Source organism: Lepidochelys kempii, chromosome 10 (assembly GCF_965140285.1).
Source record: "Lepidochelys kempii isolate rLepKem1 chromosome 10, rLepKem1.hap1, whole genome shotgun sequence".
In the NCBI taxonomy this organism is placed as follows: Eukaryota; Metazoa; Chordata; order Testudines; family Cheloniidae; genus Lepidochelys; species Lepidochelys kempii.
The window spans coordinates 9067955-9191168 of record NC_136389.1 but is presented as its reverse complement, the minus strand read 5'-3'; the positions used below and the strand labels follow the sequence as shown (position 1 = coordinate 9191168).

Sequence of the window (123214 nt, the reverse complement as noted above, 5' to 3'; positions counted from 1 at the left end):
CACCCTAGCACCAGTCCCTGCCCCTTTAAACCAGTGTGCAGTGGCTCAAGCTTCTCCCCTGTAGCATCCTTTGGGGAAAGAGGCTGTCTCTCGCCTAGCCAGATCCCAAGCATTTACAGCTCCTCCAACTGCTCCCTGAAACTGAAGGAAGCCAGTGCAGACTACAAAGCATCAGTGAAATATACTGTCTGAGAAAGACGCTGCTTGGTTACTGGGCAGCTGAGATTCTGAGTACTAAGAGTCTTATGGACCTGGCCTATTCTGAGCATCTTTCAAAGATCGCCCATCGTTGGAGCTCTATTGACGGTAGAGCTAGCTTAGATCAGTCCCACGTCATCTAGCAGCGCTGCCAAGTTAAACAATTCGGTGGTTCAAATGCTAGAGGACAGTTTCCACTGGTGTACTCACCACTGCTAGACTATTGGGAAGAGATTATGAAAAAGCTCAGCACAGACACAACCAGGTACAGTGCTTTAAAGTAATCCAATCTCAAGGCGACAGTCACAGGGTGGCCGAGGAAGGCCCACCTCTATACTTTCCACAGTATGCATCCGATGAAGTGAGCTGTAGCTCACGAAAGCTCATGCTCAAATAAATTGGTTAGTCTCTAAGGTACCACAAGTACTCCTTTTCTTTTTGCGAATACAGACTAACACGGCTGTTACTCTGAGACACCTCTATGCTATGTATCAATTTACACCAAAGAGACATCTGCCTCAGATTCTTTTTACCTGGTAAAATACAATACTTTCCAGCTACAATATCAGTCTCAGCAGCAATGCTATGCCAGAAGGAGCAGGCAGCTGAGCTGAGGAGCCCTTTTGACGTTAACCCATTGGCCCAGACAAAAGATTTAATAGTTTAAATTACATGTTCAGGCAACCTTTTGTCCCAGTTTTGAATATACAGTATCATGTCCAAGAAATAAAAAAACAATAAAGGATCACTTTGTAATTCAGCAGCTCTGGTATTTTAAAGTTAAACAGAGAAGAATACCCACGTCTCCCACATGATTAAAACTGCATGCATCTCACCAGGGCAGATGGATCGTGCGTGCGACTCTTGGCCATATTAACACTTCAGTTACAACTGGGTAAATAAGAGGAGGAAATAGGTTCAGTTCTGCTTCCAGGCTGAATTAACTTTAATGGAAGGAGGTTCTCTATTCTCCAGTACCAGATTTTCCTAATACACTGCAACACTGGGTGCAAACCCCTAAACAAGTCTAGGGCTTTTTTTTTTTTTTTTGGTCAAAAGGAAACCTGAATGGGGCATGAAATCTTAAATTGTGGTAAATTTTCGGGAGAGGAGAAGAGATCAGGCGGAATTGACATTCCATGAAAACGTTATGTATTTCTCCTTATATAGCCACTCTGCACCAATCACCAATAGGGTAGCCATTACTCCTACAGACATTAGAAGATCAAGATAATACCTACCCTTTATGCGGTAGCTTTTATTCTGTAGTTATGGCTATACCTGTTTCCCATCTCATGATCATCACAGCCATCTGAACTGTCCCACGTGCCATTCAAGTGTTTGTCACTGCGGCTTGTGATTGGCCAGCACAGAGCGAATAATCCAAGGCCTAATTTCTTTTTTTCGTAGGGTGTCAAAAGGTAACTAGACATATCACACATGCCCATCTGTTTTGCAGTCTCACTTGCATGTGTAGATCTACCTCAAGCAAATTCATCACCGATGTTCATCTGCCTTCCAGCATATTCCAGTCCTGCTAGGGAAGTTTCTGGTTTTGGGGTTTTCTGCAATACTTAAATGTCCCTTGAGTTAGACAGGGGCCATGCAAGCTCCCCTGGCAACTGGTCACAGTTCTATGATGGAAGCAATGGCTCCAACTGAGATTGCACCATGTCCAACTGCCACATCACCCTTGCCCTCATTGTTGTAGTAGCTGGATAAGGCTGGGGCAAACCCTCTGCACCAGGACTGAGGCAGCCTCATATTGCACATGGGCTAAATGGCTTTCAACTAGCAAGGATTTCATTTATAACTGCCTGGGGCTATAGTCAAATGAGTTAGCTAGAGGTTAGCATTGCTCAAGCCTAGTTGCTGTGCCACCCAAACCAAGATTGCTTTCTACAGAAGACTGGATACTGCATGTGGGAATGAATAGGCAGGTTCTTGATCTGCTCTGTGAGAGGGTCTTTAGGCAAGAGTTGTTAATTAGGAGAAAAAGCATAGGAGGAAGAAGCTGTGATGCATTTTTCATTTGGACACTACAGGCAGCCTTTCGTAGAGTCAAGTAATTACAGGCACAGGAAGTGTCTGCAAACACCAAGGTTCGGATGCCCTCTGCCCAGCCCCTCCCTTTTCTATCACCACCACCTCCTCATGGCCTGCAGCAGAATCTGCTTTATAGAAGATAAACATCAGGGAGCTGAAGTGTCAGAGCATCAGGCATCTATTAATGGAAGACCAAGTCCATAGCTAGGACACTTTATGGTTTCTGCTATTAACTCCTGAATTGGGGTGTTGGAAGCAGTTCTTATGAAGAGGTTTGAAGGATAAAGTTAATTAGAGTGCTATGAACAGTGCAGTCTTCTAGGAGACTCATTCCTTCCCTGGTTTACCTTCTATGAAGCACTGAGAGATCATTCACCCTCAAACAGTTGAGGGCATCTTCTGTACTACTAACTGCAGCTCCTGGTGCTGTATGAAAGCATTGAGGGGTTGGGAATTCTGAAGTTCATCCTTGAACATGAGGACCTGTTTGAAATAGACTTCAGAGAGGTAGGCCAGATCTTAGATAGTCTTATGGACTGCTTTATCCATCTATTTGCCAGCAGGAAGTAGTCTACACAATGTTGCAGCAGCTACACTCACTGCCTAGATTAGTATTTGAGAGCATTTAATGTAGTTTTATTCCCCTCAGCATTAAAAGCTATCCTGTTACTAGTCAGCAGGAGACTCATAGACCACTCTTTGGGTACCACTGGTATAGAGATTGATCAGACCTCTGCAGTGTGACATTACTATGAGAACAAGGGCTTCAGAAGTTGGATGCTATAACAAGCTATGTTTAAATCAAGGCAATAATTAGGGTAGAGATCTTAACTGTTCTAGTCCCCATCAGAGCTGGGAGTCCTGGTCATGCAGCTCCTGCTCTGAAGAGTATTAGTTTGAGAACTAGACAATAAGGCTTCCTCCAAAGCCAGTGTCACTATACAGTCAAGGGGCCTATTCTTGCAGACAGCTGTTCCTTGGACTAGCAAAACAGAAATTGCTAAATTCATGGTTATCTAAAAAGATAGTCTCAGTGAAATAGGTAATGCCTTCAGGCTACATATAATGAAATGCATAATTGCTATGCAAAGAGCCTGGTGAAAAGCAGCCTCAGTACATGCTTGTGCTTTAATCAAGCTAATTATCTTTATAGTACAGGTACACATTAGACTGACTCATGGAACCAGTTTTAAAAGCTGTACAGTGGAGTATTCTCTCTTCTCACCCTAGCCTGTACACCCCATGCTCAGCCTGCAATGAGAACATGGAAGAGCTAGTTCCTCCTGATCCCCCCAGGGAAATGTAACTTCCATTAACATGGCTCAAAATGCAGCTGCCATTGGCAAATTAGCAGGAAACTCCAACAGTAAACATGGGCTCAAACTTATTTTTTTGGCCCCTGAGGCAAGCTGTGGCTTGCCTGCAACAGCTAGTTTTGCCACTACTATGAGATAAAGTCAGCAGCTTCTACTTGTTCAGGCCTCATTTTAGGCCATCAGCAACTGAGGCCAGTTTTAGAAAGTACAAATCTTCTTTAGCAGATGCTTAGGTCAACCACGAAAGAGTGCCCTTAGTTTCCTTCTGTTGGTCAGGTTTTTTTTTTTGCACCTACGAGATGGAAACTCTTTAAATCGCTTATTTTAGAGCTAAGGAGGTTTCAGTCACATCCAAGCTTACTTGAAAATTTTATCTCATGTGGCTAGATAAAAGTTTGCTTTATTCTAATGCTCTAAGCAGCAGGGTGTTCTCTTACGAAGTCTGAGTATAACTTAAGAATGCTTTTATTTTGCTTTGTGAATGAGGTGGACTGAATTTTCCATCCATGCCCCTTGCCTGAAAACCAGTCTGTTAGACTCCAGTAGTGAGAGAGATTAGGACAGACCCTGTTGAAGACATTCACAGCAGTGATTTGGAAAGAGGCTTCAGAAGCATGTAGTACAAATCCAGAAAGTGTGATTTATTGTCAGATTTCAGAAATACAAAAAAAAGACTAAACATCTTTGTTCCTCTTTAAGGGCTTGGCTGCCAGACAGGAGGACACCTCCACCCACCATCTCAGTGTTTTGTGGTGCTTTGTCTTTAGAAGGTGTAGAAATCCGGTTTCTCTGCTGAGAAGTTGAAGGTTGGTCTTTCTTGGTCAGATTCTGGCTGCAGGTTTGGATTCTCCTAGAGAAAGACAGATACTCCTCAGCTGAATGATAGTGGCAGTAGCAGCTTGTTGGGATTGCCGTGGCCCAAGTTTATGCCCTCTTGTTGCTCTTCTAAAATCTAGAAAGTACTCAGGGTAGGTCTAAGCTGCAGCTGGGAGCAAGCCTCCCAGCCCAAGTAGGCAGACACTCTGACTGGCTTCACTCAATCTAGTACACTAGAAATAGCGGAAGAGAGACTGCAGCTTGCCATCCTTGCTCCGATCCAAGAAGTTGGATGGGCTTGTGAGGTCAAGCTGCTGCCTGAGCTTGCTTCCAGCTGTAGTGTGAACATATCGGGGGCAGTTAGCTAAGAGTATTTCATGCAATGGAGACTGGCCATTTGACTTGACTAAATGACTCGTTTCTTATAGCAGTGGAACGCTCAGATCAGTCATCTCCCTGCCAGTGCCATGAAGATGAGGGACTAGTTCAGGTGCTGTTCCAAGCCATCTAGTACTGCACAAAGCAGTGATATTCTAGGCCTCCTGTATTGATTGTGTAGATGGGCTGACTGTCATGGCTACAGGTCAAGTGTCTCACAGAAGCATAGCAGTAGAATCAGGGTTCACTCAAGTTCTGATCACTGCTGTTACAGCCTGACAGTGTCTTCAAAAGGAAGATGGCAAAAACAGACTTCTTCCTGTGCCCCTAATCCTTCAAGATTCGGGTCAGCTACCCAGAACAGCTACCCTATAAACTGCAGGATTTTAGTCATGATGAGTGTTCCTTTTAACAATAGTTTCTAGACCTTAGGGTTTGGGATATGAACATTATGCTGATATCGCACCTAGAGATTTTAGTCAGAATCTGGGCCCCACAGTGCTTGGGCACTGTACAGACTGGTATGAGAAGCCCTGCTCAAAAAGCTTGTCATTTAAAGGTGCCCCAATTCATCTTGATAAGTGTTCACTCTTAAGCCTAATGTTATAAATACATTTCAGATACTTTAGCAGCACAGCTATGCTCTGTGTTTGTGCATGCACAAATGCTGTAACTGCAGTTAAATCATAGTGGCACATGAGCTGCTAGACAGGGCTAAGTACCCTGTATCATTTTCCCCTCCCCACATGCAACAGTAACCGTAACTTTAGAGTTCCTGCATAAGGCCAGTGTTCTAAGCTTAACCTTTGCTAGAGGGAGATTTGTTGTGAACTAACATGATTTGACCCTCTACCTATAGGAATAGCAGCTTGACAAGAGTTCTCAATTAGAGTAGGATGTTTAGTCTGGTCTTCCATTCATGACAATAAGTTAGCTAAGCTTTAAATAAGTAAAGCCTATGTACATTTGCAGTTCATATAAATCTTGAATCATTCCAACAGATGTCATTTGGAGATAGCCAAAAGGAACTCCAGAAGCAAGACAGGATCTGGTTGACTTTGTTGGGCATGAGCTTCTGGAGTCCAGATCAGTAACGGATCCTGGTGAACTGAATAATGGCACAGTCTGAGGCTAACAAACTGCAGAAGCTCAAGATTGTTTCAGGGTCCTGAAAGCCTGGATGGAGACACCTGGCACAAGATACTATTCAGAGATCACATGTGATTACTACTTTCAAGTGGTAGAATGGGGAGAACAGTTGACAGTGTCCACATACCTCACTAGCAAAATATTTCTCTATGAGACCTAAAGCAGCTCGATAAACCATGGTATTATCATGGGTTTGCAGTGCTTCAATTTTCTCCAGGCCACCAAGTTCCTCCACTAGAAAGCACAGCTTTTCTGTCTCTTCCAGCTTCTCAGCTGCCTGTGGATGTTGGGAGAAGGAGCAAGGAGATTAGGTATCAGCTGCCATGAGGTGCCTTCTTGACATGCTGAAAAAATTAATCTGGTGACAGTATAATTTAACTCTATCAGATGGCACCTTGTTCTGGGACTATCCATTGAGTACCAACTCCTGTATACTAAAGTATTGAAGACAGTCAACTCTCATTTGTGAGCTACAAGCTCTCCAGTTGGATCCTGCAGTGCTACAAGAATGAGGCCTCAAACTCAGGTATTTACAAAAATTAAACCACACAATAAGTACTTGGCTCCATGGGATTTAGTTATAATCCTCTGGGATCAGTTGATCTTTAGTTGTTAACCTCAGTGCTTTTATTTACATATTAAGATTTAGTTTTCAAGAACCCTTTACTTCTGTGCTGTTACACAGCAGGTCAATAGGAATGGATTTTATTTCTAGAGGTGGGCCAATATGGACACAGGATACTTAGTGCCATACTAGCTTGTTTCATCCTCTTATGAAGGAAGAAAAGCACAGATTCCTGCTTACAGCTCTGTTCCTCTTAGCACTGCTTTTAACTTTATCTAAGTCAGCTCAAGTTTTTGGTATTTAGTTGTCATTGGGGGGCAACACTTGCATTCTTGTACTGCTTACAGCCTATTCCAAGGGTAGGGCCAATACTGGTGATCCATGTGCACAAGCAAGGTGTGACCCTAGTGCATAAAAGTTTGAGGGCCCCCCCACAAGGGAAAAGCCACCACTTACAAAAAAAGCAAGGCCACCACTGGAAACGAAGATCTTACCAAGAAGAGATTTGAAATTGTGTCAAGGATGACCAGGATGGTTTTGCCATCTCTGGCAGAGAGCAGATTGAGCAGAGGTTTAAGGACCCCATACTGGACAAGGTCCACCACTTGTTGTACAGTGCCTCCTGTTGTGAAGTTGGCTACTGCCCACACGGCCTCTTTCTGAGCTTTAAATTCTCCCTGCAAGAGAGATGCATGTTAGAACTTGGAGATCCAGTCAGCTGTATCTATAAAATGTAATAAGTGGAAAAGGACTAGACAGTTTCCTTGATATGCAGTTTGCTTAAGCACTCTGTAGTCTCAGGAGTCTGCTTAGTTCTTGAATTAAGTTAAGCTTTGTAGAGGTGACATATGGGGGGGCATGCAGGGTCAAATCTGCCCCCCGCCTGATTTGCTGCTTGGCTTTGTACGGAGCATGCTCATATGGACTGAGCATGCTCAGTAACACTGCTGAAGCCAGCTGCCCTCACTCTGCCTCCCCACCCCACAACTATCAGCAGGCACAAGTCATTGACACTTGAGATGTATGAAAGAGGTTAGTCATAGGGAAAGAGTACCTGCATGCTTCTATGAGGGGCATGTGAGAAAAGTGTGCAGCTCCCTTGCAGTTTTAAGGCACATGAAACAGGCCAGAGTACCTCAAGAGGATGAGCAGCATGTGCTATTCCTCTTAGTCCAAACAAAGTCTGACTAGAAGTGGGAAGCATGGTGCTTTTATTAACTCAGCACTGCTTTTGTGGTAGTGGTCATCCCAGCACCACACGTCACCCACACTGCTTCTCCCATACCTTTCAGAGTAACAGCCATGTTAGTCTGTATTTGCAAAAAGAAGAGTATTTGTGGCACCTTAGAGACTGACCAATTTATTTGAGCATAAGCTTTTGTGAGCTACAGCTCACTTCATCGGATGCATGCTGTGGATCTTTCCACAGCATGCATCCGATGAAGTGAGCTGTAGCTCACAAAAGCTTATGCTCAAATAAATTGGTCAGTCTCTAAGGTGCCACAAATACTCCTTTTCTTTCTCCTGTACCTTATCTAGCAGCTCCACCAAGGGAGGTAGCAGTCCACAGGTAATGAGTTGCTGGATCTGATGGCAAGGTCCTGCTGCAATGTTACTGAGAGTCCATGCTGCTTCCTTCTGTATAGTTGGCTTTGGGTGTTGCAAGAGCTGTGGCAGGACGGCCAACACACCTGCATCAATGACCATCTGGGTCTGCTCATCTGTCCCAGTGACTACATTTCCAATAGCACGTAGAGCAGGGGTCTAGACAGAGAGAAATGATTCACTCCCTGAATGAGCTAGATGAGGAGATTGTCACCCAAGAGGCAGAACTAGTTTAAGTCTGGGGTACCTGCCAAAGACTAACAAGTGTTTCCCCTCAATGTTGGTCTTTCCCTTACTGACCAGTAGAAAAGGTTATTCATGCTGCCGGCCCATGCAGCCATAAACTAGTGCACAACTCTGGTGTCCTACCTTCAAGACAAGCTCCACTTTCAGAGGAAGTTGGCTTGTTAAACCTTTATGTCATGCAACCATAAAGGAGCAAGACCAGGGTGTTGGATCAGCAGCAGAGCTACCTCTGCAATCTAGGGAGCAGGACAATCCCGTTATGGTGGACAAGGATACATTTGTTTCCCTCCTGCCTTCAGCATGCTTCCGATTCCAGTCCTAGAAGGGAAGAGCCTTGCTTTTTAGGTTTCCCTTTGTAGCACTGAATTGTGCCTTTGTGGAGGAGTGAGGTTCATGAAAGAATGAGTATTCCTTGCCATAGGCCATGTGCTCTACATACCACAACACTTAATTCTGGACTGCCCATGAGTTCCACCAGCCTCGGGAGAATCCCTGTCTCCACCACCACATGGATGCGATCATTGGATCCATCAGTCAGGTAGGAAACAGCCCAGCACGTGTCAGAGAGAATGTCCTTATCTTCATGTTTCAGTAGGCGAATGAGCACTGGCAGGATCTGCCTCACTGCCTCAAGGGGAGGGTAGGGGTTCTTGTTCCTGCAGAGGTTTGACAGTGTCCACGTTATATTTCGCAGGAACCCAACCTGAAAAACAAGGGAGGATGTTCTCATACAAAGACTGAGTCTGCAAAGCTAAGGCCAGGGAAAGGAAGCACTCTAGAAATGGTGCATTTGCCCCATTTAATAGCATTTCCTCATGAGTTAGAGGGGAACAGCAAAGATAGTCAGTGTAGGGGAATCCTGCAAAGCCAGTGGCAGGTTTCTGTGACGTTTGAGGCAGGGGGTGGGGGAGAAAGGATAAGATGGGAGATTAGTTAATAGGGTGCCTCCCATCTGAGATTAGGAAAGAGTAAGAAAGCAGCCTCCTTCCACCATGTTAAATTGCCACCTGGTGAGAAGTCTCAAACAGATACTAAAACAGTATGAGATTTTTAACTAGAGCTGTTTGGCATTTAACTTGTAACATGCCAATTTCCAAGGCAAGCATTTGCCTGACTTTGGGACCAAGATTATGAAGTAATCCCCTATCCAGATCAGAACTGGAGTGGTTGGTTTTTCAGCATGGGCAAGACTGGCTGATCTAATGTACTGTGCACAGAGGCTATGAATAGCTAGTGCTGTGCAGACCATATTCATCACAGCAGGAGGAAAGCAATGACTTTCTGAAAGACAGCAACATCTGGGTTCACAAAGTTGCATTTACCATATTATGTTTTCTATGCACAATCTATCCACGCTGTTCCCTGGGAGGAGGCAAGAGTGTGCGAGAACATCCAGGAATGCAGCAGCAAGAGAAATACTGCAAGATCTAGGAGTATCTAAGGCAGGGCTTCTCAAACTGGGAGGTCACAAGGTTATTATGTGGGGAGTCATGAGCTGTCAGCTTCCACCTCAAACCCCATTTCATCGCCAGCATTTTAGTAGTGTTAAATTTTAAGAAGTGTCTGATTTATAAGGGGGGTTGCACACAGAGGCTTGCTATGTGAAAGGGGTCACCAATACAAAAATTGGAGAACCACTGATCTAAGGGAAGGAGTTTGCTTAACACTGCCCTAAATTGCCCCTCCTCTACCTTGGAGGAGTACAGCAGGCTCTCCTGCCTGTATTCTACCCATAGGAAAGGGCAATATAGGGCATCAGTGCCCTACAGACACCCTGCCCTAGGCATCCATGCAGGTCACTAGGCCCAGCCCTAACCCTGCCATTTCCCAGGGAGCATCTTATATAAAGCCTCAGCCCTTCCTGGGAGGAGGGGAGCCTTGGAGACACAGTTATCAGCTCAGAAACCCTCAGCAGGGTCAGACTAAGCAGTTGGTCCAGGGAAGTGTGTATTTGACAGTTATGTGGTAAGCAACTGTCTAGTGGATCCCTCACATGGGTTTGCAGATAAAGTGATTTATAATACACCTGCATTGCCAACCTCCAACCCCCCTTTATTATTTTGGGGTTTTTTTGGTTTTTGAGCCAAGGTGTTAAATTCTTTGGGGTAGGGACTAACTGTCTTCATGTATAGTAACTGGTTTTGAAGCATTTAACACCAGCTCAAATACTAGCCATTTCCTCCCGCCCCCTTCACATCCTTTGGTGGGGAGTGACAATTCAGCATCTCACCACTTTCTATCTAATTCTGACAGTTGTTTGCTACTGAGCACTGGACCAGTGGAAAGGTTTAAAAGAGGATGAGACCTAGAATGGAAAAAGTTCCTTAGATCTAGGTGCAGGGGGTCCAACTTGGTACCTCTTTGCCAATTTGCCACCATTAGACAGCCAAATCAACATCTGACAGGTGAAAGCAGTCAGATCCTTGTTAGTTTGTATCCAGTGGAAGTCTTCAGTTAGCCAATCACAAGCCACTAATTAATCCTTTTCTTCCAGCCCCTCCTCCAACAGTTTTATCTCAAGAGCAGAGCCCATTCCACCTTTACACAAATGGGTTAACATTTGACTGTGTTACAAGTGATTAGTAGTCACAGTTCAGCAATTAGTCAAGTGATTAACAGCTACTAATTCAAGGAGTTAGAATATTTACAGGAGTAGAAGGTGACACCAGAGCCAACAGAGGAGGAATCACATTGTTGTGGATAAGGGAGTCTCTGTACATGGGGCCATCACCTGTGTGGAGAAGAGCAGAATGGTTTGTTGACAGTTGTCTTATCTAGCAGCCAGACATCTTCCTGTTGTGTTAAAGAACATTACTACAAGTCCTATCTACACCTGCCACCAACAGTAGGTGATGAGGTGGTCTATTATTGGTAGGCAAACTAGAGCCATAAATGGAGACAGGTTTCAGAGTGGTAGCCGTGTTAGCCTGCATCAGCAAAAACAAGGAGTCCTTGTGGCACCTTAGAGGCTAACAAATTTGTTAGTCTAAGGTGCCACAAGGACTTCCTGTTAGAGCTATAAAGTATTGTTTGTTTTCAGTTGGTGAGGATTCAGTGGCCAGACAGTTTTTCCCCCCTTACACCAACTGAATTTTAAGAAAATCAAAACCATGCTCTCTTGGGCAAGGAAGGAGTGGTAGAAGAGGCAGATATGGGGGGAAAATAAAAACTGAGTACTTGCCTTCATTACAAGAGGAATTTAAGGTCTCAATAAGGGTTGTTAGCCAACATCTGTGTGCCGAAGGGGTTTGCCTATACCACAAGGTTGGATAGATGGATTTATTGGTTCTACCCTAGTCTTTATTCTACCTTAGGCTTTATCTTGAGAAGCCTAGATATCTAGTTCCATTAAGGCTAGAGGGCATGAGGTTATTGCCAAGGCAACACTGATCACAAGGCAAAATCTGGAGGCATTCCAAAGGAGAGCCCTTGCACAGGTCACCATTTTGTGAAAGCTAGAGAGCACCTCTTACCTGCTATGTTACCTAGTGCCCACACAGACTGTTCACTGATATGCATGTGTGGAGAAGACAAGAGGGCTACGAAGGCTGGGACAGCACCTGCCTCCACAACAGCTCTTGTCTGGTCAGATGTTCCAGAAGCAATGTTAGTCAGTGCCCACGCGGCTTCGAACTGCAAGGTAACGTTATCGTTACGGCTCAAGAATTCCACCAGTTTGGGAATAATCCCTGCTTCAATAATCTGATTGAGAGGTGGGTTCCTCTGCCGGGACAGCATCCTCCTGTGGGGGGACAGGAGACAGGAAATGGCATCTTAGGGTAAGTTCTCTCCATCAGTGGGAAATCTTGATGAACCACAATCCTATAGATCAGATAGTGAGATAGACCCTGGGAGTGTTTTACACAGTGAGTAGACAAGCTCTGTAGCTCTCACTACAGGAAAACTGAATTCAGCATCTAGTTTAGGCAAATCCTACAGTAGTTTTGTTTGTGTATCCAAGAGTTAGTCTTCTACAAAAGCACTGTAGAACACAGGTCTTCAAGAGGTCATGGTGGTAGCAATATCATGATTTGTTTATGGCTCAGAGCAGTAGCAACCAGAGAACATGTTAACAAGAGCAGTAATGCTCCCTCTTTCCTGTTTAAAGCTTACTGCTTTTTGTGGGGCATCCTTTAGAAGACTTGTTTTCTGATACAGTCTCCCAGTTTGACTACCGACAGCTTGTTGAGATTTTGCCTGCGACATTCAAGAGCTAATTGCGGATCAGCTCTGCCATGCACCTGGAAGACTGGCTGCCTTCCTCTTCCTTGAAGGGGTCAGTCACATCTAGTTTTCAAGTTGTTTTAATTATGTGCACAAGTTGGGACTAGTAGAGGTCAAGTTGGTCACTTGTGAAGCAAATGCATTTGAACCAGTCCCCAGAGGAGCAAAGTTACTGCACTGCCTATCAACCACCATGGGTCCTTTAGGAAGGCTCTTGGGGTACATCTACACTGCAATTAAAAAACACCCACAGCTGGCTCATGCCAGGGGCTTGGGCTAAGGGGCTGTTTAACTGCAGTGCAGACGTTTAGACTTGGACTGCAGCCTGACCTTTGGGACCCTCCCACCTCAGGCTCAAGCTCCTGTGAACATCTACACTACAATTAACAGCCCCTTAGCCTGAGCCCTGCAAGTCCAGGCCAGCCACAGGTTTAACTGCAGTATAGACGTGCCCTAGTCATTCTGGCAGACGTATCATACCCTTGTCGAGGGAGTAGAGTCAGCAGAAGAAGCCAGGAGGAGCCTTCAGTGAGTGGAGGCAGCAACAGCAATCCCTCTGCCTTCTGAAGGCCAAGGTGGGAGGCTGCTATGTGGCCTGAAGGAAGAGTAGCACCTCAAAACAGGCCTAACCCTTTGAGGAGAGGAGACACTTAACCCTCTGTGTTCCTTCACAGTGCTTGTCCCCTCAGACATTAAAGTCAGTTTTTAAACTGTTCTAACCTGAGCTTCAGACATTGATTGGTTTCTTCCACCCCCTCTCCCTCCACTTGGCCCCCCAACACTCACTTGCTTATGGAAGGCAAAGAATCATCCCTTTCCCCATCCATGAATTAGCAAGGAAGCAACTCTACCTCTACACAGGCTAATGTTTGAGTTGCCTTATGTTTTGGATTCTTGCTTTTGTATCCTTGCCCTCCTGCCCCCCATTACTGCAGTATTTGAATGCCTCAATCTGATTTCTTCCCTTCCTCACAATTGTGTTGTGAAGTACTATTATCCCCATTTTACAGATTGAAAATGGAGGCAGACACACTAAGCAACTTGCCCAAGGTCACACAGGAAGTCTGGTGAAGTAGGGACTTCACAGATGTCAAGTCCTATGCCAATACCCTAACCACTGGACAATCCATCCTCTCTAGTCCTTCAATGAGGTCTGCAGTAAAACTCTTGAGCAGGGAACAGGTCTCTAGCACAAATGGACACTACATCAATGTGTGTGTTCTATTCCACAGAAAACTGTTACAACATACCTGGCTGTCTGAGTGGCCTTCAGATGAAGCTCAGGATTGTTCCCATTCACAGCTTGAACTATTTCCTCCAAGGAGAGCTGAGCAGTCTGTCATGGAGAAATGAGATTCAGAGTCAGACAAGGTAAGCCAAGACTCAGACTTAAGCTGTGTAGTCAAATAGAAGCCTAGGCCCAATCGGTCACTAGTGCATGTCTAAATAGCCATCCTTCATGCAGTGCAGTTTCAGGATGAGAGAAGAAGAAAGTCCATGAAAACCTCAGATGTAACTGATCCCTTGTGCCAGGCAGGATTAAGGTCGTAAGTTCTGAAAGTTTGTTGAGAAGGTTCCAGTGTAGCCAGACTATCAGCTATCACATTGCATTCACTGCTCAAGTAGCCAGCTTGGGTTCTTGCCAGTTCTATCTTCCAATGGTGTATGTTAGACTTTCTGTTAGAAGACGTTTTCAGACATCCCCTTTCTTGTTTTTTTTTTTTTTTTTTTTTAATATTCTTCCTGTAGAACTGAGTCACTTAAACTAGGACTTTGTGAGCTGCTCAGATGTTGCAGTGAACACTAGAGTGGCTAGCAACTAAGTCACTATGCAAGTTAGGTTGGCCATTGAGTCTAGCAGCTAGAATGGTTTTTGCACAGTAGTGCACTGTACTCACTGCATTCTTTTTCTCTTGTTCTGGAGAAAGACTCTCCCCCATGGAAGAGAAAGAAATATTCCTTCGTTTTAGGATCTGTTCATCTTTCTTGGCCTTCCGAAGTTCTACATTAACCTCCATCCTCTGGCGTCTCATTGCCTATGAAGGAAGAGTGCCATATGTTACAAGCTGTTTTGTGAGTGTGAGCTCTGAAAAATCGATGTTTCATAGCAGTGCACACATTATTTCTCTAGGAAGTGATCTGACTTCTATCCCAAGTTTAGTCTTCAAGTGCACTGCTCAGATTTCCTGTTTGACTTAAAGCTTTGTAGCTTCACAAATATTGTGACAAGTCTTACACACGACAGATTGGCAACTACAATAGTTATTGGGGTAGGGGGATCATAGCAAGTTGAGTTACGCTGCAAGACCAAAAAATGGGAATCTTGTAATGATCTGCCATCGGCCAAGAAGCTACCTTTGCAACTGCTCTCCTAGTCACCAGAGCAGAGGATATTCCTGTGGGAGATGCTTTAGTGCTATCCTGGAAAAAATTAAGGTAAATCGGATTCACAGATTACGAGGCCAGAAGAGACCACTGTTGTTCATCTCGTCTGACCTCCTGTATAATTAAGTTTGGAAAGATTGCATTTTTGTCTGTAAGTGTCAATTTCACCATCCACACACAAACCAGTGAAAAAAATATCAATTGAAAATTCAACAGGCAAAGAAAGAAAAGTGCTATTTGAGAAATTCTAGTTTGATTAAGAATATTTACTTTATATATTTTGACATGTGATGCAGACAATTTGTGCTTAAAGCTTTTTCTGAATCTCAACACTTGTTGTTAAGTAATTGTCTGACACCCCCCAGATGATTTCCTGAAACTGAATGTTTAAAGTTAAAAATGCTTAAAACCAAACAGCAATATTCTGTCAAAATCATAAAAGACATGAAAATTGAATTCTGCAAGGCTTATGTATAAGCCAGGACACAGAACTTCAAGATGCTTCCTGGAGCACATACCTTTTAGAAAAAAGCATCCAATCGCCAACGATGGGGAATACATCAATATCCATGGTAATTTGTTCTAGTGTTAATTACCCTCCATGTAAATTTAACACTATTTCCAGTCTGAATTTGTCTAACTTCCAGCCATTGGATCAAGTTACACCTTTCTCTGTTAGGTTGAAGAGCCCATTATTAAATATTGGTTCCCCATGTAGGTACTCATCACCCCATAACTTTCTCTTGGTTAAGCTAAAGAGACTGAGCTCCTTGAGTCAATTATAAGGCAGGTTTCCTAATCATTTAATTGTTCTCATGGCTCTTCTCTGAGCCCTCTCCAATTTATCAACATCCTTCTTGAATTGTGAGCACCAGAACTGGAGCTACTGTTCCAGTGGTTGCACCAGTGCCAAATACAGAGGTAAAATAATCTTCTTCCTACACGCAATTCTGCTCTTTATGTACCCAAAAATCATATTAGCCAGTTTGGTGACAGCATTGCCCTGGGAGCTTATGATCAGCTGATTATCCACCACAACCCTCAAATCTTTTTCAGAGTCACTGCTTCCCAGGATCAACTCCCACATCCTGTAAACACAGCCTACATTCTTTGCTCCTAGATGGATATATTTAGCTGTATTAAAGACATTGTTTGCTTGTGCCCAATTTACAAGCAATTCAGATCACTCTGCATCAGAAATCTGCCCTCATCATTATTTATGAAGGACAGCTTTTGTCTTGCATCCTTACACATGCTAAAGGGGAACGGCAGCTGTTTCTAACATGTCTAAATGAGGCGAATATATTGGCATAGATGGTTTCATTTCACTAGGAAACTCCAGACCAAGATTTAGGAGGACTTGTTCTGACATTTCCCCTCTCTCAAGGCTGTCACAACTCTGTCTACACTGGCACCTCCTATCAGGAAGTTTTGATAAAGCCATCCTCTGTCAGTCCCCCATTTAGGGCATTCCTGATGCCAGTATAGTCAGACTGTTCTCTGGTGCACATGCAAATCCGACACTGATCACAATACAGTTATCCTCTCAGAGAGCTTCACTGCAGCCACGTACAAGGACTTGGCTCCACTTGAGTGTTATTTCAGATTGATTGAGACAAACACAATCAGGTATAACTATTCCCAAAGCTGTGGGTCCAGACTGCTGTGTTATGGTGCTGTAACAGAATCAGAGGCCGTGCATCACTGTGCTTTTTCAAAGTAAGTGTAGAGCATTCTGGGCAGACATCCCATGGTACAGAGATCCACCACCAGTCTTAGGAGTTCTGGGATTTTTCTCACTGTATGGGGGAACACCTATTGGAAGCCACTGGAATTTGAGGACTTGGTCAAACCAATGCCCACGACGCCTTTTCTGCTATCCCACATGGGAGCATGGCTTCTATAATTTGTATGTGACTGGGAGAGCACGCGTGCTTTCCAGAAGAGGGCACACCTGGCTGCACACCAACATTTAATCAGGGCGATGACATCTGGTCAAGATGACCCAGGAACAGTAGTGCACACACAGGTAAGACGGGTCCACCCAGGTGGGCACTAATGCAGGGTGCAATAGCAGTGGGAGGACTGCCAGACTCAGAATAGCTCATTCAGAATGGGGATGCACTCAGACCAACCTTATTCCAGGGCAACTCCTTCCAAATTAGAGTGTATCTGCATTCAAAATGGATTAATTAAAGCAGAATGAGATGATGTAATTAAACATGTGGATGCAAGGCAGTTTATCCTAAAGCAATTCAGGTTAATCTAAGATGCTTTCAAGTTTACACAAGCCCCTACAAATATTTTCCTTACCCCAGGATGTTTTTATTTTAAAACTCGGCAGGCCTTTTAAAGGTTTGTCATCTTGAGATATCGCCAGCTGGAGAAAGTTGCTTCAGTTATGAAACCTGCCCCCAAATCTTGTCAGTTTGCATTTTTTCCCTACTATTTAAATGAGTTTTCCTCAGTTTCTCTACAAGAGGACCATAGAGGAAGTGCTAGAGAACACTGTTCCAACTGAATAAAACCCAGATCCATCTCTCAAATTCTGTATTCTATGCAATCTTTTCAAAGCCTTGACCCCCAGGCAGATAACTGTTTCGAGGGCAGTGTAAAACTCAAACAAGAAACCCCAAACCAAGACAGACAGTTTTAGTGCTAGCTTCAAGCTGCACAAAATTGTGTCCAGTACAGTTTAAGCTCCAGTCTGACAGACCTGAAAAGCTGAATCTCTGCCTTTGACAAGCTTCAAGAGCCAGCTTTCTGCCCCAATGATTTCTTACCAAGTTTGTTTCTCTTGTGGTTTAAAGCTAGAGCTTGTTCCTTCAAGCCCAAGGCATGTTTTCTTCCTGCTGTATTAAGGCTTGTCTACACATACAGCTGTAGTGGTGCAGTTGTGCCACTGTAGTGCTTAGTGAAGATGCTACCAGGAGACAGGTTTCTCCTCTCTGCGTAAGGAATTCGTCTTCCCAAGAAACAGTCTACACCACAGATTTGTTTAGTGTAACTACGTCCCTCAGGGGCATGAAGCGATGTAGTTCTATTGACAGAAGTTCACAGTATGGATCAATAGTTCTCAGCCTATTTACCATTGTGGGCCACATATGCAGCTCTCTGGTTTATGTGGGCCACATTCACACAATATATATACTCCCTGTATGACCCTGAGGATATCACATGGATCACAGTTGCATGCTTAGTGGGCCACAAGCAGCCCACAGGTTGAGAACCTCTGGTGTAGACCAAGCCTAAATCTCATGTTATATGCTTTATCATATTCTGAAAGATATTGTTTAGACCACTTACGGTCAACATTTTCAAGTTCTGTGTCATAAGGGAAGAGAGCTAGTGAGGAATCATGCATACACATTAATTTGTCAGGACACTGATTGGTTGGAGACCTCCATACTTACAGCTGTATCTTTGCCTTTATTTTTAAACTTTTTCATCCTCTCATCTTGCTCGTTTGTGGTAGGCATCTTTTCAGCTGTCTGTTGAGCAAGTTCAAAGCTTCACCTGCAGATAGGATTGGAGACAGAACAGATTTAGTTTCAGTGCTTAGGTAGTTTCACTGCAACTAGCCAACAAGCTACACTGACATGGTTTAACTTGGTCTAAAGGGAGAGGCTGCACCGGGCACAGGTATGGGCTGTGAACATGTTCTAGTGTCCAAAGTCTAGTACTCCAAACTGCATGTGCTGGGGACAAAGCGCTCTACTGCATCAGTGTTTAGGTACAAGTTTGTTTTCTGGACAGGGACAGGAAAGACCATTTAATGCTCATGCTCCAGAGCATGAGCGATCCTGGCAGTTAACCAAACATGGGTCACTTAGAACGCTGACAAAAACCCAGTAACTAACACTAGACCATTGAAGTTACATTTGTCACTAAGCACAGAGCAGATCTAGGAAAAGAACCCAGACATGTCCAAAGAGGTTTTTGTAGCCATTACTTGTTACTGTAGATTCTACCTCATGCCATCTTTAGTTTAGACACATTCAAAGCTTGAGACAGATGCAAGAGAATCCATGATGTTGAAAGGGCTGACTATGAAGAGACTGAATATGTGCAAGCCTATTTCCTTACACCACCAGGTAGCCTGCACCGTTAAGGTAATCGAGGTGTTCTAGCTTTTCCTATTTTCCCAGATTCATTTGTTGATTCTTATTACACCACTATCAGCCAGTAAGTGGCTCAGATTTAAGTATTTTTCCAGGTCATAATTTGCACTAAGGTTACAATTTGCACTAAGAAGCCTTGCCCATCACAAAGCTCTGATTACAAGTGTTTAGTTTAAAAAAAAAGACCACACAACAGTCAATGTTAGCCACAACTACAGACAAACTCAGATGCGTACTGCTGGGGAAAGCACATGGTACACACCACCAGCTGGTTTATTTCACAGTGGCAGATGATGCAGGTGACCAAACAGCCTGAGCAGTTTGGTAAAGGAGAAGCAAGGCAAGTTTACACTTCAACAGCAGTCCTAGGGGATTACCGGCATTGAAATCATGGATGCAGCTGAGATGTTAGAAGTAAGGTCTTTCTAAACATGCTAGTGTAGCAGTTTTGCACACGTGTTCCAGTTTTATCTTTTTGCATTCACCACCAGGCATGGGATATATTGCCCAAGCCTTTTGGAGAGGCTAGCCTGAAAATGCTGGCCCTTTGAGGTGCTTCCCACTTAGGCACCATTTAAAGCCATTTCGCCTCAACAGGTGTATGAGAAGCCAGAGGCTCAGATACTGCTACTAGTAGCCAAATCCACAGGTACATACTAGCCAGCTACCCACTAAGAGGAAACACTCTTGGCTAGTCATTCTACCAGCATGCAGCAGGGAGAGGAAGAGGCCAGTCAACTCCACAGGCTTCACCCCTAGGGCTGGATTTAAGCTGTAACTTGCATGCACATAGGGGAGGACAGTTTACTGATCAAACCCTTTGTTTCTGGCTGTACCACTAGCAGAATAGACCTTTCACCCATCAAGTCATTTATTTGATTTCTGCATTTCTTTGTCAATTGTAACAGAATTGCATAGTGGGGGGAGAGCTCAGTCTAACAAGCTTTGAGATGAGGAGGGGGGACTAAATGCTCCTGCTTCTTCCCAGAGGAAGATTTTAAACGTCCAATGAAAAACTTGTGAAAGCCTCCCTCAGGGGGAGCCTCTTCTAGTACTAACTAGTCCACTACTGCCCGAGCCGCCTAACAGGTCGGTAACCTGCCTAGGACTTCTGCCCTCCCAGCAGGAGGGGAAAGTGACCTGTCCCCAGCGGCTGGGAGAGGAGGGACTAGCTACAGCCTCAGCAAGCATTCACACCAGGCGAGCCGCCCGCAAGCCGCGCCCCCAGAGAGCAGCTCTGCAGAGCCTGGCCTCCTACAGACTGAAGGAGGCTACCCCACGGCACCCCTCTCCCCCCAGCAGGCTGACAAACAAGCGCCAGTGGAAGCGGCGAGCGACCCCTCCAGCCGGCGCAGGGACCCCCGCTACAGCCCCTCCACAGCCGCGTCTGCGGCACCAGCCGTTCAACAAAGCCCCCCACCCCCGGCGGCGGCAAAGGGCAGGGGAATGGGGGCTGCTCCCCCCCCCCCCGGTACCTGCTCAGCCCTGGGCGCTGTGCAAAGACTTCAGCAGCAGCCTGAACATGGCACTTTAATCTCCCGCGGACCCGTGTCTCCTCCCTGATTGGCTCTTTCCTGGAGCCGCCCCGCCCCCGTAATTGCTTAAAATTCTTTTGCCATAGCAACGCCGGGCTCCACCTTCGCCAGGCTGGCGTGGGGGGGGGGGGTCGGAATCACCCTGCCAGCTGGGGATTGAGAAGGGGCCCCAGCCACGGGCTCCGCTCCAGCCCTTCTCGCGCCAGGGACTTGGCTTGGCTCTTTGGGCTTTTCATCCCCAACCCATCAGTGTCTCTCCCCACCCTTTGCCATGCACCCTGTTGCATCAAAGTTAGGGCCCAGCCAGGCCAGGACTAACAGGGCTGCGGCACTAGGAGGTTGCCAGAAGCGGGTATTTTCCAGTCCAGGCAGACTGGCTACGTTGTGCGTTAACTGTTTTGCTAGGGTGCTGGGATTTGCTTGGCTAGCAGGGGCAAGCGGCGTGGTTAAAGTTCAGACAAAAAACCAGCTGGGAATATTTGGGAAATGGTCTTTTCCCTAAATGAACCTGAGATGAAACTGCTCTCACAGTTTCTCACCCTGGGTGAGCAAGGGTGGAAAGGATCAAGCTTGGGGCAGGCTCTCCATCTGCTCCACAATCCCCTTAAGGAAAGGAAATGGCCATCTGAGGCTAGAGGGGACCATGTTCAGTACAGAGAGAGGGGCTGCATGTGAGCGGGAGAAATGGGCAGGCAGCAGCCTGGGAGCTGGCTGTGCAGGGAAGGCCGGGTGGCAAGGAGCCCAGGAGGAAAGCCTGAAAAATTGAGAGCCAGGTAAGGAAGCTGCCTGTTGCCAGCAGTGGCCTGCATGCAGGTGGCATAGGCGTGACTGCCTATATGCAGCAGGTGGATGGCGTGGAGGGAACCCCAATGAGACCCCATTACCTTTATACTCTGTTAGTAGGGTGCCGCAAGAGGTAGGTGAGGAACCATTAGGTTGCTCTTTTATTGTCCCTCTCAGTTTCCAGTAGCCCTAGAAAAGTGATCTGCTGTTACTCAAAATGGATGTTGATCTCCACCCTCCAAAAGCAAGGACCTGGTGCTTGCAGTGCCTATCAATCATGCTTGCCTCCCTGCCCGGTAGCGGACATCAGAGGGGACTGAAGTACCACAGCCCTCAAAGCTCTGACTTGCAGCGGGGTTCGGTACAATGATCTGGTCAGTCAGGGTAGGCATCCTTTTCAAGAGCCAGCTACCAACAGCCCTTTGTTACGGGCCCCAGAAAGCCTGCTTTGTGTTCCCTCTGCTTGGTGTACAGGAGCAGCAAGCTGATCCCCAGCACTGGACAGAGGTGACAGCCATCCACGATGCAGGGGGTTGTTACAGCCAAAACATTCATGTTCGCTTCAGCTGAATCAAGAAACACACAGGGGACAAAAAGACCAGTGTTTGCTAAATGGGTATGGGACTCAGCTCGGAGTTTAAAATGTTTAATTAAAATCTACTTTTAAATTGCATAATATCTTTTCCTGGGAGAGAGGAGTTCACTGAGTCATGTTGGTCCCAGGGTACGAGAGACGAGGTGGGTGAGGTGTTGGGGAAAGAGACGAGCTTTGGAGCTACAGAGCTCTTCTCAGTAAGTTTCAGAGTAACAGCCGTGTTAGTCTGTATTCGCGAAAAGAAAAGGAGTACTTGTGGCACCTTAGAGACTAACCAATTTATTAGAGCATAAGCTTTCGTGAGCTACAGCTCACTTCCTCAGATGCATATCGTGGAAACTGCAGCAGGCTTTATATATACACAGAGAATATGAAACAATACCTCCTCCCACCCCACTGTCCTGCTGGTAATAGCTTATCTAAAGTGATCATCAGGTGGGCCATTTCCAGCACAAATCCAGGTTTTCTCACCCTCCACCCCCCCCCCCCACAAATTCACTCTCCTGCTGGTGCCTGGGGCTTGCTTCCAGTCAGCAGACTAGACCCAATGAGTTTTAGGGATGAGGTAGCAACACTGGAGTCAGTGGGCAACCCTCCTGGGGTTTGCACAGGTGTAATCAGGAGCAGAATTTGGCCCCACGTGTCCAGTTAATTACATATACTGAGACCCTTTTAAAGGAAACCTCTGTAAACTACAGGGAATACCTATGTATGGGCTCATGTACAGCATATTAAGACTGCCTGGACTCACAGGTTCAAATCCCAGGAAGGGTTATTTTAGCCATTCCTCCCCAGGCAGATGAAACAAGATCTAAGCAGGTTACTGCATTGGGGGTCTTTCAGAGGAGCCCTTCAAAATGGAAGCCTGCTCTTTGTGGACATTCAAGATCCCCCGGCACTTTCCATAACATCAGTGTTAGGTGTCAAGTGGTTGCACTCTGTCCTTCCTTTCGCCTTGGCTCCATGAGAAAATAGCACCAATGTAACTTAACTTAGTTTTTAATCTGATTCAATCAAACTAGTGCAAAAGACAATGCGGGCCCTTTTATTTTGGTTTCAGAGTGGCTTGTCCTGGTTTAGCTTCAGTCAATTCCTAATTGGTGCAAGCTAACCCTAAATATGTCTGGTTTACAGTGAAATAGGAGGTTTCAGAGTAACACCCGTGTTAGTCTGTATTTGTAAAAAGAAAAGGAGGACTTTTGGCACCTTAGAGACTAACAAATCTATTTGAGCATAAGCTTTCGTGAGCTACAGCTCACTTTGGAGGGTACACACAACCTTTCCCACTAGTTTAACTAAACGGGTTTAAACTCATACCTTAAGTTACACTGATGTGACTTTCTCATTACAAGTAACAGAGGTGGGCACTGGGAAATAGCTCCTTTACCCTTGAAGACTCTGACTTTCTCTTGGCAGGATATGATGCTTTAGAATGTGACTAAGTGAAGAGACTGTGAGGAAGTTAATTGTTATGCTGTTCTCCTCTTTCTCCTGGTGCCTTTCCTTTTCCTGCACACCTGCCCAGCACAATCAGACCCATCCTATGTAGTGCTCCGTGACTGCCAGCACAGAAAACGCGAGCGAGCGAGACAGCACGCCCAAGTTCACTAAATAAAGCACCCCCAGAGCTTTGCTTAATTCCCAGACCACATCATTGCCAATAGTGTTGAATGCCAAGCCCAGAAGCAGGCACAAAAAGAGCCGTGTTAATTTCGGCCTCTGCGGAGAACAGGGGGAAGATCAATATTTGCCAAATGGGGAAGGGCAAGATCGATAGAGATGTTTTATTTTCAAACTTAATCAGAGGGTATCACAACTAATGGAGAGTAAGAAAGATAAAACCCTAAATCGACAAGACAGTGACCCTCGAGCTCAGTCATGTGTGCTCAGGCTGAAAACCCACATCCTGACAGCTACACAAACACAAGAACTCTGCCCTGGTGCCGGGGTTTCTGTATCCCAAGCAGGTGGATCTGATCAGATGGAAGAGAAAATATATGTAATTTTGTTCATTTCCTGCATGTCAGAGGAAATAGATCAATTGTACAGTAGGTTTTTTTCCCTGCCAGCTTTTTGTCAGGCATTCCTATACCAGTACTGAAGATGGGTTAGATCACCACTGACAGCTTTGAAAACATCATTTTTAAGCCTGAAGATAAAAGGCTGATTCCCCGCCCCCTCCATCTTTTCATGTCTTTTTAATAGGCTTCCTGACATTGCTGCGTGCAATGAAAGATGCTACGGGTGAAAGACATGAACGTGCAGGATTCCTGCGGTGGGGTGGGACAAGTCATGCAATTGCTGCCCTGGCATCCTCGTGTGAGGTTGTTCTCTGGAGCAGGTATTCAGAGCAATCCTTCTGCAAAATGAAACCTCACCGGATGAAGAGAGGGACAAAGAGAGGGACTGCATTCAAATTGGGTATCTTGTATGAGATTCCAATCTAGCCCATTAAGTGAACATCAGCAGCCTCATTATTATTATTAATTACTGTAGCACCTAGAGTCCCCACCCAAGATTGGAGCGGGCCCTGTTGTACATATGCTTAGGAAGCAGACTCCTAAAAAGTCCCCACAATTTGCCATGCAGCATGACACTGTGTGTGTGTGGGGGGAAGCGTTCAGCTCGTGATAAAACGGGCAAATGCAGAGGAAGCCATTGGGTGCCAGGGGTCCCCTTGGTACGGGTGACGCACTCAGGGACCCAAGCCAAGAGACGCGCCAGTCACCAAGTGATGAATCTGATGCCGAGAAGAGTGCTTTGCTGGTGGGACAGCTGCAGCTGCATTTCAGTTCTGTTGCTAGGGAGGGCAGGGGAAACTATGAGCCCTATCCATCACCCTTATGCCCAGGGAGTAGCCCCCTTGGCCCCAGCTGGGCTGTGAATGAGAGTCAGGGTGGCAGGATCAGGCCTGTCAATTGAGCATATCGTATGTGGGTTTATCCTTAAAGATGTTCTGGTTAACAAGGCTAATTTCCTAGTCCCTACTAATTCCCCAGTCAGCCTAAGAGTCACACAAATGGTGGCCTTCACACCCCCAGCCTTCAACTTCATTTCACCTACTGTTATTATTCCTGTAGCACCTAGTGTCAGGCGACTGGGACGTGGGCAGTCTAGCCTAGTGGGCAGTGCGAGCGTCAGGTCTAAGGGTTAGAGAAGGCATCAGGAACTGAGCATCAGAAACCAGGGGCTAGGGTCAGAGCTGGAGACTGAGGTCAGGCACTGGGTACCACAGCCAACAGTCAAGCTGGAGTCCCCTAGAGCAGGCAGGATAACAGGCCAGGTGGGGTCTCTGGCAGGGACAAGAGTAGTGACGATAATGTGCATGAGCACTGAACAGATAGCAAGCTGCTGCTGGCATGAGCTGCTTTGCTGGCCCCTCCAGCTGATCAGACAGCCTGCTGCAAGCCATGGATTGCCTGGAGACTGGCTCTGTTTCAGGCCCTGATTTCTGACACCTGGCACCCCATTGTGCTAGGCCCCATACGAACACCTAGGAAGAGACAGTCCTGGCTCCAAACAGCTTACCATCTGTGTAAACATGACTGAGGAAAGCCAGGAGAAAGGAAGTACTGTTATCTCCATTTTACTGATGGGGGATTGAGGCACCAGGAAGATTAAGAGACTTGCCCAAGGTCACTCAGGCAGTCTATGGCAGAACTGAGCATTGAACCCTGATTTCCTGAGTCCAGTGCCAGAAAAGACTGTCTTTTCCCTCCCACTGAGCAATCTTTGGGGTGGGAGGCCTGGGCTCATGGCCATGGGGGCGTGCACAGCAGGAGGGAATCAAAATCACCACCAGAATTGTTTAAAACTTTTCATCTGCACGGCTATGGACTTAAACCCTCTCCCCAAACAATTTGGAGAATAAATGCTCCAACCTGAAAGCCCTGACCACAAAGGAGAAGAGCAGATGACACTGAAGCTGAATGAGAAATCTCTGGTGGTATTTGACTGGTTATGTTACATTTAGTGAATACCAACAACTTTACATGATCAGCTATTGCTTTCTGTGATACCATTTGTATTCTTCGTCCCAGCAAATCCTAGCTAAAGCTGGCTCAGGACACTCAATGCCGCTGACAAAATATAACAATAATGCACATAATAATAATAACTTACACAAGAATATATGAAGAGGAGAATCTGTCCCTTTGTGTGTGTTTTTCCAGGCATGAGGCTTTAGGCCAAGTGTCTTTAACAGTCTCTTTTCTGCCAAGAATGGGAGTATTCACTCAGAAAGATAGGACAGGGGCCTGATTATCTCATCAGTTGCGGAGGCCAAAGCCAATGGGAGCTGCATGCATGCAACTGACAGGCTAATTGAGCCCCAGAAATTCTAATGCCAGCACTGCTTGAATGGAAGTGGTAGGAGTCCGTTAGCGCTTGCCAAATGCAGCTGCTAATGTCCGTTAGCCAGGATATATAAGTGTACATCTTAGAAAGCCAGCTCATTCCTGAAAGAACTGTAACTCCACACTAGACTGAACATTAAGGAACTAATTTTATCCTCTTAAGCTTCATCCTTTCTGCCATCTCAGAGGGGATCAGAGTAACAGTTTGGTATATTATTTAAAGATAACATCAGACACAGCTAAGTATTAGAGTTATTATAGGACACTGGTTTATTGAACTGCCGAAGTGTAATCACTGAGCTCCTTGAATTTTAACAGAGTTTGTTTTCTAAAGGAATAAAATAGCAGGATCCAGTAACATTCAGCTCTCGTTTAGTCTCGGGATCTTTTCTATGCCATGAATATTTGGATGTGTTGAAACAGGAAGAACTACGTGCAACTGAGGGAAAAACACAACCCAGCGATGGGCCGTCTCAGATTTACAGGGGGAATCCCATAAATGGGCTGGGGGGAGGAACAGAGAAACGATTTAAACATTTGTGACCATCCCCCACAACTTTCCTCCCCCCAAATATTAAAATTCCGAGGGACTAAATCACTCACTAAAATAAAGGAAAATATTTTAATTCACATGGGAGGGAAAAACCCATGAAAATATCAGAAAACATCCAAAATCATGGATTTCAGAACTCTGGCAACCTAACAAAATCCCTGAAAATGCCATTTTACTGTCAGGGATTCAATACACAATTTCATTAGCTGCACATGAATGCCTGGTCCCCTTCCACTCCCTAAATACGATAGTGTTATATTTGAGGCCATGAAGAATCTTTCTCTTTGGAGTAGTGGGTGGCAGGTTGAAGCCTTTCACAAAGATTTGTCCTGTGCTAGGAACACAATGCTGTGTGTAGGGCCTAATCTTGAACACTGAAGTCAATGGGAGTTTTGACATGACTTTCACAGGGAGCAGAAGCCGGGCGGAGCTGTGCCGTACTTCCAGTGAGCTGAAGCTGTGGCTTGCCACTGGTTTGATGGGGCAGACGTGAGTGATCAAGGTCTAAATTGTATGCAACACCCTGTGCAAACCCATTTCCTTCAGGGAGGGTGGACAGAGCGTAAGGCCGTGTGTAACCCACACACCTTCTGGGTGTGGTGTTCTGTCCCATATAGTGGCACCGAGACCACTTAGAGAGAGAGAAAATGAGTCTGCTCTACAGCCTTAGCTAATAACCAGTTGGCTTTTAGCTCATGCGGTAGAGGCTCATGCACTAAGCTCCAGAGGTCCCTGGTTCGATCCTGCCCGCCAACACCCCTGGTCTGTCGGCATTTCACGTGCAATACTTAGCTCTTAGAGAATGTCTTCACTGGAGCTGGAGGTGTAATTTCCAGCTTGAGTGGAAATTCCTGTGATAAATCTGATCAAGCAAGCATGCTCAAAATGACAGGTTTCAGATAACAGCCGTGTTAGTCTGTATTCGCAAAAAGAAAAGGAGGACTTGTGGCACCTTAGAGACTAACCCATTTATTTGAGCATAAGCTTTCGTGAGCTACAGCTCACTTCGTCGGATGCATAGTATGACAGTATGCATCCGATGAAGTGAGCTGTAGCTCACGAAAGCTTATGCTCAAATAAATTGGTTAGTCTCTAAGGTGCCACAAGTCCTCCTTTTCTTCATGCTCAGAATGTAGCCATGATGGCATGAGCAATGGCACATAGCTAGTGTCTTGGATGGGACCATACTCGGCGCGGCTAGCTCTCTCGGTGCTCACACCCCTGCAGCTACACAATATTTTTAGCATGCTCGCTCAGTCAGAGCTAGCATGGGTATGTCTACTCAATTTAGAAATTACACCTCCATCTGCAGTGTCAATGTACCCTTAAATAGTCATGTCTGTGGGGCAGGGACTGTGTGTGCAGAGTCTAACACAGCAGGGCGCTGATTCTGATCAAGACCTGTGAATGCTGCCATAACCTAACTGTTAAATAAATAAGGATGAGGATTTTCAAAGGGGCCTGAAAGTCAATGGGAATTGGACACCTAACTCCCTTAGGAGTTTTTGAAAATTGCAGCCAAGGCTAGGAAGTTAATGGAGATGGGTGGAAGGGGCTTTCTTGTGGTTAACATTAATATTCAAGAGATGCTGAAAACTCTCCAAGGCCTTCTAAAAAGGCACAAGCAGAAGGCTGGACATGTCTCCTCTACCTGTTCCTTCCTAGCAGCTGTTGGTTAAAGCTAATTCTGTGCTAAGCATGAGGATAATACCAATGTCTGTTTCAGCATTTCCTATCTCACACACACTGATTTAGTAATGAGGTTTCGGGGCAGCGGTAATTACATTCCTTGTGCTGTATCCACGCTGCCACTTTGCTGCTCTGATGTCTCTTCACATTTGGGTAGGACCTCTGATGTGCATGGCGTGCTGAGCCACTTCAGATGAGCTAATTGAATAGCTCTTCTTCGCACCAGCATAGCCCTTGGGCACCCCCACCTTGCTGATTGCTGGAAGAGCAGCTCAGCTGAGAATCCAGCCAGACCCACCCCCTCTGGAACACTTTGATTCACATCTGATTTATATGAAATGGGGCTTGTGTGTTTATTTGTTTGATAGTTCTCTGATTTGCTTGTAGCATGGAGTGAACCAAGGGATCCAAGTGTGGGTTCTCCCTCCTTCACCCCATCAGCCCCAAGTGAGGCTCTGCCACTCTCAGCCAATGGGAGAGCACTCTCCCATTGATTGAATGAATCCACCCCCAATGAGCAGCGGCCGGTAGCTACGTCAGCTGGAGAAGTGCTCCTGCCAACATAGCGCTGTCCACACCAGCGCTTAGGTCGGTGTAACTTATGTCGCTCAGGGGGGTGGTCATGTAGACATAGTCTAAGACATGTCCTGAGGCTGAGGTCCACACCTCCCTGAGAAACGACTAAGGGAACAGTTAGACCATCAGAGTGGGAATGCTAAAGGTCCCCCACCCCCACATGCTCCTTTTCTTTCCTGTTTTCATAATTGCACCTGGAAGAACTAACCAAGAGAGTACAGGAAAACACAGTAAGGACAGGAGATACACCAAAGGCTGATCTTACAAACAAATGTGAGAGAGGCCCATATAATCCTAATGGATGATCCCATTCATTGCCTGAGAAAAACACCTCCACTGTCTATGACATACTCCTAAGCTTCCTGAAAAAGAAAAAGAAAAAACAGGACATACGAGCCACAAACTTCACTATGAGGCTGGGTGGTGGCCCTGGATCAGGGTAAGGATTGAAGGCAGTAGGTGACCCTGGTGCATGGGTTAAGATTAGGCCTGCCGACAGGGGTGGGGCAAAGGGGGCAATTGCCCAGGAGGGCTGCAGGGCTCCTAGGCACGCGTGACTGCTCTGGCCAATCGCACCGGCCCGCAGGGCCCCCCAAAGCGTGGGGCCCGGAGTGGTTGCGTGTGCCTAGGAGTGACAGGCGGTCGTGGAAGTGACAGATTCATCACTTCCGCCCCAGGCCCCACCCCTGCTCGGGGCCCGGAATTTCTGTCAGCGGGCCTAGTTAAGGTTGGGGCCAGTAGAGGGTCTTGGGCTGGGGCAGTCCTTAATTTGTGCCTGAATTCATAGCCCTGGCACCTGTAGGCTTGGCAGTTCATAGCCCTGGCACCTCTGGGCTTGCCACGTCAGTTATGCAAGTAAAAATATTGCTTGAGCCCCAGCACCTCTTTCATTACAAATTAAGCACTGGGCTACGGTTCAGTTTGGGGACTGCAGGGGGTGCCAAGCTAGGGTTAGGATTGGGGCCAGCTTTGGGCCCCGGGCTAAGGTTAGGATTGCAGCTGGCTGGGGGCCCCAGGCTAAGGTTAGGGCTAGAGTTGGCTGGGGTCCTGGGCTCAAGTTAGGATTGGGCCCTGCAGAAGGTCCAACCCAGGGTAAAGGTTAGACCCCTAATTGCCCCCCTAGTGGGGTTTGAAAGTGCTCAGCACCTCACAGGATCAGCCCCAGAGTGCTGGGCAAAGAGCTCTTTGTCCTTGTTTGGTTAAAGTCAGGGATGTTTGCCTCTTCAGCACAGGCGTTACCCTGCCGTCCTCATGGGAGGACAACGATCCTCCCCATGGCGGCCAGCAGACAACAGCTGAGAATGAGGCTAACACATTTAGCTGGAAGATCAGCATTATTATTTTTTTAATGATTAATAAATGCAAAAAACATCTTAGAGTCTCTCGGGTCAGATCTTAATATAACCATGTGCAGGGTTTGCCTTTCCTGATGCGAACAACCCCCCAAAGCAGCATCCACCATATGTCAGTTTGCTGCACCCCTGTGAATGTAACAGGCAGCATTGGAAAGGCAGCTCCCGGTTAGCCCCGGGCTTGCCGGGACAGGCTGACTTGAACAGCAAAGCCCTGCTGTACGCAGGCTGAGACCGTAAATCAATCAAACGTCCTTTCGGCCCACTCAGACTTGCCGTTCTTCTATCTTCTCCTTTACCTTACGCTTTACGGGCTGGAGTCTGCAGGAAGAAGTACTCGATCTTCTACGGCTTTGTACCCTAGGGATATGTCTACATTGCAAAAAACCTGCCGCATCAGCAAGTTTCGGAGCCTGGGGCAACTGACTTGGTCTCATGCTACAGGGCTCAAAACAGTAACACAGACATTCCCGCTCGGGCTGGAGCCCAGGCTCTGAAACCCAGCGAGGGGTGGGTGTCTGGGCTAGGAGTGGAATGTCTGCACTGCTGGTTTTAGCCCCTTAGCGCAAGCTGACCCGAGCTGGGTGGCTCGCTGCCACAAGGATTTTTTGCCCATCACTATAACAGCTGGGCACCACACCAGCTGCAATGGATTTAGCCTCACAACACCCTGGGGAGGTAGCGCCATACTATTATCCCCATTGTGCAGATGGGAAAGTCTGTGAGAGAACAGTCACTTGAACCCATGTCCCAGGTAACCATTGGACATCCGTCCTCTCTCACATTTGACAACAGTACCTTTCAGAAGGGGCTACCTAACACCCCCAGCCTCCAAAGGCGCTCATTTAGAGTGGTGTCGGGTGGTATTATTTAGAGTGGGCAGGGCAGGGCCCATGTCTTTTATTTTCGGTAAAGCGTCATTAAAACAAATATTTTTTCTAGACTATATAAATAACAACAATAAGTGAGTAGAGAAGTTGGTCCACTACAGCCAGGTTCATTATAATGGAGTTTATAAAATGTAATGGGAGAGAGAGAGTGTGTGTGTGTGTGTGTGCCCTCTGCTGGGTAAAATCTGAATGGCTCAACTCTGTGACATAGGCCCTATACTGCTAAGAAGCAATGGCCATTCTCCTTTAGCTCAAGTGGTATTTATTATTAATTACTATTATTATTTGTACTCATATTTCACTAGTGCCCAGAGTTCCCTGGTCATATTTCAGGACCTGATCCTGCAGCCGTTAGAGAACCAAAATTCCCACTGTCTTCAAAGAAGTTTTGTCTGAGTGGGGACTGCAGCCCTAAGTCAGCATTTCGGATCATTGGTAACATTATCACGTGCCTGCAGAGTCACAAACTCCACCCACACAGACCCGTCCTGAGCCTGTCTCTCCAGCTGCATTTGGCCCGTTGACTGAACCACTTGGTTATTGCTAGTTGATCTCCTCCAGGCCATGAAGGAGTTTTCAATTTGCTGGGAAAAGCAGGGGAATAAGGACTTGTAGGAAGGTCTGTAGATGTCATCTCCCATCCCTGCCACCCTCCCCACCCCCCGGCCCCATGCCCAAGGCCATGGTGCTACCTGGGGCATTTCAAACTGCTCTTCTCAGGTACTTGTATAATAAGGATAAAAGTCACCTCTGTCTGGGGTGCTTTGGAAGCATTCAGAGAGTGGAGCAAACCTCCAACATCAGGAAAATCCCTCGTCTCCCTTTGAATTCCAACAGTGCACATGGTAAAGATCTTGGAGTGTGAAGGACGTGCTGCTTTCTAAGGGCCTGGGTCTTGAGCCCCTCAGCTCCCACTAACGTCAACGAAGGCAGTCAGCCTCTTCCAAGGCTGGGCCTGTATTACTAAAACACCATTCTGCATGTGAGCCTCCCTAATCAGCTGAGCCAACTCCCCCTGAAGTCAGAGGGAAACATTCCACCAATTTTCATGGGAGTTGGATTTGGCCCTAAATGTTTGCTGATTCTGGCCTCTTGGTTGGATGAGCTTGTGCCTGTTTATGATTAACCAGCTTGGCCTATAACCTCATGGGGAGGTATGACTATTTTTTTGCAACCTAGCTCCCACACATGGATAATACAGACCTGTATGTCTAATGGATCAGGATGAATAATTCACCATCAGTAATTTATCTAATGAATTTCACCTCTCTCTCTCTAGGCAAATTGTTCAGGAGTCACTTATAACTTCCACTCATCGATTCATCGTTTGAAATTACTCACCGAATATGCTCAGCAAATAAGTCACACTCTGTAGTTCGTTCAGGAGCAGTTCATCGCAACCGCTTGATATTCAAAATTCATTAGTTAATTCTGATTGGACATACAGATCATGTGGTACCAGTTCTGTTCCCTGATTGGATGAATCAGATTTTCAGTGTGAATACTCACCATTGCAAATTCAAAATTTTCTTTCTCCAGTTCCCCAATATTTGCTTCAAATCTGCTGTTTCTGCAAACATTTCTGCCAGCAAACTCACTCTTTAGCATATTCACCCTAAGTAAATACAAAAGCCCTTGATGGGGTATACTACTCATGCTCCACCCACAAGCATCGTCAGATGCTTCTACTGAAACATGCAGCAGTGCAGGAGGTAGCAAAGTTGACATTTAAGTGGCCATCTTTAGACTTCAGAGTCAACATGCCACTGCAATATGACTGGGGGCAGTTGCCAAACTTGCCACCACCTAGAGCAGTTGGGTGAAATTCAGTCCTGGCATAAGCAGTTGCAACTCCACAACTGATGCCATTGTTTGTCTGCCTGCAGACTCAGGCAGACAGCTCAGATTCACAAGTTTTTCATCACACGTGTAAGGACTAAAAACTATTTTCAAGTGGAAGCTTAACTCAGTCAAAACTGATAGCTCCACTTGAGAATATACCCCAAGTACCAAAGCCGGACTCCTGCTTTTCACTGATCAGCTACCCTCACTGGTGAAATTCTTACCCGTCACCTGGCAGGAAAGAGATGGATGAAGTTGTGCCTTTGAAGGAAAAATTCATTAGGCAGCTGTTCTATTTCAGCCCCTGGTCCCTGGACTCATGCAGTTGAGTTGGTAAGATGCCCTATAAGGAGAAGAAAGGGAAGGAGAATTCCCCAAGAAACTGGGCATTACTTGACCTCTCCTGAGGGACATAAGCGTTGGCCAATCAGGTTTGCAATGGTGTGGCCAGCTGAGCTTGTGTCTCATTAATACGCTGTTATTTTTTTTAAAGGAAATGCTGGCTCAGGCCCTTTGGATGGGTATAAGAGAAGCTGGCCAGCCCCTTGTAAACACGCAACGTCTTCCAGCACTCTTGGTGGTAGGTACGTACTATGTGTGACTGTCGGGAAGAGGTGTATTGGGGAGATCTGCTGTGATTCATGCAGCCATACTGGGCAGGAATTGAAGGTGGAGATGGGGGGTGGGGAATAATGTCAGGCTCTAAGAAGCAATAGCTACCCCTCTAACTTAGCCAGCATGGATTTGTTTTCATTGTGTTTTATGCCAGAGAGACTTTGAATTCACAGATAGTTTTATATTATATTTGTTACGTCAATGGAAGCCTTGGAAAACTAAACCTCAGAATTTTAACAAGCAAGAGCCTGCTCTGAAAACCCATTGACGATAATGAGGAGATTCCTTTGGAGCAGGCCTGTAGAGAGGCAATTTGATCAAATACATTAGAACAGTTAAAGTAACCTCCTGATACTGTACTTGTTTTGAATAATTGACTTAATTTAAGACATCAGTGGGGCGTGTTATTCAGTGGCTAGACCGGAGAGGGGTGTATCAGGGCTTCTGGGCCGGCAGTGCCACTTATCGGGTGACCTTTGGCAAGACCTTTGTACCCTTTTTCAAAAATGTCCCCGGCTTCTGGATGCCTCCCTTTTGGGGTCCAAAAATAAGACACTCAGGGGCTGATTTCAGAGGAGAAAGGCAGGTGACCAGAAATATCAGATTTTAGATGCCTCATGTTGGCCTCTCAGAAACCAAGGCAACCCCAAACTGATGGACACTTTTGAAGATTTAGGCTGTAACCAGGCCATTCCTCAGTTTCCCCATCTATAAAATAGTATCTCCCAGGGATAGTGAAGCTTACTGAATTGAAATCTGGAAAGGGCTTTGAGAGCCTCAGATAAGGGGCACTGTAGGACCGAAGTGTATTTACATGCACGTATGTTTAGTGGGGGTCTAGTGTAATAAACCTTTTGATCTAATCATTTACTAACATGCTTTAAAGATCCAGGGTCCAGTTCTGCTCCCCTGCCTTTATTCATGTCTAAAGTTACCTTAGTTCACTTGTGAGTCCGTTGATTTCAGTGGGATTGCTGGTGGTGTGAGGGTGTGGCTCTTTGTGAACAAAGGGGAGCAGAATCCAGCTCTAAATAACTATTGCAAATCTGGGAATAATAATAGTCAAAACGCAGCAAGGTCCACAGATTTAGCTACACAGAGCACAAAGGAAAACGTTTGCTGATACTCCCTCGCTGAACCTCCTTTATCTCTGTCTGCTTGACCAGCAGGTGAAGTATACAGAGGAAAATTCTTCCTTCATGCTCTGTGGGTGAAATTCATCCACTGAAATCAGTGGCGTTACGCCAGGAATTCATTTGGCCCCCATAGCTTCCCTTATCGCTTCCAGTGCCTGGAGGAGTGGTACTGCATCTTGTTTTTTTTTTTTAGACCCTCAAGATCTTGAGTGGGCATCAGGGAAATTGAGATCCCCAGAGGGACCCCAACCAAGATCTCTCTCCACGTAGTGCCAATCTATTCTGAGAGCAACAGGCTGTGGCCCAAGCAGCATCTTCTAAATGGAGCAACAGCTGGCAAACAGAGTCAGCTGCCCTTCCCCTTGGGATTCCTCCCCGTCAGCCAAGACTGGCTTGTCTAACCATGCGGCTACGTCTGCTGCCACCCCACGGCTCAGTATTGCAGTGAAACACTGCTCTGGGTTACGCACCCGCCGTCCCACAGAGTCAAGGGAGCTGCAGTGGTGGAACAGAGGGTAGTGCTTGGCGCTTAGTCTTTAATGACAAGAGCATCAGGGGTCAGGTCTGTGATGTCTCCTGGAGGAACAGCTCAAAAGGCACAGACCAGCCTTTAAGCGGCTCGCCTCCTGGACTGCGCTGCTAGGGCGAATGCATTCCCTGGGCTAAGGGAGGGAAGCTCTGGGGTCTGATTTCTGGCTGCCGATGGGCGGTTCCGCAGCCCAGAGCCCACGCAGAATCTCCGTCGTGCTCAGCATTATGGAGATGTCACTGACACGGGCTGCCTGCCCCCAGATGTGCCCCAACTTGCCACCAGATTTAGGGCTTGCGAGCACTCTTGGTTGCCCTATGCACTGCCTGCACTGGGGAATTCTCCCCTTGCCACAGGCCAGGGGCTCTTGGAGGACGTCTGCACTGCAGTTAAACACCCACGGTGGGCCCATGCCAGTTGACTCTACTCACGTAGCTCGGGCAAAGAGGCTGTTTAATTGCAGTGCAGACGTTTGGGCTCGGGCTACAACTCGAGCTCTGGGACCCTCCCACCTCACAGGGTCCTAGAGCCTGGGCTCCAGGCCGAGCTGGAATGTCTACACCACAATTAAACAACCCCTTCCTTAGCCCCTGAGCCCCGCAAGCCTGAGTCAGCTGGAACAGGCTAGCTGCAGATTTTTAATTGCAGGGTAGACACACCGTTGGGGCTTACAGGGTTCAGGGTAGATGGGAGAATTAATCTCTCCCTTTCTAGCCTCCCTCTTGGTAACAATCCTCCAGTTTGGGGGCAACCCAGTCTCTCACTATGTGCTGTGATGGGGCCCTATTGAATTCACAGGGGGTAACTGTAGCCTGCAGGGGACAGAATAGGGCCCCAGGATTCCCCACTGTGCTCCTTGCCAGATTCTCTGCTCTCCTCCTTTTCACAGCCTTGCAGGAAGCACTGCTCCCCATCTCTTTTCCTTCCGGTTTCACCCTCTGCCTGACCCGAAGCCAAGATGCCTGGTGGGTACAAAGGCGAGTGCGGGGACGATGTTGACCCCATGCCGTTCCTGAATCCCCCCGAGAAAGAGAAGCTGGAGGCCATGAACAAGCCCTATGACATCAAGAAGTCGTGCTGGGTCAAGGATGACAAGGAGGGTTTCGTTGCCGGGGAGATCCAGTCTGACAAGGGTGACCAAGTCGTTGTGAAGACTGTGACCAACCAGGTACAGTCGGCTCTGTGAGTTGGATGTGAGAATGACAGCAGCTCCCATGGGGTCACTGTCCTAACACTGCAGCTGCATCACCAGTGTAAGCCTCTAGATTTCAGGGCCTGGTTTCTCCCTCCTCCTTCTATGGAGCAGAGGCTTAAAATCAATGGAAATCCAGGGTATTATCTGGTGAGAGGGGGAAGGAACCAGGCCCAGGAGTTAACTGACCAAATAAGATTAGCCCTGAAGCCAAGTGGTGCGAGTAAGGATTACTCCTGTGAGTAAAGCTTTGCTGGATCAATACATTGTTAGTCTGAAGCCTGTAGCCTCCGGCAGGCTGAAAGTGGCAGTGGCTGCCTGGCAGGGCTTGAAGGAGAGCTTTGCCGTTTGCTTTGCAGCTCTCTCTTTCTGCCCATAGTTTTGTGGGAAGGATGCTCGTTAACAGTCTGAGCATCTTTCACACAAAGCCTCTGAGGTTTGGTCTGATTAGAATGTCCCTGTGCTGGATTGGCAGCCCGGGCGAGTGAAGCCTGCTCTCTCCAGGGCGGGCCCGGCATGGCGAGCACCAATCCACGTGCCCCCCGCCCTGCCCTGCTGACGTGCCTTCGGCCATGACCTGGCCTGAACCGTGCTAGGGCTGGAAGTTCAGTGTCCATGGGCCATGTAGGCCTTGGCCCTCTCTGCAGAGCCAGTCAAAAAGGTGTCGTTGACAATGAGTGCAGGAGGGGTTGAGATATGGCTGGGTGTCCATGGAGACCATCAGACCCATCTCACATAGCATCTGATGGGTGCTCACTGGCCTAACACCTTTCAGTGACTATTGAAAGAGGCTGGATTGAACCCAGGGACCATAGGGCATAAGGCTCTACATCCCATCTGCCAGTTACCTCTAACTCTGGGTCAAATATTCTGATGGAGACAGAATGCAGACCGACCCCACTTACATAGTGCTTCCCTATCTCCCCAGACCCTCACCATGAAGAAGGATGATATCCAGCAGATGAACCCACCGAAGTTCTACCAGGTCAGCGACATGGCCAACATGACCTTCCTGAACGAGGCCAGCGTCTTGGACAACCTACGGCAGCGTTACAGCCACATGAGGATCTATGTGAGTGGAAGGCTCGCAGGGGACAGCCGAGTAGCGTGTGGCAATGAACATGCCAGGCATTAGTGGGTCAGAAATAGTCGCTGACGCCAATTCAGAGGCCCAGATCCAGACCTGAGTTACTTCAGTGTAAATCTGGAGGAACTTTCTTCTTTCTGAGTTCCACTCCATTCAAACCCTCCTCCAGGCCTGCTTGGCTCTCACCTGGTTAAAGCAGATGCATGTCAGGCAGCCTGGATTCTCACGCTCGCTCTGCCTCTGTACGCAATCAGCCAAGTCAAGTCACCGCTCTGTGCCTCAGTTTCCCCATCTGTAAAACCGGGACAATGAATGACAGGTGTTGGAAGCACTCGTTCGTGCTTGTAAAGCCCTTTAGGATCCCTGAGTGCAAGGTGCTAGATGAGTGTCAGGCATTAGAGAGACCTGAAGTATCACCTGAGGTGGCACAATAAACCAGCTCCGTGCTTCCCATTGCAAACTGGTTTTCCTCATGCTGGCTGGTTTGTCTTCTCCTTCTCACCCTCCAGACGTACTCTGGTTTGTTCTGCGTGACCATCAACCCCTACAAGTGGCTGCCAATCTACGGAGCCCGGGTGGTCCAGATGTACAAGGGCAAGAAGCGTACTGAGATGCCCCCTCACCTCTTCTCCATCTCTGACAATGCCTATCATGACATGCTCCAAGGTGAGTGCGAAGGGCAAACCGGCTTCCCTACTCCCCCGGAGCCTCCATCCTTGTTCATCCCAACCACGGCTGCCCCTGGAGATCCCTCTGGGGCGGGGTGAGTTTCCCCCAGCAGTGAAAGTTGCTGCAAAGTTGGGCATCACCTGAGCTTTTGGGGAGGGAGAGACAAGCCAGGTCCCCCCTGCTGAATCCAGGGCTCTGATGCCACAGAGCCCCCCCCCATGGAAGGGCTCCTGCAGAGCATGTTCTGAAGATGGCACTTGCCCCTTCCTTGCCAACACCCATGGGTTAGGCTTCCCTGTGTGGATGGAAGAGGAAGGGCACATCTGGGAGCAGAGGGGCAGGGACCAAGGGTGTTATCCCCAAGCCCAGACTATGCACACCCTGCAGGACTGGTGCTTTGTTCCTAGGGGTTTCTGGAGAGCCTCATTAACCCTGGCCTTGTCCTGTTTGTTGTTCCCCCACAGACCGTGAAAACCAGTCTATGCTGATTACGTAAGTATTCCTTGGCAGTCTTCACTGCCGATCACTATGACGTGATCGGAATAACAGAGACTTGGTGGGATAACTCATATGACTGGAGTACTGTCATGGATGGTTATAAACTGTTCAGGAAGGACAGGCAGGGCAGAAAAGGTGGGGGAGTAGCACTGTATGTAAGGGAGCAGTATGACTGCTCAGAGCTCCGGTACGAAACTGCAGAAAAACCTGAGTGTCTCTGGATTAAGTTTAGAAGTGTGTGCAACAAGAGTGATGTAGTGGTGGGAGTCTGCTATAGACCACCGGACCAGGGGGATGAGGTGGATGAGGCTTTCTTCCGGCAGCTCATGGAAGCTACTAGATCGCATGCCCTGATTCTCATGGGTGACTTTAATTTTCCTGATATCTGCTGGGAGAGCAATACAGCGGTGCATAGACAATCCAGGAAGTTTTTGGAAAGCGTAGGGGACAATTTCCTGGCGCAAGTGCTAGAGGAGCCAACTAGGGGGGGTGCTTTTCTTGACCTGCTGCTCACAAACCGGGTAGAATTAGTGGGGGAAGCAAAAGTGGATGGGAATCTGGGAGGCAGTGACCATGAGTTGGTTGAGTTCAGGATCCTGACGCAGGGAACAAAGGTAAGCAGCAGGATACGGACCCTGGACTTCAGGAAAGCAGACTTCGACTCCCTCAGGGAACGGATGGCCAGGATCCCCTGGGGGACTAACTTGAAGGGGAAAGGAGTCCAGGAGAGCTGGCTGTATTTCAAGGAATCCCTGTTGAGGTTACAGGGACAAACCATCCCGATGAGTCGAAAGAATAGTAAATATGGCAGGCGACCAACTTGGCTTAATGGTGAAATCCTAGCGGATCTTAAACATAAAAAAGAAGCTTACAAGAAGTGGAAGGTTGGACATATGACCAGGGAAGAGTATAAAAATATTGCTCGGGCATGTAGGAATGTTATCAGGAGGGCCAAATCGCACCTGGAGCTGCAGCTAGCCAGAGATGTCAAGAGTAACAAGAAGGGTTTCTTCAGGTATGTTGGCAACAAGAAGAAAGCCAAGGAATGTGTGGGCCCCTTACTGAATGAGGGAGGCAACCTAGTGACAGAGGATGTGGAAAAAGCTAATGTACTCAATGCTTTTTTTGCCTCTGTTTTCATTAACAAGGTCAGCTCCCAGACTGCTGCGCTGGGCATCACAAAATGCGGAAGAGATGGCCAGCCCTCTGTGGAGATAGAGGCGGTTAGGGACTATTTAGAAAAGCTGGACGTGCACAAGTCCATGGGGCCGGACGAGTTGCATCCGAGAGTGCTGAAGGAATTGGCGGCTGTGATTGCAGAGCCACTGGCCATTATCTTTGAAAACTCGTGGCGAACCGGGGAAGTCCCGGATGACTGGAAAAAGGCTAATGTAGTGCCAATCTTTAAAAAAGGGAAGAAGGAAGATCCTGGGAACTACAGGCCAGTCAGCCTCACCTCAGTCCCTGGAAAAATCATGGAGCAGGTCCTCAAAGAATCAATCCTGAAGCACTTGCATGAGAGGAAAGTGATCAGGAACAGCCAGCATGGATTCACCAAGGGAAGGTCATGCCTGACTAATCTAATCGCCTTTTATGATGAGATTACTGGTTCTGTGGATGAAGGGAAAGCAGTGGATGTATTGTTTCTTGACTTTAGCAAAGCTTTTGACACGGTCTCCCATAGTATTCTTGTCAGCAAGTTAAGGAAGTATGGGCTGGATGAATGCACCATAAGGTGGGTAGAAAGCTGGCTAAATTGTCGGGCTCAACGGGTAGTGATCAATGGCTCCATGTCTAGTTGGCAGCCGGTATCAAGTGGAGTGCCCCAGGGGTCGGTCCTGGGGCCGGTTTTATTCAATATCTTCATAAATGATCTGGAGGATGGTGTGGATTGCACTCTCAGCAAATTTGCAGATGATACTAAACTGGGAGGAGTGGTAGATACGCTGGAGGGGAGGGATAGGATACAGAAGGACCTAGACCAATTGGAAGATTGGGCCAAAAGGAATCTGATGAGGTTCAATAAGGATAAGTGCAGGGTCCTGCACTTAGGACGGAAGAACCCAATGCACAGCTACAGACTAGGGACCGAATGGCTAGGCAGCAGTTCTGCAGAAAAGGACCTAGGGGTGACAGTGGACGAGAAGCTGGATATGAGTCAGCAGTGTGCCCTTGTTGCCAAGAAGGCCAATGGCATTTTGGGATGTATAAGTAGGGGCATAGCGAGCAGATCGAGGGACGTGATCGTTCCCCTCTATTCGACATTGGTGAGGCCTCATCTGGAGTACTGTGTCCAGTTTTGGGCCCCACACTTCAAGAAGGATGTGGATAAATTGGAGAGAGTCCAGCGAAGGGCAACAAAAATGATTAGGGGACTGGAACACATGAGTTATGAGGAGAGGCTGAGGGAGCTGGGATTGTTTAGCCTGCAGAAGAGAAGAATGAGGGGGGATTTGATAGCTGCTTTCAACTACCTGAAAGGGGGTTCCAAAGAGGATGGCTCTAGACTGTTCTCAATGGTAGCAGATGACAGAACGAGGAGTAATGGTCTCAAGTTGCAGTGGGGGAGGTTTAGATTGGATATTAGGAAAAACTTTTTCACTAAGAGGGTGGTGAAACACTGGAATGCGTTACCTAGGGAGGTGGTAGAATCTCCTTCCTTAGAGGTTTTTAAGGTCAGGCTTGACAAAGCCCTGGCTGGGATGATTTAACTGGGAATTGGTCCTGCTTTGAGCAGGGGGTTGGACTAGATGACCTTCTGGGGTCCCTTCCAACCCTGATATTCTATGATTCTATGATTCTATTCTATGATTCAGCTGGTCATCTCCACTGAGCGAGAGGGGAACAGGGCTCAGGGAGAGGAGGTTGTATTAAGTCTGGGAGGGAAAGTTGTCCGGTGGTTAGAGCAAGGGCTGGCAGTCAGGATACCCCGGTTCTGTTCTTGACGGTCATGGACTAAGGTCCCGATTGTCCTTGGGAGTGTGGGTAGCAAGGGGGACAGGAGCCTTTCCCCACACTTGTGTGCCCTGCGCAAGGACCAGCTGCAAATGCCATCCCTGGGATTGGAAGGGGTGTGTGTGGGGGCGGGAATGTTCCCTCGATGCATCCCTGGGGGCTCTTAATTTTTCTGCTGATTCTCTGCAGGTTTAGTAGAGGCAAGATGCACAATCCCCAGCTCCGCCACAGTCTGCCCCCTTGCCATGCACAGATCGGTGAGCTCAGAGTCTCTCTGCAGTGTCCAGGATATAATTCAGCAAACTGAGATGATCCCCGCCATCCCAGCATGGACACTGTAGATATGTAATACCCCAGATTGCCCCCTCATGGCCTGGAATGGCCCTGCAGACACCCTGCCTCAGTTTCCCTCTGAGTTCTGAGAATAATACACTTCTACCCAGAATCTTCAAGAACAATATTACTTACAACACACACACACACACACACACAACCTTGGGCTAATTTATCAGATTAACCAGCTCCCCCTTTAGATTCAGGGTTTCACAGCCCTCCTTCTTGGGGATCTATGCTTCTGAGTTCGTCCTTTCAGGCTCAGCAGCTCCTCCTTGACTGAGCTTTCAGCCTTCTTTTGAGCACCCACCCAGTCAAATAATCAGTCTCTTGATCCTTCCCAGGTGGGTCTAATAACCCCAAGCCGCTGTCTGCGAGAGAGGGGAGCTTTGCTCCCTTCCCCCCCACTCTACCAGGCTCCAGGTCTCAGACCCTTAAAGGAACAGTGGTCTTGGATGGCCCTATATCTTTCCTCTGCCTCCTCAAGCTACTTCCCTGGGCTGTAAAGGCTGGAAACCTATTAGAGACCCAGGTGCCACCAGCACACAGTATGGGCCATGTGTTGTAAAACTAGGGCAATGATGCAGATTTTGCAAAAATGTAAAACTCCTTCTAATGACTCTTCAGGAAGTATCAACTGTAGGCCTGATTCTCCTCTCGCTTACATTGGCCTTACACCCCTCCCCTGTTCTTGACTTTAATTAAGTTACTCCGATTTTGCCCTGGTGCAAGGGAAAGCAGAATCAGCCCCGGTGAGCTTTCTAAGTGACCATTCATGTCACAGATGTCTTTCCCCAGGGCAACTGCCTTCAATCTTTCCCGGCTCATTCTTGGGAGGGTCAGTCCCTCCAAGAACGGGCTCATGCCTGCAAACACACGCAATAGAAGCAATGACAGGTTTCAAAGTAGCAGCTGTGTTAGTCTGTATCCACAAAAAGAAAAGGAGGACATGTGAGTTATCCCACCAAAAAGGACAGAGACTTGGTGGGATAACTCACATGACTGGAGTACTGTCATGGATGGTTATAAACTGTTCAGGAAGGACAGGCAAGGCAGAAAAGGTGGGGGAGTAGCACTGTATGTAAGGGAGCTTAGAAGTGTGAGCAACAAGAGTGATGTAGTGGTGGGAGTCTACTATAGACCACCGGACCAGGGGATGAGGTGGATGAGGCTTTCTTCCGGCAGCTCGCAGAAGCTACTAGATCGCATGCCCTGGTTCTCATGGGTGACTTTAATTTTCCTGATATCTGCTGGGAGAGCAGTACAGCGGTGCATAGACAATCCAGGAAGTTTTTGGAAAGCGTAGGGGAAAATTTCCTGGTGCAAGTGCTAGAGGAGCCAACTAGGGGGGGAGCTTTTCTTGACCTGCTGCTTACAAACAGGGAAGAATTAGTGGGGGAAGCAAAAGTGGACGGGAATCTGGGAGGCAGTGACCATGAGTTGGTTGAGTTCAGGATCCTGACACAGGGAAGAAAGGTAAGCAGCAGGATACGGACCCTGGACTTCAGGAAAGCAGACTTTGACTCCCTCAGGGAACGGATGGCCAGGATCCCCTGGGGGACTAACTTGAAGGGGAAAGGAGTCCAGGAGAGCTGGCTGTATTTCAAGGAATCCCTGTTGAGGTTACAGGGACAAACCACCCCGATGAGTCGAAAGAATAGTAAATATGGCAGGCGACCAGCTTGGCTTAACGGTGAAATCCTAGAGGATCTTAAACATAAAAAAGAAGCTCACAAGAAGTGGAAGGTTGGACATATGACCAGGGAAGAGTATAAAAATATTGCTCGGGCATGTAGGAATGAAATCAGGAGGGCCAAATCGCACCTGGAGCTGCAGCTAGTGAGAGATGTCAAGAGTAACAAGAAGGGTTTCTTCAGGTATGTTGGCAACAAGAAGAAAGCCAAGGAAAGTGTGGGCCCCTTACTGAATGAGGGAGGCAACCTAGTGACAGAGGATGTGGAAAAAGCTAATGTGCTCAATGCTTTTTTTGCCTCTGTCTTCACGAACAAGGTCAGCTCCCAGACTGCTGCGCTGGGCATCACAACATGGGGAGTAGATGGTCAGCCCTCTGTGGAGAAAGAGGTGGTTAGGGACTATTTAGAAAAGCTGGACGTGCACAAATCCATGGGGCCGGACGAGTTGCATCTGAGAGTGCTAAAGGAATTGGTGGCTGTGATTGCAGAGCCATTGGCCATTATCTTTGAAAACTCGTGGCGAATGGGGGAAGTCCCAGATGACTGGAAAAAGGCTAATGTAGTGCCAATCTTTAAAAAAGGGAAGAAAGAGGATCCTGGGAACTACAGGCCAGTCAGCCTTACCTCAGTGCCCGGAAAAATCATGGAGCAGGTCCTCAAGGAATCAATCCTGAAGCACTTACATGAGAGGAAAGTGATCAGGAACAGTCAGCATGGATTCACCAAGGGAAGGTCATGCCTGACTAATCTAATCGCCTTCTATGATGAGATTACTGGTTCTGTGGATGAAGAGAAAGCAGTGGATGTATTGTTTCTTGACTTTAGCAAAGCTTTTGACACGGTCTCCCACAGTATTCTTGTCAGCAAGTTAAAGAAGTACAGGCTGGATGAATGCACTATAAGGTGGGGAGAAAGTTGGCTAGATTGTCGGGCTCAATGGGTAGTGATCAATGGCTCCATGTCTAGTTGGCAGCCGGTGTCAAGTGGAGTGCCCCAGGGGTCGGTCCTGGGGCCAGTTTTGTTCAATATCTTCATAAATGATCTGGAGGATGGTGTGGATTGCACTCTCAGCAAATTTGCGGATGATACTAAACTGGGAGGAGTGGTTGATATGCTGGAGGGCAGGGATAGGATACAGAGGGACCTAGACAAATTGGAGGATTGGGCCAAAAGAAATCTGATGAGGTTCAATAAGGATAAGTGCAGGGTCCTGCGCTTAGGACGGAAGAATCCAATGCACAGCTACAGACTAGGGACCGAATGGCTAGGCAGCAGTTCTGCAGAAAAGGACCTAGGGGTGACAGTGGACGAGAAGCTGGATATGAGTCAGCAGTGTGCCCTTGTTGCCAAGAAGGCCAATGGCATTTTGGGATGTATAAGTAGGGGCATAGCGAGCAGATCGAGGGACGTGATCGTTCCCCTCTATTCGACATTGGTGAGGCCTCATCTGGAGTACTGTGTCCAGTTTTGGGCCCCGCACTACAAGAAGGATGTGGATAAATTGGAAAGAGTCCAGCGAAGGGCAACAAAAATGATTAGGGGTCTGGAATACATGACTTATGAGGAGAGGCTGAGGGAACTGGGATTGTTTAGTCTGCAGAAGAGAAGAATGAGAGGGGATTTGATAGCTGCTTTCAACTACATGAGAGGTGGTTCCAGAGAGGATGGTTCTAGACTATTCTCAGTGGTAGAAGAGGACAGGACAAGGAGTAATGGTCTCAAGTTGCAGTGGGGGAAGTTTAGGTTGGATATTAGGAAAAACTTCTTCACTAGGAGGGTGGTGAAACACTGGAATGCATTACCGAGGGAGGTGGTAGAATCTCCTTCCTTAGAAGTTTTTAAGGTCAGGCTTGACAAAGCCCTGGCTGGGATGATTTAGCTGGGGACTGGTCCTGCTTTGAGCAGGGGGTTGGAATAGATGACCTCCTGAGGTCCCTTCCAACCCTGATATTCTATGGTTCTATGATTCTATGACTTGTGGCACCTTAGAGACTAACCAATTTATTTGAGCATAAGCTTTCGTGAGCTACAGCTCACTTCATCGGATGCATTCAGTGGAAAATACAGTGGGGAGATTTATATACACAGAGAACATGAAACAATGGGTTGTTATTTCTCTCCTAACACAGAGAGATCATTTCTTACCTGTCACTTGTTTCTTTTTACCAACACCTTGTTTCTCCTGTTTGTTTTATTTAGCGGAGAATCCGGTGCTGGCAAGACTGAGAACACGAAAAAGGTCATTCAGTACTTTGCCAACATCGGCAGCACGGGCAAGCAGGCTCTTGACGGGAAGGTAAGACGCAGGAACGTGGGCGTACTGTCACAACAGTCATTCAGCTACCCTTGGGAGTTCCCTGAAACTGTTCTTTAAAGAGCTGCAGGAAATGTTTGCAACCAAACCCCAAAGTCTTTTGTGTTTAGATTCCGAGGCCAGAAGGGACGACTGTGACCATCTAGTGTGATCTCCTGTACAACACAGGTCACAGAATTTCCCCAAAATAATCTGCTTTTCCTTGTGCAGGGATCCCTGGAAGATCAAATCATCCAGGCTAATCCTGTTCTGGAGGCATTTGGAAATGCCAAAACTACCAGGAACAACAATTCCTCGCGTTTTGTAAGTACCAGCCTCTCTCCTGACTCCAGTTTCTTTGGGGGAGGGGAGATACTGCAATGATGCAACCCAAAAGTGTTCACAGAGGAAGAAGCCTCTCTAGGAGTAATGACGATAAAAATAAGAAGGATGTATTTAGTACTTTGCATTTCCAAATGACCACGCACGCATTAATTACCCTGCATTTGCTAACATTCCAAATCAAGCTTCATTGCATCCAGGTTCACTAAAACAGGCACAAAAATAGAAAATCAAACATTGCCAGAAGCTGGGAATGGGCGACAGGGGATGGATCACTTGATGATTACCTGCTCTGTTCATTCCCTCTGGGGCAACTGGCATTGGCCACTGTCAGAAGACAGGATGCTGGGCTAGATGGACCTTTCGATTGACCCAGTATGGCCCTTCTTATGTTCTTATGTACAGTAAGAAATACACATTCATATTAATGATCCACTGTATTAGTGACCCTTAGTGCTTATAGATCCAATTCAAAATGCTTTGCAAATGTTAGCAAATGAACCCACAGAACATTCCTGTGAAATAGGTGAGCATCATTAATTCCTTCTGACTGGGAAATCGAGGCATGGAGATTTTTTTAATTCAGGAAATCTCTGAAGCACGTGCTTACGTCCCCCTGGAAGTCAATTGGGTATATGCTAAAATACTTTCCTGAATCAGGGCCAAAGAGCTTTGTCAAAGTCTCATAGCAGGTGCGTGAGAGTGTTCCTGGCTCCCATTCGTCTGTTGTGTGCACTATACAGCATTGCCTCATGCTGTAATAGAAAAGTTTCTTTAAGCTATATTGAAATATCCAGGAACAAAGGCATTTTTATAGATTTGATCTGTGAAAAGACTAATTGCTTCTCGCTGACTTGCAGATTTGCTCCTGCTGCACGGCCCCTATGATCCCTCAGAATCTCTCAGCTACTCCCTGTTGTTAGACAGATATCGCAATAAACGGCCTCCTCTTTCATTTTCTTATCCAGGGCAAATTTATCCGAATTCACTTCGGTACCACGGGCAAACTGGCTGGGGCTGACATTGAGAGCTGTAAGTAGCCACATTAATTTTGTCATTTACTTCCACCTGGGTCTCATCCAAAGGCCATGGGAATGAATGGCAAAACTCGCATTGACATCAGTGGTCTATGGGTCAGGGTCTATATTGTATGGCCGTTTTCTGCACCAGGGCAAAGCTGGAGTTAATTCTATTAACTTGATTGATTCGCTCTGGTGTAAATGAAACCAGAATCTGGTCTCTGGTGAAAAGACCTGTACCAGTAACTGCTACGGTTACTTGTATTCATCATCATCAGGACAATGGCATGACTGTGGTATACTTAGGATTCTAAAAATAGCTGTCTAGGAATGTGCATTGTTCTTTGTTTGCACACATGCATTTAAAACCAAACTTAGACCCACATATCCCAGCTCTTAATGCATAAAGACCCTGGTGTGTTTCCTGGCTAGGGACTTGGAGAGGGCAGAAGAAAGAGAGAGAGGAAACATATGGACGGTTAGGTTTTTTTTCCCTGGGGGATTCTCTATATCTGCTACTTTCAACTGGTCCCTGCCTTGCAGTTCTCTCTGGAGGTCATAGGTTGCATTCACCTCTTTTTTTTTTTTTTAACAAGGAGGTGTAGATTTCCTCCCAGTCAATCAGAACTGCAGCCTAACTGGCTGTTGAGCAATGGAAGGGGCTTCTTTCCCCAACTTCTTCTTTGCAAATGGCTGAATTTCCTGCTTCGGCATCATTTGCATGTTGCAGCCTCAGCTGGTGTGACCAAGAGAGTAAGAGACCAGGAATCAAACGTAAGTCTCCTTCATGTCAATGAGAAACAGCACCATTGGGCCAATGCACATGGGCACAGAACATGACTACAGGGCACAGGGAGTCTTTTCTATGGCCCTTTTTAGAGAGGAAGAGCATCTCAGAGATGATTAGTCGTTTAATCATATATGCAATAGAATCATAGAATCATAGAATATCAGGGTTGGAAGGGACCCCTGAAGGTCATCTAGTCCAACCCCCTGCTCGAAGCAGGACCAATTCCCAGTTAAATCATCCCAGCCAGGGCTTTGTCAAGCCTGACCTTAAAAACCTCTAAGGAAGGAGATTCTACCACCTCCCTAGGTAACGCATTCCAGTGTTTCACCACCCTCTTAGTGAAAAAGTTTTTCCTAATATCCAATCTAAACCTCCCCCACTGCAACTTGAGACCATTACTCCTTGTTCTGTCATCTGCTACCATTGAGAACAGTCTAGAGCCATCCTCTTTGGAACCCCCTTTCAGGTAGTTGAAAGCAGCTATCAAATCCCCCCTCATTCTTCTCTTCTGCAGGCTAAACAATCCCAGCTCCCTCAGCCTCTCCTCATAACTCATGTGTTCTAGACCCCTAATCATTTTTGTTGCCCTTCGCTGGACTCTCTCCAATTTATCCACATCCTTCTTGTAGTGCGGGGCCCAAAACTGGACACAGTACTCCAGATGAGGCCTCACCAATGTCGAATAGAGGGGAACGATCACGTCCCTCGATCTGCTCGCTATGCCCCTACTTATACATTCCAAAATGCCATTGGCCTTCTTGGCAACAAGGGCACACTGCTGACTCATATCCAGCTTCTTGTCCACTGTCACCCCTAGGTCCTTTTCCGCAGAACTGCTGCCTAGCCATTCGGTCCCTAGTCTGTAGCGGTGCATTGGATTCTTCCATCCTAAGTGCAGGACCCTGCACTTATCCTTATTGAACCTCATCAGATTTCTTTTGGCCCAATCCTCCAATTTGTCTAGGTCCCTCTGTATCCTATCCCTCCCCTCCAGCATATCTACCACTCCTCCCAGTTTAGTATCATCCGCAAATTTGCTGAGAGTGCAATCCACACCATCCTCCAGATCATTTATGAAGATATTGAACAAAACCGGCCCCAGGACCGACCCTTGGGGCACTCCACGTGATACCGGCTGCCAACTAGACATGGAGCCATTGATCACTACCCGTTGAGCCCGACAATTTAGCCAGCTTTCTACCCACCTTATAGTGCAAATTGTAAATTGTCAATTATAAATTGACTTTTCATAATATCCTTTGAAATGGAAAGAGCTTTGGGGCAGTTGTGTATCTGGAGATTAGAGCAGGGCTCTGAGAACCAGAAATCCTGGCTTCCTTGGACCCACCACTGACTTATGACCCTGGATAAGTGACTTCATCTCTTGCTTCCATTTCACCCATTTGGAAAATAATTATAATAAAGCTGATCTAACTGGGAATGTTGTGAAACTCATAAAGTTCTTCAAGATCCTCAGCTGAAGGATGCTTTAGGAGTGCAAAGTATTATACTTATTGTTAATGATGGATATAGTGAATGGAGAAGAAATTTGCTTCCAAAGGATACTTACTGTACATGAAATTCTGGCTCCATTGACATCAACAGAGCCAGGATTTCACCCTACACCTTTTACCCATGTCTGCAATCTTAACACAGGCCTGGGTTTACCAATGATCCCCTTTATATTTCAGATCTCCTAGAGAAGTCTCGTGTCATTTCCCAGCAGGCAGCTGAGAGAAGCTATCACATCTTCTACCAGATCCTCTCTAAGAAGAAGCCTGACCTGATTGGTATGGCACTTCTGTGTATATTCACTCTTCTTAACTCAGGCTTCCCTGATATGTCCTCTGTTTCCAGGATGAGAAATCTATTTGCCAAAGCTTTGTTTAGCAGTCGTTAAAGTAGGTTGACTCAAGAAGGTGACCTCTTACTGAAGCAGCTAAGGAGGAGGAGGAACTGTGGGGAGACCAGGCCAGTGAGTGAAGGGGAAGTTGTATTTCCCTTTCTTTAACCCCTGTAACTGACTGGTCTAAGGCGTGCCACGTAAGGTCTCAGCCAGTCTGGTCAGGTTTGGTGCTAAGGTAATGAACATCAGGTGCAAACTGAAGCAATGGATTGCTAGAGCATGGAAATTGCTTATTTCCCTAGACATGGGAAACACATTGAGGCCGAGGTTTTCAATGTTGCATAAGAGATTTGGGTGTCCAGTTCTCACTAATTTTAATGGGAATGAGGTGTCCACATCCCATAGGAGGTCTGAAAATCTCAGCCCTAAAGGAAGGCTCTTACAAAGTGCTCCATTAGAAGTGGATCCCAGGGAAATGAAACTCCTAATTCCCCTTCCCATCTGAAGAGTTTTCCTTCTCCACCCATAGGTCCACTGCAGGTACTGCTGTGTAACTGCATTGCTATCAGAATATGTAATCACCTCTTGGTTTGCCTTCTGCAGAATCTTTGCTTCTGGTGCCTGATCCCAAGCATTACCACTGGATATGTCAGGGTGTAACTACAGTAGACAACATGGATGATGGGGAAGAGCTGCTTGTCACAGATGTAAGTCTGGAAAAATGAAATGGGGGAAAAAGGTCTGGCTCAACAGGTTGCTCCTCCATGATCTCAGTTCTCTCTAGAAATAAGGAGGCAACTTCTTATTAGTGAGAGTAATTAACTATTGCAGCAACTTACCTAGGGATCTTTTAGATTCCTCATCACTCAGAGATTGGGCTTCTCTACAGGATATCCTCTAGCTCAACCAGAAGTTCTGGGCTGGATTCAGGAGATCCTGGGTGAAATTATATGACCTGTGTCAGTCCAGACATAAAACTAGATTAATTATAATGGTCTTTTATAGCCATAACACCTATGAATCTGTAAACTTTGGTGCACATCATGGGGTAAAGCCTGCTTACCTCACTCACATGCACAGTTTCATTGGACTTCTTGCATGTGGAAGCCTAGCACATTCTGAGCCTTCTTTGATGACTGGTTTCATACAGTTTTCTCAAAGGGCAATCTGGCTTTGGAAAGAGCTTATTAGGAACCTTGCTCCTGATGGGGGTATTACAAGCATTGCTTCAGCTACACAGAGTCCAAACTGTCTTCAGCTGCTGCTGTTATATTGCCACACGACCCTCTAGACGAGCTAGGCTTCCCTCACTGTAAATGAGCTGCTAGCTAGAGCAATAGCTTTAGGTGTAGAATAGTCCTCAGAAACACTGAATTTTCCCACATCTTTGTACAGGCTGTTTTAAGTTCAGTTCTGTTATAGACTCACAAGACGGAGATGGGAAAAGGCCAATTAGGTCATCTAGTCCCTCGCCTTGCTGTTATTATAGGGCTGTTTCCTACAGTTAATTCACCAGTGTTTTGGCCAGGCTAGTTTCGGGTGATAGGATTCCACCACTGCCCTTGGAAGACTGGCTGGTGACCTGGATTTCAGGAAATATTGATAAGGGTTCCAAACGGTCAGGTGTTACTCAGCCACATTCCTCTTTGGTGTGACTCTACCAGAGCCAGTGGAGTTACACGAGAGATGGAAGCAGCTCCTTCTGTCTTCCATCAGGCTCATTGTTTGCATGAGATTCAGGTGTCCACCCAGTGTGGAAGTTCAACCACCCCTTTGTTTATTTGGTACAGAATGATGAAATCGTGGTCTGAATTTGAAAAATGATCTTTTTTTTTTTTTAGTGGCGCTTGGTGTTTTACAGGCTTCACTCCTTGAAAATGAATGGATTTAAATGAAACAGCTGAGATTCTCAGAGCCCTCTGAGGGGATTGCAATGCCCTACTCTCCTGAATTTTAAAAAGGGGGCTTTGAAAATCTCAGCAAATGCATTGGATTTAACTCCTTATGTCATGAGATTGTTCAAATGACTATGCCGAAGGGGCAGATCCTCAACTGGCATTAAGTGGTGGATTAAAGACAATCAGGTTACACTGATGTCCATTGGCTGAGGATCTGTCCCAAATGACTTCCCCGAAATGTTATCTAGAGCTAGTTCGAAGGGACCTCACTAGGCTGATCTTGATGGGCTGTGAAATGGCTTTAGGTTTTTATAGTAAGGAGAAGTCCTCCTGCTTAAGGTGCAGGTTTATATTTCCCTTCTGTGGGTCTCTTTCCCTTCGGCCAGGTGGCCTTTGATGTTCTAGGCTTCTTGCCAGAAGAGAAGCTTGGAATTTACAAGCTGACCGGAGGCATCATGCACTTTGGCAACATGAAGTTCAGGCAGAAGGCAAGAGAGGAGCAGGCGGACGTAGACACCACCGAGGGTAGGCTGGGGTCACTGCATTGGGTCAAAGTACGCCCAGGAAATCTACACCCAACCTGAGAATGGATTGTTTTACTCTGCCAGTTCACTGACGTCCCAGAAAAGCTACCCAAACCCAAGCATGTTTCCAAAGGATAAAAATGACCTTAAACAACCAACTGCATCTGAATCTTTAAAGGGAGCAGGTGTGCTACCGGGAGCTGCCCTTCACCACTCCAAAGGGGTGTCAGGCCTAGACAGGTGATTGAGCATTCAGCAAAAGGCTTGATTGTTCCTCATAGACATCACCCTGCATTGCAGCTAGTATGGAGTCCTGGGGGAGTGGGCAGACAGAATGTCTCCTGGAGGACAAAGGCAGAGCACCCTCTGCTGCGTCTCTTTCTTGACTGTGCTCTACTCCCTCAACTCCAATATGGCTGGCCAGCTCCGCTGGCCACTGTGTGTGAGGGGACAAAACTATGGCCCCTCCGCACTCCTTGGGGAGTGCTGTGCTGTAGCGGTGAAGCAGTCTCTGTCTCCCCAGAGTGCAGAACACATAACCCCTTTCCGGAATATGCAAAAAGACACAAACAGGAGATCAAGCAACATTATTCCTCCCTTTAAGATTAACTAGGTTCCTCCTGTCCTTCAACAGTGGCTGACAAAGTTGCCCACCTCATGGGTCTCAACTCCGGAGAGCTCCAGAAGGGCATCACCAGGCCCCGGGTGAAAGTGGGCAATGAGTTTGTGCAGAAGGGGCAGAACATGGAACAGTGCTATAACTCCGTCGGCGCCCTGGGCAAGGCTACCTATGACAAAATGTTCAAGTGGATGGTGGTCAGAATCAACAAGACCTTAGACACCAAGATGCAGAGACAATTCTTCATCGGGGTACTGGACATCGCAGGCTTTGAGATCTTTGAGGTACACAAAGCAAGAGAACCTCTCTCTGAAGTGGGACCCCTCTGTGAAAATATTCCCTTATCATCCTGCCCCCCTCCAAAATGTTAACTTCAGTATCCATGCACATGCCGGCATAGTCAGTCATCATCCAGTGGGATGGGTCACTAAATCAAGGGCACCAAACCGAGGTCCATACCTTGGCAGAAAACAATCAGAGAGCATGTGGGGGTTAAAAAATGAGCAAATGACCACAGTGGATCCCTCAGTTGCAGGAACCCAGCAATCAGGCGGCTTTGCATCAGGGAAAGAAAGGTGCATGTTGTTCCCCTTTCGGTTACCTAAGGCCGAATTCTGATCTCATTTCCACCACTGAGGGAATCTGAAATATCTCTGAAGTCAGTAGGGTTGCTCTAGACTTGCTCTGGAATAACGGAGATCAGAACGTGTCCCCGGGAGTGGATACGTTGCTTCTTGCCCAGCAGCTGTGTTGTATTTGCAGCCTCTGGGGCTACATTTCAAAGGCTGATTAGTTTATGCATTGCTTCTCCCCATCTCTCTGCAGTTCAACAGCTTTGAGCAGCTGTGCATCAACTTCACCAACGAGAAGCTGCAGCAGTTCTTCAACCACCACATGTTTGTGCTGGAGCAGGAGGAGTACAAGAGAGAGGGCATTGTGTGGGAGTTCATTGACTTTGGCATGGATCTACAGGCTTGCATTGATCTCCTGGAAAAGGTAACTGTCCCTGCCCTGAAGGAGAGGCGCGTGGAGAGAATGAGCTAGAACAGATGCAGAGAAGGGCTACTAGGATGGTTAGAGGAATGGAGAACTTACCTCCAAGAGGAGACATACAGAGCTCGGCTTGTTTAGCCTAACCAAACAAAGGCTGAGGGGAGCTATGGCTGGTCTCTATAAATACACCAGAGGGATAAGCACCAGGGAGGGAGAAGAGTTATTTCAGTTAAGAGCCAATGTTGGCAAAAGAACAAATGGATATAAACTGGCCATCAACAAGTTTAGGCTTGAAATTAAATAAAGGTTTCTAACCATAGGAAGAGTGAAGTTCTGAAACAGCCTCCCCAGGGGAGCTGCCTTCCACGACTGAGCTTGCTAAGTTTATGCAGGGGACGGTATGATGAGACTGCCCACAATGGCATGTGGCCAGTCAGTGACTGCTAGCAGCAAATATCGCCAATGGCCAGAGATGGGACACTCGATGGGGAGGGATCTGAGCTACTACAGTGAATTCTTTCCAGGGGTCTGGCTGGTGGGTTTCACCAACATGCTCAGGGTCTAACTGATCACGATACTTGGGGTAAGGAAGGAATTTTCCCCACGGTCAGATTGGCAGAGACTCTGGGCTTTTTTCGCCTTCCTCTGCAACGTGGGGCATGGGTCTCTTGGTGGTTTGACTAGAGTAAATGGTGGACTCTCAGTAACTTGAAGTCTTTAAATCAGGGGTAGTCAATTACTTTTTGTCAAGGTCCAAATTTCTTGGTCAAGGTATAGTCAAGATCCAGACACTGGAGAAAATAATAATAATAATAAATAAAATAACAATCATGATAATAATAAGTACATAAAAAAAAAAGATTTTGGGGTCCGTTCAAAAGTGTCTGGCAGTCTGGATTTGGGCCGCGGTCTGCTTACTGACTACCTCTTCATGATTTGAGGACTTTAGTAACTCCGCCAGAGGTTAGGGGTCTATTTCAGGAGTGGGTGAGGTTTTGTGGCCTGCGATGTGCAGGAAGTCAGACTAGATGATCACGAGTCTACTCAGCTGCACATAATTACATGACTAGATAATAATCTAGCTGTAAGTGGCAAACTCAAATCAGAGGTGAAGCTGCCCCTGCTCATCACTGAGATGGCAGTAATGGGCTTCTCTCATCTGCTTCTACCTTGTGATCCTCTTTCTTCCCCCAGCCCATGGGCATCTTCTCTATCCTGGAAGAGCAGTGTGTGTTCCCGAAGGCCACGGATGCTACTTTCAAGGCTGCCCTCTATGACAACCACCTAGGCAAATCATCCAACTTCCTGAAACCCAAGGGAGGCAGGGGCAAAGGGCCTGAAGCCCACTTTGAGCTTGTGCACTATGCTGGCACGGTACGTCCCGAACAATGTTATTTTTGTTGGCAAATCATCCATGTAGATCCGGCTACCTGCATGGGCCTGACCCTGCACTCACTGAAGTTAACGATGAAACTCCCACTGACTTTCAGTGGAAATGGAACCAGGACTGCACTGCAAACTCAGGCCTGTTAGACCCATGCCTGAGTGCTCGGTGTTTCCAAGCCCATGTTTCAGCATCCACATAGCACTGGGTAAGGCACCAATCATGTCATGCTTTCAAGGCATTTGACATATCACAGCACAATGTGCCTTTATGGGCCAAATTCCCTGCTGGGATAAACTGGTGGAGCTCTGCTGACTTCAATAAAGTAGCACCAACTTACCCCAGCAGGGAATTTAGTCCTACAGTGTCTCATTGAAATGCATCTCAAAATGCTTTATAACAACAACAACAGAGATAAATCACAATCTAAAACTTCAGCTGGGCAAATGTATGATCAATGACTCGACAGTAGCTCACTTTAGTGGATTATGAGTAGCAAGTCAATTGCATCTGTCAGGCATGGTCTATGTATACTTGGTCCTACTTCAGCGTGGGTGGGATTGAGTAGGTGAGCTCTCCATCCCTTCCAGCCCCGCATTTTTATGATTTTTATTATCAGAGGGGTAGCCGTGTTAGTCTGGATCTGTAAAAGCGGCAAAGAGTCCTCTGGCACCTTACAGACTAACAGACATATTGGAGCATAAGCTTTAGTGGGTGAATACCCACTTCATCTCAGGTGATATGATTTCTATGACACTTCAACACACAAGGCTCAGCTCTGATCAAAAATTAAATCCTTAAAAAAATTCTGCAAACCATCTCCTCCCCCCAGTACCAGGACTTTGTTTCCGGGAGCACAAAGGCTCACAGGACAGTTACTAGGATCGCAAATCAGCCAAGGGGTTAAATTAATTTTTGCTTGTTTCTCAAATGCTGCCAGAAGAGCCGGAGTCCTGAGGTTCGCTGCCGCTTGTCTAGTCTTTCATGGAGACTGTGCCAACGCCTAGCTGCAGGAACAGTCTTTATGCATCTAACCAAACTCTGCCCGTTATTCATGCACGCGACCGCACAGACATTCTGACAAAACATGATCACAGCATGAATCACAAGAGCTTTCTGTATCTTATTTACATTTAGCAGCTATTGCCATTCCCGGGTCACACATGGGCATTTGCCATTGACATTTGTGTTAGACTATGCCACGCTAAGTTCAGATGACACCAGTGGACGGGCCATATTGTCCCCTCTGTCTGTGGCTCCAGGTGAATGTATATTAGGGAAATGTCTAACCTCTGCCTGCAACAGGCCCCCCTCCTCAAAGCCTGTCAAAGCTCCTCCATCAGGGGAACATCTGCTTTCCATGGCAAGAATCCCTGCTAAACCCACAAGACTTCAGTGAGTAAGTTAAGGCTGATCGTGAGTCAGCAATAACTCATTTCAGAGTAACAGCCGTGTTAGTCTGTATGCGCAAAAAGAAAAGGAGTACTTGTGGCTTAGTCTCTAAGGTGCCACAAGTACTCCTTTTCTTTTTGAGCAATAACTCAGTCACTTTCCCGCTTCATGCAGTGGATTTCTCCCCCTCCCTCTTCAGGGGTCTTCAGGGCTAGTGGTCAATGGAGAAGAAGCACCTTCTTATTTGTACTGTGTTGCAGCAACGTTCTCTTTCAGAATCTGGAGTGTTCACTTTTCTCCGCCTTCTCCAGGTGGCGTACAATATTACTGGGTGGCTGGAGAAAAACAAGGACCCCCTGAATGAAACAGTGGTGGGCTTGTTCCAGAAATCCAGCATGGTACTGCTGGGTAATCTCTTTAAAGAGGAGGAGGCTGCAGGTACAGTAAACATCACACAGCACAGCAATGTGGTTGGGCGCAAATGGGACCGTGTCTAGCCCTTTAGTGTTTTCCCTGCAATTCTCTGTGGCAAGGATTAGGCCACTGCTTGTAGCACCCTCTGCAGCCAGGTAACCGACTTCCTCTGCGATACAACCTCTTCCATGCTGACAGGTGGGCTAGCTCAGTCCTTGAAAACGACGCCCCCTTAGCGTTGGCCGAGATAGCTCACCTGGTTGGAATGAAGCCTCTCTAGAACAGTGCTACGGGCACACACTTGTGTCTGAATGAAGGGAGGATGCAGTGCGGAGTTAATGACAAACTATGGAATTCCCTCCAGGCAGTAAATGGCCTTCTGTTGACCAGACAGCTGTCAGGTTTCTATCAACCAGAAAACTTGCTGCCTCATCGGATTGTTGCCAGTCCGGCCTGGGGCGCCCCAGTTCAAAAGATGAATGGGAGAACTATGAAAAGGCTTTTCAGATCTCAAATTATTAACAGATTGGGTCAAATTCTCCTCTCAGTTACACTGGTCCCGCTCCATCCAGTTACAGTGCAAAGCAATGCATAGGCACCCCTGTAACCGAGGGAGAATTTGGCCCCATGATTTACCAATACATGTACTTTCAAACAAAATATTGTAAACTCAGGTTTTCGTTCCCTTCTTTTCCAAGCACTGAGCCCACTTCAGATTCCAGGATTCCCTTACAATAGTAAATGAATACAAAATCCCTAAACCAGAATAGCGGGCAGGTTTGATGGATGCTTGTTTTTTATTTAAGGGGTGTCTTCTCCAGCGAGAACTGTACTGTGAACTACAGGCTCCTGAGGAGATATATGTGTTTTGTGTGCTACAGTATATCACTTATATGTTATGCCTTTTAATATTGTTCAGCTGGTGGTGCCAAGAAGCAGAAGAGAGGCTCTTCTTTCATGACTGTCTCCAACTTCTATAGGGTAAGTGGGCATTCGCCACCTGTCAATTGCAATATAGGGTACTTTATTATTTGTATTTTGGTAGCGACCCAGGCCCCCATTGGGCCAGACACTATACACACATATAACAGAGAGCGGCCCTGCCCAAAGGAGCATACAATCGAGGATATGATCTAGGAATTCTAGCTATGCTCTAGGAATTATTTTGGGGAAGTTCTCTGGCCTGTGTTATACAGGAGGTCAGACTAGTTGATCACAATAGTTTCTTCTGGCCTGGGAATCCATTCGTCTAATCTATGAATCTAAGTTTTAGAAAAGATTCAACAGGTAGACATGGCAAAGAGAGGTTGGGAGTGCAAGAAAACCGTGAGATCGTTTATGAATAGTGGAATAAGAAGAACATTAAGATCACATCAGCTGCCTTTTAGAACTGAAAATCCAGGGTTCAGACCCTCTTGATCACCCATGGTGTCCTCAAACGTTCATCCATGCAACGCTCTTCACCTGGTGTGCAGCATCCAGCCTGCACCTGCACCCTAGTGTTATCTTCACAACTAAGGAGTGTGAATTAATTTACTGAGCATGAGGTTCTCTCTCTTCTGCTTGCCTCGCTCACTTTATTTCTCTTCCTCCGGCTTCAGGAGCAGCTGAATAAGCTGATGACCACTCTGCATAGCACATCGCCCCATTTTGTACGCTGCATCATTCCAAATGAGTTCAAGCAGTCTGGTAAGCATCTGCAGAGCCTTTGAACCACACTCGGGCAAAGAAACACAATGCCTTCTGCCCTAGCTTTGGCTGGCTGAACAGCAGATCTTAATCCAGTCCTGGAAGAACATGGGGTATCGCTTCATAGAACACCTCTGTGTCCCTTAAAGGCAATGTTAGTGTGGGACAAGACTCCAATAGAGAGGTTTGAAGACAAGATGGCTAATGAGCAGTTAGCTATTGAACAGTTCATTCCTCTGTGGCTGTCCAATGAACAGGGAAATACCAAACTGCCTTGACATGCAGTAAACTGGCAAGGACAGTAACAGAAAGCACAGGGTAGCACATGGACCTCTGTTAAAGGTGGTTATCCCTGATATCTCCCTTTAACTCCTTGTCTACTCCTGAATACACTGTTGGGCTGATAAATGTACCAGATACTTCATCTCCTGGTTTCCAGGGGTCAGTGGAATCTCAGCCACACAGTAATTGCAAGAAGACTGATGGAGCAGGGCTGAAGTGAAAACATACACGAACAGGCCCTCTGGTGTAGAACATTTCAGCTTCTCTTGTACCCAACACAGCAAAGTGAAGGGCGCCCTTAATACAGTCCTTTCTCCTCCATTTCAGTTCTACCCACAGTATGTGAATTCTGTCCATTACTAACCTCTCCTTTTACATCTTTGTGTCACCGAGGGCGAACGGCGTGAGAAGCTCCAGTCGTTTTGTTCCCCTGGCTCAGTCAAGTGAAGTGCTGACCTGTTCTCTGGTTTTTGTAGGGGTGGCTGATGCCCACTTGATCTTGCACCAGTTGGCCTGTAATGGAGTGCTGGAAGGCATCCGTATTTGCAGGAAGGGCTTTCCTAACAGACTGCAGTACCCTGAATTCAAGCAGAGGTGAATGTTTATATTTTTCGGCCCATTTGGGAGGATGGACACAAACAACACCCAATATGGGATCCTCCTTGGACAATCGGGAGATGGAGTAACTCCACTGCTAACCCTCCTACATCCTCTCCTTCAGGAACTCTTATTAAGTAAAGATGAGAAACAGAGATGGTTATAAACACCTCACAGCTGGCACCTCAGCCCTTTTGAGACCTTTGCTAGAAGAGACTGTGATGAAGTAGACATTAACCCTTGCCTAGCTCCAAGGCCATCCTTAGGCGTATGCAGCATACACGGCTGCGTAGGGCACCCAAAAATTTGGGGCACCACCGGGACCATAGGCGCCAACTTCTCATCTTGCTGGGGGGCGCTCAACCCCCTCCCCCACTCCAGGCCCTGCCCCCACTCCACCCCTTCCCCCAAGCCCCTGCCCCACCTCTCCCACCCCGCCTCACCTCTTCCCTGCCTCCTCCCCTGAGCGCGCCTCGTCCCCGCTCCTCCCCCTCCCTCCCAGAGCTTGAACACTGCGAATCAGCTGTTTGCGGTGCTCCAGAAGCACTGGGAGAGAGGGGGAGGAGTTGGTAAGCGCAGGGCCACCAGCGCGAGAGGCGAGGGGGGAGGGGGACAGAGGGGGGGAGCTTGATGCTGGTGGATGCTCTGCACCCACTAAATTTTCCCCATGTTCCAGCTCCAGAGCACCCACCCACGGAGTCCGTGCCTATGTCCAGGACAGCAGGCAAGAGCAGGTCGGCCCCTGCACACCCAGGGCGCACTGCAGGCTCCTTACTAGGCAGGGGCCGTATTCACAGAGCCTAATGCACTGGCGTGGCACATTCTGCATGAGGGAGAGGGTACGGGGGGCAGGTCTCTGCGGGGACCTGTGACTCTCCGCATCATTCTGTCAATAAATCAGAATTTTTTCCATAGCGTTACTTCTTTAGTGCAAGTCTAGTCCATCAGCATTATAGTGTGCTTCATTTGTTTAAACTGGTTTTAATAAAGTGCATGGGGCAAGTTTTCCAATACTGTCCGCTTATGTTTGCGTTGCTAAGAGCAGGTCGGCCATAGGGGCACCAGTTTAATGATGCTGCGTAGGGCCCCATAAATCCTAAGGACAGCCCTGCCTAGCTCTTCTCCTAACAGTGGCCCTTACGTCACTACATGTCTTTCTCATTTCAGATATCAAGTCTTGAACCCCAATGCAATCCCTCAGGGATTTGTGGACAACAAGAAAGCATCAGAATTGCTGCTTGCCTCTATTGAGTTGGGGGAAAATGAGTTCAAAATTGGGCACACCAAGGTACTGTTTTTTCCTATCATATTAAGCTAAATTAATTCAATTGAAGTGTGTCCACACAGGGAATGGCACCAGTTTATGCTGATTTCAAAACAAATTTTAATTCAAGCACTGGGACTTGTGTGTGTCGACCAGGCCTCGGAGTTAAAAGTTCCTACTGCAATCTTCGCTCCGCCCTCCATTGCCTTCCAGTATGTGAACTCACGGCCCAGAGCAATGTGACATGCTCCTTCTCAAATACAGAGCAAGATAATGCAAAGGAGGCACGCTTTTCAAGATGGGCTAAACTCTCAGGTCCCTTCACTTTTTACTCGCTCCTTAGTGTATGTCTACACTAGAAACACTACAGGGGCACTGCTACAGACACTGCCAGAAGGGGTTCTTCCGTCACTGTAGTAAATCCACCTCCCTGAGAGGCGGTAGCTAGAATTCTTTTGCTGACCTAGAAGTGGCTACACCAGGGTTTCTGTTGTCTTAATTACACCATGCAGGGCGTAACCTAACTCTGTAATGTAGACCAGGCCTTAGCCAAGTAAAAATTCCACGAAGAATTTTGCCTAACTTCAGACGGAATTAAAAAAAAAAGAGTCAAGACCTTGTTTTTTGCCCCTATAATCTTAGTGGAGCATTTCAGAAATTAATATTTCTGCATGTATGTTTTGTGTGATCACGTAATGAAATAGACTATTGTGATACACATGCAGAGGCGGAAAAAGTTCAGCTTTTTCCAGGAACTTACAATGGAATTTTCTAACTTGTATAATACTCCCACACCACTCCTCTAGCATATTTCATCCTTCGATTTCCAAGTGCTTTATTATATGTCCGTTAATTAAATCATCCAGTGTCGTCGTTATCCCCATTTTACTGCTAAAGGAAGACAGGCAGAGAGAGGGTAAGTGACCTCACTGAAGACGAACAGCAAGTCAGTGCTAGAGCCAGAAATAGAACCCAGGAGTCTTGACTCTCAGGCCCTTGCTTATAAATATCCCAGCCTCAATATTCTATTCATATATAATTCTGTAGACTTACAGCACTGGTCCCCAAACTTTATGGTCCGCACCTTCCTGGCCCGGCCCCCCAGGAGCCATGGTTGGGAGCCAGGGCCGTGAGTGGGGCCGCGGTCAGGAATGGGGCCAATGCTGCAGCTGGGGCCTCAGCTGGGAGAAGGGCCGCAGTCGGGCGTGTCCCACAGTTTGGGGACCAGTGACCTACAGTGATAGTAAATGTAGGTGGAAAGTCAGACAGGTCAACAAAGGCAGAAACCCACGATGGAAACTAAAAGGGGACTAACAGCCCTGACTAAGCCCAGACACATGAATAAGCCTATTGATGGGGGAAGAAGTTCACAGGTTCAAAGTTCTGGTGCATGACCTGGAAGCCAAGTTCTAACAGTCTTCTCTTGCTCTTCAAGGTGTTCTTCCGTGCCGGAGTCCTGGCCAAACTGGAAGACTTGCGCGATGACCGTCTGGCAAAGATCATGTCCATGCTGCAGAGCCGTGTTCGTGGCTTCCTGATGAGGATTGAGTTCAAAAAGATGCTGGAAAGAAGGTATCCCTTTGAAATATGAGACACCACTTCATGCATCCGAGAGAGCGCTAGAAACCAATTGCTAACATACTTCATTCTCTACTAGGCACCATGAGATGAATCTTGGATGTCAACCCTTGGTCCTGGCACACAACCAAAGTAACGGGGTTGTGCACTGTGGATCTATATGGGAATCAAGGGGCTAAAAAATCCTCCCCTTCAGGCCACAGGGCTACAATAGTTCCACTACCTCCTGTGCATCTATTCTACTAGTTGATGGATCTATGTAGTGATGGATCCACAAGCCCTGCCTCTGTTCAGGAACCTGACTGTGGAGCAGTGAACCCTTTGGAACACAGCTTCATGGTACCCAGTTGAGGTAGATCAGGGTGGGGCCTTAACATATTGGTCCCACCCTGGGCAGTAGAACTGTATTGTTTCTGCTGCCGCTAGGAGGTGTTTATGGCTGCAAGATGGAGCGGGGGAAGGGAGGAAGATATTGCCAGTTAGAATCGTTTCCAGGCGATGCACCATATTCGTGTCTTCCCCTGCATGAAACACCCATGTTCGACTTCAGTGGCAGCATTCCTTCTATCCCAGTACAACCCTGCCACCCTTTTCCTACCTCAGCACACTGCCACTGACCTTTCTTGCATCTGGGACTGGGAGAACACTGCTCCATCCATTCCTATCCCACTCAGCGAATGCCCCAGCATTACATAGCCTCTGCATAATGGCTCCAGCCTTCTGGCGGGGTTCTATCACACTGCCACAGTGATACCCACCCAGAACAATACACACGCTGCACAACGAACCTTTGAAAATAATATCTGCTTTAGGAAACAATAGTATTAAATTAAGAGAAATCCCCCCTAGCCAATGGAGAAAAGTGAGTTCAGCATTTAAGAATGAACTGAAAACGACATCTCTCAAATGAGCTGATAAAGAAACTTGCTGCATGCCAGGACAATGTCTTGATGTCTCAACTACCTAGTCACATTGCCAGGAAACTGGTGACTGTTTCTAAGCCACACAACCCTGTTGGGTTTCATTACAGGCTAGGCCTGATGGCGATTCAGAGGAATGTTCGCAAATTCCTGCAGCTGCGCTTCTGGGGCTGGTGGAAATTGTATAACAAGGTGAGACCCGTGCTTCCCACAAACAAACACCCCCCCCCAAACTGTACCCAGCTTACACAGAAGGAAATAAAAGCAGCTGCAAGCACTGGCAATGGGTGGGGCGCTTGGATTTTGAAGATAAGGGGTAGAAAAAAAAGAATTGCCTTGCCCAGTTATTCAGCAACAAGTAAATACACTTTGGGTGCCAGTCACTTTCTTGCTAATTATTAACAGGGCAAGGGGCATGAATGATTTCCCTCCAAGTCAATGTCAGAGCAGTCTGGAAATGGAAGACACTTTGAAATCTGAATTTGCTACCTCCATGAAATGGGAATTACGTTCTTTAGGAAATTCAAGCCCTGGATCTCCCTCCAACAAATGAAGTTCAACTCTGCCTTAAGCGGCTAGGTGTTGTAGTTCTGAACCCTGGAGATGGACTCAGTCTATTAATTAAATCCTAAAACCTAGAACAAAGTTTCTTGGTCTATTTGCCCCCCAGCTCAGAAAGGCGTGGCCTAAATAGGGCGGATGAGCCCGTTTCCACAGCAGTGGCTTCTTCTCTCGTCTCATAGGCCCATTAAGATTAAATTTTTTTTGGTGGCAGGGGATGGAAAGGAGCATTGGCCAAGATATTCTTGCTTAATAGATGCTGAAGGACCCATACACCAATTTAAGGCCAAATTTAACACCAGGGAACCTAAACAGCATCTGATCAATTTACCTGTGTACCCTTTGGGAGCACAGCCTCCCACATCCGCACGTGCAAAATTGATGTTGCACACCTTAAATATTCATTATTCAACCCCCATTTTGTGTGTGTGCAAATGTAAATATGGGGCTTTTGCATGTGTGCAGGCCAAAACGTTAAAAATATGGGCCCAATGTCCTCAATTTACCAGAAGTTCAGCACCTCAGGAGCAAAGACCCGGAGCCTCAAAGGTACTTAGGCATCTTACTCTCCCATTTAAATAAATATCTCTGAGGACCTGGGCCAAAAAGCCTCCAAAAGACATTGTCAGATTTTGATCTCAGTTACACTGGTGTGAACCTGCAGTAGCTCTTGCATAATGATAGGTTTCAGAGTAGCAGCTGTGTTAGTCTGTAACCGTAAAAAGAAAAGGAGGACTTGTGGCACCTTAGAGACTAACAAATTTATTAGAGCTCACGAAAGCTTATGCTCTAATAAATTTGTTAGTCTCTAAGGTGCCACAAGTACTCCTGTTCTTTTTGCAGTAGCTCTAGTGATTTCAGTGGAGCTCAGAATCTGGCAAACTGTCCTGATTTCTCTGCTGGGGCCCAGAATTGTTCGGGTAAGTAGTTTATGATGATGCCTTTCCTGGAAGTCATCTAACACATACTGTAGTGATGAAGCACTCCGCACCAAATCAGTCATTTTAGAAGACACCAGGCCCAGGCAATACTTCAATATGGCAATAAAGAGATTGGCTCAGGAGCATTCTGGGGGAAGTTGCTACAGAGAAGACCCATTTGTGAACCTCACTGGCTGAACTGCATGCTTACAGGTGAAGCCTCTGCTGAATGTGGCCCGACAGGAGGAGGAGATGAAGGTGAAGGAAGAGGAGCTGAGGAATGCCATGTCAAAGACTCAGGAGCTAATTGATCGTGTCAAACAGCTGGAGGAAAAGATGGCCACCCTCAGCCAAGAGAAGAATGATCTTACCATCCAGCTGCAGGCTGTGAGTTATCAGAAAAAGGATGGTTACTGGTTATGTCTCTTCCTTGGGCCTGTAAGAGGGCACTGGCTATAGCTTCTCCAAATGATTCATAAAAGGGCTTGTTTTTAAGAATCTGGAACAAGTAGAGAGCTGTGGGAGATGGAAAGTGAGAGTCCTAGAGAACCACAGCAGGTCAAAGAAAAAACCAACTCTTCCAAAAATCAGCAGGAGGCAGAATGGCCTAGTGGTTAGAGCAAGGCAATGGGAGTCAGGAATCCTGGGTTCTCTTCCTGCCTCAGCCCCTGATTGATTCTGTGTGACCTTAATCAAATAGCTTGTGGAAAAATTTTCAAAAGCACCCTCTAATTTGGGTTTTTCCATTTCTGGGTGTTGCACAGTCAGCCTGTGGAACTCCTTGCCAGAGGATGTTGTGGAGGCCAAGACTATAACAGAGTTCAAAAAAGAACTAGATAAATTCATGAAGGATAGGTCCATCAATAGCTATTAGCCAGGATGGGCAGGGATGGTGTCCCTAGCCGCTGTTTGCCAGAAGCTGGGAATGAGTGACAGGGGATGGATCACTTGATGATTCGCTGTTCTGTTCATTCCCTCTGAAGCACCTGGCATCGGCCACTGTCGGAAGACAGGATACTGGGCTAGATGGACCTTTGGTCTGACCTAGTATGGCCGTTCTTACGTAACTTGAAACACTGAAGGCCTGATTTTCAGAGATGCTGTGCAACCACAGCTCCAGCTGGAGTCAATGCACCTTTAACATCCTGGCATAGTCACTGGTGCTTAAGTGGAGCAGCCCTGACCCACTGTATATGGATGTTTAGTGCCACAAGAGACCAGAGATACAGTAGCCTCTAAAATGATAAAGGTTGTGTTTCCCTCCCGCCATTAGGAACAAGAGAACTTGATAGATGCTGAGGAGCGGCTGACCCAGCTGATGAAATCTAAAATTGACATGGAGAGCCAGATCTCAGAGATGAAGGAGCGTCTGGAAGAAGAGGAGGGCACAGCCTCTTCCCTGAGTGCCCACAAGCGCAAGCTGGAAGGAGAGCTCAATGACCTGAAGCGCGACCTAGAGGGGTTGGAAACCACGTTGGCCAAGACTGAGAAAGAGAAGCAGGTATGAAGCATCATCATTGTTTTAAGCTCTCTCTTCCTTGTCCTTTAGGGAAATAACCACTGTCAAGAGCAGGGAACCAACCAGCAAAGCTCATGCCATCTGAATGCCCTTTGAGAAGCTAGCTCGTAACCTGTCAGCTGTTCCCTCTCCAGTATTCAACATTCCCTCTTCCATAGTCTCTAAAAATCTGCTATTCCTTCTATCTTGAGCTGGGATGAACCTGAATCTACAACTCTCCTTATTGTCCTGTATTAGGAGGAGTAATTTCCCTGTAACTCCCACAAATCTCTCTCTACAGAGGCCTTCAGAGCCCTTCCACATCCTGTGTTAATCACCACCTTCCTCTCACTGCAAAGTTACTGGGTCTTTGCTTATAAAATATGCCCCCATGAATCCCTCCCAGTTGCCTTTGCCCTTTTGTCTAAGTTTGGGGGATACTCCCTCTGTTCCCCATCAACTGTTTCTTATTTGGAACTGTCACAGAAGGTTTAAATCCATGATGCTATAGCCTTTTTGTGTCAGTGTGATATGGTTCCCGGGTCACAGTCAGCAAATGCTTGTGGCATCCTGCTGCTTCCCCTGAAATCAGTGTTAGCTAGATAGAAAGCAGGACAGAGTCCTTTATCTTCAACTCTCATAAACCTACCATGTGTGAGAGATCAACAACAGAGGTCCAGGTTCTGGTCTTCCTGGAGCTAAAGAACTACAAATTAGTTGATTTGGGGGGCACTAAAAGTTGACATGGCTGGTCATGATCTTGACTATGTTATCTTCCCTATCTCTAGGCGCTAGATCACCGAGTGCGAACCCTGACTTCGGATCTCTCTATCCGGGACGACACAATCGCTAAACTCCAGAAGGAGAAGAGGGCGTTGGAGGAGCTGCACCAGGTAGAAAAATCTGCTCCATTTTCTTTATTGCACCCCAATCACGTCCTTAGGGCTGCGCTCTGGGAAAGGAGAAATGGTGTCCTACTCAGGCTATCGAGAAACTAAATTGCTGCACAAGTGGGAAAGGATCCCAGGTCTCAGTCATGCTGGGGATTTGTGTGTCTCCTATGCATTATACATTGCAGAAGAGTAAAATCATGCTCCTTTGCACTATTTGGCTGAGAGATCTATTGTGAACTGCTGGATTTTGTATGAACAAATACAAAATACACCTCCTGCTGTTTGAACACGTCATTTGTTAGCTCCCCCGAACAGGGACCGCGTTCTTTCTTACACAGAGTGCCAAGCCTGCAGTCAGTCAAAACCCGTCCCCAGCCGCATTCAGCTCCACAGACTGACGTGGTCCAGGCACTCCCATTACCACAGCGTAGCATACAAGAAGCCACGATAATAGGCTAGCATGCTAGTAATAGTACTGAATTAGGAAATGTTCTGCAGGCTCTTTTCCACACGTAATGAGCTCACTTACCCTTGTCTATTCTCACATCTTTGCTGAGTGAGGAAGAGACTGCCTTTTCCTGGGTGCAAAAGATGGTGTGTGGATTAGCCAAGAGCAACCGAGGGCGGTTCTTTTGTAACGATACATGTTGTCATTGGACCAGATCCTGCAGGACTTGCTGACAACTTACGCAAAGCTCCCATCAATGTCAGTGGGTGTTTGGCCTGAATAAGGAGGACTGCCGCTGTATCCCAGGATTATTAGTACCATCTACTACCTTTAGTAAGACACTAGGGAATTATATGAATCATTAATAAACCTGTTATCCTTAGGAGACTTCCATGAGAGTAACTGGGGTTTTGGATGGGCCAAGAGATAAATAAATGAATTTGTTTGTCTCTAAGGTGCCACAAGTCCTTCTTTTCTTTTTGTGGATACAGACTAACACAGCTGCTTCTCTGAAGCCAAGAGATGGGGTTTTTCTTATTGTCAGGACAGGGGTAGCTAGTCTTCCAGCCAACACAGCGCACCAGTGATGGCCCTTTTCTCTGTGTCTCCCTTCCTAGAAAACTCTAGATGACCTGCAAGCTGAGGAGGACAAAGTGAACCATCTGACCAAGAACAACAGCAAACTTACCACTCAGCTACACGAGGTGAGGACTAGTTGGTCTGAGATTGTCATTTCATTCATCACTGTGGAGGGGGCTTGTTTTTAAAGATCGACATGTTGGGCATCTCTGATGAACATCTACTGCCCAGGTGTTATCATTGCAGAGTGCTTGTCTCTACCCCGCCAGCTTTTTCAAATTCTTGTGGCCATTGATTCTCCTCTCCCCTTTTATCTCTGGTTAGCTGGAGGACAACTGGGAACAGGAAAAGAAGATCCGTGCCGAGGTGGAGAAGGCCCGACGGAAGGCTGAGGGCGACCTGAAAATGACCATTGAAAACCTCAATGAGATGGAACGAGCCAAACTGGACTTGGAGGAGGTGGTTAAGAAGTAAGTGTCAGTCCATACAGAATCGCATTGTGTGGCGGGTACTCCGGAGTCAAAACAGGGCAGCACCATGGATCTGATGGCGTTAATTATACCTGACAGCCACTTCATTAGAAAAATCACGAGTCAGAGTTCCTCTTGGGATCCTAGAAATCCATTACTAACCTAATGCAAAGAGAAAGTGCTGTCTAATGGTTAGAGCAGAAGACTAGGAGTCAGGACTCCTGGATCTTATTCTTGAATCTTTCTTCAACTCACTGTCTGATCTTTGGTAAGTCAATCTCTCTGTTTTCCCTCTTATACATGGAGTATAACCATACCTACCTCGATGGGTGTTGTGAGTCTTAACTGATCATTATTTCTACAAGACTCTGTGATCCTTAGATAACAGCTGTTCTAGAAATGCAAAGTATTATAGCTAATTAGATCATTATTATAGTGTCACCACTGACTACTGTAGTGATGGGTCTGCCAGCATTTCTCTGGCACTCCTCCCCTTCAAAATTAACTTTAAGGATGTAAATTCACAATTACATATTATCGAAACCACTGCTATTGTTAGTTAAATAGCTAAGTAGCTAAGCAAATGAATACAGCCATTAATTAGTAGGTGCAAAGCTTGATAATGCCAGTCCTAGCAGAGAGCTCAGCAGGAAGTGCAAGGCTGTCGTGTTCCCGTTCAAGGGAAGCTAAGTGCAGACACAAGTGAGGTTAAGCACTAAAATCACTCCTCCAGACTGAGTGAATGTATCCGCTCCCTTGAGTGGCCATGCCTTTACTCTCAAGAGTACATTGTAAAAAGGGGGCAGGGAATGGACATGACTGAGGAGAAATGAGCTTAAGCACTAAGGCTCATCATGCTAAAGAGCTAATCACTTCTGCATAGCCTAGAGTCAAGGGTTCCTGGTGGAGTTCTTTCCCAGTCCTCTTGTAAAAAGGACCATCCACCATGTGACACCCCCTCCCACCTGAACGGGTCTCTTGTGCCTTTTCTTGCAGGCGAGACATGGAAATTAATTCAGTCAATTCCAAGGTGGAAGATGAACAGTCTCTGAATTCCACGCTGCAGAGGAAACTGAAAGAACACCAGGTGAGGAATGCTCTGACTATTCTCTTGCCCTTTACATCCTATTTCAAGACTCTCTGGTTTTCCTTTCCTAGTATCAAAGGGATTGTCCAAACTCACATGAGAAGTCAATCCACTGGCATGCTAGGGAGCTGGATGGGCCGTTAGGGACCCATATCATCCATGACAAAGGACAAGGACACCACTGAAAAACTCCTCAAACCAAAGCTCCAATAACACCAAACCTTTGTGGCTAGGGCAAGATTCTCCACTCTGGCCCTTCAGTGTAAACTGGTGTAACTCCACAGAAGTCAGTGAAGCTACTCCAGGTTCAAACCATTTAAATGAGATCACTGTCTATCCCCTGGTGGGGTGGGATCTATTCCCCATTCTTTACATGACAAGTACAAATGTCAACTTCCTTTTCTTCTACATAAATTAGTCTAAGAAATCCAGTGCAAAACAGCAATCCAGCTCTTTTAAACCTATCCTGTTAAAATGGAGACAAGGCCCTATTGTTCTTTAAGACCTCAATACTCTTCTCCTCCAGTAAGTCATACAATAGTCAGGTTTCAGAGTAACAGCCGTGTTAGTCTGTATTCGCAAAAAGAAAAGGAGTACTTGTGGCACCTTAGAGACTAACCAATTTATTTGAGCATGAGCTTTCGTGAGCTACAGCTCACTTCATCGGATGCATACCGTGGAAACTGCAGCAGACTTTATATACACACAGAGAATATGAAACAATACCTCCTCCCACCCTACTGTCCTGCTGGTAATAGCTTATCTAAAGTGATCATCAGGTTGGGCCATTTCCAGCACAAATCCAGGTTTTCTCACCCTCCACCCTCCTCACACAAATTCACTCTCCTGCTGGTGATAGCCTTTTCCAGGTAAATACATTATACAAAGCTCAGCTCAGAGGCAGCAGCTTTGTGTTCTTTTTCAGGGAAATTTTGATCCCCCCACCCCACACCAGCTGCCCTGTCTGAAGCCCCAGGATGTGGATTCCCTTGCCCTACTCCTCACAATGAGTCAGCGGCTTAATCAGCTCTGAGCTCCACCCCGTCTTTTGTTCCAGCTACTTACACTAGACCCTATTTCCCTTTATGGCTGGAAAACTGCAGCCTCTGCTTTGAACGTAAAACTCGTCACAGCTGTCCTGTCACAATGATATGGCAAGAAGGGAGGTGATCTACTGCAGGCGCCTCTTGGTCTATTTGTATCTACTGCACAAGTCTGGCTTGTCACAAATTTGGCATCGAAACTAAGCACAGGGACTTCTGTGAAGTTTCCCTTCCCCTAACCAAGAGGGGATAAAGTTGTGAATCATGGGAGATGTAGCCCAGCCAGAGACCCCAGCCCATAAGGCACCCAAACTACAATTCCCACAAGGCACTGCGATGCCTTGCACTATTTCTGGTTTCGGCTGGAATAGTTCAGTTTTCAATATTTCACTGAAAAGTCAAAATTTGTCATGAAAAATATGCCTATTTTCTGCCCAACTCTACTAACAAGTTTCCCCATGTAAACTGGTCATCTTTCCAAGGACCCACTATCCACACACCTCAGGAATGAGAAGAAAGGCCTGATGACAACAGGTCTTGAATGCTGGTCTTTTACAGTTTAGCTAGGGCCAAATTCTACAGGTCCTTCCGAGGGAAAACTACCACAGAAGTTGACAGGTGTTCTGAGTACAGAATACAGAAGTTAGAATTTACAGATGTGTTCCTGCAGGTTCTTTCTTATTCCCTCAGCCACTCAGATAGGAACACTGGACAGTTTACCGTTGCTTGTCCAATCACTTGATATGCTTGTGTGTGTCTTGCAGGCCCGTATTGAGGAGCTGGAGGAGGAACTGGAAGCTGAACGGGCTATGAGAGCTAAGGTAAAAATATCCACCCAAAGAGAGAACTCAGAAAACGGCTAATGCCTCTAAAAGGGAGCTAATAAAAGACTAGGTTGCAAGTCCCTGATAAAATTAGCAATAGTGCGAAGACCAGTCTTGAACTCTGCTTTGCTTTCTGTCAGCTATCAGTGGGCAGGTGCTCACACCACAAGGACCCACCAGTATGTAGCAGCCCTCTGGTCTGAAATCTGTGTAGACTGAATGGGCCATGAAGAGTGAACTACCTACTCACTGCAAACAGGAGCCTTGCAGTTCAGGGGCTGACCAGTTTGTGGCAGAACAGGGTGGATCCCATCCTGGCTTTAATAACAAAATCTTCCCTCTTGCTCTTTACAGATATGTAACTACGTATGTATCTCGTATAACAAACCCAATATGTGCAATTCCCTAAGCAAATTGTAGGGAGTTGACTAATAACTATTTTATCAGATCTAGTGATAGCAGGAAAGGCTGTAGATAATTCACTCTGTAAAAGCGTGCCCGACATACAATCTGAGGCTAATATGAACAGACAGCACGAATACGTAACTTTCCCATTTCCGTGAGCTTTACAAATGATAACTTATTAGTTCGCCAACAAGCTCTGAGGCAGAGAAGTATTATTAGTCCCATTGCACAGATGGGGAAACTGAGGCATGGAGGGACTTGCCCAGGGACACAGCAGGCACCAATGATTAGAGTTCAGGAATTCCTGGGTCCCACTCCTGAGCTCAAACCGTGCCTTACTCTCACCGTGGTTTCTGAAATAGTCAGAAAAAAGGCCATGGGAGAATTGAGGTTAGTCAGCGAGTAAGAATTTTTTTCCTTCCCTCCTACCAGGTGGAGAAGCAGCGCAGCGACCTCTCCCGTGATCTTGAGGATCTCAGCGACAGATTGGAAGAGGCCGGAGGTGCCACAACTGCTCAGGTTAGGAACTGACCAGAGAAGGGCATCTGACCCTTTGGTCCCCTTTCTTGAAGAAAGCAAAACATTAGTGAGTTGGGAATATCTCCAGGAGCATTTTCAGAACCTGCACTGAGCTAGTGAGCAGGCCAGATTCTACACCCCCTTGTATCACCAAACCTTTACCAACCCCCAACTCCCCCAAAACCTTCCCCAAGCAGTGTTTGACCCCCAACAGAGAGACACGTCAGAAACTCAAGGAAGTCTGCCTTGAACTTCGCTATTGCTATTGACTTTACATGGACACCACTCAGAAACTATGGTGATACATAGCAGTAGAAAACCCTTAGATTCTCTGATGAGGAACTCATTTACTAGCATGGAGAAGAGGGTGGCAGGTGACTTGGGCAGAGTTTCCATTGATTCCACAATGAAAACATTTGGACTGAAGTCCAAAGCACGTTTCTGTTTGAACTTCAGCCTGGATGCTTTGCCTTCAGGGGGATCTGTCCTGGTAGCCAGCGGTAAACTCATTCATGAAGTTACACCAGGATGGGGCTGGTGAAACAATTAAAGCAAGACAAAAGGCATCAAAAAGCCTTTCAAACCAAACATCCCCCTGAGGAACGTGCTGAGAATCAGTGGCTCTCCCGATCCTGGTGGATGGTTTGTGCTCTGTCCCTCCGCAGATTGATCAGAATCGCAAGCGTGAGGCCGAGCTGCTGAAGCTGCGGCGTGAGCTGGAGGAGGCGGCCTTGCAGAGCGAAGCCACGGCCTCGACTCTGCGCAAGAAGCACGCAGACTCCATGGCGGAGATGGCGGAGCACGCAGAGAACCTCCAGAGGGTGAAGTCCAAGCTGGAGAAAGACAAGCAGGTTATGAAGGCTGAGATCGAGGACCTCAGCGCCACCATAGAGACCATCCAGAAATCCAAGGTAAGGCGCAAATGGCCAGTGTTTCTGAAATCCAGCAGGAAAGCCAGGGGGGCTGCACATGTGCTGAACACCTTCAACGTCAGCTGAAGTAGAGGCCATTCAGCACCTTGGAGCGCCAGGCCCACATCCCACTTGCCTGGTCCATGCTAGTCATTCCATTATAATGATAACTAATGGGACAAACTGGGTGTGCCGGGGAGCAGGACTTGGCCCTTCAAGTCAGACTTTGCTTTTGTCTGACTGACCTCACCGTTCATTTGCAGCTGAATGCTGACGCCCATGTCCGCAAGCTGGAAGACAACTTGGCTGAGGCCAATTCCAGGCTGGCTGAGATGGAGAAGAACCAGGCTGAAATTAACGCCATCAGGACAAGACTCCAAGGTAAACTCCCTGCTCTCCTTTGACATGTCTGTGCCATACTGTGCCCCACTGCACCTCCTCTTCCCCTTCCTCCCATCCAGCTCTGGCAGCCCTGTCCCCATCTCCTCTAGCCATCTCTCGCGCTGCCAAGTCTTTCTGGCAAGGTCGTGACAGTCTAGCCTCATCATCTCTTTCAATACATCAGGGCAGAATTATTTCATCTCACACTTGTTTTGCACTTTATTTGTAGCTGAAAACAGTGAGCTGAGCCGGGAGCATGAGGAATCTCAGAGCAGGCTTACCCAGATTGCCCGCATAAAGTCTACCCTCACCTCTCAGGTGGATGACTTGAAGAGGCAGCTGGATGAAGAGTCGAAGGTATGGATGATAGCCCAAGAGGGGGCTGCTGGCTGGACAGTTGCACTAATTGCCATCCCATACACTGCTCTCTTCAGAGAAACAAACCTTTTATTGTGTTAATGACTCACCTCTAGCCATGGAAAATCAACCTGGTCCAATTCATCCCTGGGGTAACAAATAATACCAATTAACAGCACTTTTTATCCGTGGATCTCGGTTGTAGGTACCATTTTACAGATAAGGAAATGAGACCGAGGGTACATCTAAACTGGGATAAAAAACCAACAACACTGAGTCTCAGAACCTGGGTCAGCTGGCTCAGGGTCACAGGGCTCATGCTGCAGGGCTCTAAAATCACAGCGTAGACATTCAGGCTCAGGCTGGAGGCTGGGCTCTGAGTCCCTGCGGGGGGGGCGGGGGGTCTCAGAGCCTGGGCTTTCAGCCCATGCCCGAACATCTGTACTGAAATCTTATAGCCCTGCAGTCCAAGCCCCGTCAGCTTGAGCCAGCTGATCTGGGCCAGCCATGCCGTGGGTGTTTTATCACAGTGTAGACAAACCCTCGGAGGTCTTACTTGAGTCAGTGGAAGAACTGAGAATAGAACATGGTTCTCATGACTCCCTGTCCTATGCCCCAACCACTGGGCCTCACTGCAGCTGAGTCCAGTTGAGTTACAGTTGGAACAAATAAGACTGCAAACTATGGCAATATTTGCCTCTGCCCTGGAGGCCCTCTGCGTATTCCGCAGGCAGGATCCGTTTACTTGGTGCATCGTTCTATTGGTGTATCAGTACACCTCGGTCACGGCAGACACTGTCTCTCTGCTTGGAGTGAGCACAGAATGGGCTTTCCGTGGTAAATCAAGTGAAACACCACACCAAAGTATTGAGAATGGTGAAAGGCCAAATTCTGCTCTCAGTTATGTGAGTGCGTGTGCAACTCATTCACGGCAAAGCAGAAACACCTCTGTACGGAGAGCAGAAACTGGCCCCGTGACCATGCATGTATTTGTATTTCTGGCCTGAAATGTTTCTAACAGGCTCAGAACTGAGTTGTTCTGTCTGAGCACCGAAAGGCCAGGAGGTTACTCCAGTGCCTTCATTAACATAAGAAAGCCATAGTGCGTCAGACCAATGGTCCATCAAGCCCAGTATCCTGTCTGCTGACAGTCGCCAATGCCAGATGCCCCAGAGGGAATGAACAGAGGCAATCATTAAGTGATCCATCCCCTGTTGTCCACTGCCAGCTTCAGGCAAACAGAGGCTAGGGACACTCAGAGCATGGGGTTGGCTCCCTGTCCATCCTGGCTAATAGCCATTGATGGACCTATGCTCCAGGAATTTATCTAGTTCTTTTTTGAACCCTGTTATAGTCTTGGCCTTACTTTATGCTCCCAAAGGACAAGTAACTCATGGTGGTTTTGGTATCTCCAGTCCCGTAGCACTGCTGTCGTGAGCCTGGCCAACACAAAACATGACCTGGACCTGATGAAAGAGCAGCTGGAGGAAGAGCAAGAGGGCAAAGCTGAGCTGCAACGCCTGGTCTCCAAACTCAACACCGAAGTCACGACGTGGAGGACCAAATACGAGACAGATGCCATTCAAAGAACTGAAGAGCTGGAAGAGACCAAGTGAGCATTTGGCTTTCAAGAGGCTGGAGTTGGGATGGGGGTAGTCAGGGCCAGGATTCAGGTTGGCTGTGGGGAGAGTCAGAGTTTAGGGCTGTGAGCTTGTGGGGCTCAACTTGAAAAAGCCAAAGAAGAAGCGAGAGCATCCCGGTCAGGAGGAGAAAGAGGGAATGTTGCCTGTAATAATAAATAAGGGATGCTAAGAGCTAAATCCCCATTGCTGCCTGGTATCAAACACAGACGACACAGTCTTAAGAAAGGGCCAGGTTCAGATATCCCCACTCGCACCTACTTTACTACTCAGTCAGTCCTACTGGAGTCAATAGCACTATGCACGGGGGAAGGGGCTACCAAACTGGAGTAAGGCACTCTGCCCCGGGTAACTGATAAGAGATTACTGAAGCTGCAAAGGCTAAAAGCGGAGCCCCCTTGCCTGTGGTCTGTCTGAAAAGAGCACCGTGAGGATCCACGCCACCGTGAGTAGAGCTCTTAGCCTGAAAGCCCTATTTTACATCTCTTGACTCAGATGGAATAGGTCTGGTTTACTTTAGATTTGATGGACCAGGCATTGGCCGAGGCGGGAGAGGGCAAAATTACAGTCCTACTCCTGGAGATCCCTAAGTGCCAGGCCGAGGAGAGCTCAGTGCCAGCAAGCCACCCGAGAGCAGAGGGCTGAACTTGGCCCTGACCACTCCTTCCAGACCCGACAGCTGAAGAGATGAGCATGCTGCACATAGTTAAGGGATGCTGCTGGGTCCCTTCTCTGGCATAGACCCCCCAGCAACTCTGGATGTGTTCTCGCTGTGTCAGCAGCAACATCTCGGAAGAGTCGTGCTCTTGCAGAGCCCTTCTGCGCAGACTCAGCGCAACGTTTATTTGCACAGCCAAAGGGCAGGTGCCGTGAAATGCGCCGGACTGAAATTTAACGCTGCTAAACCATTAAACTAAGCAGTGCGCATGCCATTCATGAGCTAAGACCACACCATTCTCAGTCAGGCTTCTGCAGGCCTCCTGACCTTGGTAGGTCCCTCTGAAGGCGAAAACAGTGAACGTGTCTGAGGAGGGGACAGATGGGCAAGCCTCTCTCCCTCCTCTTTCTTTAGCTTACGCTTTAAAATCTTCCACCCTCAGGAGAAAGCTGGCTGCTAGGCTCCAGGTGGCAGAGGAGACAGCGGAAGCTGCCCAAGCCCGGGCCGCCAGCATGGAGAAAACCAAGCAGAGGCTTCAGATAGAAGTGGAGGACCTCACTCTTGACCTGGAAAAGGTAAGGGACATGTGGCAAAGATGGATTCCTGCCAACATATGCCTGAACAAAACATCCCAGGAAGCCCAAGGACCTGATTTAAAGCCCACTGAAGTCTCTCTGTCGATTTCCATGGACTTCCATGGTCTCTACTAAGGTTACCAAAGTAAAGACAACGTCTTGCATTACCAGCAGTAGCAAGGCACTAGACGGATCCCACTGTGTGAAGGCCCAGAGGATAGTCACAGACATTCCATATAGGCATACAGCAGGTTCCGTTTAGTCAGGCTAATTAACCAGCTTCCAGTAGCAGTAAAAGCAAGAGTCCATCTGGCCAGACAGCCCGTCCTAGCTGGGAACCCTCTCCGAAGCAGGTTTTCGACAATGCCATTTTCCTTCGCCTTTTCCAGCGTTGCACCACCACCGTTTGCAGCAACTGTGGGAATGCTAGTGTGGACTGCCCACAGGTGTTTTAATCATCATGTCATCTAGCCCTGCAGTCTAGACAACCTGGCAATGGAAACACTAGTGATCAGTGCTGCCGGTCTACGCTAGCGTCTCCACCTTTGCTACCGCTGGTCTAGATGCACCAATGATAGTGCAATGGTGGGAAATGGGAATAAAAAAGCGAGTTAAATCAGGACTATGGGGTGCTCCAAAGCCCAATAAACTAAAAGGGAGTTTATCCAATGACTGCAATGGGCTTTGGATCAGGCCATAGGAGCAGACAACCTACCTCACTGTGTTACATCCATGAACGGTGGGTGACTCGCCAGTTCGGGAAGGCTAGCCTCCTCCCACCCTCCTTCCCCTGACGGAGCCCAGAGCCACCTCCACAGCCGCCAAGCCCCCCCTCCACCCCAGCATGCTGGGTGGGTGGTGCGCAGCCCCCCCCAGCCTGCCCCCTCAGCACAGGGTGGGCAGTCCTAGCCCCAGGAGTTCCCCCCCACCAGCACTGGGTGGTGCAGCCCCAACACCTGGGGGCCCCCTAATGCTGGGTGACCCCAGCCACCCCAAGTCCCAGCCATGGCCACCCTTGCCCCAGCCCACTTCCCATAGACTTGCCAACCCTTCAGGATTGGCCTGGAGTCTCCAGGAATTAAAGATTAATCTTTAATTAAAGATTATGTCATGTGATTAAATCTCCAAGAATACGTCTAACCAAAATTGGCAACCCTATTCCCTGAAGAGGAGCAGCCAGCCTGCCTGGGCTGGGGCCAAGAGGGAAGGCCAAGCAGGAGGGGGCCTTCTGGGCGGGGCCACTCTGGGCTGTTTGGGGAGGCACAGCCTACGATATGCGCTGCCCATGGTTACATCACTGGGGCAAATGGGTGTTTTGCTATAATTTCCCTCTAATGAAGCTCATCTTTGGATAGTAAGAATGCAAAGCGTATTCATGATTAAAAGCCATAAAGCTCCAGGAAAGAAACATACACTGTTATCCTTTCCCTTTTATGGTAATTCAGTTTAACAAAATCTAAAATTACCTTGGATAGCATCTTGTTTGCAACTGAAGCCAAAATGCTTTCGAAAGAGCCACAGTAGTCGACCACACAAATTCTTAACAGCACATCTGTACGCGATATATCTGAAATGGGAAACATTTGCTCCCCTATAACCACAGAATTGAGGGAGGCCATCACGCTGAAAGCAACTTGGTGGTCTTGCCAAATTCCTAACAGCAGGGAAAGAAAGCCAAGCAAATATTTTAACCATCCATTCAGAATGACTAAGAGGAACTCTGCCAGTCACCAGAGCTGCCGCCAATTTAACCGTGACTAGCTGGCAGGACACACACACAAGCGATGTGTAAAGAAAAACTTGTCTGCAGTGAATGCTTGGCTTTCTGCTTCCAGGCCAATGCTGCTTGTGCTGCCCTGGACAAGAAGCAAAGGGCCTTTGATAAGATGCTGGCGGAGTGGCAGCAGAAATGCGAAGAGCTGCAGGTGGAGCTGGACAATTCCCAAAAGGATTGCCGCATGTACATGACTGAAAACTTCAAGCTCAAGACTGTCTATGAGGAAGCCCTAGAGCATCTGGAATCTGTTAAGAAGGAAAACAAGACCCTCCAGGGTAAGCACTGCTTCCATGTAAAAACAACCCCCACACATTCCCAAAGCCCCCAATTTACACCGAATGATGGACTGTAGCTTCTCCCAGCTGATACATTCTCTTTGTGAATGTATTTCTGATGACATCCAAATGATGGGCCAAATTCTGCTCTTGGGGTGCAATTCACCAACCCACTGACACCTCCCCACGCACAAACACAAAGTAAATTGTGAAAGTAACGTAGGTAAATGTATAGTGTGGAGGGGGGGGACAAGAGGGGCTCAGGAGACAGGAAGATTGTGCTGCAGGTCAGTTGCCTCTTGGTGACCACTGGTCTAAAGTAGGGGCCATGACCCCTGTGCATCCCTTGGGGGGGATTATCATCACGAGAACAAGATAACAGGGAATGATGAACCAGTGGTTAAAACAATCAACTAGGATACATGAGACTTGGATTCCATTCCCAGCTCTACCTCAGAGTTTTCTGTGATCTTGAGCCAGTCACTTAAGCTCTCTTTGCTTCAGTATTCCCCGTCTGTAAAATGGGGCAAATGACACTGACCTTCCTGACAGGGGTATTATGAGGATAACTCCATGAATATTTGGGAGGAGCTATGACCCTCTGGCAGTGTGGCCCACAGAAAATATATAATGATGGACTCAGTGGCATAGTCCTGATGCTCCCCGCCCCCTCCAGCCTTTGCTTCAGCCTACAGTGGCTGGCACAGAGCCCAGACAGCGTGGAGTCTTGTTTTCACTTAGGAAGAGCAGCCATTTGAGAGACGGGAGGAAGAAGTGGAGAAAGATTGTGGAGTATTTCTCATGGCTTAATGGGTTTCTCTTTTCCATCTCCCTGACCACAGGCTGCCAGCAGGGCTCATTCAGAAACCCAGAGTAACATTTAGAAATGAAAGCAAAGCCCAACTGATTGGAAGGAGAGTCATAGAAATGTAGGGCTGGAAGGAACCTTGAGAGGTCATCTAGTCCAGTCCCGGGTGCTGAGACAGGACAAAGTACACCTAGACCATCCCTGACAGATATTTGTCTAGCCTGTTCTTAAAAATCTCCAATGATGGAGATTCCACAACCTCCTTTGGTAACCTATTCCACTGCTTAACTATCCTTATAGTGAGAAAGTTTTTCCTACTATCTAATTGAAATCTCTCTTGCTGCAAATTGTTGATCACTTGACTGGAACTATCTCAAGCCATTTTCTTTCAAAGGATCAGTACAGGTGGCACTTGTTAAAAGTTCCCAGTCCTGGAACACACCCATCACATGAAATCTCCATTTTTCTTCCTCAGAGGAGATTAAGGATCTGATTGACCAGTTGGGTGAGGGAGGGAGAAGTGTACATGAGCTACAGAAGATAAAGAAGAAGCTGGAGGTTGAGAAGGATGAACTGCAGATGGCCCTAGAGGAAGCAGAGTCTTCCCTGGAGGTAATAACTGTATCCAATTCTGGCAACTACACATGAGGGGGACACATCAGACTAGTACATAACATGCTGGTCATATTTCCAGCAGATAAATTATATAGATTTTACCTCTTAAAACCCATTCAGTCACACCACTCTTGTATGTTTGCTGGCAGGTTGAAGAAAGCAAACTGATCCGTATTCAGCTTGAACTAGCTCAGGTGAAAGCTGACATTGACAGAAGAATCCATGAGAAGGAAGAGGAATTTGAAGCTACAAGGTATGGAATATCTAAGTGCTCAAAGATACAGACACTCAGAGCTTTTTGACTCAATATGCACTGAGGAGGTGTAAGGTTCCCAGCATGAATATTCTTTCATTCCATGAAAGAAGCCCACATTTGCTTGGGTGATCTGTTGGATTTGACCTGATCTAGTGGCTGTATTACCAGGGGATCTTGTCTTAACATTAAGAAACAGGTGATTGTAGGAGGTTCTGGGTCAAATCCAGCTGTCCGTTACAGCTGCATGGTGTCACTGAAGTCCAAGGTGTTGCACTGCATAACTAAGAACAAAATCTGGCTCATAATACACATCTTAGTTACTATCAGAACAGATTCTGCTTCAGAACTTATGCCAGTCTCTATTAGAGAGTACGATGAGACCTCATATGGGAGGCAGATTATCCCACAACCAGGGTTCCTACACCTTCCTCTGAGGCTTATGCTGCTGGCTAGTGTTGGAGACAGAATATTGGACTAGATGGACCTTGGCTCTGAGCCAGCCAAGCAATCCTTAGACTTCTAATGTTCACAAAAGATAAAAAATATTGTATCTCAGGGAAAAATGATAAACCACAATTATCCCGTTAAACGCTTGGGATTATTTCCAGTGCTTAGCTACCGCATGGGAGAAGTTTTGGTCCATTTCAAATCTATACTTATTAGTATGACGTACTCTAAGAAGCAAAGTGTGTGGGATCAATGTGGCTGCCAGGGTTTAGAATCCCATTTTCAGACAGTTTCTGCAATGATCCCTTTTTATTATTTCATGAACAATCCCTTGGTTTTACCCACCTAACGCCAAAGGCTGGACTGGACTCAAGTGTAACAGAATGATACAACTTGTGCTTCATTTGCATCTGCAGGAAAAATCATCAGCGTGCAATTGAGTCTCTGCAGTCAAGTCTGGAGATGGAGGCTAAGGGGCGTGCTGAAGCACTCAGGCTCAAGAAGAAGATGGAGACGGATCTGAATGAAATGGAAATCCAGCTGGATCACGCCAACAGGAACAACAGCGAGCTTGTCAAGACACTGAAAAAACTGCAGCAGCAGATCAAGGTAAACTGGAGAGGAGGAGGTAGGACCCTGAAAGGAAAATTCCATCCAGTTACATCTTTTTACATATAATAACTCTAGGAAGTGGAATATACAACCTTGTTTAGAGAGACTCTGTCAGGTCACACTTGCCCCCAAATTCAGGTTTTGTAAGCAAAGGATCTAAATCGGATGTAAATCAGGAATAACTTCATCCAAATCAATGGGGTACAATTATTGTGAGAGAAGAACCAGGCGCACAGGCTTTTACAAAACCTCAGACCAAAAAACTGCAATGAAAACAGTTTTGTTTTTAACAGACATTGCCTGCAGTGTTTGCAAACCAAACAGTGCTTCATCACACCAGGGAGAGCCTGAAAGTGAAATTGATGAGAAATCAACTGAAATGAAAAGTGACACTTACCAGTCTGTTTTCTTTGTCCAAGCTCAGAGAACTGCAAAAAGGATACAAACAGCATAAAAAGGACAAACCAAATTTAGATTAAAAAATAAAATAAAATAATTTTAAAGGCCAGATCCTCAGCTGGTGTAAACTGGTGTCACCACAGCTGAGGATCTGACTCTAATAACTTAAGATATGGGTTCTCAAACTTCATTGCACCGCGACCCCCTTCTGACAACAAAAATTACTACACGACCCCAGGAGGGGGGCCAGAAGCCTGAGCCCATCCGAGCCCTGCCCCCTGGGTGGGTGGGGGGCCCAAAGTTGAAGCCCAAGGGCTTCAGTCCCAGGTAAGGGGCCTGTTATCTGAGCCCCAATGCCCTTGGGTTTCAGCCTCGGCCCCAGGTAGTGGGGCTCGGGCTTCGGCTTTGGCCCCAGGCCCCAGCAAGTCTAAGTCAGCCCTGGAGACCCCATTAAAATGGGGTCCCGACCCACAGTTTGAGAACCGCTGACCTAAGATGTTGTAACAGCATTGAAAGGTACATTTGTTTTCATTTTTAAATACGTGGGCCTTATTTTGGTTTTTGACACTGGTGCAAACCAGGAGTAACTCCACTGAGGTCAAAGAAGTTGCACTGGTATAAAGCAGGCATAAGTGACCTCAGAATCAGACATCAGGATTTTTAACTGGACAATGTCCCTTTTTAAAAAAAAGAAGAAAACACAGAGCTACTGGGTGGGCCTTTTTGTACCTCACAGCTTCCTCTGCATGCTTCTTAATCATACTGATGCCTCTTTTGCCTTCAGGATCTTCAGATTCAGATGGATGAAGATGCTCGCCAGCACGAGGAGCTCCGGGAACAATACAACCTCCAGGAACGCCGCCTCAGCCTGACACAGACAGAGCTGGAAGAAATGCGCACTGGCCTGGAGGGCAGCGAGCGCTCTCGCAAACTCCTGGAGCAGGAGCTGATAGAGATCACTGAGAGGCACAACGAAATCAATGTCCAGGTAAAAACAAATTCCACGCTGTTGATACTGGGTCATTATACTGTTTGCTCTGCTGCTGGCATTAAAAGTCTGTTGTGCTTGATGAGAATGTACTGTGCTGTAAAGAAAATGTTATGAAAGAATAAATAAAAATCCGATTGATTTTATTAGAGCCAAATCTAGCCGCAAAACTCTCAGCGACTTCAGTGGCAGCCTGAGTAAGGATTGCAGGATTCAACCCATAAAGGATTAAATATGATATTATTCCTTATGGGGAAAGTCCTATAGAATTTACGATGAACTATACCAAGAAAGTTCTATGGATATTACACTAAGGATGGGATATTCAGGAATGCTCAGCGTTGGCCCAAGTCTATGATCCATTGTCGCCAGTGGGAGCAGAATTAGGACAATGCTGAGTGCTTTTGAAAATGCCACTGTAAAAATCTATAGGGTGAAATGCTGGCTCCACTGAAGTCAATGTGAATTTTGCCATCGGCTTCACTGGTGTCAGGATTTTACCCCTAGAATTTAATGAAGAGTGAGATCCATTTGATTGAAATTTTAAACCATCCTACAGAATGCAAAGAAAATGATATCCTGCTATAGGATTCTGTGCGCTGGTTTCAAAATTCTAGAGATGGTTTATCATTATTTATTACATGCTCTAGGCCTTTTTCCATAAAGCATGGACTAAATGTGGTAAGGATTTCCAAAGAGGGGGAAGATCTACAAGATAAACTGTTGGAAAGGACTAATAATAGAGAGAAGCATTTGCATACTGAGATGATGAGGGGACTTTGTTCATCTAATCTGAGATGTAAATACCACTTTTTATCAGAGACATAAAAAATATAACTAATACATTTACTTGTAACTGATGCTCATAGGCTAAATTTTCAGCAGCTAAAGTGCTGTATTTATGTCCCATAGTCTTCCTGATGCTTGCTTGTTATACAGAACTAATATTGCACAGTGCTTGCATTGTACTTTACAGCAGGGATAGTCGATTATTTTTTGTCAAGGTCCAAATTTTTTGGTCAAGGTATAATCAAGGTTTAGACTCCAGAGAAAATAATTAAAAAAAACAATAAAATAATAATAATAAATAAAAAGATTTCAGGGACCATTCAGAAGTGTCTGGGTGGTCCAGATTTGGCCCGGGGTCTGCCTATTGACTACTCCTGCTCTACAGTATTGTGGTACATAGACTTGATGCTGTAGTACTGAAGATCTTGGAAGTCTATAAAATGCATTTGTTTGGTTATTTAGTAATGTTTCTAGGTATAACTGTCTTAGCATTTGGGCTCCTTACAAAAAATCTAAAGCTATACCCATTGGCAAACATTGTGATTAGATGTAGGATTTTCAGATTTCCCATGAGGCAAAAGATACTTATCGGCTGTAAGGTCTTTGCACAGCAATTCTCTCTGTGTAGAGTAACGATAGACGAAAATGTCTGGATGCTACTGCAATGTAAGTTTGAAAAAATAATACACACGCATGCACACAAATACAGTGAAGCAGGATTAAAATGAAAGACTTTGGTAGACAAAGGGATAGAACGCATGATACAAGATTTTGGTTTCCAAGGAAAATCTTTGTGATATAAAAGTAAAAATAAACATACAGGGTCAAATGCATCCCTAGTTTCAAGCCAGCAAAAGTGCCAAGTCATCTGCTCAAAGATCTATTTAGAGCCCGCAAAGCTATGCTGGGTCACTGAGTCTTCCCTCCTCTCTCCAGAACCAAAGCCTGCTGGTGATAAAGCGCAAACTGGAGTCTGACCTTATGCGCATTACAAGCGAACACGAGGAGATGATCAGCGAGTTCCGAGCGGCTGATGAGCGAGCCAAGAAAGCCATGGCTGATGTAAGTTGCACCCGGCCCTCAGTGATGGTCCCTAGAAACCTGGGGGTTGTATATTCTGCTCTTTCCTACACTGCTCAATTTTGAAGTGCATTGTTATTGATGAATCTTTGCACTTATCTAACATTTCCCATTCCCAAAGGGCTGCACATACATCAGCTCATCTGTCCACCAATATGGGGAAAAAAAAGATCTGGAGAAATCTACTTCTGTTCTGTCCCCTTGCTAGGGAAGGGATCTTCAGCATTACTAATGGTGCCCTGGGAAGCTCCTCCATTTCCCCTTCTGTTTTGTCCCCGCTTTCCTCAAGACTTAACATTGAAACTATCATGCTTCCAACCAAAGACTGGACACCTTCCTTCCGTAGCCAGTCAATGCTATTCATAATTTTCATGGAGAGCAGAAGAGTGGCCACTGTTGAGTAAATTTCTCAGTTGGCACTTAAAAATTGACACCTTAGAAATTCCATAGATAGCTGTAGAGTTAATGCTCGGTATTTCCTCCTGAAAAGAGGCTGAACATTCTGCCTTCTTTATGCTCTCAGCTACTGCTTGTTCATACAGCACCCTCATCCAGAATCCAGGGCAAGAAGCCCAGGCTGGACCCTGCTCCCAGGGGCTGCCTCCTGCTCCCAGCTCTGAACCTTGGCTATTAGTCAATTTCATGGCTCTGTGCTGTGAAATTGACAAGGCTGTCTGACTTCTGGAGGGGAGTGGACATGGGGGGGAGAAGCTCTCAGCTCCCCACACTGCCCCTCTTAGGTTGGTGGAGACGCTCCAGGTGAGGACGTGCACCACCAATCCAAGGAGGGTAGTCTGGATATGCACCACCGCAGTAATTATTGCGGGGGCTTTAAGTCGATCTAATATAGGTTGACTTATGTTTTTAGTGTAGACATACCCTATGGTATGTTCTAATCTCTCTTCTTCCTAGGGGAGAATGGAAAGCATAAGCACTGGATTGTCTATAGGCAGAAATTGCTGACTGAATAAGAGGGATGGGTAATATACTATACCCCTGTGATAGTAAGCAAGTGCAAATCTCCTAGCTTGAGGCCTGATCCAAAGCCCATTGAAGTCAACGGGAGCCTTTCCATTAGAGAGGCAAACTGTGATACATAGAACAGACTTCTAGATCCTGCAAAATTCCCCATATGGCAGCATATGGACATCAGGTCTAAATATCCTAGCTTCCAATGCTCAGTATAAATAGTCTGTGCTGACAAGCTGTTTCTTACCCTCCTCTTAGGCTTCTCGCATGGCAGAAGAGCTGCATCAGGAGCAGGATCACTGCATGCACCTGGAAAAGATCAAAAAGAACTATGAAATCACAATAAAAGACCTGCAAGTCAAGATGGAAGAGGCTGAGCAGTTGGCCCTGAAAGGAGGAAAACGTATGATCATGAAACTTGAGACCCGGGTAAGAAAAACTGGATAGGTCTACTCAAAAAACATTCTTCCAACACATCTGTCCAACACTTCCCTGACCAGAGCTTTAGTATTCAGGAGAAATATTTGAAAAGAAAAAGAATGTTTTTATTAAAGGGCCAATGTATCCCAGATAGATTAAACTAAACTAAAGAGAAAATAATAGCAAAATATATTCTAGATACATTAAAATCCACCCAGGCCATACTCAGCCGACTGCAATGCAAAGAAAGGTCACTGCTGCTCCTCTGTGTCATATGCCATGTCTGGCTGGATCCTAAATGTCCTTGGCTATAACACTAGGGCATATTATCATTAGCAAGCCATCTCTCTGTCGTAGATCCCACCTGGGTCCTCCTGGCCCCAGTTCACACAAGGTCCTATTGGAGCCAGTGATATATCTCATTGGGATTCTTTTCATATCTATTGCAACTGGAATACCCCATAGTCAGTAAATAAAAGCCACAAAACCACTTTCTAGATTCTTAGCGTGACTCCAGGTCTCCACGTCCATCATGCTAAACACAATCAGTACTAATGTACCCTGCTGGGTTTTTACCCCCTTTTCAGATTAAGGAACTGGAAACGGAGCTAGATTCCGAACAGAAGCGTCATGTGGAGACGGTGAAAAGTCTGCACAAGAACGAACGCCGCCTGAAAGAGCTGATCTTCCAAACAGACGAGGACCACAAAACCAACCAGCGCATGCAGGAGCTTGTGGAGAAGCTGCAGAACAAGCTGAAGATTTACAAGAGACAAATTGAGGAGGCCGTATGTACCCCAAACTGTAACCCTCCTGTCTTGCGCACACACACAATATCTACCACATATGTTGCATCTTCAAAAGAAAGATAACCTGAAATACGTGTTCATCGGTAGCATTAGCACCTCCAGTCATCAGGCTCCTGTTTTATGCTCCCTTTTCCTGCCATCATTGATAATACAGGCCCCAATGTATCTATAAAAAGAAAGCCACCTAAACACCCACCCGCCTTATCCTTTGCAAAAAATCAGATTAATGCATGTTGTCATCTCAACCTCTTGCAGTCCTTTGGCTGCCCTCACAAGTTGCCTCCAATATCTGGGGGGATGTGTGTGTAAAATGTATTTATTCCTGGTCCAACAGTTTACTATACACTTTGCCTGGTTGGTTGTATTGAAGGAATACAGGTCAGAGCCATTTTGTGCTGGTGTGGTCTAATATAAAGACTTAAAAAAAATAAGCCAAATCTTCTCATGTCCCCAGGAGGAGCAGGCTAACCAGAGCATTGCAAAGTACAGAAAGACCGTGCACGAGCTGGATGATGCAGAGGAAAGGGCTGGAATGGCTGAATCGGCTCTAAACAAATTGCGCACCAGGCACCGTGTCTCAGCGAGCAAAGGATTCACCTCTGTGGAGATCATCCAAGTGTCGAAGTCTTCTGCTTCCAAGTCCGCATCCGGGGAATAGACACCTATGCTCGGAACCTGCAGCTGGTAGGGCTGCATGCCTTGCCTTTTTCAGACAGGGTACTGGGGTGGATTCGGAAACACCCATGCAGTACTGATCCTGGGTGACTCACTGAATTTGCTGTGAATGGTGATGGGGCCATTCTGCACGGCTCTGCTTATGCGGGAAGAGGAATTTTGAAGTTGAAGAGGACTGTGATGGTTGTAGATGCTGTTACAGCCTTAGAATCATGCAAAGGCTCCATTGTCGTTTTTTAGCTCAGAGACAGTGGGGTTTCTGTCCCTTTCACAGCCCTCAAGTAGAACCTATGCTCAAAACCCATATACTTGGCCCGGAGAGGTCAGGATTTGGCCCTATTAAAGGAAATATTGGCTCAGTCTGAGCATCAGTAGGTTCCAGTGGATGTGTACATGGATACTGTAGCATTTCTCACCTCTTCCTCTCCTCCCTAGGGAGGCTTTAAAAGATAAAGAAGTTGCTATTGCAATCCAACTTCAATGTCTCTTTCCTTCCAGGGTGACACACATCTTCCCAATAGCTGCCCACTGCAAGATTGCTACCCTAGCGATGAATTGAAAATAGCAGTCTAGAGCCATCAAGAAGACGCCTACATAGGGAGAGAGAGATGGAAACAAAGAACGTACGTGTATCTCTGAGGGGAAAAGAATGATCTGTGTGTTCTCATCACTGGAGAGCTTGAAACCAGTACTTCCCCCGACTGGATTAAACCACAAAATCATATAGGTCTGGCAGTTATCAGTTGAAATGGGTCTGTTTTAATGTGGATTTTACATTTTCATGTCAAGGACGGAAGGTGTAAAGCCTCTGTGGGCTGTCTCGTAAATAATTCCTCACACTAATAGTCTTAATGCATAGTCTTAATAAAGCTTACTGTATGGGAAATAAACTTGGAGACGCTGCTGGATTGTCTATGTTTGTAGGATGACAATTTGAGTCACTGAGACCTCCTATCCAAAAAAACATTTTTAAACTAAATTCAGCAGCACTGAACCATGTTGGCTAGTATGCATGTGTACCAGTTCCCTTTACTGGATCAGAATTTCTCAGCTGTGTGTCAAGGGGTCCTCTAATGCATTTAACAGTTCAAAGCAGGTTCTCCTTTCACCCGTGGTTTTGGAGAGCCAGGATTTAAGTTCTATCCCTGCTATTGCTCTAAGTTACTATGGTACACATCACACTGACACCTATGAAGTCCTAGGCCATGGCTTCTTTAAAATCCCAATGTACGAGGACTCACACAGCATTTCCTTTGCTCATTTAACATAAGGGCTGTAGAGATTTTTCCAGATCCTTTTGGTGATGAGGTCCCAGCCATGCACTGTTGGGGGCAGTTTTGTGACATCAACAAAAAAGGCCCAGCCAATCAGAACATGGCTTTGGACAATCAGTGTCTCCAACCCAGACACTACTGTGTGCTGGCACACGCTCCCTTGGGGTGAACAAATACAGCGTTCACAAATACAAATCCAATACAGGCCCTTATGACAACGGGTTAAAATTTGTGATGCCTGGGATCAGAGATTTGTGCAGCTAAGGGAGGCGGAAGCAAAGGTGGCTGAACACGTTCAGACCCAGCTCCAGCAGCAGTGTGGCAGGGGACAGTGGCCGTTCCAAGAAACAGCTGGAGGATTTGTCAAGAACAAATCAATGCCAAACGAACCGGATTTCCTTCTTTGACAGGGTTACTGGTTTAGGGGACAAGGGGGAAGCTGTAGGCATGATATATCTGGACTTTAGTGAGGCTTTTGACACAATCCCATAGGACATTCTCATAAGAAAACTAGGAAACTCTGCTCTAGATTAAATTACTATAAGGTAGGTGCACAACTGATTTTAAAAACCCTATTCAAAGAGTAAAAAGAAAAGGAGTATTTGTGGCACCTTAGAGACTAACCAATTTATTTGAGCATGAGCTTTCGTGAGCTCATGCTCAAATAAATTGGTTAGTCTCTAAGGTGTAGTTAGTTATTGGTTAGTCTCACAGCTCTGGCTCACGAAAGCTCATGCTCAAATAAATTGGTTAGTCTCTAAGGTGCCACAAATACTCCTTTTCTTTTTGCAAAGACAGACTAACACGGCTGTTACTCTAAAACCATTCAAAGAGTAGTTATCAATGCTATTAAACAGGGAGGGTGTATTTAGTGGGGTCCCACAGGTCCTGGGTGTGGTACAAGTCAATATTTTCATTAATGACTTGGATAATGCTTTTAAAATTTGCAGATGACGTCAAACTGGGAGGGGTTGCAAACACTTTGGAGGACAGGATTACAATTCAAAACAAGCTTGACAAATGGAGAATTGGTCTGAAATCAACAGATCAAATTCACTAAAGACAAACGCAAAGTTCTTCACTTAGGAAGGACAAATCAAATCACAGCTACAAAATGGGGAATTACTGACTTGGCGGTAGTACCGCTGAAAAGGATCTGGGAGTTATAGGGGATCACAAATTGAATTTGAGTCATCAGTGTGATGCTCTTGCAAAAAGGGAAAATAATATTCTTGGGTTTAGTAACAGGAGCGTTGTATGTAAGACACGGGAAGTAATAGTGCCACTCTACTTTGCACTGGAATATTATACGGTCTCATGTGGAGTATAGTGTCCAGTTCTGGGCACCACACTTCAAGAAAGCTGTGAACAAATTGGAGAGAGCCCAGAGGAGAGCAACAAAAACTGATAGAAGGTTTAGAAAACCTGACCTATGAGGAAACATTAAAAAAGTGAGCATATTTAATCTACAGGGGGGCCTCATAACAGTCTTCAAATATGCTAAGGCTTGTTGTAAAGAGGACAATGACTGATCGTTCTCCGTGTCCACTGATGGTAGGACAAGAAGTAATCGGCTTAATCTGCAGCAAGGGAGATTTAAATTAGGTATGAGGAAAACCTCCTATCTAGAAGGATAGTTAAGCACTGGAACAGGCTTCCAAGCGAGAGTCCCTTGGAATCCTCATCATTGGTGCTTTTTACGAATGGGTTAGACAAACACCTGTCAGCATATTCTTAATCCTGTCTCAGGTAGAGGGATGAACTAGATGCCCTCTTCAGATCCTTTCCAGTCCTACATTTCTACAAATCCCCAACTCTGGGCTTGTCAGCCATGCCCTTAAGCTGTAGGAGAAATCAGTTGAAACTAGGGAGCGTGATGCCAGGGAGAACAATGCTGCAGCCCCTGAAGAAGCCGGTGCCAGAAACACCAATCAGCAGCTGTGTTGTCCCAAGGGGAAATGGTGATGGTGACTAGTGTCTGGCTGCACCAAATCGACTGATGTCCCTCAGCAGAGCCTGGGATAAACACTGCCACCTGCTGGCTCCTTCGTTCCCCATCCTCACTGCCCCAATCTGCCTTCCTCCCTCCTTCAAAAATCAAACCAGTCAAGCCCCTCCAATGTGTGTGTGTGTGGGGGGGGGCAGTGGGAGCCCTGAGGTATGTGAGGTGATCGGGAGGGGAACCTTGAGCCCTCACCCTCATTCAGCCCCCTCTCCGTGTTATCCTCCCCAATTCTTCCCCCTCCCTCCTACAGCGATCACCTGTTCCCTCCACCTCCCTACCAGCCACATCCATCTTCACCCAGGAGCTCCACGAGGGTCAGGTGTTAGCAGGCACAGGCAGGAGCCAAGAGGGAAGACAGTCCATCCAGCTGCCTTTAGCCATTGCCCTTGGAGGTTGGGAGAAGCAAATGTAGCTGTGCCTACAACTCTCCTGTATGCAGGAGGTAGCAGGAGGGTTGCCAACCCTCCAGGATTGGCCTGGAGTCTCCAGGAATTAATTAAATTCAATCTATTTAATTAATTAAAGATTATGTCATGTGATGAAATCTCCAGGAATACATCCAACCAAAATTGGCAACCCTAGGAAGTGGGGCTGTCATGGCAGATATCTGACTCTTTACCAAATGGCTGAGGCCCTAAATCTGTTTCCAAATGTGCTCATTTCAGGCCTGACCCTTGGAGCTGAGCTTCCCAATTTCCATTGATTTCAGGGAAGACTTGTTCATCTTGCAGGAACTACCAAGAAAAAACATGAACCAAAGACCACAGCTGAAAGATGGCATTTACTTAAGGTTTTGATCAGGTTAAAAACAACTGAATCATGCCCCCTCGTTCCCCACTGTATGTCACAACCACTTCACACACAATCCACTTAAACACAGAAGATTAAAATACAGCATAGCAGCTGTTAAACTGGCCTGTCTGAACCAGCTATGAAAGCTGTCCAAGATGATGGCATAAATTTACCTTCCTTTGTTAAGAATCACAAATTTTAAAACTTCAATACATCCAGTGTAGCTATTTGAGATCAATATAATGCCTTTGCTAAGTCAGACAGCTCTAATATTGGTTATGAAAACTGATTTTGAAAAATTATTATAACTTAGGTGGATGCTGTACTGAAGTCTTAAGCAAGTGCATCTTGGAAAAAATCCCTATGCCTGAAAGTGACAAATTTTCAAATGTCGGAGCCTACCTTGCACTTCGAAAATAGATACTTTCACCCACAAATGCATTTGTGTTTAATTACCTATTTTGAATCCCAAATTCATGTTGTGCACTCGCAGTTATCTCTTTGCACATGCCTGCACATATTTTGCAGTTGTCTGCATTCTGAAACTATGTCCCGTCATTTTTTTCTTAATACCTTAAGGCAAACTTCATCTATAGTTAGGTTCTTCTGAAAATCTCCCACTGTTGCTGTCATATTAGTGGAGTTCCACCACTGTTAGCGAAGTGTTCGTGTAGATTGGTCACTGACCTTTTCACTACTAAGTCTTCTACTCCAGCCCAGGGTTCTGAGTTCAATCCTTGAGGGGGCCATTTAGGGATCTGGGGCAAAAATTGGGGATTGGTCCTGCTTTGAGCAGTGGGTGGGACTAGATGACCTCCTGAGGTCCCTGCCAACCCTGAGATTCTATGATTCTATGGTTCTGTGTGATGGTGAAACTGCTGGCAGCCTGTCTGCCCTGGAACTTGCACAGCTACAGCAGTGATACAGCTGGAGCCGAAGTGGGAGATTCCTGGAAACCTTTATTGTAGACAAGGCCTTCGTATTTTTGCATTTAAAATCTCCGAGCTCCTGCAGAGCTCCTGCAGAACACGGCTGCTCTGTAACGTATCTGGCTCAGCTGCTTTCACCCATCTGCCAGTGAAAATCATTTTGTAAATGTAATACTGTATTTAAATGCAATTTCAATCCCGTTATGTAATATTTAGTTGACCTAGTTACATATCTTTAATCTGTACAACTCAACTAGTTTTATAAGCAGACCAATAAGAACTCCAGTGATTGCATATTGCAAAGAATCGCTCTAATCTTCCCATCGCTCCACTCAGACTTGTCCTTTCTGTACTACGTTGCCAGTTTTACAAGTGCTGCCTTTTATAAATACGATGGTGTTACCTAGAGGATAGAACACGAGACCGGGACTCTGGAGAGCTGAGTTCTACTCTTGCTCCGCCACTGGCCCACTAGATGAACTTGGGCAAGTCACTTAACCCCTTTGTGCCTCAGTTTTCCCATCTGTAGAATAGGGGTAACTATGACAGCCCGATTTGATTTATAACATTACTCCCTAGCTTTTACACAGCTCTTTTCATCAGTAGATCTCAAAGCACTTGACAAAGGAGGTCAGAATTCCCACCCAGCTGCTGGATCAGCCACATCCTGCTTAACTGACAGGTGCTGCCACAAACCACAGCGCGCAGCTGAGCCCCACCCTCGGGAGACACCTCAGGGACTAGCTCTGCACAGAACCACTAACCAACAGCAGTACGCATGTGTAACTTTCCCCTTCAGGACTGATCACTGCGCATGTACAGCTCTCCCCTTCAAGCTGGCGACACTGCGCATGCCCCATCCTATCTCCTCCTCCTGCCCCCCCCCCGACCCCCGCCATTGTGTAGAAGAGCTCGCACCTCAACCCGCTTCGGTTCTACGCGCAGGCGCAGAGTGAGGAGCCGCTCCCGGCCCGTGCGCAGGCAAGCGTAGGGGCAGGAACTCACCCCGCCCCGATTGTGTGCGCAGGCGCAGTGAGAGGAGCGGCTCCCGGCCCGGGCGCAGACTCGGAGGCTGTTTCCTGGATCGCTTGTCAGTGCCGGGCCCCGCCGGCCGCTCCCTCTCTCGCCGCCCGGAGCGGAGTCGCGTTGACTGACCAGAGTCCGCGAGTCCCGCTCCGCTGCCTCCTCCCCTCCCCCCAGGTAAGTGCCGGGCCCGCCTGGGGACCCCGGGCCCTTCATCTCCCCCCCCCCCCCCGGGGGGGCTCGGCCCTTCCTGGGCCCCTCCCCTCAGCGGGTGGGGGGTACCTGGGCCCCGCCCCCTTCCCTCACGCCGGGGGGCGGGAACCCCTCCCCACCCATTCTCCGCACCGGGGGGCGGGGTGAAGGGGGGGTGTCCGGCTGTTCCTAGAACCGGGGGGGGGCCGGCGGCGAGAGCAGCCGCTCACCCCTCGCGGGGGGGGGCACGGCACGGTTCCGTCCCCGCGCCACCGCCGTGTCCCCGCCTGGGGCTGATCCCTCCTACCCAGCGACGTGCGGGGCTCCCCACACATCTGAGAGCGGCCGGGCGGGGGCAGGGGCCCGCCAGAGCCCCTCCTGCCGGCCCTCCAAGGTCTAGGGCGAGCCCCGCGCCCCAGTCGTGACAGCCTGGGCCGGGGTCGGAAACGGCGCCTCTGTTTAGAAGGCGGGCGGCAGCCTGGGCCGGCCGCCCCGGCTGTAAGGAGCTAGCCCCGCGCCGGAGCAACCCAGACCGATTCGGAGGGGATGACAGTAGCAGGAGGCGGTGAACTGCAGACACTTAGCTTCCCTTCCCGATGTTGCAGATGATTTATTGTGATCTGAAAGGAGATGGATGGGGGTTAAAAAAAATCTCTGCCTTTTTAGCGCTGTATCGGGATTCTGGGGCAGTATTCCTGCTATGTGTGTGTTGGGGATAGCCCCATAACATGTTCAGCCTGTCTTGGTTAGGGAATGAGAGCAGCCTAACACCCCTTCTTCACCCCATTATCTCGCTCCCCTCCCTGCCACCCATGAAAAAGGAAGCTGGTACTGTACAGAAAGATAAAATTCCCGTCTTGATACTGCAAAGCAAGGATTATTACTCTGCAGCTGTAAATTAATTAGATATAGTAGGCCAAGTACCTAGATAACAAGGTTAACTGGGGCTATCTATTTCCTGTGGGGGATTCTCAGGTTGGTCTGGCAGGGAGAGTTGAAGATATTGATGATTGAGAACTGCACTGAATACCTATCAGTAATATCAAAGGGCCGACTTCACTAAAGTATGGATTAGAGTCTTTGTCCTGCAATGAGCTGTTTGGTGATTAGGGATGGTTTGACTGAAAATTGTACTGATTTTTTTTGACTCTCTTAAAAATGAAGGTTAGGAAAAGGATAGTGCAGTTATCAAATGTGTGGCTGAGAGGTATTCATTTTTGAGAACATCTGTCCCCAGCATTGCTCTGTAGTGATTAGTTGGTCCTCCAAAACAGAATACTGTCGCTTTATAAAGCTGAAGGGAGATCTAATGTCTGTTTTATTAATACCATTATTGCACTAGAGAAACCCAGTCATTTGGAAAGAATGGATGATACCTTTTATCTAGATTCACGGAATGGGCATTTTAGGTTAATACTGGATATGGGGGAACCTTTCTAAGGTGAACTAGAGCTGTTTTCATGTATGAGCATCTATTTTTGATACCAATTTGCTGTTTAGTGTGACGCTTAGAAGTAAAATCTGTGGACTAGATGTTATAATGACTGGAGTGTGTCCCCAACATGTAGCGCTTGTGTGGGAAAGTAGCAGGATTGTGTTAGAAACCGTGTTTTGAAATAACTATACTCTTTGGATTTTGGAAAATTTTCTACATTTTATTTCTGAAAGAGTAGAAAGGGCTGAGCCATCCTTGTTGGTGGAACATCTCTTCAATTTTTCCTGTATATGGAAATTTACTACCACTGAGTGTTGGCGTGCACTAAAACAAGAAGATGATAAAAAGAAGTTACAGGCATTTTGCTTAGATTAACAAATGGAATCTCAAACCATGGCTGTTCCAGGTCAGAGGTAACTCAAATCCCTTTTAATTAAGGAAACGATGACATAACACTTTGGTAGGACCGGATAAAACCTCTCCAATAATAGGAGATTTATTTGATTTACCCAAATATGGGTGTTAGAAGAACAAGCAATCAGGTGTCAGTTTAAAATTATATCACCTTGACCTTAGTTAAAAGTTTAAATACTGTTTTTCTCAAAATGCACTTTAAGAAGAAGTACGCTGATATATAATTGTATTTGTTTCCTTAAGTGTAAGGTAACGACGTGGGGACAGTACTTAAGTTTAAAAAAAAAAAAAAGTCTCCAAAAATATTGGTGGTGGAATGCTGTATCATTTGTTAAACTACTGTGATTCCATTTGCTAAATTCAGTAAGGAGTTGCTCATCTTCCATTCGCTCCTGAGTTTCTGTTGGGTTCTGTTCATTTCCTGTTTGCATCTGAATTCCTACCTTGCCTTGCAATCTCCACCCTCGGCTAACATGGCCATACTTGGGTATGTTGTAATTTCAGATTATAATGGGTGTGTGTGTTTTAGAATGACATCACTGTGTTTGTTTTTTTCTTTTAGATGCATGTAGGAAAAAAGCTTTTTCCTGGACTATTATAAATTGATCCTTGGATATGAAATTTAGTAGGCATATGTGTGGGGATTGGCAAATACAAATTATATGTACTGAGCTGTATATAGTTTGATGACTACAGGTGTTTTTAAACTGCTGCAGTGTTATCTTCCACCCATTTATGCTGCAGCGTCTTTATACTTTTGACAGCTGTGCGGGTGAAACGTATAGAGTCTCAGATTGTACTATATTATACAGTTGTGTGGTTACTCACTAACACAACTTTGGTTGCAGAACCCGGTGGCATATGTTTTAATGCAGATACGAATTATGGAATACTAAACTTTTTTAAAATAGTATATTTACAGATTAGAATATTTTTATGTTTTAGTGTTCAGTTTTCATGAAAAAATTCTGTAATCCAAAAATGTATAGCTAATTAGAAGTAATTTCTTTTTGGGATTAACCAAGTGAATAATTTATCACATAACAAATGTGTCAGTAGACTGTAATTAAGTTTCAGTGGAATGTGTGTCATTAATATTAAAATGACACTTTCAACATTTAAAAAAAAATATTCCTGGAATCATCTTAATGCTGCCATTGAGCCTTGATATTGCAGGGGACTTTGATCAGTTTATTGAAATATCCCTCTAAATAGAGAGCTTTTTAAAAAGCAACATTCTATATCTATGTAGAATTATTTAGCTTTGTTAGAAGACTTTTCATAAGTCAGGGAAAGCCTGTCTCACTCGTATGTGTGAAGAAACACTAAGAAGCGATAATTTGCAATTAGCTGTTTTAAGAATGAGAAGACAAAATAAGTCTGCATACCATAGTGAATGGGTGCTTTATAAAATCATGAGATAGCAAAGGTGACCTTTGTAGGCATCTATACTGTTGTTGAACTAGTTATGATGTTGTGTAAATATGCTATAGTATTTGACTGAAACAACCCTAGTAAGTAATGCCTAAGACTATAGCTTTGTGTAATTATAAAATTTAAAGCATTGATTTTTCAACTCTTATTCCTTTCAGTTTTTTCACTGGTTAAAACACTAAGAATATCCTTTATTCAGAATGTCTCTACATCAGTTTTTATTAGAACCAATCACCTGCCATGCCTGGAACAGAGATCGTACTCGTAAGTACCAAATTAATTATCTTTTTCCCCTTTGATTGGTATTTTGTACATGCTACAGAACCATATACTTACAGAAAGGTGACCCAGAACTTTGAAAAGAAGAAAACAATCCAGTACAGCAACAATTACAAGACCATATCAAATACCTAGTGCTCCTCACTGAGCGTTCCCCTAAAAACGGCAAAATGTGCTGTAATAGTGATAGTCTTCGAAATTCCGTACTAGGACATTGGGTATACAGGAAACTAGAGTCTTAGAAGTGTTTAGCTGCAGTGCCCAAAAGCAAAAAAACTTGATTGAAGTGGGCATCATCACTTGCAACATGACTTCCCGTTACCCTCGCTCTTAACCCTCTTTTCCATGCCCCAAATCCAGCCTTTTTTGTACCCTAGTTTCTCCCCACCCATTTTCAGAATCTCTTTTCTTCTTTGGAGACTGAATACTGAACATCATACAGCTCTAAAGTTCTTCACAGCTTCTCCAGATAAGAAATGCCCTACAATGTGTTCTGGACTTTGGGATTAAGTCTCTTTAGTCCAGACTCTGCATTCCCAATGAGATTGTATCCACCTGTGTACGCATTTTGAAACTGAAAAATACAGACTTGATTCGGAAAGATATGCTGTTCTAAAGCTTTTGTCATAAAAATTAATCTCACTTACTAATGGATTCATTCCCTTTGCCAGAGATTGCCATTAGCCCTAATAACCATGAAGTTCACATCTATAAGAAGAGTGGGAACCAGTGGGTAAAAGCTCATGAGCTGAAGGAACACAATGGACACATTACAGGTAAGTGAATATGCAGAGTTTGACAACATAGTTATAGAAAGTGATTCAGCGTGCTTTTAAGAAGCAGTCTGACAAACAGAGTAAGAAATCTGTAAGTGATGAATAGATGATCCAACCTTTGTATAGGTTGGCACTCTCACTTTATGTTGAGCTTTGCAGTATTTTCCTGGACCACATAAAGCAAATGCGGGGAAGCAAAGCATTGTTTTCCAAACACTTCCATTGAGTAGCTACCATATTAAGTTCAAGACTGTAAAAAGTAGTAGTGTCCTGTTCCTGTGACTTTAAAAACAATCTTTACTGAGAGAGCAGGAATAATTTTTTCCACTTTTCAAATAAGCCAATTTTGTCATGATTTTTCTCTGGTCATACTTTGCGTTCCATCTTTATTGCTAGTTTTAGTAAGCAAACTTCAGCAAGTATATATGACTCTGCTATACTGGTATGTGGCTTTTGATATCTATAGATATATTTGCTGGGGATTAAACAAGCAGTTTGTGTTTAAGCAGGTTGGCATCAGTTAATCTCTTCCTTTCTCCTCTTTGATATGCTTGTAATACAGTGTGTCTTTGTGTAAAGAGCAGTGGGTTGCCATTATAAACCCCGGTGATGGGACAGGGTCTTCAGGACTCCGTTTTACAAGATAAAACGTGAAAAGGAAGATAATGCAAAACAGTTTTACCAAAAGTCCTTTGTATTCTGGGAAAATCTAGTACTCATTTCTACAGCAAGGTCTTGGTTTTCGTGCCAGAATAGAAATTCTGCAGCAGCTGAGTTTAATTTTAAAAGTTGGGGGGGGGGGAGTTAATTAATATAACAATACAGTATTCTTTAATGATAAAATCCAGTTTATTTTAATCTGTTTTTGCATTTACAGTTTGTACTGTCTCTCATATGTCTGTATTGAGAATTCAGTATTGTATTTGTATTAGTGAGGGAAAACGTTGTGGGTTTTGGTGGCTGGGTAGCAGGACGTTGAGGATTTTGGCATCCAGGGAGATGTGGTAGAGATATACAGTGCTCACTTTTAAGTTACCATGTTTTGGTTTCAGAGTGAACACTCACTGGAGATAAATGGTACTGTTCACATCTGTGAGTTATTGTTTCAGGCTGTCTACAGATTCAGGAAGACATACCACTGCATGGGTTTTACTCATTTTATATTTTAACACTTTCTTTGCAACCATAATGGCTAGAAATCTTTGTTAACTAAAGCTTAGATACTGATGCACAATTCTGGGGTAAATTCCACTTGTGTGAATTCTTGGAATTCACGGGTCCCTGGCTTTAACACAGAAGCTTAGTTAATAATATAATTTTCAGGATCCAAAATTAAAATGTAGGAATGGTAAGATTACCAAAACATGAGTCACCCCGGTAGTGTGTATAAAATGGGAGTGTCCTGCATTAGCCTTTTAAACAAAATTACTTGGTGCTTTTTTGAAAAGGTTTCTATTCTCTAACAAAGGAAACTAGTTAAAATCAACATTTGCCCTGTCCACCAGTATTGTGGGCTGATATCAGTCCACTAAATGGACAGAAGCCTCTGCTTGTACTACAAGGTTTTGTGGGAACTTTGCCAAACTTACCTGCTCCTCGTTGGCAAGCACAGCAGTTTACACTCTTGCATGCTGACCTAACCGCTTAGCCTGGTTGAATGTACAAAAGACTTGTCATCCCCAAAGGTGTTCCTCAGCATTTTAGTTGCACCTGTTGCCACTAGCAAGAAGACATACATCACCTAATTGGGCAACATTTTGGTGTTCATTACAGAAGTCAATGTTGCATACCACTGCCACTTGAAAATGCCAGGTGCCATGCGGTGTTTAAAGCTTACCAAGTCTTGACACTTGCGGTATTTTAACATTAAGAAACCTATTTTTATAATAGGCCAGAAAGGAATTGTAGAATAAACGTTGCATCTAAAAATATTAGGTATCAGATTCTGCCATATTTTTCCACTGTAATTCTATTTTTGAATCTTCCATGTTTTTTTTTTTTTTAATTGGCATGCTCAAGGAATTTTTTTTTCAGTACTAGAGTAGTGATGTTATGGAAGGCCTACATATATTTTTGGGGCAGGGGGAGACTAATGATAGCAGACTGACTCAAAAAGAAAGCTGCTGAGGAAAGAAATAGGAAATAACTCTGTTCTGAATATTTCCAGTTGAGAACATCCATCATTGCATAGGAAAGACAGAAAGCTGCGGCAAGCTTGTCAAAGGGATGTTTTATACTATTTTTTTCTGACATTTATTTGCTGCTTTGCATTGACATTGATGTATTTTTGGCTGATGGCACAGCGTAAGTCTGCATGACACAGACATAAATATTGTATTCCTACATAAAAACTGATAGAAATGTTAGAAAGAACAAAGCTAAAAACTACTACTGTCTAAAGTTTTAGGCCATGACTGTGTAGTTTGGCGCAGCAAAGTAAACAACTGTGCTAGGAGTTTAGGCGAAGTTTTAGAAGTACTGCGTCTTTAGCTATTGAAGTAATAAGCTTCTTGCAGAAATCAGAATTGGGATCCAGAAGAGGGGGTGGAGGAAGAGGGCGGTAGCCATTCTGCTACAAATGGGTGAGCTTTCAAAGCAGTCTTCCTTATCACACAGTCTATGTTCCAATAAAATCTATCAGTAAGAGGGATTTGGAGAGGGAAGTCAGGAGCAGTAAAGCTTTACAATAGTCACGGAATGAGTGGTGGCTGAAGACATCATTGGTATCTGTCTTCATGGCAAAGGGCAATAGCTGATGTCTCCATTCTGGGTTGCTATACAGTAAACAGGGATTCACAAGAAAGAAAATGTGATATTAATAGAAGGTCTAAATTGCAGGTATTGATTGGGCTCCCAAGAGTGACCGCATTGTAACTTGTGGTGCAGACCGCAATGCCTACGTCTGGAGTCAGAAAGACGGCGTGTGGAAGCCAACTCTAGTGATTCTGAGAATTAATCGCGCGGCCACCTTTGTGAAGTGGTCTCCTTTGGAGAATAAATTTGCTGTAGGAAGTGGAGCTCGACTCATATCTGTGTGCTACTTTGAGTCTGAAAATGACTGGTGAGCAGTTTAAACTTGATGATTTCCATTAAGGCAAATCCATGAGGCAATACATTGTCTTGGTTCTGTACTCCATAGTGTATTTTAAAATGCAGCTAATGGACCATAGATGTGCTTTAATTGCTGAGTTTTTATCTTTTTTACTGAGGTTTTCTTAGAGTTTCAAAGCTGTAAAGGGTACATGTTATTCATGTGATTTAATCATGCAGTTCTCATTAATATTAATATGTAGCTAAATCCTTGGACAGTGCCCTGAAAATGTATTTCTAACACTTACAGTAGAACCTCAGAGCTATGAACACTGCAGTAATGGAGGTTGTTCGTAACTCCAAAATGTTTGTAACTCTGAACAAAACGTTATGGTTTATTCTTTCAAAAGCTTACAACTGAACATTGATTTAATACAGCTTTGAAACTTTATTATGTAGAAGAAAAATGCTGCTTTTAACCATCTTAATTTAAATGAAACAAGCACAGAAACAGTTTCCTTACCTTCTCAAATCTTTTTTTAAACTTTCCCTTTTTTTTAAATAGTTTACGTTGAACACAGTATTGTACTGTTTGCTTTTTTTATTTTTCTGCTGCTGACTGCATACGTCCGGTTCCAAATGAGATGTGTTTGACTCATGGTTTTCAACTCTGGTGCTCATAACTCTGAGGTTTTACTGTACGTCTAGTTAAACCTTTATTTTCATACTCCACTACCTGATTTCTGACAGGTTTAATGGATTTTTCTCAAATATTTGGTGTTCTTTCTTCTCCTACATCTTTCAAAAGTGCCTGAATTTCTTTTATAACTATCGCCTGGGACTTGACTCATTTACCGAATAGGTTTTTTGGTATAATAGTCTTTGTGGTTGACACACAAACCATCTCAATACTAATTCACCAAGATTCTGAAGTGGTTTGGGTAAATGTTGTATAGGGCTTCAGAAATGGAGCCCCATATCTTTCCCAAATATGAAATCAAATGGTCATGGCACGGCTCAGGTTTGGCCCAGTTACTCCATCATCATGGGGCGTAGGGAAGGCATTTTGGCTAAATTTGAGCAAATAGCACTGTGGCCTGGCCCAGAGAGGGGAACCAGACCCATTTGATGAGGGACCATTGTAGGGTGATTGCGGGGCAGGCTCTCTATGCGCACACGCACACACGGCAGGGTCCAACTGCCTGGTATGGATAAAACAAAATACCCTGAAATTCCCCGAAAGGAGAGAGTTTCACAGGTTTCTGTAGTTTTTATTTTTTAGTCATATACCATCTGAAACATAACCATTCAAAACAAATGTATTGCATAAGCGAAGAACTTTCTTTACACACCAAACAGAAGAGATTTATTAAAAGTAACAAGTGGTCTACCAGACACTCAGAAATGGAGTGGGTGACCATACTTGAACCTGACAGCATCAAACAATGTATAACCATTAGCACTTCTGTGTCTCTTACAAGATTAGGGAGACACATGCGACTTTTCATTAGCATTTACACTAGGCCAAAGCCACAGCATTTGGGCGCGCTAGAAAACATTGCATTTTAAGATAGATTTACAAACATGGACTGAATGGTACCTCGTCCTTATTTGCATAATCCTCCATCTTTAGAGAGTCCTTTTTATTCAGTTACAGGCTAAGAACTTGCTCCCAAGTCACAATATTTAGATGGAAAAAGCTTTGTTTTGCTATTGCTGTTATTTGTGGCTTAAATGCGGCATTTAATTGATCTGTATTTTGTAATCTTCTGAATAACCTGTGAAAATTTCCATGCAATATGAGTTTATAAAACTTTCATAAATTTTACCATAAAATATAAAGAACAGAAAAGTTGATAAGCTGCAGAAAACACTTTAAAGCTCGCTGCAAAAAAACATGCATTCAGAATGTTGTACAAAGAAAATAATACTGCTCAACTTAGTATTATGATTCTGCAATGTTTTCTTGTTCTTGGGGCATATAAAAGAGGAAAATGACAGCATCAAAATCAAGTTAATGAGCTCAAGGTCAGAGTAGTCAATCTGGTATATTAAAGTGTTTCCAAAAATTGATTTCAAAAGGGCATAGGACCCAAATGCTTATCTGATCAGAATAGTAGTTTCTTTGTTTTAATTGTTGATGCCTGGCTGACAGAGCTCACAGCCCCTTGAGATTCATGAATTGTATTGGAGGTTTTGCAATCATCAGTACTTTCTGAAATGAATTTACAAAATCTCGACTAGATGGAGTAAGGTAGAAGAAAGGAGCAAAAAGAGAATAACTAGTTGAATTCTTCTCTAAAAAGTTCAGCTGTTCAATGTCTCAAAAACCTACATAGCGCTAGCTGAAAAGTAAAGAGAATGCATATATCTGATAGAATAGAGGTGTATATTACAAGTGTTGCATTTTAATGTACTGTCACTGTGGGGTAATAAGAGGGCTGGAGTTCCATCCATGATGTCTAGAACCATTTATTTTGTGGTGAGAATTGGGACAGGGGGAGTCAGGGGGGAAAGAGAGAGCTCAGTGATTTGAGCATTGGCCTACTAAACCCAGGGTTGTGAGTTCAATCCTTGAGGGGACCATTTAGGGATCTAGGGCAAAAATTGGGGATTGGTCCTGCTTTGAGCAAAGGGTTGGACTAGATGACCTCCTGAGGTCCCTTCCAACCCTGATATTCTATGATTCCATGATAGGGGCAGATTTAACAGTAATGATGATTGAATGGGCCATCTGTACTTCAGTCTTCTCTTCCTTTACATGTCAAGTTGGAATGTTTCCAGTCACTTGCACTGAGATTTGATGTGTTGGAGTCATATACTGCGGGATATTTGGCGCTTTAATGGTAAGCAAATGGTTCTCAGTAAATGCGTTTTATTTCCTGGTATTTTAGGTGGGTGAGCAAACACATTAAAAAGCCTATTCGCTCCACTGTCCTAAGTCTGGACTGGCACCCCAATAATGTCTTGCTGGCTGCAGGATCCTGTGACTTCAAATGCAGGTGAGAGTAAATAAAGCATTTGCAAGTTGATTTGGGTTACTGTTTTAAATCAGTCAGCAGTAAGAATGTGCTAATCCTGTGTACATTGTCAAAATAGCAACCCATCACGTACTAATGTATTTATTTAGAAAAATAAAATAAAGCCTTGAAAGACTACTGAATCTGTGCCACTACACATGTACACAGGGCTTTGGATTTTTAGCATGTATCCACTAAAAAGTCAGTGTTACTTTCATAAAGCAGTGTTTACTTATTAATACTGCTTCAGCTGTGCAGGTACCTAATGGTCAGTTCCATGCTGCTCCTAATATGAAATCAAAGCCTGTCAAGCACCATATTTTATGTGAAACAGACCTTTGGCCATTGTTAGCATGAGGTTGGAAGACTTGGCAGCTGCTCAGTGCAGATAGATTCCTGCTATGGAGTCATGGGGTGCAGTGCACTGGTCCATCCATGTGGCTCAGCTTGCAGGATCTGGGCCCAGATAGGTAATTTTCTACATGGTGGTTTCACTATATTCTTTTTTTATTTTAAACACTTTTGCTTTGCACAGTAGCGAGAATTTCCCTTCCTTCTGCTTAAAATAAATGTAGGATTTTGCTTTATGCTTCAGGGGAAGTATTTAGGCTTAAAAATAAGGTCTGTGTACTCAAAATGTCTACTAGTATAAATGCTAGGCTCAAACATTACATTTCCTCGTCTAAAATAAGATGTAAATCTGAAGTCTGGAGCACTTGGTCATTTGATATCTCATGGCACTTTTCACATGAGGAGAGGTGTTCTGACCAAAGCCCACTTTGTTTAAATTGGATAGGGTATATATCTTCACTTCATGCCCTAAACAGTTGACTTTTGTGAACTGTTCTTTCACCCCTCCAGAAGAGACTGCATTTGAGTTGTGTGAAAGGTTCCTTCTGTATATGGTTTTTAAAGCATTTTGCAACCCTGTGAGATGAAAGGTGCTGTTTAAATGTGAGGTTTTTTTATATTAATGTCAGTTTCTTTGGACTTGTAATTTTTTTTTGTCCTGGTATTTTTCTCTAACACCTCTTATGTGGAGAGAATCTCATGCAAGGTTTTTCTTTTGACTGCTGCTGAGAAGCTGGAATTGATTACCTTATAATGCCTTGTTGTGTCTAATCATCCCTTATTGAAGAATCTTATTGAAGATATGGATATGCAAGAAATTCCCAAACATAGGTTGAATCAAGTTCCCAGGATTTCCTTAGAACAGAACAATGATTCATGGAAGATTAATATTCTCGTTTCATGTACTTCCTACTGGAAAACTTGTTCTGCCCTGCATTTCATTCCACTGGAAATGGTCCATTCTGAAATGTGAATCTTTCTATTACAATATTTAGGAGGCATTTATTATTTAAAGTTTGCATTGCAGGATGGACCATTTAATACCAATTACAACTCTGATCAGAGAGAGGAACAGTTCTTTATGAAGATGTGTCAGAGGAAGAAATGTCCATCTCAGTTCACATTTCCAAATCTTACTTTTATTGCCTGCGAATAACCTATTTCTGAATGTTAGGAGAAATGTCTTTCTCTGCTGAAGGGTGAATACAGATCTCTGGAATTCTTTTTCCAGGCGAATGTTCAGTTATATACTAGAGGTTATAAAGACAACTGGGCTTTTAGCACATCTGTACCGATAGCTGGTTCTGAAAAGTTATTAAATGGCCAAAATCAGTAGTAGCTAGCAGTGTACATCACTTCAACAAGCAGGAGTTGTGCTGATAAAAATCCGGGCAAGAGGTGCTGCTGGTTGATAGTTATTTAATTGGATTTAAGATGGCTGGCTTTGATAATCCATAGGACCTCTTCCTTTAACTTTATCTCTCTCTTAGAGTATAGCTACAAGCACTATGTAGGGGAGTTTTTTATACTGTAGCTGGAACAACGTCACTGGAAATAAAGGCCATATTCTAGTGCTCTTTGAATGTGGAGACTTTCAAGCAGAGAGATGGCTTTAGTTCTAAAAATTGAATGGTTCAGAAAGAAATCTCAGCAAATGAAAAGCTTTCTTCAATCACCAGTCATCTCCCAGTCGTCTTGCTACGTGGGACTGATTTATTCTTGCCTTGTATCAAAGACTCTGCTGCTTTTAACATTTGTCCTATTTCCATATATTAACTGAGATGTCCTTCTGGATTCTTATAAAGGGCTCTTAAATTTAAGCCTACCAACACCACACAGTCCTTCTGCCAACTTCTGTTTTAAACTGACCAGGCTGGTTGAACTCATGTTTACAATTTAGAATTCTCTGGTAGCCATATTAACATAGATGCAGTTAAGGCCTTTTTTCTGTTCCATATTTGTCTGCTTTACTGAAGACGTGTGTGTGCTTCAAAGCGTATGTGGAACAATGTGCCCCACACATGCAGAGTTTAAAAAATATTCCCATAAACTCACTTTAAAAAAAAAAAAATTCCTCTGCATTTTTGATCTTGAGCATGATCAGTTGATCACTGCTGCTGTTCTACTGAAATGTTTAAGTATTTGTACTATGGTGTGGTTCAAATGGAAGAACATTCTTGCTCACTGGATTAACTGCTGCTGTTAATCCTATGCCTGTGACATCATAATAACTTCCAGGGTAGCAGTTATGGTTGCCATATTGTGCCACTCCTGAATCTCGCAAAAGGAATCTGATTATATGGGGAGACTTTTTATTTAACACATTTTGATAAATAGCTGTGCTGGGAAAAGAGATGCAGAAAAATAGTGACCGTTTAATATGTTTTGATGCACTCTTCCAGCAGTTAGTCTGAATGTGACAGTCTCTCTTTCCAAAGCTCAATCTAGAGAATGGGTATCTTTGTAAGGATTTGTGTTAGCTGGCTATTACATATTGCACTTCTCAGATTCTCTCCTAGCTTTGATTGTCAGGGTTGTTAGTGCTGTGAAAGGAAGAAACAAAAATCTTAATGCAATAGAGGATTTTTGTAAGTGCAGTATACATTTCCATGGCCAGCCTCTGGCAAAAAGGAAAGAGACAGAAGGTTGCATTTGCAAGAAGAAGGCTGTGTACGTTTTATGCATAATGCTGCTGAGTACTGATGTTTTCCCACAGCACACAGAAGTCTGCTGTCAAAGGAAGCGCAAAAAATGGCGCTTTAGCATGGCATAATTAATGGAGCGTCTGTCCTGGTGACTCTAATGTGAGATTTTTATGCAGTTAAAGTGTCTGGTTTTCTTTCCATTATCATTTTGATGTTTTTTATTTGCAGAGTGTTTTCTGCTTACATTAAGGAAGTGGATGAAAAGCCAGCCAGCACACCATGGGGCTCAAAGATGCCCTTTGGGCAGCTGATGTCAGAGTTTGGTGGTGCTGGAAGTGGGGGATGGGTGCACAGCGTCAGTTTTTCTGCCAGTGGTAACCGCCTAGCCTGGGTCAGCCATGATAGTACCGTGTCAGTTGCTGATGCCTCAAAAAATATGATGTAAGTATTTTCTTTTTGTTTGTGATTTATTAGCCCTGTGATACTAGGAGGGAAGGGCAAGCATGGCATGTGGAATGTTGTGTTGGCAAAAAGGAAGAACAAAGCTGGTATTTCCAGGAGTGTTGTGTCCGGCTCGTACAAGCAGTCCATTTAAAGTTTAGAAGACTTGTGTCTCTGAGGCCTATTCAAGTTGGCTCTTGGAAATTTTGGATAAATAAGACCAATCTGGAGTAAATTAATGTTTTTTGAAAGAACAGTTTTGTTTTAGAAACTATGTGTTTTGTTCTGCTATTAGGAAACTACATTCTCCTGTAGAATAGCTACAGGAGACTTCTGTGAGAGCATGTCCAGTTCTTCTACATCTCTAGTACCTGATTTGATAGTGTTAACTAGGGACTGGAGAATAAACTGTTTATTCCATGAAATCTCAATTCCACACCCGTCCTCTTTACCATCTTACTTGTTGCAAGGTTTTAAATTATATCCTCCAACCATGGTAGAAATATTGTACTACCCTCCTGTACTCCCCCGCCCTCCCCCCTTCTCCTGATTTAAACACAGTATACAAGTACAACCTCTCTTCTCTTGGGAATGGGGAGAGGTGACATTGTTCCAGGGATGTAGGGAGAGGAGAGGGCCATCTGAGCACAGCTGTGTTTAATTGTGACACACACAGATCTGGTGAGAAATGCAGAATGTATACTTAGCTAGAGAGAGATCATTAAATAATACAGATGATCTTTGAAATCCTGGCCTGTTCGTTAATTCCCTTAGTATTGTTGTAATAACTAGAATGATGAGATCATTTAGTATTGATATAAATGCCCAGCTATTGTATCTTAAAAGGATGCAGCCAAGTACTTTAAGTACTGGAGTGTTTTACGTTATTTTTGTAACCTTATAGAGACCTCACTTTTTGTCTTATCAAGCAGAAAAGGCCCAAATTGGTAACTATCAGTATTGCTGGAATGTGTAATCTTTTTAAATGTGTGTCATCACTTGTGTACAGAATGCTCTATAAGGTCAGCATATAGCCAGGAATAGTTTTCTGGTTAATGACTGGTTTAGGAGTAGCAGCCGTGTTAGTCTGTATCTGTAAAAAGAACAGGAGTTCTTGTGGCACCTTAGAGACTACAATACCCACCTGCTGAAGTGAAAAAACAGATTGACAGAGCCAGAAGAGTACCCAGAAGTCACTTACTACAGGACAGGCCCAACAAAGAAGATAACAGAACGCCACTAGCTGTCACCTTCAGCCCCCAACTAAAACCTCTCCAACGCATCATCAAAGATTTACAACCTGTCCTGAAAAATGATCCCTCACTCTCACAGATCGTGGGAGACAGACCAGTCCTCGCTTACAGACAGCCCCTCAACCTGAAGCAAATACTCTCCAGCAACCACACAACAAAAACACTAACCCAGGAACTTATCCTTGCAACAAAGCCCAATGCCAATTCTGTCCACATATTTATTCAAGTGACACCATAATAGGACCTAATCACATTAGCCACGCCATCAGGGGCTCGTTCACCTGCACATCTACCAATGTGATATATGCCGTCAGGTGCCAGCAATGCCCCTCTGCCATGTACATTGGCCAAATCTGACAGTCTCTACGCAAAAGAATAAAGGGACACAAATCTGACATCAGGAATCATAACGTTCAAAAACCGGTAGGAGAACACTTCAGCCTCTCTGGCCACTCAGTAAAAGGCTTAAGGGTGGCAATTCTGCAACAGAAAAGCTTCAAAAACAGACTCAAACTGCTGAGCTTGAATTAATATGCAAACTAGATACCATTAACTTGGGTTTGAATAGAGACTGGGAGTGGCTGGGTCATTACACACATTGAATCTATTTCCCCATGTTAAGTATCCTCACACCTTCTTGTCAACTGTCTAAATGGGCCATCTTGATTATCACTAGAAAAGTGTTTTTTTTTTTCCTCCTGCTGATGCGCATCTTAACTAATTTGCCTCTTACACTTTGTATGGCAACTTCCACCTTCTCTGTAGGTGCCACGAGTACTCCTGTTCTTTTTTCTGGTTAATGGCTCCCTCTGCTGCCTGCTCAGCAGCACAGTATAAATTACTGTAGAATTTTTATAAACATTGACTATTGTCTCTTCTTTAATTTCTTGGGGACGTGGCACAGGATTTAAAATAAAAACAGATTTCACAGGGCATTTGCACTAAGCTATAATTACTTTCATGTAAGTCACAATCTACTTGGATCACTTGAAGGCAGCATATTACAGTAATTGGGCTATACGAGCTTGTGTACTAGGAGCACTGTCTGAGAATGGGCCCTTTTGTCGTATTCTCTTGAAACAAAAGATAAGAGGTTTCAGTGAGTCCCTTCTTTAACAATTGTTCTTGTGTCTAGGGTTTCACAGCTGAAAACAGAGTACCTCCCATTCTTGAGTGTGTCATTTGTCTCTGAGAACAGCGTTGTGGCAGCTGTAAGTGTCTCTTCTTTCCCCTTGTAGAATGTTGTATGTGTTATCCTCTCATTGAAGCACTACATTGTGAAGTTAGTCAATAATAAAATACCTCTTCAGAAGCACCAGCATGAGCTGTTCTGCAGCAGAGTGCGGTATAAAAAGCAAAGGTGCTGCTCTTAATTAGCTAGATTTTTTTTGCCTTAATGATGTCTTGTTGCAGGGCCATGATTGCTGCCCAATGCTCTTTAACTGTGATGATCGTGGCTCGCTGACCTTCGTTTCCAAACTAGACATTCCAAAGCAGAGCATTCAGCGCAATATTTCTGCCATGGAACGCTTCCGCAACATGGACAAGAGAGCCACTACAGAGGATCGTAACACTGCATTGGAGACGCTGCATCAAAACAGCATCACGTGAGTGCCACAGCGCTCAGGACATGTGACAAGGAGAGCTCCCTTGCACCTTATATATTCCAGGACATATCTGAGACCCTTCAACCTTGGATTTCCCTTATCAGAAAACTTACCCTTTCACTGACAGTTGCTTATTCGTGGTGTTTCATAGAAAGGCAAGAATGCTTTGCCCCAGGGACCTGGCCAATTTAGCAATTTTGTGCATAGATGTTAGCTGTTGGAAAGGGAGATATGGAATTCCTTCCTGACCCCTTCGGCTGTTGTCTGATGCCCTGAATAAGGAGATTTAATTGCTCCAGTTTTGTCTGGAACCTGATAAAAGATAATCATTAACATTGATAGTTACACATGTTATCTCCCTTTGCTTCTGGGTAAAGTTGTGTTTAATGTGTTTCATAATTCAGACCTGAACAGACACTGTATAACCAGGACTTGACACTTACCAAAGCCACTAAATCCAGTGAGCAGAATTCACCTGAAAAACTAATTCTCCTTGCACCCTCATGTTCAAAAATTTATTTCAGTATTTATTACTCTTCTGGAATGAGCGAATACAAGTTAATCATGTGAGATGTTCCTCTGTGTTTGCCCCAGTACTCCATGTGCACAAAATACACTAACACTTCTAAAGTAAAGTTGGGGTCTCTTTAAATGATAAGCTTTTTATAATAGTGCTGGATGACCTTCCCGGTCTGCCTTGGAGGCTGCTTACCAAGTTCTTACACTGGCAGAAAGACTTCACCATTCTTACTCCTTGAAGATGCATGAGGTGGGGTTGTGTTTTGAAATCTTCACTTGATAGCACAACCAATGAAAGATGGAGGGGTTTCAAGCAGACTCTCCGGCATCCTCCAAATATGATGCTTGCTTTATTCTTTCTCAAGTGGCATACTGAAAATCGTGCGGAAAGTACACATTACAATCACGTCACTCTTCCAATGGGAGAATAGGGATTGAACCTTCTGCAGTTCTTACAAAGCCAGTAATATCCAGTGCTTTAAAGTCTACTTAACCATGTCTCCACTGTTTGTGGCCCGCTGGTATTCTGAGCTCGCTTACAGCTGTCACTCTCTGTTTTCAGCCAAGTGTCTATTTATGAGGTAGACAAGCGAGATTGTCGTAAGTTCTGCACCACTGGTATTGATGGAGCAATGACCATCTGGGATTTCAAGGTATGTATTTACTACTTTGCTTATGAGTAAGGCTACAATTATGTCACGGAGTCTGTGACTTCCAAAGACCTCCGTGACATTTTCTGCTTCAGCCCCTGGGCTGCAGGGCTGGAGCTGTCTGCCAGGGGGCCCTAGAGATCTCAGCTGTGGGGCCCCCGCAGCTCCCAGCCACTGTGCAGGGCAGTCCCCTTCCCTCACCCCGCCATGTTCCCTCTAATTTTTCCCACCCGTGTGCAGAGAATTTTCTTATGTGCACCAACATGGAGGTGATGTGTGACACATCACCTCCATGTTGGTGCACATAAGAAAATTCGTGTGGTGGGGGTGGGGCCAAGGGGTTTTGAGTGTGGGAGGGGGCTCATGGCTTGAGCAGAGGGTTGAGGTGCAGGGGTGTGAGGGCTCCGGATGGGGGTGTGGGCTCTGAGGTGGGGCCGGGGATGAGGGGGTGTGGGCCAGGGATGAGGGGCTCAGGGCTGGGGCAGAGGGTTGGGTGCACAAGGGTACAGCGGGGAGAGAAGCAACGGGGCTTGGGGGGGAGAGGCGCCTCTCCCCCCCCACGGGAGCTCTGGGGCTGGGGCTGCAGGATAGGTGTCTCTACCCCAGCCGGTCCAGGCTGGGGCTGGGCTGCTCTGGGATGGGTCAGGCCAGTCCGGGCCACGTTGACCCGGCCCCAGCAGGTCCGGGCCGCAGGCCGAGTTGGGGCCAGGGGAGGGGCACCCCGGCAGGTCCCTGGGCGGGTTCCCTGAGCACCTGTGCCGCGCTAAATAGGCTGTTGTGCGGCCGCGCTGCTTACAGGGAGCTTAGGCCCCACAGCTCCCAGCTGCTGGTCTGGAGCGCCAAGCCGCTGTGGGGGGCCCCTGCAGGCGTCTCCCCGCCCTGGAGCTCTGAGCTGCGGCGGGGCCCTCTCAGCCGGCACGGGGAGCTCCCATCCGTGAAGGGCGGCCCCCGGAGCTCCCAGCCACCGCAGGCAGCGGGGGACCTGGAGTTCTGAGCGGCAGCTGGGGGCCCCGCAGCTCCCAGCCGCAAGTCCTGGAGCTCCGGCCTCCTCAGGCAGCAGGGCCGCTGCAGCTCCCAGCTGCTCTGAGCAGCAGCAGTGGGTGCTGGCTCCCCCATTCCCCATTTTGTCACAGCTCATTTTAGTAAAAGTCAGGGACAGGTCACAGGCTTCTGTGAATTTTTGTTTATTGCCCGTGACCTGTCTGTGATTTTTTTTTTTCTGAAAATAACCATGACAAAATCTTAGCCTTATGTGTGAACTGTCTGTGACTTGTTAATCTCTGGACATCAGGACCTGGGATTCAGCCCTAATGTAAATTGTATTCGCATTAGGGAATCTAGACTGGATATTTAGGACTGTTAGTGAACTCTTTAGAGAGGACAGATCCAAGACTCAACATAATCACAGATGTATTTGCTCAGCAGATGGTACTAATCCAGACTAATTTTTTAATGGGATCATTTAGGTCCGTGTAGGAATCCTGTTAATCCTCTTCTTCTTCTCTTTTTTTTTTTTTTTTGAGTCACAACCATGCTGGCTCAGGAGACCAGAATCATCACTGCATCAATGAAAGGGACTCTGGCCCAGGTCTACAAAGGTGTTTAGGCTTATAACTTCAATTGAAATCAATGGAAGTTAGGAACCTAAATACCTTTGTGCACCTGGGCCACTGTTGCCTTTTCTCCATCTTTTAGGGACTGAGCTTGGCAGCACCCAGGCTGTTCAGAGACTTTCTTGACTATATTTTTTTAAATGTAGCAAAAAAGCATCTAACATGAGGTCCAAAATACATGGAAGTTCAAACCAAAAGCCTAAATGGATTTAAATGTGCAAATGATTCTAGGCTGACTTTTTACTAGGTTCATCTTGATGTCAAAACAGACTAGGTCATTCATCCTGGAAACTAGGATTTATAGTTCAAAATTCCAGCACAAGACCTCACAGAGTACCGCTTGACACTCCTATGGCAGGGTGCCCTACTTGGTGCTTTAAAAACCCCAACCATAATTGGGATATAATTAGGATCTAAGGATCCAACTTTGTGAAAGCTATTTTTCCATATGTACACCTATGCGTGCCCTATTCTCGACGCAAAGTCTCAGAATTTCCTCCAGACCAGATTGCATGTGTTGGTGCAGATTGGCCAGCAGGTGTCTCTGTAGACCCCCCCGACTCTTCTGTTGAGCTCCGGAATACAGTAGAACCTCAGGAATGGAGGTTGGTCCTAACTCTAAGAAAACGTTATGGTTGTTCTTTCAAACGTTTACAACTGAACATTGACTTAATACAGCTTTAAACTTTACGATGCAGAAGTGTTCCCTTTATTTTTTAGTAGTTTATGTTTAACACTGTACTGCACTGTATTTGCTTTTTTTATTTATTTTTTCCCATCTCTGCTGCTGCCTGATTGCATACTTCTGTTTCCAAATGAGGTGCATGGTTGACCAGTCAGTTTGTAACTCTGGTGGTATACTGTACACAGTTTTTGTAAGAGAACAGTTGGTTGCTTTATAATCTGGTAGCACGTACCAGCCCCAACCAGTGTTTGGGCCAAGTTAGGGAGCTGGACCTGTCTCATGTTTCATCTGTTTTGTTCTATCACTTAGTTTTGAGGTAGGGGTTGACTGTGTTTGACACAAGATACTGTAGTACTTACTAATAAATGTTTTCTCTCTCAAGACCTTAGAGTCCTCTATCCAAGGTCTACGAATCATGTAAAGATGGATCTCCATTATCTAGCATGACAGACTGCTTGACAGCATGCATCTCCAGCATCCACACAGACCTGAAAAGGGATGAGTAAGCTGGATCATTTGGAAGCACTGAGAAGATATGGCTTGGCAGATTTTCTTTTAAATACATACTTGGTGAAATGTGTTGGTTTCAAAATCAGCTGTGGTTGTGTCTCTTTCGTTTTGATTGGTTGTTTCATTCAATTCTTTACCAAAGCTGCTCCGTTAGTAGTATATTGCAGGAAGTTATGGATCACTAACTTAAAAGGGGAATTTTATGTAAATTGTCTGCTAGAAATAAAAGATACAGAATGTGTTTGTAGTTTTTTCCTTGTTAATGATGATCTAATCAGTAGTGAGTGCATGGGAAAGGAAAAAACCTTTAATGTGCCCTCCTGTATCAAGGGGAGGAAGTTTGTCTTCTCAGCTGAAAGCTCTTCACAAGCTCAAGAGTGAGGATAAATCCAACCAGACTTCTTCTGAAGGAAGAGCCTGGTCATGGAAAGCTGGAATGATGAGGGAGACTTGTCTCAATGATTATTTCCAGAGTGATTAGTCCTGTCTGCTTTAGCAGTTAACAAAGACTAATAGTAACAAATTAAAACTGAAAGTACTCTCATTATCAGCTCAGACTTGGTTCGCTAAAGGCAAATTAAATGACCAGGATTATCTGTAATGCTTTGAGGCTTGCACTGAGCACCTTCTCAAATAGCATTAGCTCAAAGTATCTATGATATGGGATGGAGACTACATACTGGAAATGAAGCATAATTAATACTGAGCTAGAGTCTAGTAGGACAAGTGAGACCATGACCTTCTAGGCATGGTGTATAAAATTCTATTTTACCATGATCGCTGGAGGAGTGCAGTTTGTTTAGCAGCACAGAGAGCATAGACCAGTTTCTCCAGAGACTTAAAAAGTAATGTTGGACCAGTCATACTTGCTGGAGTTCATTTCTGACCCCCTGATAACTCATAGACACAGTTATGAATAACTCTGTCCATATGGCCATGTAAGATGACTGTCAAATCTTACTTTATGCATTGAGGTTGACAGTGCATTAGAGGGGATTATCTGGCTATGGGCAGTTTGCATTGCCGCTCATGTTTGAGTGTTGCATTTTAAACACAAGAAATGAAGAAAGAGAGGGAAAAAAACCACTGGCTATATTTACCACTTCCTCTGAAACCAGCATGTAACTTGATACACTACTTATTGCTCCCCTTTGAATGGTTTGAAAAGGAGGGTGAGAGGGAGCCCAAAAGGCATTGGGTCTCTCTTGCATGTCTAAAAAACAAGCTACCCGCAACTCCAAGACCCATCTTTTTTTTCAGGTAAGATGTATGTGAAACACAGAAAAATGATTATTTTCCGATTCCCCATCTGTTTCTGGTTTCCAGGAGTGGGGGGAGGGAAGTCACCATTTTGCAGTTTTTTCTTCATCTGAAGAGCATAGAATCAATGGGGCTGAAACAGACCTCTCATTCACCATCTAGTGCCATGATCTGCAAAGTAGCGGACTGATTTCATCCGTAATAATACATGGCATTTCCTTGTATGTTCCATGTGAGGCTGTGTGTACCTGAAACAGTAGTGAATTAACCCTCTTATGCTGCTATTGCATAGGTAGTATCTCCCTCTTGTATACAAGTCTGTTTCAGAGGTAGGAAAATATCCCCCTGGCTACAACCTGTCACAAGAAGCTATTAGAGACATTAAGATTGTGATGGAATCAGGGAATGTACTGTCATGAATAAGAAACTGTTTTTGAAACAGCTTAGGATAACAAATGGTCCATTCCAAACATGGCAAAAATGTAACACTGGAATGCCCCAAGGTTCTATATTTGGACCAGTGGTGCATATGTTCATCATCTGGAAAAGGGGGGGAGCAGTCAGATGACAGTTATTTTGGCTCCTCAAGACTAGAGAAGACTGAGAAACTCCGGAGGAACCTTTCTCAGCTGGGAGCATGGGGGAGCACTCTGACAGTTAAAATTTGTTATTGCTATATGCCCTGCAGAGGAATATTGGAACCACTACTACATATTGCGGGGACCTAAGTTAATTGAAACAACTCAGAAAAAAGAACTAAGCATCACTGTAAGGAGAGCCCTGCTCAGGGGTAGACTAGTGGCAGTCAAAAATAATAAATAATCAGGTAGGAATAGGATAGAAAATATTAGAACTATTACGCACCATAATGGAATGTCTCAAATACTGCTGAATTCTGGTCACCCAGGGTAAACTTTTCAGAAATGTCTAAGTCTCGTTTGAAGTCAATGGTAGTTAGTTCCCCACCCAAGTTTTGTGGATGCTTTTGAAATTTTTTATTCCCGTCTCAAAAAGACTAACAGAAATGGATTCAGAAATAGGTGGCAAGAATGAGTCGAGGCAGAAAGAGAGACACATCTGATGGAAGAGTGAAAAGTGGGCGTGTTTAATGCAGAGGAGGGTAGAATGGAGGCATGAGAAATAAAGGGGTCTACAGAAGGGAAACTGAACTCTGTTGTCCATAGTACAAAAAAGGCAAAACCAGCAAATTCCAAACGGAGAAGGCATAACACAAAACTGCAAAAATCAGCAATTTCCAAACTCCTTGACATAACACAAGCTGTGTGACTTATCGCCACAAAAATGTGTATGCCAGAAGCTTAGTGGGATTCAAAATGGATTAAACGCTTATGGGTAATGAAAACATTCACAGTTAGATTAAGAAAGGATAAAATTATGAAGTTAAGGGATATAAAACAACATTCTTTAAGGCATAATTCAACTGACAGCTGCTTGGGATGAAGAATAAACTTCTCCTATAGGCAAGTTGTGTTATGCTGGTCCAGTGCAGGATTTCTTGCTCCTTGCTCTGCAGCATCCCATTGAGGCAACTCTCAGAGATGGGGACCCTTGGTCTCATCCGGAATAGCGCTTCCTGTACCCTTTGCGTTTACCACATGACCATCTTTCCTCTCCCTTAAACCAAACTGAAGGTCTGTACAGTGCCTGGCTGAGTCAAGCAGTCTCCTTGCCCTGGTTTCCCACCTTTTAAGGAGGCCAAGGGGAGTTCTTTGTATCTTGCTTTGGTAAGAATCAGCTAGCAGGTGCTGGCCAGCTTCAGTACCAGACTACGCACCCAGTTTGGTCAGTGGCGTCTTAGGGCTTGTCTACACTTATGGCGCAGCTGTAGCCCTTTGTGGCAGCCGACAGGAAAGCTTCCCGAGCGGCGGTGGCTATGTTGATGGGAGACACAGCGCTGTCTACACCGGGGGTTTGGTCAAGTGATGAAGCGATGTAGTTATACCAACATAAGTTTGTAGTGTAGACAAGGGCTTAGACAGCTATAGTCCTAAAAAATGAAACTCATAGCTGCCATCTTAATTCTATGGGAACGAGCAATCTTACTGTGTTTTCTAGCAGTGTTCACTCCAATCCTGCTTAAGACAATTGGACAATAGCAGTACGGTCAGGTCTACATCCTGCTTAGTTGTCTGCACTATGCTGAGCTGGGTTTAGGTCATTGAGGGGTTTCTCGGGTGTCATGAGCATACAGATTCTGTGTGTGTAATATTTCACATCATTACTGTGCGTATGCCTTCCTGAGACTTGGCAATGGAAATCTGTGCAAGCTGTCCATTGAATGTCGGGTAAATCATAAGTCAAGTGATGCATACGACTGTAGTCTTGTCCTCTTTTCAGCTGGTCTTGAGGTTCCTTACAGGGAAGAATTAGCACCATTGTCAAATAATTCTGTTTTCAATTCACTTTCAGCTCCACAAGCTAGTATTCAGAGTAGCAGCCGTGTTAGTCTGTATTTGCAAAAAGAACAGGAGGACTTTTGGCACCTTAGAGACTAACCAATTTATTTGAGCATAAGCTTTCGTGAGCTACAGCCCACTTCATCGGATGCTAGTATGGTATACACTAGCCCGAGGATAAGCAGCAGCTTCCATTCTCTTGTCACATCAGCACAAATAAATTGGTCAGTCTCTAAGATGCCACAAGCCCTCCTTTTCTTTTTGCGAATACAGACTAACACGGCTGCTACTCTGAAACCTGTCATCAGCAAGATGGGCAGCCTGATCTTATGGTCCTAATGAATTTTAAAATCCCGCTATCTTCCTGTGCTCACTGATTCTCCCTCTTGTAAGTTGATCCTCTCCTGCTGTCTGCTTTATGTGAAGAGGCATGAGAGAGGCTAAAGTGGGGGAAGCAAAACTGTAGAGTTGCTTTTAACAAATGTCTTTCCCCCAGGGAACTCATTTGTTTGAAGCAAGGAACCTTTTGTTGTGGCTTCATTTTAATTTTTGCCAGCAGGATAACTATGTGAGGAAGCTCATGGGCTCTGAAGGCGCTATAGGGTTGTCTGGGCCTGCTGCACTCAATATATCCGACGATGTGGTTTGAGCAGAAATGTTTAAAAATACGTATTTATTGGACCAGGCCAACTTAAAACCCTAATTTGGAAAGAGCTACACTAGTGCTCATCGTGTAAGTATCTTCGATTGTAAGCTCTGCGGGCAGGGATTGGCGTTCTGTTTGTACAGTGCGTGGCACAATGGGCTCTTGGACCCTTCGGTACATTTGTGAGAAGCACTGTGTGAAACCCTGAGATAGCCGAGAGAGTCTGAGCCCAGCAAATGGGACCTGGCTAACTAGCTGGCGTAAGGAGAGAAGAACCAGCGCCTAAAGCTTTCGGGAGGAGGATGGAGTGTAACCAATGCCTTACCTGCCTCTGGAGGTGAACAGGTAGCCAGCACTCTGGCAGAGCTGGGAATAGAACCCAGGAGTCCTGAGACCAGTCCTAGGCAGGGATTACTTTCCCTTGCAGGGGACACATTGCATCACACTGTAGACGAGAGAGGCACACAAGCCGGCTGGCTGCAAGCGCTGCCCTTGTTCGCTAGCGGCTGCTTTCTGTCTTTGTTAATGACAACACATCTGAACAGGAGAACGTGCAGCGGCAGCCACGCCTCAGCCCGAAGCAAAAAGGAAATGCAGTAGCTGATAGGGAACTGCTTGCAGAGGATGCTGCTGGGTTTTCATTCCAAGCTCTCTCTGTTTAGTAAGGGAAGTGTTCCTTCCCACAGCAGTGAAGCTGCCCTATAATTAATTCAGTCTTAACATGCGGTACCAGTGAGTGTGAGTGGAGTGCTCCAGGCAGCTGAATGTCTTAACGTGGCCTGGAGGGGAGAATCTCTGGTACTGCAGTGAAGTAAGTCTGTCTTCACTCTGTCAGGTCTCTCTGTGGCCAGAGATCAGTGGCAGTGTTCTTGTGCCATCAGGCCTACTGCTTACAATGAAAGAGTCAATACACTGATGTACGGGAAAGGATCCCTGCAAGAGCAGCTTAGCTCGGCATTGCTGAGACCACAGCAGCTTCTAGCCACCCGTAGCCTGAAGGGAGGATGGGTTTGCTTGGTCTAAGGACAGGAGGTGCGTAGAGTGGGAAATCAAACCTCTGCTAAGCTACAGCTTTCAGCTCTGAGAAGCCTATAGCAGGTGCATTGTTAGCCAAGTCACCCACTGAGGGACAAGAAGGAGCGGTTACACCTGCCAACTTGCCTTGGAGAGCTTTGCATCTTCCCTCTCAAAGCTTAGAGTTAGGCCTCTTGCCTGATTTTAAGAGACATATTTTCCTGCTGGATCATCCTCTGTGACCTTTAGCCCTCCCTAGGGTGACCAGATGTCCCAATTTTATAGGGACAGTCCCGATATTTGGGGCTTTCTCTTATATAAGCACGTATTACCTTCCCACCCCCGCTCCCGATTTTTCACAGTTTCTATCTGGTTACCCTAGCCCTCCCACCACCTAAAGACTCCTGCTTAGACTCGTGCAGGCTTCTAGGGATGCTCTGAGAACAACCCTCCTTGCATGCTGCAGAAATCTGGACTCTCCAGTTAAGCCGGAAATCTGCAGAGCGGGCCAGGAATATGTGAAATGTAAAGCTGTCAAAGCCTTTTTGGGTCGGGCATTTGTGCAGGCATTTCAGCTACTTATCTTCCCCCTAGCAATGCCCATGAATATTAATACTTAGCACTTCTCCAGAGATTTACAAAGGTTGGTCCTGGCTGCTACAGTGCTGGTTGTCTTAGAAATACATATTAAATTAGTAAATAGCCAATTCATTGTGTGAGGAAACCAGATTAAGTAGGCTCCTGGGTATCTGGGATTAAAAGGATCCCATCAATATGACAATCCTGGGTTTAGGCAGTGTAATGTAGCCTTATTGGTCCCAGGATATAGCGGGACAAGGTGGGTCAGGTAATATCTTTCACTGGACCGACTTCTGGTGGTGAGTTTTTATCTAGAAGCCTTAAACTGTCTCTACCTTCAAGTGACACCTCAGGTTACTGCAGCTGCATGGATGTAGTAGCAAAAATCTCTCTATTAGTCAGCTTGTTTACTGTGGGCATTTGACCACAGTTGTGTATAGTCACAGTCACGGTTTCTTCCTTGCTAAAGTGACACGGGGAGGGGGGGTAACGATTACAGACCCTCCCCCACCCCCCGTTGTTAATGGAATTTTCAAACACCTTCCGGACATACTCTCTAAAGGGGGCTGGGAACAGGGCTAGCTGAGCCCAGGCCACAAGTATCTTTAAAGGGACAGCCTGGCCAGTTGCAAGACCATCGATAACGTCCCTTGAAGGAGGCAGAAATAACGTCAAATAATCCCATGCTCCAAATCTAGAGGAGAACTGAAAAGCTGAGCCCAGACGTCCCTGGGTTGGAGCTGTCGCTGTCTAAAGGGCTGTGTTCCTAGCACACTCAGGGGGTGGAGGTCTTGGCAAGTGGGAGCCAGAGGACATAGTTCTCAATTACTTTGCTTTTAAGATGTTATTTATATAGAGGGAGGGGGGATTCCCTCCTGCACCGTGGCCGCGTTCAACCAGCGACACTGGCCCACAGGAGCCATCAAGAGAGCACAAGGAACTGCTAGAGAACACCTCCCCCCCCAGCATGGGGCTGTTCCAGAGCAGGCCAAGGGCCTGCTCCTTCCCCAAGGGGCCAGCAGGTCTGTAGGGTTGTGGCAGCTGGACTGGAAGTCAGGGATGCTCCGTGCTGCCCTAACTAGCTCTGCAGGGCTGAACTGGACCCCAGCACTGCGGGGCTTGCCGAGGTGCAAGCCGTCTCCTCTCTGTCCCCGTGCCAGGCTCTGAACTGGCCCAGGGATCAATCTGCCCCACAATCTGCTCAGGATCCCGAATCATAACATCGGCTTGGGTTAGCAGACGTTGCAGCTCCCCTTTAACGCTGCGATGAGCTGGTGCAGCATTGCCCTCCAAGGGCTGGATTCCGATCGCATGCACCAGCTGTTCTGTGGCGTCGCCCCATTGATCTCCCTGCGGTTACTCCTGGGAGCGTGGGGGAGTTGGGCTCTGCTAGCCCGACTGAGCCCACCATGAAACCCGTGTCACCGTGCCATGCCGGGAAGCTGTTAGGGGCATTTTGACCCGTCCTTCCTCTCCCCAACCTGCTAGCATTGGAAAGCCATAAATAGGGCCATAGCATCAAACTCCACTGGGATACCCTGGGCTGGCTTGCCAGAACAGGGAAAGCAATAAATATTTTGCTCAGAAGAAAAAGAGGGTGGCTATTTTCTGTCATTAATGAGGATGCTTTGGGTCTGATCCTGCACGTGCTTCGGCGAGTAACTGCCCTGCTGATCTCAGGTGTAAATGCTTATGCTCAAATAAATTGGTTAGTCTCTAAGGTGCCACAAGTACTCCTTTTCTTTTTGCGAATACAGACTAACACGGCTGCTACTCTGAAAGGTGTAAATGCTGTTACTCCTGGGCATCAGGAAGTCCAGGATTGGGCCACCAGCCTGTCCCTTCCAGCTATGAAACTGTCAAACTGGGGAGCAGAGCAGGAACTTTCTCTGTTGCAGTCACCTGTCTCTGCCCCTTCCCTTTGGCCTTTCACAGCCAAGGCTCCTCTCGAGCCCAGGCACC

At 45.8% G+C, this 123214-nt stretch overlaps 3 protein-coding genes and 1 long non-coding RNA gene across 5 annotated transcripts; 2 read left to right on the top strand and 2 right to left on the bottom strand.

The window, feature by feature from the left end:
• Window positions 1–4256: 4256 nt before the first annotated feature.
• KPNA7 (karyopherin subunit alpha 7) lies at window positions 4257–18407 on the bottom strand. The gene is made up of 10 exons (XM_073361380.1): window positions 18342–18407; window positions 14442–14579; window positions 13794–13879; window positions 11793–12061; window positions 10968–11050; window positions 8759–9022; window positions 7999–8232; window positions 6963–7145; window positions 6031–6180; window positions 4257–4410 (listed from the first exon to the last, which is right to left on the bottom strand). The coding sequence occupies exons 1-10, from the start codon at window positions 18405–18407 to the stop codon at window positions 4324–4326; spliced, it is 1560 nt and encodes a 519-aa protein (XP_073217481.1). The 3' UTR covers window positions 4257–4323.
• An 18050-nt stretch (window positions 18408–36457) lies between these two features.
• MYH16 (myosin heavy chain 16) lies at window positions 36458–89352 on the top strand. Its single transcript, XM_073361895.2, has 43 exons — window positions 36458–36667; window positions 37620–37763; window positions 38288–38444; window positions 38912–38939; window positions 46127–46223; window positions 46452–46544; window positions 47531–47594; window positions 50063–50161; window positions 50821–50924; window positions 52502–52640; window positions 53274–53542; window positions 54084–54254; window positions 55446–55625; window positions 57339–57465; window positions 58361–58422; window positions 59043–59130; window positions 59889–60006; window positions 61177–61297; window positions 62709–62845; window positions 63882–63963; window positions 65466–65639; window positions 66526–66753; window positions 67539–67643; window positions 68709–68795; window positions 68995–69140; window positions 70137–70227; window positions 72035–72091; window positions 72932–73018; window positions 73684–73929; window positions 74193–74310; window positions 74540–74667; window positions 76083–76279; window positions 77408–77540; window positions 79376–79592; window positions 80876–81012; window positions 81165–81268; window positions 82135–82327; window positions 83514–83717; window positions 85443–85568; window positions 86814–86984; window positions 87563–87763; window positions 88239–88468; window positions 88958–89352. The coding sequence occupies exons 1-42, from the start codon at window positions 36458–36460 to the stop codon at window positions 88440–88442; spliced, it is 5844 nt and encodes a 1947-aa protein (XP_073217996.1). The 3' UTR covers window positions 88443–88468; window positions 88958–89352.
• Window positions 82055–83886, bottom strand: LOC144930908 (uncharacterized). The gene is made up of 3 exons (XR_013636385.1): window positions 83459–83886; window positions 82728–82758; window positions 82055–82354 (listed from the first exon to the last, which is right to left on the bottom strand). It is a non-coding gene; the product is annotated as an uncharacterized LOC144930908 (long non-coding RNA).
• Window positions 89353–94468: 5116 nt separating the features above from the next.
• ARPC1A (actin related protein 2/3 complex subunit 1A) lies at window positions 94469–115577 on the top strand. Of its 2 annotated transcripts, XM_073361897.2 has the most exons (11): window positions 94469–94659; window positions 96888–97010; window positions 98116–98221; window positions 98908–99012; window positions 101851–102073; window positions 104937–105044; window positions 108287–108499; window positions 110888–110963; window positions 111166–111359; window positions 112441–112531; window positions 115209–115577. In XM_073361897.2, exons 3-11 carry the CDS (start codon window positions 98158–98160, stop codon window positions 115245–115247), a joined length of 1113 nt encoding a protein of 370 aa, XP_073217998.1. In that variant the 5' UTR covers window positions 94469–94659; window positions 96888–97010; window positions 98116–98157; the 3' UTR covers window positions 115248–115577. The 2 variants fall into 2 exon arrangements, with proteins under 2 accessions (XP_073217998.1, XP_073217997.1); XM_073361896.2 differs by lacking the exon at window positions 96888–97010.
• Window positions 115578–123214: the final 7637 nt, after the last annotated feature.

Coding starts and splice junctions, on each gene's coding strand:
- KPNA7 (XM_073361380.1), bottom strand. CDS start 18,407: ATGCCTACCACAAACGAGCAAGATGAGAGGATGAAAAAGTTTAAAAAT. Junction 11,051..11,792: donor GGCACTAGGTAACATAGCAG/GTAAGAGGTGCT, acceptor TTCTCCACACAG/GTGATGGCCCCATGTACAGA. Junction 7,146..7,998: donor TGGTGGAGCTGCTAGATAAG/GTACAGGAGAAA, acceptor TCTCTCTTGCAG/GGAGAATTTAAAGCTCAGAA.
- MYH16 (XM_073361895.2), top strand. CDS start 36,458: ATGCCTGGTGGGTACAAAGGCGAGTGCGGGGACGATGTTGACCCCATG. Junction 54,255..55,445: donor GCATTGATCTCCTGGAAAAG/GTAACTGTCCCT, acceptor TTCTTCCCCCAG/CCCATGGGCATCTTCTCTAT. Junction 82,328..83,513: donor AACTGCAGCAGCAGATCAAG/GTAAACTGGAGA, acceptor TTTTGCCTTCAG/GATCTTCAGATTCAGATGGA.
- ARPC1A (XM_073361896.2), top strand. CDS start 98,158: ATGTCTCTACATCAGTTTTTATTAGAACCAATCACCTGCCATGCCTGG. Junction 99,013..101,850: donor ACACAATGGACACATTACAG/GTAAGTGAATAT, acceptor TCTAAATTGCAG/GTATTGATTGGGCTCCCAAG. Junction 108,500..110,887: donor GATGCCTCAAAAAATATGAT/GTAAGTATTTTC, acceptor TCTTGTGTCTAG/GGTTTCACAGCTGAAAACAG.